Genomic DNA, 144,179 nt, shown 5'->3' with positions numbered 1-144,179 from the left:
GGTTATAGATCTAGTGTCAAATAAGTCTTTATCTCTTCCTGTGGGCGGCTATCTTCTTGACTGATGTAAGTGAAAAAAGAACTGCATTTCTTTTTTCTAGTTGAAAATGGACAATTTAGCCACCGCATGTCTGCCAATGTACCTCCGTATGAGATGTAATTATATGTGAAATAATAACCTTGCTGCCAAATAGTTTTCAGTGCTTTGCTTTATATGAGAAACAATACATTTCTAGTTCCAAAAGGCAATAAGATAATGACATTCAAGTCAATCTCTTGCTGCTTTTACTTTCTTACTACATTTTAAGTCTTTTACTCATCCCTCTCTAGTTTTCAATATGTTAAGATGACAATCTCTTATTATAATTTAGATAGCATAGCCTTTAGTTAATTTTCAGCCTAATTTTTCCTCTGAAAATGTATGTATTAAAAAGTCTATTCTCAATTTGTGATAACAGGTTTTAGAAAACATTTCTCTCATATAAATCATCAGCTATTGTGTAGTGTTAGGAGTTTATAATATACTATTTTCACTAATCTATTTTAGTGAATTAAAAGCTTGTTTAAATGAAAAAACGAGTCAGGCAAAAGAAAAGTCAATAATAATAACCAATATTTATTTAGCACTAACCATGGATCAGTCATCATGCTAAAATGCATGATGTCTTATATGTAATCTCTCATTTGTTCCTTTCAAAACACCTATAAAGTAGGTATTATTCTTTAATTTGCATTTTACACATGTTAAGTTGAATTTTTTTATACGTGATTTTTTTTTTCCTTCTTGCTTCCCAAGAAGCTGGCCCTTTGCCTCTCTGGCTAAGTAGCTTTGTGTTACAGGGCTAAAAGCAAAGTTGTCAGACATGCCTAAGACCCTCTTGCCTTGTTTCTTAGTTGCAGTATTCTAGGCTCACTGGGGTAGAGCAATTGCCAGAAAGGGTATGCTAACATTTTAAGAATGAGCCAAGTAGGGGAGAAAGGAGACCACAAATGCAGAAAGGTTATTATTTCATATATTATGTCTTTACCTTCAAAGAAATTTAGGGACTTGGAAAATAAACATATCAACAGAGACAAGTTATATTAGTTGCCTATTGCTGTGATATACCTAACTTCAAAGCTCATTATGATATCTGTTCATCAGGAATTTGGGAGCATCCTAACTGGGTCATTCTGGCTCAAGTTCGCTCATGAAGTTGCAGCAAGATGCTGTCCAGAGATGAGGGCATCTGAAGACTCAAGTGGAGCTGGAGGAGCTGTTTCTAAGATGGCTATTTTCTGTGTTCAATAAACTGCTACTGGCTGTTGGCCAGAGGCTTCAGTTCCTTAGGGGACCTCTCCTTAAGGGCTGTTTAAGGATTTTCATGCTGCAGTAGTTTGCTAGCTACAGAGAGAAAGATCCAAGGTGGAAGTGGCAGTATCTTTTGTGACTTGCCTCAGAAGTTGTACAATGTCATTTCTGCTCTCTTCTGTTGCTCATAAAGACCATCTCAGATGCAATGTACAAGGGGACTACCTAAAGAAATGAATTCCAGAAAATAAGGATCAGTGGAGACCATCTTGGAGTCTGGTTACCACACCAGTGTGCTCTGAAGGCCAAAATTTCTTTCTGTTAATATCTGTTAAGCTTCCCAGGACCCTTATTACATCACTGTTAGGGGGAGAGAAGATACCCCCAAAGTGAATGAGATTAGATTTTCTACTCACCTAGTAACTTTGGTAGGTTTTCAAGTCAGTTAACAAAGGTTTGTGTCGTACGTTGTTCTAGGCAATGGAGGATATTCATTGGCAAATGAGACAACAAAGTCCTTGCCCTCAAAGAATTTCTATTCTAGTGTAAAGAAATAAGCAATGATGTATAAAAAAAAAAAGTAAGATCATTTCAGATGGAAATAAATTCTTAATGGAAAATAAAATATGTGAGTTTGATGTAAACTGGTGGAGGGTTCTTTAGTAGTAGTGCATAGGAGTCTATTCTGAAGAGAAGTTGTTCAGCTGACATCTGAATGGCGAAAAGAAGACAGGTACCTAAAGATCTCAGTGAGGGTAATAGAAAAGGCATCTAGAAGGATAAAGGCAAAGGTACTAAGAAGGGACCGAACGTAAATGTTTAAAGGGGCAGAAAAAAAGCCATGTGGCTGGAGCGCAGTGCTGGAGGGTAAGTTAGGTGCCAGATCAGGTAGGGTCAGTGTAAAGGATTCTCATTCTCTTTTAAATTTATTAAGCATTTATGGGATAGTGGCAAATAGGGAAGACACATGATCTGACTTACACTTTATAAAGTCAATGTTGGCTCCTCCATGTAAAATCGAGGAGCAGAAAGTGAAAGATCTTTATAAGTCTGTTTCAGTCATTCAGGGGATAAATTCTGATTACTTGAATTGGAGTCCAGGCAATGAAGTTGGTAAAAGTAGTCAGTATCAAGACATATTTTGGGAATGGAACCAAAAGGACTTGCTGGTGAGCTCGAGGTCGAGTTTTCAGGAAAGTGAGGAGTCAAAGATGATGACAAGTGACTTGAACCACTAGGCAGAAGGTGGCACCATCTATGGAGATGGAAATGGCAGGAGGGATGTTACACAGACATCACAGGAGACCATTCCGTTTATATCACTAAACTATAATATTCAGTTTGACTTACGTTAATTTAGGACGCCTACTAAATACCAAAGTTGAAATGTATAGGCAGTAGGATCTTAGTCTTTGAGAAGCAGGATTGGAGATCTAATTTGAGAATCCTCTGCATAGTGAGATAGATGGTATATAAAACCATGAGATTGGGTTAGGTCACTAGAGAGGGAGCGTAGACAAAGAAATGAGCACACGATCAGGGATATTAGGGAGATGAAGAGGAACTAGAACAGTAGCTGAGGAGGAGCAGGCGATAAGGCAAGAGAAAAACCATAAAAGTATGTTATCTTGAAAAGCAAGAGGAAAAGTACTTCAAGAAGAAGGTAGTGATCCAGTATGGTAAATTTTACATATACACGAGATTTTATATAAAATTGTACATAAAATTTATATATAAATAAAATTCTTCACAATAAATACATGTATATTAGTGTGTACATACACATTTATTAAAAAGATCTATTGTGAGGAATTGGCTCAAGCAATTATGCAGACTAGGAGGTCCCATGATCTACCACCTGCAAGCCGGAGACCCAGGGAAAGCGATGGTGTATTCCAGTCTAAGTCCAGAGGCCTGAGAAGTAGGAGTATCAGTGGTGTAGTTCTAGTCCAAGGGTAGAAAAAGATCAATGTCCCAGCTCAAATAAGCAGACAGAATTTTCCATTCCTCTGCCTCTTTGTTCTATTCAGGTCCTCAATAGGTTGAATAACGTCCCCCTACAGTGGGTGCAATACACTTTACTTGGTCCACAGGTTCAAAAATTAATCTCTTCAGAAACACCTTCACAGACATATCCAGAAATAATGTTTTATCAGATATCTGCGCATCCTGGTGCCCAGTCAAGTTGACACCTAAAATTCCATCATAGGTTAGAACTGAGAATTAGTGATTGGATATTGCCACATAGAGGTCATAAGAGCAGTTTAGGACATGAGGAAGCACTAAAGAAGAATGATTGGTCACTTGGCAGAAGGAAAGCCAGATGAACGCTGGTTGAGTCACAGGAAATACACCGTTCAAATTATTTCAAAGAGGAGAGTATGTCTAATGTTGCTGGAGTGAGTAGTGTTGCTGATGTTGAGTAGTGTATAGGTGGAATACTGACTGCAAACTTACATAAGGTATGGATTGTAGTCATGGGGTTGGAGGCAGAGAGAACTGAGGAATGTGAGGGAAGTGAGGAATGAAGTGATGGTTTTAATGTAGTCATGGGGTTGCAAGCAGAGAGAACTGAGGAATGTGAGGGAAGTGAGGAATGAAGTGAATGAATCCAGACAATGCATTGGGGAGTTTAGAGACCATTTAGTCAAGTCACAAAATTCTTGGAAAAAAGACCCTATATAATAGAAAAACTAGTAACTCTGACTTGTTGTAATAGATATTTCAAATGAATCTCTTCGACACTATTTGTGAGATGTACAGATTATAACAATATTTCTTAGATAACTCAGAAAGATACAGGAAAACAACTGAATTTTTTCCTGCTTGGCCTGGACACGATATGCCCAACTTCATTCATTTCCATAGGTGTCATTTCCAAATGTTAGTGTACTTGGGCAGCGCCCTAACTAGCCATCTGTGCATTGGTATAGCTACAAAATAGCTTATTTTTATATGTACGGATTATTTGTTTGTGCTTATAATGACCTCATGAGAAGAAAGATAAATATTCTTTTTTTAAAATGAAGTTTCTAAATTAATCCAAATGTCTTGTTCTTAATTTCATCCAAATATCGAACTTATAATGTAATCTTGAAAGATTTTCTACTGTATCCCTCTTCCCCAAGACAAGCTTCACTTAAATGTCTTTCTTTATTTTATGAAATCTTGACCTATTTCAGCCACAGTATAAAAAGATATTGTATTTATTTAATGAACATCTGGGTACCATCACATAACATAAGAAATAAAAAGTATAAAAAAATAAATGAACCCTTTGGTTTATTCTTCCCTGATTTCATTTCTCACCCTTCCAAGATGTATCCATTTTCCTGAATTTGGTGTTTATCATTTTCACATGTATTTTTTATCACAAATATTATGTAACTTATTACGCACATATTAGAGCATTATTCTTCATGCTTCCAAACTACTATTAAAATACTATATATTGATATGCAATATAGTTTTGTTCAATATTATGTATGTGAACTTCTTTTATGATAAAAAAAATTAGCTCTAAGTCCCTGCTGTATAGTATTCCATATTAAAAATCTGCCACATATATATCCATGTTCATGATGAGGAAAATTTGGATTGTTTCCAATTTTTCACTTTTAGAAACAATACTGGAAAGGGTTTTCTTGTAAAAGTCCCTGTGTGTGTGTGTGTGTGTGTGTGTGTGTGCATGTGTGTGTGTCTCACAGTATTATGCCTGGGATGGACCTGAAGGGCACGTTCACCTTCACAGTATTAGATATTGCCTTATTCCCCTCCCAGCAATTTGCATTTGTTAAAACTCCAACCCTCAGTGTAGAAAATTTTCCTTTCCTCCTGTGAGCTAGCCAAGAGTCAGTATCGTCATCGCCTACACTTTAAAGCCTTATTTTAAAATCTCCTATATAAGTACTGTTGATACCAATTGCAAGTAATGAATTTCATTAATTTTTCATTACAACCATTAAAAATTTTTCTTACTATGATTCAGATTTCTTTCTTTTTGTTCTGACTTCAGGTGAAATGAAGAATAGTATAATTTGCAAACTACTGCACTTTAATATTTATTGTTATAAAAAAATCCCTGATTTAAGCTGAAGTTCTATAGATATAATAATCATGAAACAATTAATGATTTTGATGATATTTATACTGACCCTGCAGTTCTTGGAACATAGGTCAATCTCAAGATACATGATCCTGGTGTGTGGGGGGGGTAAAGGTAGGGGACAAGAGTAATCTCAGGACAGCCAGGGCAATAGGGCAAGTAAGTTTGGGGTAGGATGTGGGAAATTCTGTAATTAAGAAATTTATTTATATGTGATTAATTCAGAATCTTCTAAAGTATTTGACCAAAATATATTTGTTTAAAAATTGATTATCATCTTATGGGACACGAGTTTTCCATGAACTACGGTGTTTTTAGGAAAGCAAATGGCAAATATTTTCCTAAAGACTTAAGAATTTATATCTCGATAGTAAGAATTTACTTAGTGTTTTTGATTTACAAGAAGAGCATCAAAGAGACTTTCTTTTTTTAAATATAAGAAATCATTTGCTGATTTTGAATGTCTGAATGGTAATATTACTTTTAATGGATTAAAAACATAAAAGAAATGAGTGTTTTTAATTTTCTCTTGGGTAGTATAGTCTAATTGGTAAAATGTTGGATGGTGTTTCTGTCCTCTTTATTTTCCATTTCTAATACAGAATCAATTAAGAGCAAGCATTTGGAAATAATTCTTAACATAATTCTGTGATCCCTTTTATAATATAGTTAATGCAATTCCTCCAAGTAAATGGATATCAATTTCAATAAGTTTCCTAAATGGAGGGTGCTGTATGATGCCTTTCATCCTGCCCTTTTAAAATTGACAATTAAATACATAAGAAGTAAGTGGTGATTTTATTAGAACCCTACAAATACCTGGCCAAGTCAACTGCTTTTCTATAGCGATAACTTCTTTTTGTTTAAAAATATGAGGACTGAATTTTTTCATTCCACTCTAAGCAAATGTTGCAATTAATGAAATATGTAGTAATATCTAAGGTATTCACACAATTATATATATTAAATTTATACATTATATAATTGTATGCCTATATGTAATCTTCTTTACCTTTTTCAATTTCATAGCATGGTGGATAATGCTAAGTGATGGGAGTAATGTAACTACATTAGGCTACTAGCATAGACTAAAGACTGAGTGAAAATAACAATATTCGTTTATTAAGCAAATACTAATTGACTATCTACTTTGTAAGCTCTTGGAGCTTAAATTCCTAAATTAGATGAAGGAGAGCACAATAAAGAAAATAGTTGAGTAAATTGTGTAGTATATTGAAAGGGCAAAAATGTACTGACCCCATATATATAACTTCTGACCCCCCCAAAACTTCACTACTAATAGACTACTATTGACCAGAAGACTTACCAGTAACAAAAACAGTCTATTAACACATATTTTGTGTGTTATATGTATTATATAGTATATTCTTACAATACAGTAAGCTAGGAGAAAAGGAAAGGTTATTAAGAAAATTATAAGGAAGAGAAAAATACATTTATAGAATCTGTATAGAAAAAAAATCTATGTATAAGTGGAGCCATGTAATTCAAACCTCTGTTGCTCGGGGTTAACTGTATATGTATGTATATAGGTGTCTGTATATTATATTTTACATATAATTGTAATAAACATTATGAAACATCCTTTATAAGAGACCTAACTACATCTCTTCAGGTCACATGGTATGGTTATTTCATGTTATTTATTTTATATATAATACATATATAAAATATATAACATATAAATATATTTTTATCTCCTATTTATTTCCATAATAATAGCATGTAGTATAGTGTGTGTATTCCAAATCCCTTTATCTTCTTTATTCTTCTGAACCTAAATAAACCTGTTTTAATACCTCATATATTTTTATTATTGCTTAATTTCATTATCCTTATTACAAAATAAAAATGCTTTGACATTATTTTAATGTAAAAACCACTTTAAATATTCCTTTCTTTACATATTTGCAGGTTGCATTGTGAAATCAGAGTGAAAAATTTAATGTTGTGATATATTTAAGTAGCACTAGAACGTTATTGCTTGCCGCTGCTCTATGTGAAACAATTTAAACTTACATAAATGTGAAAACATTCTATTCAAAGTGTTTCTATTAGGTAGTATATAAATTGTAGTTTCTGAAAAAATAGACTGGATAATTTTCAAGACAAATGCTATCATCTGATAGTCTCTCTTCAGTGAAAATTTAATATGCTTAAACTTAAATGAAAGACTGAAAAATATGTAGAAAACAAATTTGAATAGAAGTTAAACATGTAGGATATAAAGAAGTATTGTAGTATTTTTCATTTGTGTTTTATTTTAGGTGAACATTTATTATTTATCTCTTCTTCGTCACCAGTAAGAATGTCCAACCTTGCTTAACATTACATCTCCAAGGAAGTAGAAAGTCTGTTATAATCCATGGCTTCCGTTACTTGCTCAGGGTACAAAATAGTGGTCAAGACAGACAAATGACTAAATTTTCACCACACGGTGAAAAGCACCAAATAGAGGTATGCCACAGCTGTTATGTGAGCCCAGAGTAGAGAATACCTATGAAAGCCATAGAGGGGAAGTTCAAAGGATATTAAGAGTACTCAATACTCAAGATAGGTAAGGGAGAGTGAGGAGGACATTCCAGGCACAGTAAAAAGCACAGACTGAAATGCAGAAACAGGCAGGTGCAGGAACTAGGTGAGAAATTACTTGGAGATCATTCTAAGTTGTGTGGACAGTATTCTGCCAGAAAAAGGATGAAGAGGAATATTATAAGCAAATGTCATGGCTGAATTGCGTGTTAGAAATACCCCTGTGACAATATTACTCAGCCATCAAAAAAAAACCAAAACCAAAAAAAAAAACAAAAAACAAATCTTGCCATTTGCAATGACGTGGAGGGAACTAGAGGGTATGATGCTGAGCAAAATAAGTCAATCAGAGAAAGACAATTACCATACGATTTCACTCATATGTGGAATTTAAGAAACAAAACGGGAGCATAGGGGAAGGGAGGGAAAAAATAAAACAAGACAAAATCAGACAGGGAAGCAAACCACAAAAGACTCTTAATTGTAAGAAACTAACTGAGGGTTGCTTGAGGAAGCAAACCACAAAAGACTCTTAATTGTAAGAAACTAACTGAGAATTGCTAGAGGGGAGGTGAGGGGGGATGGGGTAACTGGGTGAAGCTTTAAGGAGGGCACATGATGTGATGAGCACTGGGTGTTACATACGACTGATGAATCACTGAACTCTACCTTGGAAACTAATAATACACTATATGTTAATTAATTGAACTTAAATTAAAAAAGAACAGTTAAAAAAAAAAAAAGAAATACCACTGTGGCAACAACTTGGAGAATAGTTTAGAAAGTAAAGGAAAATACGGTGACTACGTATTAGTTATTTTGATAGCCCAGGAGAGAAACATTAAGGAACTTGAATTAAATCAGTAGTGTTTCATGCTAGCGGAAAGCAGAGTGTGGACAAACTCACAAGATGTCCGTGGTAAGAATTGATGGGCTAATACAGTGAAAGAGAGAGCAACATGATGGCTTCTAGAAGTCTTATGTGACTAAGTGGGCTGGGGTAGGACTGCTGGAGATACAGAATACAAGAGGAGGAGCAAGTCTGTGAAGAAAAGGAAGGAGTGAGCTTCAGACACAAAGTTGTTGAGGTTTCTGTGAGATATTCAGGAAAAGAGCTTCTAGTCTTTGGGATACTTTATCTACCTTTACCTTGGCTCTTGGTGAAGAAAAAAAAGACAGAAAGAAGAGTGTTCCCTGAAACTCTAGCTATAAACTTGCACAATAGGGTTGGAATCAAATGTCCTATGACTCATCTATCCAAAAGAAAAAAAAATGAAATCTAAAATTTAGTTTATAGTTTGCCCCAGTTGTTAGTGCCCACAGAAAATTGATAGAGTGGAATTGATAGCTTCAATAAAGGGACACTTTTACAGGCCTCAAATTTAACTTTATCTCACAGATGCTTTCAAGAACCAGGGGCTAACCATTTAAAATGACCAAGTACATGACGTAACAAGTTATCATCCGTGAAAGTTAGACCAAAAAAAAAAAAAAGAAAAGAAAGAAAGAAAAAGAAAAAGTACTGAATTTGACCGTAAGAATGGTGAATGTTAAGATTATCAGATACAAAGTCAAAATAAGTATGCTTTTGAAAAACTTTTAGTTTAAATAAATGTATCAGGCCTGTCCTTCCTCCTGTTTGAAACTGGCTTGGCCCACCCGTTACTCCAGGCATCACTGTATTAATCAGTTTTTAACTGGTGTAACTTGAATGTGTCCCACCTTAGCTGAGTGATCCATCTCTTGCTTTCTTGCCCAGGCTTCTCCAGTGCCAGATGCATGATGCCTGCCCATCCCCATCTGGCATGTTTTCACATAGAGAGAAGTTTAAGAGCAGGCTTCAATCAGTTACAGATGGGAACTACTAAATAAATGCTCCCCTCTTTCACCTCTTGGAGGGGACAATCCTGAAGAACTTTCTACGTGGCTGTTCGGAAGGCCTGAGTAGGATGAAACCCCAACTGCCCATAGCAATGACCGCATTGATGACATGGCCTTTTATTGGCTTCCTTTTTCAAACTGTTCATCTCCTAAAGCAAGATCCCTATATCCAAGTCTGTGTTTCAGGCTCTGCTTTCTAAGAAAGAGAAGGAACCCAGACTCTGCTCTCTGTGATGAAAGAGGAACCCAGGCTAAGACAGTGGGGACTACAAGTGACCCTAAAATACAGACACCCGGGATAAAATTCTGGAATTGTCACTGAAGAGAGAAGGTGGAGCTGTGATAACCCTGGCATGCAGTCATGTTAAAAGTGCTAGGACTGTCATTGGAGGGTAGAGAGAAATGCAAGCGGAAGGTTATGCAGTGCCAATGGCACTTGAAAGATAGGAGGGCAATGATAATTATAAGAACTGTGGAGCTTTCTGGCCTTTGTTATCTGCTTTAGGAGTCTCAAAAAAAGAAAATGACAGATTCTGGCGAGCCAACTATCATTTTAAGGTGTGCTGTGAAAGTAAGAGGGTCTGTATGTCAGTGTTTAAAAAGCTCCTTATCTCATCGAGCCATAGAGCAGAGAGTGATGAAAACCAGGCCCAGTACTTAATTGTCAGGTTAACAGAATGACAAGGGAGACAATGCCCAGCCTTCGCAATCCTATATTAAATCCTGGCCCTTAATAGATGTAGTCACAGTTCCTTCAGAACTCACTTGGGGACATCTGATGAATAAGCCAGAAAATCTCAAGCCACGGCTTCTTCTGAACCTTGAACTAGGCTTTCTGTACTTGGAGAACCTGGAAAGACGTCACCTGGGACAGGCGCCTCACAAGTGGTACATGTGTCCTTGAAGAGGTAATCCTGCCTTTTCTCATGCCTCCGGACCAATGACCAGGGGCAGGACTCAGGATAGCCCAAGCAGGGAAATACTGGCCCTGTTCTGGGAGGAAGTAAAATATATAGCCCCAAACTGTGAGACGTAAACAAGTAAGACTTGCAAAAACGTGTGGCTGAGTAGACCTTGAGGGTGGTGATGGGGGGCAGAGGTGGTATATCCGTTAACCCCGGGAGTACTTTCTCGTGACTCAGGATTTAAGGTCCTGGTTAGTGACCTTTATGCTCCTCAGGTGGATTTTTGATGCTTCAAAATGCTTCTGGCCTAAAGAAAATGAAGTAGAGACATAGGAGCTACCGTGGCAGAGCGTTGAGCCAGAGTCAGAAGCCTCAGAGAAAGACAATTTTAAAATGGGCTTATTATGTGGGATCAGGGCACCCATTACCTGGATCTCCTAGGATGGTCCAAAGGATTCCCTTCACTAATTCAGTAGGTTAATAGAAAATGCGCTGGTAAGGGGATATCTCTTTTGGAAACTTGGTGGCTATCCTCCATGGGCCAGAGCCAAGAGTAGCATGTAGTGTATGATACTGGGTTGTTTAGTAACAATGGGGATAATGATTCAAAATGGTAGAGGCAGATATAATTATTGGTAGAGGCAAGGCAGAGATAATTATTACTGATGATAACAAGGCCAGAGAGGCGACTGGATGACTTGACCAGAAGAGATCTATGGTGATACCAAATAGCCTGTGGTATTCTTAGGAATTACGAAAATAAGGAGTCAAGGGTGTCCCTTGACTTGTATAACCAGGAAAATATTGAGAGCTGGGAAAGTGAATGGCGAAGTCAGCTCCTGCAATGGAAAATCGGGGTCCTTCAGCAAGTTTCAGATCTGAGCTAGTTTCCTGACTCAGAGCATTGATTCAAGCAGAGACCTGGTCCCCTTAAGTAGGAACCCAAACACACCTACCGCAGGAGTAGATGACAAATATTCTTCCCACCTTTTCTGGAAGGAACCTATGGCTATTTACCAGATTAACTCAACACTGGGAAAAGAGATTCCCAACTGACATGGTTATTGGGAGACTCAAAACACGATCTTGGTTCCCTATTCAGGGTGGAGGCTTGTGGAGAAGGGGCAAATGGAGACCTCACTCGAGTTGATCTCACATTGATCCAATGGACCTGTGAGGCACAGAGTAAGCTGGTAGATACCAATGTAAATGATCAATATCTCTTAAAAAAGTAGAGACTATAATTGTATTAACAAGACACAATTTAATGATACACTGTTCATAAAAGACGCAGCTCAAACAGAAGTACTCAGAAAGGCTGGAAGGAGCACAGTCAATCGTTGGTATGTGGTGTTTCATTTCCATTCATCTCAAAATATTTTCTAATTTCCCTTGTAATTTTTCTTTGATTTATTTATTAAGAGTATCTTTTTTTTTAAAGACTTATTTATTTTAGAAAGAGAAAGAGAGTGGGGTGGGGAGGACCAGAAAGAGTGGGAGAGGGAGAATCCCAAGCAGACTCCCCACAGAGCATAGAGCCTGTTGTGGGGCTCGATCATGTGACCTGAGATCATGACCTGAGCTGAAATCAAGAGTTGATGCTTAACTGACTGAGTCACCCAGGGGCCCCATTTATTAAGACTATCTTGTTTAATTTCCTCATACTTGTTATGCTTCTGTTACTGATTTCTCACTTCATCCACTGTGGTCTGAAAAGATAGTTGATGTGATTTAAATCTTTAAATTTATTGAGACTTGTTGATCCATTCTGGAAGGTGTTCCAAGGGTACTTGAGATGGATGTCTATTCTGCTGTTGTTGGGTGGTATGTTCCATAGATGTCTGGTACGTATAGGTTTTTTAAAATAGAGAAAACCCAAATATGTTTATATACTGAGACTTATGATTCAGTTAAATAGTTAAAAAATAAAAAAAGAGAGGGAGGTGCGTAATAGATGGCACAAAGTACCCAAGGAAGTAAGAAAGCATGTATAATACAGTACAGATACACAAGTGTCCACCTTGTGGAAGAAGATAGGAACTTTTTCCTTCGATTATGAAGGGAAGTATGTAAGAATGAGTTAAAAAATGTACCTAAGATTGTTTACTTATAAAGTAGAAATTTCAGTGCATTGATAGCTATTTAATTCTCCTTTTTAAGGCATTGAAAACAAAACATATGAGAGAGTTGGAAAGTTTTCTGACATTTCTAGCTATAAAAATATTCACTGTGCTATAGATTACAACAGAATACAGATAAATCCTTAATGGAAAGTCATAAATAACAATTTGTTCAGATTTTAAAAGTCTTATGTAGATGGCTCTGCTCTCAGTTTTTTATTTGTTGTTTTTGAGGTAAGGCAGTAAATAATTTTATTTTAGTGACCAAAAATTTCAATTAGTTCAAGGTCTCATGAGTATGTTTGTTGTTATTTCGGACACCTAGCCTCAAATAATTTCTGGCAAACCGAAATAATGGTTCCATTTTCTACAAATCTTTCCTGGTACTCACTGGTCACAGCACTCAGCACGTCCACAGTTCACCTCTTACTGACTTCTCCCAGTTGATGTCCTAGGCATAGACATGGGCTAACTGTTTTCATTGCCCCAGCAACCTAGCTTTGATATTTAACGAAACATTCAGGAGGACTTGGGGGCAACATATGATTATGTATACAAAGTAATTTACATCTGTTATTGGAAATGGTTATCTTTAAGAACCAATTCCAAGCCAGTCCAAACTTAACCTGGAATTTCTGCCTCACTCCTTACATTTCTCTGTTGCATATAGCTAACAGCTCAATCTCCAGAATCTTCAGATATTTTCCTGCCTTGGAAACCAGGCCCCAGAGAGCAAGGAAAGCCTTTCCCTTTCTGTCCAGGGCCCATTTCATATTTATCACCCTAGGATGATTTTCAGGGGAGCATCCATATTTGCCCATTCCTTTTCTCACCTTGGTGTGTGTACCATTTTTTAAAAGTAGAGTGCTACTCCTTTCTCCCTCTTTTTAGATCTTTTTAAGACAAGATATGTACTTTCATAAATCTTTTCTAACCTTGTCCCAATGCAGAAAGATCATATTTACTCCTTTCTGTTAAACTTTCATCACATTTTTTGTGGTCTGTAACTTGAACAGTTACATATGTGAACAAGAGAGGAAGGCATCACCAGGAAAGTAGACTAAATGTGTGAATGAGGTGCTATGAAGTTTCAAACTTTATTCTGACATCAATGAAGAAATATTTGAGTGAGAAATTTTGAGGCTACTAACTCAATATGGATGACAGTGTTATATAAGAAAGACAGGGACATGTACTGTTCGAAAATTTCTGTGTTGTTTTCTGCCTTGCTTGAAAACTCAGGAACATAACAACAAGAGCATTAACAAAGATTTCCTGGCTTAGCTGAGAAAAATTATTCATATGAGTATTATCTAGGAGATACATGATACTGAGCTAACTATTGGGGGAATGAGGATGTAGGACATATAAAATTCCATAACCAATCTGGAAAGACAGCTTAAATGTATTATTGGGTAATTCCTCATGATGTCAAAGATAATGTCTTCCATGAATGTATTATCTATGTGATCATAAATACCTGATGAGACTTAGCTGGGTATAGCTGACTAGGATATATCCTAGGGAGCAGATGTAAGAAGTTTATTAATTTAATGGACAGGGAGCTATCTTAGCTAAATTTCCTATTTTGTTATTGTTGACTTTAGATTTCAAATGTCTAAATCCCTTACCCCAAATTCTCTGTTCAATAGTAGAAATATTTGAAAACATCAAATATGAGTTGGTTTGGAATATGCTACAATTAATTTCATTTATCTAAATTGGTCTTGAGGACATCCTTGAAGATTGAACATCATGAAACATGCAAAGAATCATGAAAAATGTTGGTGGAACTTCATAGTCGAAGAGTAGCTTCCATAGTGTTTCTGAGCTGATAGATTAGGAAATGAGATTTTTAAAAAGGTGATATAAAGAAGTGTATGTTTTTTGACTTTATTTTGAACAATAACCATCATGAAGAAGTGCTTTTTAATAATCTAAGAAAAATACTTCAATTCTAAAATAATCCTTTGGTTAGAGATTTGAGGACTAAAGAAAGAACAAGTAAATAACAATATTTTTACTGAAAAAAAATAACAATGGAGAATAATATAAAGAGCTGATCTCCATTTTTTCCTAGCTTAAAACACCTCCTTTGGGTTCTATGCCTTCTGTATAGACACTTACTTAAATAGTCCTTACAGTGATTTCCATCATAATATCCTAATGTGCTATTTTTAATTATTCTAGATTCTCAAAGTTAGCATTTCATAGAAATTTAGTGATGAAATGAACCTTAAAGTTAATATTGTCCAAAGTGCAAAATCATCATTTGCCTTCCTCTTTTTCCTGGCAATGATTCAATTAACTTCAGATGTTCTATTTTTCATCTGCTTGAATGCATCCCTATCGTAGTTAGAAAGGAATCCAAGTTGGAATGCCTTGTGATTAATCCCTTACCAGGTGCTACCATGTGGTTTTTAATTTTTTAATTTTTAATTTTTTAAAAAGATTTTATTTATTTATTTGAGAGAGAGAAAGAGCCAGCATGAGTGGGGTGGGTAGAGGCAGAGGGAGAAGGAGAGGCAGACCCCCACTGAGCAGGGAGCCCCATGCGGGGCTCAATCCCAAAATCCCGGGATCATGACCTGAGCCGAAGGCAGACAGTTAAGCAACTGTTAACCGCCCCTGCTATGTGGTTTTTTTTAAAAAGCATAACTTTATTCAATCTCAGCTCTTGGGTAGGTTGGTCAATTTAAGAGATATAGTCTATAAAACTTTATTTTATAATAAGCATAATCTTTTGTTGCATAACAACCAGCTCTTCATTTCTGTTCCAGAATAAAAGCAGGAGCTCCTTTCACTGGGCTCCACACTTTGTATAGACCTAATTAATACCCATATATCAAGTCTCTAAGCCTTACTCTGGGCTTTCTAGACGTCTTATGACTCCTTAACCCACAAGGCAAAAATTCTGTCCAACCAGGATGCTTTGTTACATCTTTAAATGCTGTGTGAGATGTTTTGGAGCTTCTATTGAAAACTCTGTACTAATGACTTAGTAATTGTTAAGTGACTTTTTCAATAAAGTTTGAAGTCAGTGATTTAAGGACTTCCACTTTATCTCGGTGGCACTACTCAGGTCTGCTACAGGTCGGAAACCAACTTGCTGTTCCAGTAGTTTTGAACAAAGCAAGGAAGGAAAAACTGATTTTGGAACAATTTTTACTATATACTTCAATGGACAAAAATCACAATATTTTCCACCCTTGTCATTGACATCCACTACAATATAACAATCATATTACTTTTAGAATAATCCCAAGGTTAAAGGAATAATTTTTAAAACCTCTATTTCCCAGAGCAGAATTCATTGAGTGAAAATATCCTCAATATTTCAAATGTCTTAGGATCTTAAGATTATTTTTGATAATTATTTTTGATAAATGATATAGGACACTGTAGCCATCTCATCTACCCTCAGCACCATTAAAAATTCTAAGAAGTACAGCAAAACTTTCCTTAATTGAAATCCTACAATCTGAATGCAATTCTATAATATTTCACAATTGGGGAAACTTGAACCCAGAGAGGTTAAATGACTTATTCAAGCTCACAAAGCAAAATACCCTAATTTGGAACTTCTCTGCTGAGACTTTTCAACAATATTTTTATCATACATTTTTATTATACCTAAACAAATTTTATTCAAGTCACATATCTGTTTCCCCCAGAGACTATAAACTCCTTAGGATCAAGACATCATTGCCTAGTTCAAATTTGGCATTTTATAAATGCTTGATGAGCTGACCTGACCACATGCCTCTTTTAGAATTAGGCAATAACCTATCCCCTTCATTATGCCATCACATGAGCAATAGTTTTTTGCTTGGAGATTGTTGCGGTATGTTTGTCAGTAAGTGTAGTAGGCATTCTCAAATATCGATGCTTGAGTCTTTTGTTCCTGCAGCTTCCAGACGATGCTGTAGAACCTCCATGGGTATTACTGATCCTGGAGGCCTTACCTTACTCACCTCTCTTCTCTGAACACATTTGACAACTAGCTGTTCAGAGTTCTAAGTTGAGCCTGTCTTGAAATTGGATGTGGAAAGTGTAAGTGGGAAATTGGCTATGTAAGAGCAAGTGACTGAGAAATTAAAATCAACCTGCTCGTAAGTATAGCTTATCCTTTCCTAAAAGGTGCCTTATGTTGTTGTGACAGAAGGTAATCATTATACTGTCTTGGTTCTATTGTACATGGAGAATATTTGCATGAAGTCATTGTCTAGAAGTAACACCTGGTAGTATGTAATTGATTTTGATTTTGGTACATATCACCCAATTTGATGTATGCTTCTAAGGCACATTACTTTTCCAGTGGGAAGGGACTAGTTAAGTGTTGAGTAAGAATCCTCATGGAGAGCAGTATGATAGCAATATCTAATTAATTGTTCAGAAACGAATGAATAGAGCAGGCCTGTTACCCTTAGAAAGGCCTGTTTGCAAGGCTGCTCCTTGGCTGGCATCAGAGAACCCGGAGATGCGGAGGGTTTCCAACTCCTTAACTGATGACAGCTCTCACTCTGCCTAAATAGTTTGTGCAAACAGTATTTTTTATGCTGGAAACCTGCTTTCCTTCTGGGAGTCTGGAGTTTGGGTACATGCTAGACTGAGCCTGCCTGTCTGCTCAGTCCCCAGTACAAACTCCGGGCACTGAGTTTCTAATTAGCTTCCCTGACAGGTAACACTTCATTTTATCACAACTCATACCTGGGGGACTTGTGTATGCACTTTGTCACTCAGGTGAAAGAGGATTCATGGAAGCTTCTGTCTAGTTTCTTCTGGGCTTTACTCAAAGTACCTTTTCCCTTTGCTGATTTTGCTTTGCATCGTTTAACTTTAATAAATCATAGCCATAGTTCTGACTCTGTGCTGAGTCCTGGGAGTGCTTCTAGTGAGATCAAATTTGGGGGGAGTCTTAAAGACCCCTATCACACTAACTTAATAATTATACTGGCTAACCTGTATAATTTGTTCTAGGCACTGTTCTAAGAACGTTATATACATGAACTCATTCATTCCTCGCTCCGACTTCGTTATGGGGATACTGTTAATAACACCTCCATTTGAGGAAACCAAGGCATAGAGAAATAACTTGTCTACTTCTGGTAAGTTTCAGAGCCAGGATGGTATGCCAGAAGGCAATTATGCAGAGAACTGGAGGGAGAGAATTCAATCAATAAACCACAAACTAATTTTTGTCTGATTTAGCTCAGTGTTTGACTAATCATGGGCAATTTGAATATAAATTTTACTATATAAAATGTTATTCCTTTATATACATATAGTGTTCTCCTATGAGAACTCTAGATTTTTACTTTCACCCATGATTTCCCCTATCTCTCAGTATTTGACTGGTAAATGATTTCCCATCAAACAGCCCATGCACCTGTGTTTTTCCCTTGTGTCCAAACAGTTATGCAAATGACAGTTTTCTTCTTAGGTTGCTCTATCAGGGCAACAGTAAGAGAAAGGAGTGTTTGGGAATGTACCTTAAAACTTTTTTGATTGAGGGGTGCCTGCCTGGCTCAGCCACTCATGATCTCAGGGTTGTGAGCTCGAGCCCTACGTTGGGTGTAGAGATTACTAAAAAATAAATCTTTCAAGAGAAGAAGTAAAAAAAAAAAAAAATCTTTTTTTTAATTGACTCATCTCCCTTCTACAACTTTGTCTCCAAACTAATTATTCAAATTCAGAATTTTATTTAATATTTACTCAGGAATAAAAGCAATATTTTTGTCCAAACAAAATTATTTGCTTCTGTGAGACCCAATTATCTGGTATCATGAATGATGTTCCTTTTTTAATGAATGATATTCTTGAAATTCTCTACCTTTGCGCAAGTCACTCTATTCTAAGATGTACTCCAGTGTTTTCACCCATATCATGAAGGTGGGTGAGGTGAGAAGGCAAGTTAAACAGCTTTATGTAAGTGGTGAGTTCTTAGACCACTAAGTCCAGATATCCAGAAACCAGCTTTCGGCCAAAACTTTCACAGAGGGGCCGCATGCATAGAACCTTCCAAAAACTGAACCTGAGAATGTTATGAGAAAGAGGATATTTAGAGAGTCTCATATGATCTCCCCTCAAGGTACTTACTCATTATAAAGGGACAAATAAGAACATTGTAGTGGTGAAATCTGGTGGGTTCCACCTTAACCAAGTAATCAAAGTTAGTACCACAAGTAGGAACCAAAAGCATCTGACAGATGCACTGAGTGAGACGAAAGTTTGCTTTTAAGATATTCTTACTAAAAATGCATAGCCTGAGTCCAATCAGGGATATACATCCGACAAACCCAAACTGAGGGACACTACAAAATAACTGCATGCTTCAAGAACAATAAAGAATCACTGACAGATAATTCCAGATCAAGGGAGACTAAGGAGACATGAGACAATTATATGTATTATAGGATCTTGGATTGGATCCCAGGTCTGAGAAATAAAAAATCCAATGCTACATAGGTCGTTAGTAGGATAATTGATGAAATTTGAATAATGTTGGTATCTTAGAAATCACTTTGTATCATTATTAATTTTATGATTTTGATAATTCTACCATGGTTATAGTCTTTATTTTAGGAAGTACACAGTGGAATGCTTAGGGGTAAAGAGGCTTAATGTCTTCAGTTTACTCCAAGGTGTTGTTAAAACTAACACATGTGTATGTGTGTGGACATGTGTCTGTGTGTGTGTGTACATGAGAAAGAGAGAGAGAATGACAAGGCATGCATGGTAAATGTTCACATTTAGGCAATATGGGTGAAGGATATGCAGTAATTCTTTGTACCACTTTTGCAAAGTTTTTATAAGTCTGAAATTAATTCAAAAATGAAAAAAATTTTTTTTAAATGAGGTCAGACTCAGAGAGGGCCCTAGAGTTAGAGCTAACCCCCTGGGCAGATATCACTCACACGGAGGAGGTCGTGATGTGAAACCGTTTGGTCAGTGAGCCCGGCCACACAGCTTGGCGGAAGCCTCTTGCGTTCAGGTATTCTGCCGCAGAGCTGGACAACCTCATGCGTGGATGGGACAGCAACGATCCCTGTCCGTGGGGTGCTTACATTCCAGCGGGAGAAGGCCGAAGACCCGCAACAGCATAAAGTATAGCGTGCATTAGAACGTGACAATAACTAAGGAAAACTACAAGGACATTGGAAGAAGTGTGACAAGTGTGCCAGGAGGACACTGTGGTTAATGACCTGGTGCCTGCACGTCTGGGGAGCCCTTTGGCCTCCTCCTCGGGAAACCCTCCACATTCCAGGGAGAGCTTCCATTCAGTTCAGACCCCCAGGTGACAGGACCTTTGCCAAACGATAACCACGGCCACCCAGACAGTAGGATGACTCACCTAGGTGTGACGGAAGGGTTGTTTTTTCCAGAAGTACCGGTTTTTATATATTTGGAAGCTATGACCCAGGGCAAGAAACACAACAGTATTTCTCTGACACTAACAAGTACTGAGATTTGGTTAAAGTTATGGGTGAGTAAGACTTTCAGTTAGGTTATTTTCCAAAATCTTCTGAGAGAAATAGCCCAGCGTTTTATACTTTCAGCAACCTAACGGACCCCTTTCTAGCCCTGTGATGCTGCAGCCCACGTTCGGGACCACTTGACCCTCTAAACAGGTCACGTTCACCCATAGGTCCTGGGACCACTCATCTTTGCAGGAAGGAAGCCCCAGTTTAGTTGTTCTGGTGACTCAACATCAGTTCAATCTCATTGTACCCAGGTTAAGTGACTGAATCTTTGTCTTTTTCTTAGACCTTGTACCAAAAGTCTTCCCACTCAGCCTTACTCAAGGGCTTGGAGGTCTGTCTGTGCATGAGGGACAGAGTGGTCTGCTCCTGTTCCTTGCTGACTTAACAGCCACAGGAATACTATTTATTAAGTGCTTAGTGTGTGCCAGATACTGCATTAAAGTCCTCTGTTCTCTGATATGAGCATCTTATTATCCTTGTTTGGTACTCAAGGAAGGAAGACCTGGAGAGCATGAGTTGGCCATGGATGCCATAAGGTTGGATTTAAACCCAGCGGTCCACTCCAGAACCAGAGCATGTTCCTAATGCTAACTTCAGCATGCCTCATGTGTTCTAGTTTGTCTTTTCCCCAGCTCTGTCGATTTCCTGCTTCACTCACTCTTTGCTAGATTTACACAGATGTCCACATGTGGTTGCTCTTCTTTCTCTTGGGCTATCTTGCTTTGTTCGAAGCCGGGATCCCCCCGCCCCTGCCCGGGCCTGTTCCCCAGCACTCTATCCACTCCCAATTTCTCTTTGAGGCTTTCCACAGAACTTCTAAAACACAGCATGAGGAATCACAATCCTAGAACCAATTTCTTCTCTCTCCAACCTTATAACTATATGAACTAGGCAAGTCAATCATTCTTTTTATCTAAAATATGAGGGTGATACTAGCTTGCCAGGGGAAAGTAAGACTCAAAGAAGTGAAGTTAGATGGTATACGTGAAAGTAGCCACCGTGGTTCCTGATGTCATCGAATTTTTTATCTCTGTTTATAATCCAGTGTGTGTTTCTGTGTGTGTGTGCGTGTGTGTGTGTGCACGTGTGTGTGTGTGTTTAATCTCTACTTGATGCTTAAAAATTTGCACTTATATATTTGTAATAGATGTGTCTGTAATGGGACTGTTATGTTACCTATTGCCACGTGTATGTTACAGGAACACATTTCTCCCCCAGCTCATAATGATTTTGTGGGCAATTTTAAGAATTTAAGAATGCTTGGCTACCACAGTGGTTCCCAGCCAGCTTTCTCTACTAGCACATCAGGAAGATGCCAACATACTTCGTCGGGAGTAGTGACTCATCTTCCAGGAATTATTCTCAACACTGGGAGGGCAGACAACTCCAAGAGGGCGTTTTACCATTTCTGTTGGGATGGGATATAATTTGAAACATACCTCTTTCTGGACATTCCTGGTGTGCTCCTCAATGAGAGAGAGCAGACATTTCTTTTCTTTTCTTTTCTTTTCTTTTCTTTTCTTTTCTTTTCTTTTCTTTTCTTCTTCCTTTTTCCTTTTTCTTTTCTTTTCTTTTTTCTTTTCTTTCTTTTCTTTTCTTTCTTTTAAAAATTTTATTTATTTGAGAGAGAGCACAAGCAGGGTAAGTGGCAGAGGGAGAGGGAGAAGCAGACTCCACACCGAGTAGGGAGCCCAATGTGGGGCTCGATCCCAAGACCCTGGGAACATGACCTGAGTCAAAGGCAGACACTTAACTGACTGAGCCACCCAGGAGCCCCAAGAGCAGACATTTCTCCTCCTGAAAGAATTAATCGAAATCCAAATGGGAGGGGGTACAATTTGAAAAGCCTTTGAGTTATTTTGATACTGCCTCCATACCCATACATATGCTCTCTAGGAGTGGGGTTCACCCTGGATGGTTAAAAAATCATTATGGTAATCCTTTGCACAAATATATGTGTGTGTGTGTATACATATGTGTGTGTGTGTGTGTATATGTGTGTGTATATATATATATATATATATACACACACATATACACACAGCAGCTGAAAATTTTTCATTCTATCATCTGCATGATAAATGAGTGTCCAAATTATGTCAACTGAGTGTTGAAATGACTACACGAGTTATATGTAGTTTCATTTTAAATTCATGTCTTTGATATCTTGGCACTCCAGTAATGTATTCCCTTTCCTAAAACCATTTTACGATCAACTTATTCTAATTAATTTTCAGAAAGGAGTTCATGGGTATTTATTTATTTATTTATTTATTTATTTATTTATTTATTTATTTAACTTTTCTACCTAGAGAGTAACTAATAAGGTTCTATGAAACTATCAAAAACAGTATGTGGTCTGGTCACACAGGAGAATAATTTACTTCTCTACCAGTTTAAATGCCATATACATATGCATATATCTTTTTTACTTAAGATGGATTGATTCCATATATAGCATATGCATACAATATTCTAGCGTGTGTGAAAATACATGGCATGGTATCTGGCATGAAGCAACATCAAATAAATACGATCTCTTTTCTCCCTTCCATAAATGGGACTGGAGGAGAGTAATTAAGAATGTTGTAAATATGGTTCTGTGCTCGTAATTCCAGAAAAGAACTGGGCAGTATGTTCAGTAGTCTTCAGAATGCCTGATAAATAGAGATGATGGTGAAGGAGGAAGCGGGTTGACTAAAGACTGTGGGAAGCTGAGGAGAAATCCAAGATAAGGTACGTGTGGAAGAACAGCCAACCTCAGGCCACACAGATAATTCAGAATGCTCATCCCCCTTCACCTTTAACCGAGACCTAGAAGACGTGAGAAAAATAGACTTTCTGAGCATCTCCTACATGCCAGGCTCTGTTAGACACTTTTCTTACCTTGTCTCTTTTAACCCCCGTAAGAATCTTAGGAAGTAGGCATGATCAAGTTCATTCGTGGGAGAGAAAATGGGGTCCAGAGAGGGTAGGGGACTACGTATTCAAGCACGTACACCCACAGAGGGGCAGTGTTGGAGTGCCGGTGTGGTGCGTCCGTGTTAAAAATCCCAAGTTCTTGCTCAGCCTGTTCTGCCAAGGCACCTCGCTGAGCCTGCACGCCTCAGTAGGGGTGGTGAGGAAGAGCACAGCCAATTTAGCCTCAGTGGTGGATTATAGACATGCCAAAGATACACACAGTCCAAAGGGCAGAACTCCTGATCCGTCGGTTTTATCTCCAAGTTCATAATATACTCTCTAGGCAAATACCTGCTAAGCACAGAGGTTCTCTCCAGTTCCAGCCTTGAAATCCGTGCTTACTCTTTTTTTTCGGCCCTGGGTGACCCTTGCATGAGTCAGCAGCCTTTAGGCTGGGGTCAATCATAAGGATCCTGGTTCCATGCTCCTTCTAATTTGCCTAAAATGCCTCACTATAACCGATTCTGACCCTCCACTCTGGAAGGACAGGCATCTGGCCAGCTGTCCATCATGGCATCTTCTGACAACACTTGATCCAAGTGAAGACCTTTTCCACTTCTCCCTTTGTGCCATGTTGACTTCTGCGGGTGGTCACAACATTTTCTTTTCATGGTTAAATCCATGCAGAGTTCCCTGCAAGCGTCCCCATGTGTCATCTATTTCTAAAGACTGCTGTGATTCTTTTTTGAAATCCATAATATTGTCGAACCCTCCCTGAACATGATAAGCAGCCATTTTATACTTACTTGCTTGAGCACAAAAATTAAAAGATGAGAAAACAGAAGTGATGAAGAAACTGCGTCAGTAATTGATAACGATACCATAGTGCATATAATGGTATGCAGAAACTGAAATGTGCATGCATCCATATATCCGTTTCCTAATGGTGTTGTAACAAATTACCACGAACTTACTGGTTTAAAACAACCCAGATGTATTCTCTTACTGATTCTGGAGGTCAGAAGTCTAAAATTTTTTTAACAGGGCTGCATTTCTTCTGGAAACCCAAGGTGAGCATCCAGGTCCTTTTTGATCTTTTTCCGGTTCTAGAACGTGCACGCACTCCTTGGCTCAGTGCATTGCTTCACTCTGACCTCCGCTTCTGTTTTCACATCCCAGTCTCTGACCCTGACCTCTTGTCTCTCTCCAATAAGTAACTTTATGATTACATTGGGCCACCGCAGATAATCCAGGATAATTTCCACATCTCAAGATCCTTATCTTGCCTACACTTGCAAAGTCCTTTTGCTATATACGGTATCATATTCTGAGGATTAGAATGTGGATATTTTGAAGGAGCAATTATTCCACCCAAAACAATTAAGGGAAAGAAAACTAGAGCATTAAACTGGTATAAAGACGACTAAATAAGGAAGCCAAAAGTGCAAGCTCCATTAACACCCAACGGTGATGCCGCTATAGCGTTGTAGCGGAAAAGCATTTTTGGTGAAATATGAACTGCACAGCATAAGGAGTTCAGATTGTGTTTGCTCAAGTTGGATCAGACTAATTAAAATATTCCCACCATGAGCTTCTTCGTGAGGAATTTGATGACAGAAGCCGAACTTGAAGTGTTTGATTTGTGGCTTATGTACCATTATTATGAGCTAAAATAACATATATGTCCATTCATCACACTCACCTACACACACATATGTACACACAGGAACACATATGTACCTAAAACATGCAATTAACGTGTACGTGTTACATGAGTTAGGAATGTTCAAAACAGAAATGAAACTTCAAGGACTTTCTGAATAGTCTCCACCTAAAAAAGGTATCATCAACTCTATGTTCTTTTGATACAAACACTATCTTACATTGCATCTGAAAACAAAGGAGCTGCAGCCTTACACATGTTCTAGCATATTCTGTCTACCTGCAGTCTCACGTGTTCACTGCTCCTGATTTACCAGCAGGGGGTCTGGTGGATGCACATGTAACCCAGCGGACAATGCAATGTCATCAGGAACACTGGGCATTTACACTCTTTTAGTGGCCTGGTATTCATTATTCAAGTCGATGACCATGTATGCACGAAAACCTTCCGTCCATTTCTAAGGGTTGTGATCGATAAGCGGGGTGGGGGGGAGAGGGAAAATAAATGTGCCATTTTTTTAGAATGTGGCATATAAATACCTGAAACCAGAATTTCATAACAAAAGGGCAAGCTAACCTTACTAAATGCTGATTACACAGTGTATAATAGAAAAGGAAATAAAAGCGTTTTATAAAATGTATCAAATCCTAAGAGTGCTGTTAAACTCATTAAAGAAAAAATGAAGTTAGAGAAACTGGTCTTATTTTTTTTCACTCCCAGTAGAGTTCATTTCTACTTCAACAACTAAGCCAAGGTCACATTTAACTCACTTCAATTTCACCCAGTGCACAAGCTAATGTCAATAGTACAGCTGCCATGCAGAGCTAAAGACTGATGGTTAGACAAAGCCATTTACACAAGGCTGGGTCTTTCATCTTCTCGCAGCCAGTGACATAAGAAAGCACTGAGGTTATTCTCAACTAGAGACGAAAACTGGCGTATTAGAAAGAATGTTATTCTCCTTAGCTGTCACACAAAGGATCTGAAGAAATGTAGAAATGTTTTTTTTTCCTCCCCCCACTCTGGTCATCTGGGGAGATCACAAAGTGACTCTAATAGCCTTCACTCTGAAATTTTCACATGGTTTAAGTGATTGCCAAGTCTGATATTTTCCATTTACACTTCATTGCCATCAGAAAAAGAAAAAAAATCAATATACCTACCTATTCAAGTGTGTCACAGGATGAGCTTATAAAAGAAGACATCAGTCTTTTTAGGGCATGAAAAATATACTTATTCAAATATATCTTATTTAAAATGACATAAATTGCAGTGGTTAGTCAAGATTCGATTTCCTCTAAAATATAAGATTTAAAATATTCCTTGACTTGCCAGGAATCGGAATCCTTCAGATTGTTGATATATACAGATGTACTTGTTTTCTGATGTAAGTCATTCTGACTGTATTTTATTTTAGTGCATTAGTGACCACATTTATTAATTTCATAGGAACTAAAGCATCACATTTTATGAGACCGCACAAGGTAGTACTTTTTTTTTTTCTTCTCCGGAAATAATGTTATTTTCAACCGTACTTTTCCATTGTATGGTTTCTTGCACTTTTAGCTTTCTTAGAAAAAAAATGAGGATGTTTCTTTAGATTATTCTAATAATATTTTACATTAAGAATCTATTCTTTCTTAACTTGTTTTAACTATTAAACTTCTTTATGCAGAAAAGGTGTAATGAGTTCGGTGTAACATTTCAAATGCTTTTGTTCAAATCAGAGGTAATTTTAACTGTCAAAGGAACATCCATGTCAGATTGGTCTTTCAATTAAAAGAAGTCTCATGTCAAGTTTGAGTGCAAGGACTGTGTGTTATATACATGCTCTGGGTTGCAGATATTTAGAATTACTCCATTTCCATGTTTTGTTTTTTTTCTTCAATATGGTGCCGAAGGGAGAGTATTGGTGGCTTGCTCCAGATTTCCTGAGTGCGTCCACTGCTCGGGGATCTCACTGTATGGGCACAGCATTGTTGTTTCAGGAAACCAAGAAGACCTATACATACCATGCTTTCGAGTTTAGACATTGTATTCAAATGCCACCTGTCAAGGAGTTCTGAAACAGTCATGGGATCTTCACCTGCCCACTGTGACACGGCCAACCCACAGAGCAGCAGGCTTTCGTATCTGTTTATCTATCGTATCTGCTCCTCGGCCCCCCAGCCCCAAGACAGAGATGGCGAAGCAACCCCCCTAAAAGAAGAAAGAAGAAAGAAACAGCAACATTTCGTGTCTGGGGTCACTCTCGGACTCAGTTCCCTACGTGGCAATACAACACACTAACAATTTGAGTTACTGGGCCGTCCCCCACAGTTACAAGTATTTCAAGGTCAATTTATCAATTTAACAGCTTCATCTTCTTAATCACTAAACTTCTGTCTCTTTGAGCTTGTGCTGAAAGACTGTGGCTGCTAATTAAAATGGAGCTTTACTAGCAAGTACACAAATTAGATCCTGTCAGTAAGTTTATTCTAACTATTGGTCATTTCTAAATGCCTTTTTAATCCCCTAATTTTTACATTAAAATTCAAAAGCCTAACAATCTTAATCACCCCTACATCAAATTCATCATTAAGAACAGGAAGCCAGATGGTATAATTTTGATTTACCGGACTTCAGCGTGAATTAATGTACTGAGTGCCGATAATGAATACATCAAACCTGATATTGCAGAAACCTATGAATCTGGCATGTGAAATTAATAACACACTCTGCACAATGAAAGCATGTAAGCTCATATAAAACTGAGGAGTAATGGGCCCTTTTATTTTAAATGGTCTTTATTAGCCTTCCGTTTTGACTCTTAAGAAAAAGATGAGCATTTTGTTTAGGAGTGTACTTGCCCATTGTACAACGATTTTTCCCCAATGTAACACAACATGAGCAAAATTAGGATGATTAATAACAAAGCTTGTCTAGAGAAATTTGCTCGAAGGGTTCTCAGAATAGCAGCTAGCTCTGCATTTATTTGGGGAATTGTACATATTAGAGAGGGTTGGGAAATTTCTGTGAAACATCGTGGCCTATAAAATATTACTGTTTTCTTATATATATATATTCCTGAGAACCACTCTTGTAGAGTAAACTTTTTCTTTTCAAACAGACGTATACTCCTTTATCCCCTGCTGTTTCATTACTGCTGAAGGTGTGCTCTTTCATAGCCAGGAATGAGACAGAATCCGGATCCAGTCATGCAAGTCACGTGTGCAAAAGGATGCTCATAATGGGTCATCCCAGAGAGGTGCTCACCACATAGAAATTATCGACGTCTGAAGTAAGTTGAAGCTGCTGTTTTGTGACAATATTTATTAATGTCTCTGCTAATGCCTTTACAGATTTTCATTAAATATATTTTTAGCGTTCTTGGCTTGCAGAGAATTCCCATTTTTATTCAGGATTAACAGGATTAGAGATGCAATATATTCATGAATTAAGCAAAAAATCGGTGGGGTAAATTGAGACAGAAAATATAATGTTTGGGGGCAACTTAGAGTTTGCAGAAGATAAAGTGGTGTCACCTAGTAGAGCAAAAAATATGTATTATTTCCGCCTGGATTTTTTTAAAACACAGAATTTGTTAAACCACCTCGTGACTGTGGTGTGAGAAGGCCCGGGTGTTTTTCTTTCCTACGAGCAGCAGGATTACAAATCGGCTGTCCAGTAAGAGCCTGGAAATGGCCCTGTGTAATATACTTTGTAAATGAAGTCTTTTACATGTTCGAAGTGCTTCTGCTTCCTATTCCTAATACATAGCAATAGACAATGTAGAGATCCAGAAATGTGGAGGCGAACAGTCTTGGCTTCTGACTCGCCACTATCTATAATGGTATTTGAAGAAGGTGAAAATGCCTATTTTACTTTTAAAGTGGTGATAGGTGACCAGACGCGGCAGGTTAACAACCTGAGCGGCTCTCCAGTTGCACGGACCGTCGTTTTTCACTGCTCTGCAGGTGTACCAGATATTTCAGCAGCCTGCCTCCGAAATGAAGGCAGTGCCACAAATAGGATAATGTTCAAAAAAATGGCACAAACCTTACACTAAGTGCTATTTTCTCGATCACATTGCTCATTGGCTCAATCTATACTCACACTCGGCAGACAGTATAGAGGATAATTTGTATCTCTTAGAGATTCAGTGCTACGATTTATTACAGAATAGGGAAGGGATGTATTAGTTCTTTATCTTAAGGGTAGGGAAAATAAAAGCACTTTTTGGGCTCCTGATATTTATTTTTGTGACTTAGCCTTCAAAAATTGTGCGTTTTAATAAAGATTAGGCTTTTAAGAAGTACCCCCTTCAAACCTTACATCACTTTGAATGGAATAAGTCGGTTATTTCTGGCTGAAAATTTTTCTTACTCCTAAATCTCTTTAACTGAAGCTCATTTGACAAACCTATTATAAAATGAATAAATGCAGCACTGTGTGATTTGTCCACTGTCAACATGTTAACACACTTTATTTGAAGGTAGATTGATGGAGGGTGGCTGAAAGAGTTTACCCTCCTGAGTTAAAGAATAGAAAACCCTTTTTTCTTAGTTTTTTTTTCTTTTTTTTTCTTAGAAGTTCACAAGAGTAGATATACAATTATCCTCGACTTGCTGATGCAAAGGAACAGAGCATTTAGTTTCTTGTCACTGTCTCTGAAATTCCTAAAGGTACAATTAGCATTTCATTTGACATAATGTTGAAAGGTTCATAGATTGATCTTCCCTAAAATGCAGCAAGAATTTTTTGAAATGCAAATTTTGACATTTATTAACTTTTATTCCAGATCTGTTTATAGACTGTAAAACTGTGCATACATTTAACTCGAAGAAGCTAAAAGGACAATGTTTAGGTGGATACTCTGTGTTATAATAAAAGTCTATTTTATTGTTTCAACAATGAAATTTTTATTATCAGAGATTTATGATATCAGCACAGCAGTTTTTACTGCATGATTCACAGTGTTTTTATAGATGTATATTCAACAAAACAAGGAGAGAAATTGTACTGCAGTGCTCCCTCTCAGGAGTGTATTTCCCCATTGAAATAATGTCAGCGGTTTTCCACCTTCAAAGCCCTATGTTTTCAAATCAATTAACAATTCTAATTGTGCAGGAACAGTTGTTCACTTAGCTTGGCAAATGGGACAGGAAACATTATTTCCTTTCTTTGCCTAAAATGAAGACTTTAATCTTCTGAACCATATTTAACATATAAAAAACACACAACTGAAAAGTTAGACAGCTTGAAACTCCATCACTTTGCCCGTCCCGGCTTCCTTTCCGTGTGGCCTACATTCATTTGCCGGGGCTTCCCGAAAGCTCCCTGGAAACCTGGAGCTATAACGCTTCCACCTCTCGGTGCGGACCAAGCCTCTGCAGATTCATTTAGACCCTGCTTTAATCGGATATTTATCTGGCCGGGCAGCGGGAAGAGTTATTACTTTTCGGAGGTAGCAGACCAAGCATTGGTTGTGACCCCGGTTGTGACACTCGAATGCAGATCTGTATCGGCAGGTTGCAGAGCTGACGCACCAGCGCGGAGGAGCCGGGTCTGCTGTGCCCCTTCCAGTCCTAATGTCATTTCCACTTAAAAAAAATTTTTTTATTGGGATTAAAGTGCAGCTTGTAAGATATTGAACAATGCGGTTCATAAAACAAGAAACGCATGCAATCTCGTAAGACGTTATTAAATATGTACAGTTTAACCTTTTCTTTTTTACAAATGTATATTTGAGTTATAGCTCATAACGCCTGTCCATATTTATAAAACACATAAATGCTATGATTAGAGAAGGAGATCTTGAGTACCTCGCATCAATGGGAGAATATGCTTTATTATGTTTTCAATTGCTTCTGAGATATCTGAATATATACTTTCAGAAAGACGGCTTGGATTCTAGAATGATTAAAAGATCTCCAGCAAAAGAAGACTCTTTTGGATTCACTGCCCCACAGATCTTTAATTTAGGGCGCTCTCTTGGATGAGTCTCCGTGTGATTGACCTCTGGCTTGTTCTTGCATTTGAATCTTACTGTTTCCAAAGTATACACATGCTATTTTTGTCTAGGGAGGAGCCTAGAATTTCTTAATCATGTCTCCTTAAACATAATGCCAATGCAAATAAACAGGTAGGTTCTTCATTTCCCCTAAATAAAAATTAAAATATACTCTTGGTATTTTCATAAAGATCAAATGTACAAGAAATTTGTGCATAAACCAGGCCACCTGTGTGTAGACTTTGTTCTCTCAATGGAACGGCTGCAGCTGATTGAAAAGTAGGGATGCATTCCCCGGCTGATCTGATTGAACACAGAAGTGCAAAAATCACATTTTGGTCAGGTGGATTTCAAATACTCCTGAATGTAGTTCGAGGTCATCCGTGAGGTCCCTGGGGCCAACGGATACTAGAGAATTCCAAGGCAGCATAATGGATAACGTAGGACATCTCCATGTATATTTTCTCCCAAAGAACAGAAAGAGGTAATAGGAAGAGAGATTTTGTTCATGTGTCCTTTTCTCATTGTAATATAAATGAAAGCAACTTGGTACTTTAAATGTTGTTTATGTTTCTGAGAGGAAGCATTTTATTGTGTAGTCATATACTCATGTGATATGGCCACGTCTCCTCAACCTTCAAAATCTTACTCAAATGCCCACTTGTGCCTGAAGATTTCCCTTACCTCTGCCAAGTGAGAAATGAATGATCGCTCCTTCTTTCTGTATTCATATAGCAATTTAAAAAAAAAATCACCCTAATTGTCCTTATCACTTCTGTTTGTGTATGGTAGGCTGGATTACACTGTGAACGCTGAGAGGAGGCAGACTGCGTTTTCTACAACACTGTGCCCTCCACTGAGCCAGGTAGCGGGGACAGAATGGGATGCACGATAAAATGCTAAACGACCGAGTGCAGAAGCAGAACAGCACAGGGGGAATGCATAGCAGGCTTTCTCGACCTCAGCACTATTGACATTTTGGACCTGATCATTCTTTGCTGTGGGGGCTGTCCTGTGCCACACAGGACGCTTAGTCGCCTCCCCGGCCTCTACCCCCTAGATGCCACGAGGACCCCTTCCCTCAAGCCGTGACAACCAAAGAAGTCTCCAGACGTTATCAAACGTCCCCTGAGGAGCAGAATGACTGCTCCTCCCGCCCCCCTCACTCCATGTTGAGAACCACTGATACAGATGGCACCATCCACAGTGCCAAAGGAAGAGCCACTATGGTATTTCTGAAGGAAGCCGTACATTAGCGACACATGCAATCTCTGCAATACTTAGCCCTACCAAATCGCCTCATTGATTGTCCTCACACATCCTTGCAGCTGTATTTTCCCTCCCCCACATCGTCTTCGTAGGTTCTCATTAATTATTATGATATTCATCTTATTAATTTGCACGGGCTCATGCTAAAATATGTCCGCTTTATGTTCAGGTGCCATGAGCTTTCTGCCTACATTCACTTCTCCACATGTGATTATGAGAATAGTTTCTCAACAGTAAAATGAGTTTGGCTTGGGGAGGCCATCTATGGTCAACGTTGTTCCAAGGCACATACTTCAAAGGAGAATTGAAGCGTAGCTATGAAGTTTGGCTATGCGGCTACTATGGAATTTTATAGCATTACCTACGTTTTCTCAATTTAGACCTGAGTGTGTCCATAGTGGAGAGTATTTTTAGTATTTAGAAGGGTGTTAAAGAAAGAAGAAATGGAGTAGCAAATTTAGAGATTTCAACAAAGCAATTGTATCTGGGGGAAAAAAAAACTAAAACAGAGAAAATCAGGAGGAAGGGAGAACTGGAGAAAGTCTCATCAATAAAAATTAGTCATGCTTTGTGTGTCCTCGTATTTTTTTGCAATTTCTCTCAAGCTAGAGCCACGTGCTCTCCTCATTCTCCCAGCCTACTCACAAAACCAAAGTCCTTGCCCTTGTCCCTCCTTTATAACTCTTCATCCCACTATTATTGCTATTATTACTTTACCACTCTATTTTAAAATATCATCACACCCATGCCTACTTTCAGGAAGGAATCATACAGTTTTAAAATGAGAAGATGAAAATGGATATTTCAGAATAATTATAGGAAGAATGAACGTAACAAAAATCTGAGGTGGCTGTTTAAACTTATTTACCTATTCATTCATTTATTTGTCCTTAAGCAATACGGAGTGGGGGAGGTTTAAAACTGTTTTTACAAAGACATTAACAATGTGGCAAGATACAGTGCAGTAGGACCTAAGTAGGGGACACATGGCACAGCAAAGGGAAGGTGGGGACAATGACTGCTAAGCAAAATGCACTTCATGAAGCCTCGTACGATTATTGGAGGTGAGGGCACAAATTTGGCTTCATTCTTTCTTGAAGGTAATGTGAAGAGGGAAACGATGGGTTAAGAGTCAGTGTCCATTCAATGAAAAGCAAATCATTGTTTAGGAGACACCAAATCCTGAGCTGAGAGAAACATGTTTCCTTTGGAAAGGAGAACTAGTTACAACAATAAAAAACTCAAATGAATTTTTCACTTTTTAACAAACAAAAAGCAAAATGTATTAGATTATATAGTTTTAAATGCTCCTCCCATAAGCAGAGTACAAACTTGGAAGAAAAAATATTCTAAATGATAGGAAGAATATGCCATACGAATGCTTACAGAAGACACTTTAGGCTACGTGATGTTCAAAGTCTTTCACTAGCTTTTGCAAAAGATACAGAATGGCTCTCCAAATGGATGAATGACTATTCTTCAAAAATGACCTTTTATAAAAGCTGAGGGCATAAAATTAAATCATAATTCAGTGAAGGCATTTTTCCAGAAAATAAGATAATATAGTCCAGGTGTATTACTTTCAGATGCCCTCACCTAGGTCAGTAATAGCATTTGGAGAACTTTGAAGGAATGGAAAGTTAACATCCCTTAGACCAATGATCCTCAAATATTTCTGCCCCCACCAGTGCTGGATAACCCAATAGACAAAATGTAGGAGAAAAAGGGAGAGAAGAAAGAAGAAAAATCTGGAAAAATACTGCTTTAATTTCTGTATATGTGTGAATTCTTTGACTTTGAGCAGCCTCATTTGTATTTAGACCACTAAAATTATCTTTGTTTTGAACTAATGTAGTGGGGACCACAGTACTTCCAATGTTTTGGGCTCCTAATGGACCCAACAAACTTGAGGAATAGGATTTTCTAGCATCAATAATAGTATGTCTGAAGATGCAATTCTCAACTTGAGCAGTTAGGACTGATGTGGGCTGGGTGAGGCAAGAGAATGAGAGAGGGCAAGGTTGGAGAGAGAGAGTTTCCCCAGGTATCCAATTGTTAGCTGCCAGGGTAATATTTGCAAAAGCACTCTCAGTGATTCTCAAATGCTTTGCTCACTGTAATTCTCAAATGCTGCCTTCCTCCCTCCTTACTTTATAAACTCTCTTTTCCTCTCAAAAATCAGCATTTCCACTGAGCTTTTGGCAAATAGTTTATCACAGTCAAATCAGAGCTGAATTTGCTCGTAAAGGCCTCGAGTGTCCATCTTATGAGCTATTGATTAAATAAAGGCACACATCTCTTACTTAACAACTGTTCAAGGAGCAGATTAGGTAAAGCTTAGACAACTGAGGAGTTTCACAAGTATCCTTGTTTTGGCAATGGGAAAGTCACTGTGAGCGGTGCAGGGGTTTATGTCTGAAAAAGGCCATAATCTTTCTCAAAGAACAGCTTAAACGCCTCTAAAATAGATAACCCGAAGAACTAATATTCCCAGTTTCTGTGCCCTAAAGCATGGATACATTTTGGATACCTCCATCACAGAAAGAACAACAGGTAGAAGCGATTTTGAGTAAGACTTCATTCTAACTGGTTTGCCAACATGAATCACTTGCAAAATTCATGCTTTTGTAGCGAGCCAACATTTTCCCCTGAGTATCAAGAACTTAGGATTTAAAACCTCATGACCCTAGCTAGAATCTTTTTTTTTTTTTAGATAGGAATAGTGCATTCTGATTTATTGTTATTTCTTCCCCTCAACACTGAGTACAACAGGATTATCATAGCAAGAAAAGCTCGTCCTAGAGTAAATACTGTGAGAAGGTGGACAGACTTTATTATTCTTATCATCGGACTGGGAGTCTTATTTCCACACTAGCTTTATCCATGAATTCCTATTTGCATATGTAATTGAAGAACCCCGTATTATTGTTAGAGTCACTCAGTTTGCACTTACTTCAAAATTCAGAATTAATGCTGAATTTTAAATGAATAATATTAAGAAAACTATTATCATTTCTACACTACAGCAGAAATAAATAATTCCATTTATATTAATGTGTGCCACCCATTTTTAAGGAAATATTTGTCTGGCAAAATAAAGCAATTAAATAATTACTGGCTTTGTTTTCTGCTCACAGGTATGTCCTTAGTTTACATGTGGTACAATATGCATATCAGAGTCGGAAAGGAGAGACTGGTACAAAATCTCTATGAAAACAAGAAATATTGAAGAGGAAGGACTTATAATTTCAGTTTGTCTTAAAGGAAGAGTCCCTATCTTCTGTGCCAGTCTCAGGCCCCTTTTTGCCCCATTTAGCTATGTTCCTACATCTCCATCCAGTTGCTTTCTGGTGTTTCTTCCCCTGATTTGAGTGGATTTGAGTGGAAGACTGTGGTTTTCTACTGCTCCTTCTACTCCTGCCCTTCAGCACCACCTACACCTTTGAACTGGACCCTCGTCCAACCCTAGTAGATTAGTGAGTTCTTCTACTATGTTTCCATGACCTTTATAGACCTCAGGTTGTGGTGACTGGCCCCCTTCTGGAGACAGCTTTTCCGGGGGCTGACTCCATACTCTCTTGTCCCTCCCTCCTTTTCCAGATTCCATCCCCCCTTGCATTCACAAACCGAACTGGCTAACTCCTTCCTGAGAACTGATATTATTCAGGAAGTGGGAAACTCTCTAGACTGGAAAATAAAATGAAGAGTAGATATAAGACAGGTATTTGGAAATCAGTTGAAAATAATTATGATATCCTAATCTTAGCCGAAGAAGTAGACCAGGGAGTTTGAGAAGGCTAGAGTGATCTTCAGAAGGCACACAGAGTAAACACATAGGGTTATAGAAATATTTAAAGAAAGGGGGTCAATTTGTCAAAACTACAGTCAGGGATAATGACTGTAGGGTTGGCAGTAACAATGGAAATGGTTTCTTTACTGACTTACGTGTATTTAGTCAACAAAATTTTAAAGGCAACATTTTTATCATCTACTTTAGCCCCTATAATGATTACTTTTTCCTTCCTTGCAATACAGGCAACTGGAGAAATTCTGTAAGTGAAGCATGCCTTTTTCTTGCTAGGTCAAAACAAAGCATTACAGTGGCCTCTTAATAAATATCAATTACCTTCCCTTTTCCCTGAGCCTGGAATTATGCTAATAACATTCTGCTGAATATTCATAGACTCATACAATATTTGATCTGGAGAGGAATTTAGAGATATTCCTACCCAATTCCCTCTAAGAAAGTTGAAGATATTGTGGCTCAGAGACTTGAAGTGGCTTGTAAGAGGTTGCTCAGCAAGTTAGTGGTGCAGCCAAGACCAGAATCCAAGTATTGGTGAGAGGGAGCAGCATGAATGAGACTCTGATTTCAGGAAACAACACATTTCCCGGAACTGAAAGAACTGGGCTTCTAGGCTGGAGGGTTAGGTAGGTGCCAGAGTATGCAGGGTCTTACAGGCCATATTGAGGACTCAGGGAGTAATGAGAGACATTAGATGTTAAGGAAGAATGGTGACGCCAGGGCAGCATTTTGAGAAGGATGCATTATTTTTCTATATTATTTCCATTGAGTAATAAGATTCTCTGCTTCTCAAATACACTTACTCTCAATTCAGGATGCAGTGCTGTTCTCAGTTCAGCATGCAAGCTTTCTACCCTTGTCCTGATGACAGTTTCTCCCTTTGTACCTCTTCTACTGCCTCTGTTTACCCTCCAGGCCCAAACACTCTGCTCCTAGGTCATCTTCACCATCAGCTGAAAACAGAGGTGCTCTTTCTTTGCCTCACTTCTCTACCTCCCTATGTCTCCTGTCTATTCTCATTTCTTGGATGATCATACTTCACTTCAAAAAGACTTTTTTAGGCTTCACCTAGTCCTCAGATCCTTTTCCATGAGTGGATGCAGCCTCCAATACCTTCTTGAATCATTCTCTGAAATCCAGACTTCCCCATGAATATCTTCCTTAAACAAGAAAATAGGGGAAAACTCTCTTTGTCTATCAATGTAGAATATTCATATCTAACTTTTATTTAGTCCTTTTTGCAGCATTTGTCCTATTGGCAAGTCCTGATGTTTGTACACTTAACAGCAAGGCATTTGAAGTACTAATTTTCTTTCTTTATACTACGTTCATAGTACTATCTTCAACTGTCACACCCTAGAGCATCCAGACTACATTGCTTTGAATCTCTGAAGGTCCAAACATAATGCCAGGATTAGAAAAGGCAATTGGACCCTACTGAATAGTTGGCATATAACAGATGTTGTGCTACAACATTTCCTTATCAGGATGAGTTGAGCCAAACTGGGATTCAGAGTCTAGGTTTTGGCAAAATGCATGAACTAGTGACTCTCCTAGGTATGCCATTATGATAGTAAGCCTACAAGGGGACTTTTACATTTTGGCTAAAAGCAAAGAGATGATGTGGGGAGAAGGAAGATGAAAAGAGAGAAGGAGGAAATGAACGATGCTTGCGGGATGCATGGCATCTGTCCTCTGCTAGCTGGAGAAACTGGTACTATGGGCCAAAGAAGAGGTGATTTGGAAACAATAAATGCAATCAGTTCTCCGCCTTTTGGCTAAGATCAAGTGTTGAAACAATAAATGCAGAAGTTGTATTTGTGGAAGAAACTGTGTCCTGGGCAGGAAACAAAAGCGTACTTTAGAGGCACACATAATAAAGTGTATCCCAAAACTGGGAGGAAAGTTATTTGCTTCCTGACTGTCACAAACCATAGTGCTGCTTGAAGTATCAGGGAAGCTCCTCACTGAGGGGGCTCAGTCTGGGAGAGGAGTCTTTTTATGGAAAGAAGGAAAAAGAGGTCATGACAAGGTTCCACCACAAGAACGTGATTTGGGACAGGAATGGGCCTCTCAGAAATAACTGAGAGGATACTGACTTTGTCATGCAGGTGGGCTCCAGGAGCAGTGCATGTTAGTATTATCTCGAAAGAATAGGATCAGGTGACATATATGTCACATAATTTAATTCTTTAAAAGTCTTTTGAGAATTGGGTTATTATCCTCATTTCAGATAAGAAAACATATACTCAGGCAGATTAAATAGTTTCTCGAGATCATACAGGTCCCGGGGGGTCCCAGGATTCAAACTCAAGCCTTGGCAATTCCCCATACCTGTGTTCCTTAGGACCATGCAACCTTGCTTCCTGATTGCCTGGTACTTGCTCTCTGATTCGTTGAGTATTCCAGGTGGGAGGTGGCCAGAATAAAGAGTACCCAAGAGTTCAGGTGATTTCTTTCTTTCTTTCTTTCTTTCTTTCTTTCTTTCTTTCTTTCTTTCTTTCTTTCTTTCTTTTTTCTTTCTTTCATTCTTTCATTCATTTACTGAAAGGCATCATAGAACTGCAGGAAGAGTGTGGGCTTCAAGTGAAGCAGACCTGAGCTCAGATCCCAGCATTGCCAATTTACCAGCTATAACCCTTAGGAAAATTTCTTTTCCTCCATGAGACTTGGTTTCCATGTCTGTAAGTGGGAACATCAACATGCTTTTTGAATACTGCTGTAAGGCCAAAATGGTTTAAGGAGTACATAACCCATATTGAAGTTCCCAGGACATAGTAGGTTCTCAGGAAATGATAGCTATTTTTATTATTGGCAGTTCCTGCAGTTTTGCCTGAACTCCTTGCATCCGGGAAAGAAACCATGTGAAACATGTCAGTGCCAAATACCAACAGATCACATGTTAGTGCTGCCAGTCCTTGCTTCATCTTGCATCTTCTCTAGCATGCCTTTTTAAATTTTTGTTTCCATATATAAAATAGCATATGGGAGTACATCATTTTGACCCTTCCTGCTAGGAACCAAACCATAACTTCTTTTTCTATAAAAGGAAGGAGATGGTATTGACCTACATCTTTTCTCTTTGGCAAGTACCCACATTACATGTTGATCGACATTTAAGAGTTCTTTCTTAAAGCAGCTCACTTACGGCTAGAAAGTTCATTTCTTTCACTTGAAAGGACATCAAAGAGGCATTCCTGTATAAAATTCACTGAGTTTTTCTTAACTATGCATTGTCATGAGACCATATGGCCATAAATGATTTAGTTTTTCATGAAAAATGGTTTTAAATCAAAAATGAAACCTGCTAAAAAGAATTTGCATACTTGATGAAAAATAAAGGCAATAAAATGTTTAATCTAGCTGTGAGAAATGTACTGGGATTTCATAAACAGCCTTTACATAATAAGGAAATACATTTTCATTATGACTGTTGCATTACCAGGTTATGGAAACTTGGCCTTTTTAGATAGCAATACAGAAAACTGGAGCGTAAATGGTATTCACCTTAAGATTCAAGCGAATCTGGCACATCTGGAAAATTGTGAGGCAGTACCTGCCCAGGTCCATGTAAATGATGAGCTTACTGGGAAAACACTGAGACTTAGGGATAGAGACTTAGGGATAACTGGGGGAAGAAGGTTTGAGAGGAAGGAGAGGATACAGTCTGATCAGAGCACCGTGATATCATTAATAAGGACTGGGAAGGTAGATCTGTAGCATAACATCAAGTAAACACTTAAAGAATGGTTTCACCAAAATCTCTATGGGAAATTGAAAGTGAAAGGACTCAGCAGCACTGAGAGCAATAGTGCTGGCAGACTTGGGAAAATCCATCTTGGCCCAGACACATCAGATGCTCTCTCAAGGCATCTGACGAGAAGGGAGATGTCACCCAACAGGAAGGAGAACAGAGGAGAATAGTTACCACTGCCTGAGGGTAGGCAAATAGCAGGATTAGTAAGTGAAGCTCACATGAGACACCCACCCCTTGGGAAGTCTCAGAAACATTTGAGGAGAGTTTGAAGTGATTGACGTTTCCGAAGAATTGATGTGGTGGAAAAACTATCTTGGTGACACTAGCTTCACCTTAAGTGGGTACCATAGGTTACAAATTGAATTTCGTCCTACTTAAATAAGCTACTAAATCACACTCTAAAATGCAATCCCTGGCTGTGGACTTTCTTGAACGCATACAACGTAGGTCACAGCATGCCTAAAGTTCAGCGTGCCACCCCTTTGAATTCATATTAAAGAGGCAATGTGGAGAAACCACCACAATAAAAAAGAATCCCAAAGTAAGAACATGTTAATATTAATTGTTGCAATTGCTAATCATTTTGGAAAGAAGCTTATTTCTCAATTTACTGCATCGATGAGGCGACAGTTGTTTCTTGTGGAGAGATACAATTCTGTGTCATTCAAGAGACTGTCCAAGCTACAAGCAGGACTATGGATGACTTCATCCACACCACACACCCTGGGTTGGCACCACACTGCACAATCTCTTAGACTTCAGCCATCCTCAGAGAGATTCCAAGCATCTGGGGCAGCCACACCAAATCTCAGGGAAAATGGGTTATTTCTGAGCCAGGTTCAAAAGCTTCACAGTCCACCTTGAAAAGAAATGGTCAAAATACTGCATGCTTATTTCAATTTGTTATAGTTTTGAGGTCCTTTAACTCTAAAGATACATGAAGACTTGAAGGATCACGTAGGGAATGTGTTGGCCATTAAGGATCTAGAAGAATGGAAGGACGCCTGGATGGCTAAGTAGGTAGAGCATGAGCCTCTTGATCTTAGGGTCATGAGTTCAAGTCCCATGTTGGGCCTAGAGATTAAACAAAAGGACCTGGAAAAGTGGAAGTAATAATTTTATATATTTAATGAGAGATAACCCAGGAGTCAGATCAGTGTCCTCAGTTTGTGATAAAAAAAAAAAAAAAGTCTAAAGCCCAAGTGGTATCAATTCTAAGTTATGCTTTCTCAGCTTAGTGTAACAGCATCTTCTCACAGCAATTTCTGTGACTAGTTGTACCTTTGGAGAAGCTTCTTAAAAGGTATCACAGGTTTGTGGCACCTGGGTGGCTCAGTCAGTTAAGCATCTGACTCTTGATTTTGGCTTAGGTTATGACCTCAGGGTCGTGGGATCAAGCTACATGTTGGGCTCCATGCTTGTCCTGGAGTTTGCTTGAGGTTCTCTCCCTCTCCATCTGCTCCTCCCCTAGCTTCTGTGCTCTCTCTCTCTTTCAAATAAATAAATTCTTTTTTGAAAAAGGGTGTTATATGTTTGCAGTTGGGAGCTGGTATGCTTCAGCCAGCCTTATTGAGTTTATACCCTGATTTTCTACTTCCTTACTATGTAGTCTTGGTTAAGCCCATATACGTCTCTCTGGGCCTCAGTTTCTCCACCACTAAAATTGGAATCATACAGCTACCTATGTGGTAAGGTTGCAGTGAAAGCTAAATAAGTATCTGGCAATATTTTGTATGGAAACCAAAATAGCTTTTATAGCTTTTCCAAAAACACTTATAACCAAGAAGAGAAATTTGAAATAAAAACTTCTAACATACAAGAAAGCTTCTTAGTCTGTAAGTGTTTTAGAGATGGCATTAATGATGACAAATAAAAATAATGTGTATATCAAGCTACAGAGGTCATAGAAATTTTTTCATGTATTATCCCATTTGAGAATTATAATTACAGATGTATATACGTGAGATTATTGAGGTTAAGTGCTGGGATAGAAATCACACAGTTTTTAAGTGACAGAGTTGGAAAAACTACTGAGTTTTCTAATCCAGTGCTTTCTACTTCATTACTCACACTATTAAATCAATTTTTTAAAGCTTAATACTTACAGGGTTAGAACCATCACTGAAAAATATACTTTGTATCAGTAGATATTTTCAACACATCTGCTTTTATTCAGACCTCTGTCCTTTCTTGCTTTGTGGACAAAATGTTCTCACTGATGCCTAAGTCATAAGACCTCATGATGCTGTGATTTTGGGGAGTGATTCGTTAAAAGGTCACTCAGGGTGGGTCAAATATTTGGTTCCCTCAGGGAGCCTGGGAACAGGTCAAGGACTGGATCTGTCAGGACTCATGATATTTCAGAAAAGTTTAACGAAGATTGTAATCTAATATTACTCTTTTGCTAGAAACTTGTTGAACTTTGAATCAAACTAGAAGGCTGCAAAACAGCTTCAATATTATCAAAAGTAAGAAAAGTTTGAGGAATTACCAGTTAAGAGGAAGCTAAGGAGACATGATGGCTAAATGTGAGGTGATATCCTGGAAATGGGGTCCTGGAACAGAAGGGAAAAAAAGGGGATTGGGGAAGAACTATTAAAATCCAAACGAACTGTGGAGTTCAGTTGGTAGTCATGTGCCAGTGTTGGTTTCTTGGTTTTGACAAGTGCACCATGGTCCTGCAAAATGCTAACAGTAGGGGAGAACGGGTGAGGGACATATATGAATGCTCTGGACTATCTTTGCAACTGTTCTGTAAATCTCAAAGTATTCCAAAGTCAAAATGTTACTAACACTGAAAGAAAGAAATCCCTTTGATAGTGTCTGAGTTTCTGTATAGTTTAGCTTACTTTCTAAGTGTATTCCTATTTTCTTCTATTTCCATTCAATGTGAGGGTCACACAAAGGACCTTTGACTCACTCTCTCCACTACCACTACATGCACACTTTTCTTTTTATGATTTGCATTCTCAATGCCTGATCTGCTTCTGATCTGTCTTCTAAAAGTAGAAGAGCATGCAGAGATGCTTGTGATTCTCAGTGAAGTCTCTGAGAGCCTCCCCATCAGATTTTTGGGGCTCAGGCTAGCACATCATGTAGTCAACACTTATTGGGAGCCCACTATCTCTCAAGCTGGGGAGCCCAGGCAAGGGGAACAGAAGCCTCATAGAGTCTTAAGGAGATCAAGGTGGGGATCCTGGTGGGAGTGACCTCTGAACTGAGTCTTAATCTAATGGTCCTAGGAAGGAGGACAGGAGCCGAGGAGGTGGGGAGAGGAGAGAGAAAGTCTCCAGGCAGTAGGCTGTGTGTCCCGGGGGGCACTCTGTTGGGAGACATGGAGAGCTTGCTGATGCTGACTGGGAAGACAGCGGAAAGGAAATGACAAGAGGCAATAAAGCCGCAGGAGAAAACAATGCCCCAAACCTGGAGGAGTTGAACCATAATAACGTGCAGTTGAGAGTCGATCCTCTAGGAAAAGGAGCAGGCTTCCCCTTGGTAACTCACTTCAAATCCAATCATCCTTCACTTCCATTGCTTTTCAATTCTCCATAATCAATATGTTCAGTCCTAAGATAAAGCATCTTTATTGCTGCGTTCTATATTTGGAGATCCAGATGGAGCAAATGGCTTAAGAACATGGGGTTTAAAGTCATATTCCACCTGCCCGTAATTCTGTACCATCTCTCCGTTCCTAGGCCACCTGGGCCTCTGGTTTCCCATCCATAAAATGGGGGTGATAATAAGACAGTCTATTTTGTTTGATGGCTGTGAGGATTAAATGAGGTACAGCGTGGTATGGAGAGCACTCAAGATTTCGCCTGGCATTGTGCGGTGTTTCACGCAGCTGGGCAGCTGAGAGGGTGCACTCCAGAGCCGGGTGTCCGGACCTGGGTTCTGGCTCTGTCATTTGCTGATTGTATGGCCTTGGGTCAGTTTCATAATTCTCTCTACCTAAGTCTCCTTCAGGAAAATGGGCATTATTTTATTATAAGGACTGAAAAAGCTAGTAATTGTTGACCACTGCGAACACATAGGTTTGTTCTGAGCAGATTGCGTGAACGTATGCACACAGCAAACACTCACATAGCGTTAGCTACTTTTATTATGTCGTGGAACTGGAGCCGAATGCTTCTGGCATGCTTGGGCGAGAAATGAAGACCTAACCTTGAGGCCAGCCACAAACCTATCAGAAAAGCAGTTTTCTGGCTTTTCGTGCCTTTTTTTTTTTTTTTTTGGCTCGGGCCTGCCAGCAGAGGTCGTCAATCAAACAGATTAGTTATTACCTCCTAGCTCTGTTATTCTTGACCCATGTTCAAAACAAGAAGGGAAAAAAAATGCATCCGAAGAAAGCTACGAGCCATTTGCCACAAACCTCCAAAAGCTTCATTCTAATTTTAAGAGTGCTTCGTGGAGTTTGGGAAAGACGTTTGACTACTCCTGCCACAGATCTTCATTCTCTTCTTAGTAAGACTTTATATCAGTTACCCTAACAGGAGGAGGCACCCCAGTATTGAAGTACAGTTACATTATAGGATAACAAATGGCTCAGACTTTCATATGTACAAAAAGTGCATTTCTTTACAACTGAGGTTTGAATAGACTCAGATGAAAATGAGATGAAATTTTTTCCCAACACATTCACATATAATTACTTACTAAAGAAACCCCTTCTATTTCATTCCTCTGCTTTTATTTGGGGCCTAACATTCAAGATAATTATTGCCTAGGATATTGAGATGTACTGGACCATATAAAAATAATTCTTCAAAGATACACTTCTACAAACCATTGAGCAACATGAATAGGACTCTTGTCACAAATACAGACTGACAGGTCATTCCTTGGCATTTTCACACAATATTGAAAATCAGCCTAAACTGGCAGGTGTAAAGTTCCTAGATTCTCACTTGACAGAATAATTCAGTACTGATAGTTTGTGACTGATAATAGGCAAAAGGTGTGCAACAGACAATAGCATCATCAAAGAAAAGAATAAAATTTTATTCAAGAGCCGCTAAAAGTATAAATATTTTTATATAAAGTTCTCAGCAGCTTAATGCACGTGGAGTTCCAATGACCATAATACAGCAGATTATCTTGAAAATATCGCAACCCGAACTCAGAAATTCCTCCCAACACATCCCTCCTCCACGTTTCTCGGCCTTCCTGGCTGGCAAATATTTATGAAGACAAACACATGTCCTTTTGTCTTAACGTAAATGCCAGCTCCTTGACCCCTCCAATGGTGCCCACTCAACTAGTAAGCACACTCACCATCTCTTGCTTGCTTATGATGTTCTGAAACCCCTCGAAATCAGTGATGGACTTCATCCTTCCCTCTCTTTCATCAGCAAAAGAGAGTTCAGTGCAGTAACCACTTAGAAAACCCTTTTAGTGAAATGAACTTCTTTTGTAACTAAATTCCCCCAGAGATTCCTTGGAGCACGTTAGGTCAGGGAGGCCATCTGATATCACATGATCAACAGGTGACCCAATGACCTTCAGTCTAGCTGTGCTCACAGGGGCATTTTACCCAACTGATCCTCCGAATGTATGTCCTAGGACAGTGCTTCTCAAACATATCACTTGGGTGCTGGTTAAAACGCAGACTCTGATTCAGAAGGTCTGGCAGGACTGAGAGTCTGCATTTCCAATAAGTTCCTGTGACATGCTCATGCAGTTGGTCCAAAACCGTGTTTTGAGTCACAAGGCTCTCAGAGAGTCAGAACAACTCAAGACACTAAAGAAGGCATCTGCCTGAATTCGACCAGCATATTTATTTGCATAATAACCTAAATCCCCAGTGTATTAAAACCTTTTTAATCTTAGAATAGGAGAATGGAGTGTTTTAGGCACACAGGGTGAACTGAAAAATGGTTACGTTTATCCTTTTTAGAGAAAAAAGATCAAGTAAGGAACAGGATCCCAAAGAGAGAATTTTCCAGTACAACCGAGAATCCATAAGGCATAAATGGGCGCCAGATTTCTACTTCCCTTTGCTGAATAAGAAGCTCTCTGTTCCATGCAACAACTCTGTCCCATCCCCAGATGCCACAAAGATTGACACACTAATATTTACATTTCGGGAAGTGTTTAATTCTGCAGGAATAAATTAAGGCATGAAATCAGTAATAGTTAGCATTGCTTTAATTATAAATCAAATTACTTCTGAAATCATTCACTGAAAACAATGGACACCCCATTAGCAGGGAGAAACATTTCATTATGAAATGTATTCAATATTAGGTAGACTCCCCAGACTGTCGAATTGTACCTGATACATACCATCTGGCTTCATGGTCCCGTAGTGGCTTTCTAGTAGATTGGCTCATCGGGAGCTCACAAAAGAAAGCTGAGGGCTCCCCATGTCTACCAGGGTTACAATGGGGACCCCAGAGTTCCACTAGGATCACTCCTTGACGTGGCATTCTTTTGGCAATGACTTGCTTAGACTCTATTTGTTTGTACTTTTTAATGTATTCACTTCAATCCAGCAAATATTTATTGAGCATTACTGTCAGGCTCTGGGGGACATAAAGAGAAATAAGGCTTGATTTTTATATTCACAGAGCTGATCCCCATGTAGATTATTTTATAAATGCTATTATGTTGGAATGTGCCTTGTTTTGTTGCTTTGTGTTTCTCCCCAACCAGGGTGTAGGCTCCTTGAAAGCAAGGGTCTTCTCTGAATTATCTTGATGTTCAGTACCTATGCAGTTTCTAGGCAGGAAGTCCCACAGGATGATAGGTTCTTAGGCACATTTGCCCCAGCCACCTTCCATCATGACCAGAGTCTCCCCACATGGCTTTCCTATTCCCAGGGAAGCCCAGCCTCCCTGCCCAGGGTAGCAAGGTCGAAAGAGGAGTCTTGAGGAAAAGCCCTCCCTTCTCTCAACACCAGGAAAGAATAGAATGCCTTTATGTCATCTTTTATTTTCTCTGTTAAAATATAAGGCATGGACGTTTGAAGTTTTGTTTTGTTTTGTTTTTTCAGCATTTTGTCTCATGGGACAGACTCCCATGACTACCAGTTAACACAAACAACCATAACACTTACACGTCAGACGCTGTTCTAAGGATTTAATAAATATTACTTTATTTGATCTGAATAACACGCCTATGAGGTAAGTCCTTATTTTAGAATGAGGTAAACTGAGGCACAGTGAGATTAAGTAATTTGTCCAGAGTCACACAATCTTTTGTAGCAGAGTATAGCAATGACTTGGGACTTCATTCTCTAGTGCTAAATTTATTGACACCGAGAAAGGTGAAAAGAAATGTAAAGCTAAATCCATTTCAAAGTATATGGAACATTTCTTGCACACCACATTCCCAGGTCTTTCTTCCAGGAAAACTGTTTTGAATCACTGACCCAGTTTCATGTTTACTATAAACCACAGATTCTGAGGACATAGGGCCCAACTGAACCGTGAATCTCTCGTGTGTAACTATTAGTACACTCGGGTCAGGATCACCCTGTTGGCTTATGTGATTATTGGGCTAACATGCATATCCATATGATATGGAAGCTACATGGAGACAAGGTATATGTGTCCTGAATGCCAGCACAGTGCCTGGTCCCAGGAGAGGCTCAGTGATTCTTGTCGAAGAAAATTGAATGAATCTCCATTTTACAAATGAGTCAACTGAGACCCAGAGAGATGAGAAATGACTTGTCCAAGCTTACACAACTCAAGTGAAATAGACTGAGGAAAGCTTTGAAACTTGTTCTGCCCAACTTTGAAGCCCACTTTCTGTTCTATACTGCATTTTGCGTTATCTACCCATTAATGATTGCTTTTATTTTCTGAATGGGGCCATTGCAATATTTACAGAATGTAGTTGATGTCTATAAGATACTAAGACTTGATTTGGGGTCATTATTGAAGGTTGCAGTAACTTACTGAAGATATTTTTGTTCCTTTTAATATGTTTTTGTTTATAATAATGTCTTTCACCTAGTAAGGATGTAGTACATATTTGAGTAACCGAATTGAAAAGAATACCTGGGAAGCAAAGACCTCTATATGTTTAAGATATTGTTGATGGAAAAAAAAGTGTAATGCTGACACTTGGGGTTGATTAATCAGTCTACTTTTTGATTTTATAGGAACAATCTTCATACTTGCAAATGATATTCCTAATAAGGACATACCAAAAAACAGCACCAGTCTTTCTATTATTGGCTTAGGAATAATTTAAATAGAAGTCAGCACAGTATTACATTGTTAAACTTTATTCAAGAATTATAGAAAATATGTTATTAGCTTCACTTAAAGTCTAAGCTGAAGAATTTCCTCTGGAAGATATTTCCTGATTAGACCTGAATTGTTTTTCTATGTCACCACAAAGACAATGCAAATGCTGATTAAAGCAATTAAAACTTTCCTTTGTTTGCAGAAAGAGATGTACCCAGATATGGCTTTTTGTTTGTAGACATCTTAATAAGCACTAGCAGACTGAAATGAAATCTGTCATCAGTTATATTTTTCTCTTAGACAAACTGTCTACTTCACATACATATTAAGCAAGATTTGTTACCAAAGCTTCCTTATATTTCTATTTGTTGTTGTAAAATGGTAAATGTAGAAATAACACTAGATCTATCAATTTGATAATATAATGCAATACATCTGGCAGCCGAACAGGAAAAAAAATGTAATGACATATTTGGCAGAGTGAATGGTTTTTATTATGGGTTTTTCTTTCTTTTTTTTTTTTTTAACACAATTGTGCCATTTGTTGTAGACTAATGTCAAGGAATATAAAGTATTATTGGGGATGGGGAATTTAGCTTTCATAGAACATAAATTGACTGCCATGTAAATATAACTATCAGCTTTATTGCTTGTTAAATATTTATTTACAGAAATGATTTGAATAGGAAAGCTTGCTGAAGGGAACCATGCCTGTTTTTAGTTATTATATTGTTGAATTCTTTTATGGTTTTGGCTTTTTTTCTGTCTTCAAATTTACAATTTTACATTAACATCTACTGTAAAATACTGTGAAATATACGAACGAATTCTCTGGAATATGTGAGGTCATCCATTCTAAAATGGCTAGCGTAACTGAAATTTGATTTGAAGCCACCATTTTAATGAAATTGACTATTTAGGAGCACAAAGGAACATTCTCAATTCACCCATTCATTCCTATGTTCATCAAACCTTTCTTGACCACTACGGTTGGGTCAGGCATTGGCTTCTGGGGATGTTAATGTAAATGAGCCAGAAGACGCTCAGCCTTGCTGGAAAAATCACACCTGTAATATGTTGAGTATTATAATAGAGAAGTTTGCAATATATGCCCATCATAGATATATCAAAACAAATCAAGGTAAGACACTATAAAAAATGTTTTTTTCATTTCCATTTCTTGGAAATAGGGTTAACCATTGGACAGCAGGGGTTTGAACTACATGGGTCCACTTATCCATGGATTTTTTTGATAAATACAGTACAGTGTTGTAAATGTGTTCTCTTTTCCTTGTGATTTTCGTAACATTGTCTTTCCTCCAGCTCATTTTATTGTAAGAGTACAGTACAAAAAATACATATATAACATACAAAATATGTGTTAATTGACTGTTTATGTTATCAGTAAAGCTTCTGGTCAGCAGTAGGCTATTAGTAGGTCAGGTTTTGGAGAGCCAAGTTATACATAGATTTTCCATTGCATGGGTGTTTGGCACCCCAACCTGTGTGCTGTTCAACAGTCAGCTGTAAAAGATAATGGCTATGAAGTGATACATTATAATACTTGTGCTCTTATGGCCTGGAGAACGTTCAATTGTGTTACAAAGTATCATAAGGCTGCCTGCATGGATACTGGTTTGAGGTTTGGATTCAAAAGAGCGGAAAGTCTTTCTTGTAAATAGATTTTAAAACACGCACTCCAGTTTTCCCCGGACCCGGTAGCATCTCCTGGAGCAGAAAGAATCCGGTTACGGAGAGAAAGAGGGCACTTACTGAGTATAGCAAGGCAGAGAAAGCTGCCACCCTACACAATAGAAAAACATGAGGATTAGGACACATGACACCACGAGCTGGGGCTTAAAACAAAAAGTGGATATCTCAGCCTGAGAGGAATGAGAATCAAGTAAGATCCAAGAAGACAATCCAATCTGTACCTGAAAATCCCTTTACACATACCAGAAAAGGTTATGATATCCCTTCATAAGAAGAGATGAAAGATAATTATCAGAGTTCAGTGTGTATCTTTCTTAGTTTTTTTAGTATAATGATGTAGAACAGTTATATAAAAATTTAGAATGTAGGTTTCCCAATTCTCAAGAAGTCTCTTGAAAATCTTCATAAAATCCCAAGGAACATAAACCATCAAGGCAGACAAAAATCTGGAGATGAGTTGATTTCCCCCTGCATTACAGTCCAGATTTCACATGCCAATTGTGAGAAAAATCATAAGGGTAGTCACCAGTGCAAAGTTCTGTAAAGGGCTTATTCCTGAGTGGAGCAGAAAATGAAGGAAAGGTACACATTTATCTGATTTACTCAATCAATATAAATAGTCTTTCTGGAAAACTCAATTTCCCACCCACACATCATGATTAAATGAACATAAATCTTGCACAGTGATTGCAGTTATTTTCTAGGCCAAGCCCAAGTTTCCGTTCTCCCAATGGTGTCGTGGTTGAGCAGGAGGACAGCGTGGATCCAGAGGTGGTGTCACGCCTGTCCCGCTGTTGCTGGATCATGGACAATGTAATTCACAGCCCTCATCTTCAGCGTTATCAGCTGTAAATTGGAGCAAATAAAACTGGTACCTACCTCACAGGCTGGACTCAGAGGAGTCAATAAACATAACACTATTGTTATAATTTTAGATTTATTCTTTAGGAAACTAGTCAGATAATATGAAATAGTGAAAAAAAACACCTTTAAAACTGAAATGTGCCTTGAAATTATGGGTTGCTACTAACTAAATGTTACTTCTATAGGAAAAATTTGTGTCACCATTATTGTGTGTAAAACTGGGGATAGTAGAGTTGAGTTATAAATTAGATGAAATCAGACCCACAAACATAGAGGAGAGCCCTGGGAACTCGTAGAATCTCTTAAATGTTATTGATTTAAATGGAATATAAATTTTCTAGAAATATAATGGAGAAATATCTTAATTTTAAATGCAAATTCCTGGGGCGCCTGGGTGGCTGTCGTTAAGCGTCTGCCTTCGGCCTAGGGCGTGATCCCAGAGTCCTGGGATGGAGCCCCGCTTCGGCACCCTGCTCCGCTATGAGCCCGCTTCTTCCTCTCCCACTGTCCCTGCTTGTGTTCCCTCTCTTGCTGTCTCTTTCTGTCAAATAAACAAATAAAATCTTTTAAAAAATTAAAATAAAATAAAGAGAAATGCAAATTCCCTTTGAGCATCCAGGTTACTGTTCATTGGCAAATTGGTTTTCCAACAAAATTTTAAAAAGAAAATGAAAACTTCTGAGAGAAACAAACTCAATATCCATTAGAGAGAAATCTGTATCTAACTTACAGCTCATAGAATAAAAATACCAAACTAATATTGAAAATTATAACATATAATTGGTATGTGATAAATGTCTAAGTGGAAAAAAAAGCAGGTTACAAACAGTGTGAATCAGCTGATTCCAGTTTCAGGATAGGTGGGAGTTTGTGTGTGTGTGTGTGTGTGTGTGTGTGTGTGTATGTTATTCATGTATTGAAAAATTATGAAAGGATAATATGTACAGAATACTAATAATGGTTATTTCTGAAGGATGACTTTTACTTTCTAACTTTTTATATTATCTAAAAGCTTTACAATGAGGTTGTCCTGTATTTATAAATTTTAAAGGCTATTTATACTTATGAAAGTATTTCTGAGGTAAAATTTCTAAGTAGCCTTCTGCAAATAAATTGTTAATACCAACATTCTTCCCTAGTTATCATCAATGTACTTTCCATAAAAAAGTAATGAAGTTATAATTTTAAATTCTGACATAAATTATTTGAGTTTATTTCATTTTATAAGCAAATGCATTGAAGATATTTTGAAGGCACATGGTTTAAAGCATTTTGATTGCCAAATCTACCAAAACCCACAGAGTTCTAGAAAGGTTTAGAACATTTAAAGATTAACTGTTTTCTTTTGCTGGGCAAATAACAAAGATATTCAGAATTTAAGAGTATTATTTTTTTCCCTGATTTGGTCACAGACCTAATTTGATAAAGAGGTCAGTACTTGGCACATTTGAGCAAATATCAAAATGGCATTGGATATTTATAGAACTAAATTAGATGTTAAACAAATGGAAATTATAATTTAGAGAAAGAAAAGACAGGATATTTACAGCCCATTGAGTATGATAGGAATCTTTTACTTTTCACTGTAAAGTGGAATTTTCAAGTTGTCATTTTTTTTTAAAGATTTTATTTATTTTTTTGACAGAGATAGAGACAGTCAGCGAGAGAGGGAACACAAGCAAGGGGAGTGAGAGAGGAAGAAGCAGGCTCCCAGCAGAGGAGCCTGATGTGGGGCTCGATCCCATAAGGCCGGGATCACGCCCTGAGCTGAAGGCAGACGCTTAACCGCTGTGCCACCCAGGCGCCCCACAAGTTGTCATTTTTTTAATGACAGATAGGTCACTTGAAATATCTAACAAAATATTTATTTTTACCTGAATTATTGAGATTGTAGGTACCTTCTAAATATTGCAGGTATACTCTTCTGAATATTCTTCAGCACAGGAAAAATTTGGTAGGAATGTCAATGAAGTAACGTTGAGTCAAAGAACATTGGGGTTGAATTGCTTTGGCACAACTTCTGAGCCTAGAACTTCATTTATCCTTCCACAGAAAGTTCTTGATTTGCCATAGTTACTCTTGGATGTTGATATAGTCTGGAAAGAAAGCTACAACTCTAAGCAGAAGTAACCAGTAAATTAATTTATTTTCTACAGTCAGGATAGAGAAGCCACATTGTAAGAACCTTGACCTTGAGCCACTTCAGCTCTCCGTGCTTTCATTTCAACATGGAGTCTAAATGCAAGCCGACCACCTCATTCAGTGTCAACAGTGTTCCAGGGCTAGATATCGGACATGCCACAAAATTATACAGTATTATAGTGTATGAAGAACTTAAGATATTTCAAAGATAATTAGACTATAGACAATATTTATTGTATGTAATCCTAACCCCTGAATAAGAGGTTACTCTGTGGAGTAATCCCTTCAAAGCTCTGTGTTCTCTTTAAGCAAATTCTATTGCACCCAGCAAATTACTTGCCCAACGATGAGGATTTTACTTCCAGTATAGGCAACTTGTGAGTTTCTTCTCTTGAAAATAAGTGGAAAGACATGAAGGTAAGTATCAGGAAAAATAAAAGACCAGTAAACACCACCTCAGAGCTGATGATGAAAGGTTTTGCCTTGGAGGAGATAAAAGAGACTAACGGAAGCTAAACTGGACTTTTCAATATACTCTCCATTTTGTTGGGGGAAGGGACTAAACTGTCTGCAGAAGGGACTTGGGTTGTGGGGAGAGTCCACCCTATGCTTTGGAGAGAGAATTAGAGAAATATTTTTCAGCATGTGAGGAAGGTTAACCAGAGGTTACCCAAACCTTTCTTAAATCTCAAGTATTTGAGTTACTTTGCATTTGTGGGATTTGTGAGGCAGCAGTCAATACTTCTGAATCTTAAAACTTTCTATTTTTAAGTGCCCTTCTAGACGTTACTATTTGGTTAGAGGACAAGAGAAGGGGGGATAATATTTGAGAATGCAACTTCATGAAACAAAGCAAAATCATTTATGAGCATTTTATTTAAATTTCTGTGGAGGTGGAACCTAGGCTATTTCTTAGGAGCAAGAGATGATATCTACTGTAGCTTCTATTGGAACTTGATTTGTATAAACATTTCAGTATTTATAAAACTGGGTATACTGACTTTCCGAGGGCCTCTCCCAACCACAGCACTGTAACATTTGTGATCCCAGAAGCATTCTGAACCACAAAGTCTCCTACTCCGGGGGACTCTCAGAAACAAATCTGAGTGGAAGCGGCCTGTCAAGCCCATTTGGACTTTCTCAGCCCATTTGGATACTTCTCCTGGTCTACGAAGCTGGTCCCCATAGCTACTGAAGTCTCTGGTTGATTCTTTTCTTTTTTTTTTTTTTTTTAAGGTTTTTTCTTATTTGACAGAGAAAGACCCAGCGAGAGAGGGAACATAAGCAGGGGGAGTGGGAGAGGGAGAAGCAGGCTTCCCGCTGAGCAGGGAGCCTGATGCGGGGCTCCATCCCAGGTCCCTGGGATCATAACTTGAGCCAAAGGCAGACGCTTAACGACTGAGCCACCCAGGCACCCCTCTGGTTGATTCTTGAACTTCTTAAGCTTCCTAACCTAGACACTTCCTACTCGTCTGTCCTAGACCTGAACGTCCTGCCTCTCTCCGAGTAGTTTTCTTTGAACTTCATGGAAGTCCCCTTTCTAGATTGACAGCTTCGCTGTGTTTGTCCTGAGTGCTGTTATCAGGCAAGAAGAAAGCCACAGTCCTTCCAGCCGCCAGTGTTCATTTCTGATCGTCCCGCTTTACTGCCAGTTGGTCAGGTTGCACGGCCTTTTGTAAGCCATCCCCCACCCATCCGTCTTTCTCTTCCAACCCTCCACCCCAAACTCTAGGGAAGTGTCCAGAACAGCTACAGCCCTAGCCATTATCGTTTTTGTTCATCACAGTGCAGATCTTCTGGCTGTTGGAACTGGCTTTGCTTCTGAGATTGACAAATTTAACTTTTCTATAGCACAAGTTGTCTGAGAATAATAATCATAATAACCGTTTTTTTAAAAGTTTTATAATAGTATACTTTTCCCCACACATGACTATTATAGGCAGAAATTTTACATAATTTAAAAATTCCCCTGATTCAATATTCACTTTCTTCCCTTTGTGTGAAGTCTGGGAGGGCATAGAATTTAGCAGGAAGAAAAAGAAAGAAAGAACAAACCAGCATATATATTGATGTTGTTATTTAGGCATCTCCCTATTGATTTTTTCCCTTTTTTTTTTCCACACCAATATTTCCTTTTCTTTTTAATTGTGACTATTAATTGAAGGAATTATTCATTAGACTTGAAGTCAGATAATTTTGTAATAAACCTCTTATATAACATTGACACTGTGATTCAAACATGACTTTGAGGAATGATGACAAAGTAATTCTATTTTATATAGTAGTTGGTGTTACCAATTAATAGAGACAATCTGAAGAGTCAACATTTGAAGACAAAGATTTAAAAATTACATTAAAAGGAATCTTCAGGTGGAATTGTTGGTAATGGCTTTTTTCCCCTGAGCCATTCCTCCAGGTTGGATTCAATGCAGGGACTATCCTTAATTGGCTGAAGCCTGTTCCAGAGTTTGAAGGAAAATCGTTCTCTCTCTTGCGAAAGGAGCAAAACAAACGGTAAGCTACCTCTACGCTCCCAAAGACAGGAAGCAGACTGATAGCAGCCAAATCGCTTATTCCTGCACCATGGTGCACAGTGGGATGGCCACAGTTCTGAGCAGTCCAGTATCCGGTAGGGCCCTCCCTGTAGCCACCTGTCCGCCTGGTGTCTCAGGATACCTGCCTGCGACAGGGCTCTCAGCAGCAACTTTCAGCACTGGCCTCTCCCTGTTTTTTGGTCAATCATCTCCAGAAATGGTATCTGGTTTCCTTCCGGGGGCCTTTTCTGGTCCCATGCTCAGCGGCTGGATATCCGAGTGCTACTCCTCCAGGATAGTGCAAGGTGTTTGGAAGCCATCTGTGCATCAAAATCTCTAGGTAGCTGCCACATCTTACTCTGCTCTTTCAAAGACTAACTCTTTCAAGAAACTATTTGAAACCTCTTGCGGTGTGTTAGGGAAGCAAATTTTGTGAAACCACACTGATCACATCTCTACTGGTCCCCTTTGCCTGTGCTGAAGCAGGATGCCGACAAGCTGTGCCTCTTCTCTGACTCAAGGGGTTTTCTGGGGCGCCTGGGTGGCTCAGTTGTTGAGCGTCTGTCTTTGGCTCAGGGCGTGATCCCAGGGTCCTGGGATCAAGCCCCACATCAGGCTCCTCCGCTGGGAGCCTGCTTCTTCCTCTCCCACTCCCCCTGCTTGTGTTCCCTCTCTTACTAGCTGTCTCTCTCTCTCTGTGTCAAATAAATAAAATCTTTAAAAAAAACGGGGGTCGGGGGTTCATGCCTTCCGTCTGCCTCCCAGGGAGGTGCGGCCATCTCACACTGCTTGGGCCTGGTCTGGCAGTTTCCTATCATTGGTGTCTAGGATCCTTGGCAATGGCTACAAATACCTCCTCTTTGGTCCTTCTGCGGGGTCTGGGCGTACCTGGGCAAATCATTTTGCTTCCCATAAGGTAGACGTGCCAATCTAGTCTAATTAATAAAAAGTCTGGCTTCTCTAACCCAGGCAACAGGAAACACACGGTGATGATAAGAAGACAGTTCTGCAGAAAATGAAGTTGCTTTCGGTTGCTATTTTTATATAAAGAGAAAGCCCCTGTGCTTTGGAGGTCTGAGTCAAGCGTTCCCAGCCCAAGCTGTTACAGACAAGTTGGAGCAAGAAGGAACAGAGCTTTATGCTATAACCTCCCTACTTTTGACTGCTTTACTCCCAGACTTTCAGTCTGGCAGACAGGTTTACCTTCAGCTTAGGGAAGGCATTGACGAATCCCCCAATGTATACTTTTCTCTTATCAATCCTTTGTTGGGGGACATGCGTGGAAGACAATTCTGCCTTAAAGTTTATGAATTTCTCCGTTCGCAGAGAGGCAGACCTCTCTGAATGATCAGATGAATTATGTCTAGTCTTTGGTGCCTTCCCACAAAGAGAATTTTCCAAGTTTTTAAAATGGTTTTCCTATTTTTTAGTTGAATTATTTTAAATTTGTGCAGTTTCGACACTGTAGCATTTGAGCTTCAATGAAAGGCACCACTGCCTGGAAAAACCAAATAAGAATTAGAGCAGTCCTGCTTTCTCTTCTGAAGAGTGGGCAGGTGGTCTTATGTGGTGTCCCCGTGGTGAAGGATCAGTGAAATAATACACGTGATAACACCAAACAGGATGTCGGAGGCACAATGAGAGTAAAATTTATAACTTCTTCTTGTTTCTTTAGTCTGTCAGCTTCTAAAAGGCAGAAGTTTATGTATTTTCTTATACTGCTATGCCATGCAATGAGCATGTGCCAAAATGTTTACGAACCTGAAAGACTGACACCCCATCTGTATACACGTTATAGTAAAGCATGAAACAACGAAGGGCTGCTTTCACTACATTTCCTCTAGATAATCTCAAATTCTTTTTTTTTTTCCAGTGTGTGTAAAAATTCCCACTGTTATTATCCTGCTCTTTGCTTTTCATTTTCTTTTCTCTTCCCCAGGGCAAGTGACTCAGCTAAAAGATGCATACAGTTAAAAATACACCGACTCGGAACTATTGGTGACAACATTTCTATCTCCTCTAGCTAGATCCTTTTCAGGGAATCCCCAAACCCTGAGGAAACTTGTTGATAAAAGAATAAACGTGAGGGATGTATATATACAAAAAATCATTCAAAGTCAATACATTTATGGTGCGTAGGAGTCTAGACTCTGTGCTGAGTCACATACCCCAAGGAATAGAAAAGAAAATGAAAAACAAGAGTGGAGATTAGAATAGGGGGAATTCTTATAAACCAACTTTTAAAAATATTTGCAGACCATTTACAATAGACTAATAGTAAATCTGTCTAGGTATATAGTCTTTCATCTTTCATCGTAATGGTTTATAGAAAATGTGGCAAAATCGATCAATTTTTTAAAATATTTAATTTAATTTAATTTTTATGGTTCTTTTTTAAAATTCAAATGTTACTTAGTTAACATACAGAGCAATATTGGTTTCTGGAGTAGAATCCAGTGTTTCATCACTTACATACAACACCCAGTGCTCATTACAAAAAATGCCCTTCTTAATACTCTTCACCCATCTGTCCCATTCCCCCACTCCTCCTCCCTCCACCACCCCTCAGTTGTTCTCTATCATTAAGAGTCTCTTATGGTTTCTATCCCTCTCTCCCTTTCCCCCACCCTCCCATATGCTCATCTGTTTTCTTTCTTAAATTCTATATATGAGTGAAATCATATGGCATTTGTCTTTCTCTGACTTACTTATTTCACTTAGCATAATATACTCTAGCTCCATCCATATCATTGCAAATAGAAAGATTTCATTCTTTTTGATGGTTGGGTAATATTCCCCTGTGTGTGTGTGTGTGTGTGTGTGTGTGTGTGTGTGTGTACCACATCTTCTTTATCCATTCATCAGTTGATGGACATTTGGGCTCTCTCCATAGTTTGGCTATTGTTAATAATGCTGCTATAAAATTGGGGTGCATTTACTCCTTTGAATCTGTATTTTTGTATCCTTTGGGTAAATACCTAGTAGGGCAATTGCTGGGTCATAGAGTAGCTCTATTTTTAATCCTTTGAAGAACCTCCATACTGTTTTCTAGAGTAGCTGCACCAGTTTGCATTCCCACCAACAGTGCAAGAGGGTCCCCCTTTCCCCACATCCTCACCAATACCTGTTGTTTATTGTGTTGTTAATTTTAGCCATTCTGACAGGTGTGAAGTGATATCTCATTGTAGTTTTGATTTGTATTTCCCTGATGATGAGTGATGTTGGGCATCTTTTCACGAGTCTATTAGCCATCTGGATGTCTTCTTTGGAAAAATGTCTATTCATGTCTTCTGCCCATATCTTAACTGGATTGTTTTTTGAGTGTTGAGTTTGATAAGGTTTTTATAGATTTTGGATACTAACCCTTATCCAATATGTTGTTGCAAATGTCTTCTCCCATTATGTAGGCTGTCTTTTAGTTTTGTTGATTGTTTCCTTTTCTGTGCAGAAGTTTTTATTTTGATGAAATCCCAACAGTTCCTTTTTTGCTTTTGTTTCCCTTGCTTCCGGCAATGTGTCTAGTGAGAAGTTGTTACAGCAACTGTCTGTGTTTTACTCTAGGATTCGGATGCTTTCCTGTCGCACATTTAGGTCTTTCACCCATTTGGAATTTAATTTTGTGTATGGTGGAAGGAAGCAGTCCAGTTTCATTCTTTTGCATGTTGTTCTCCAGGTTTCCTGACACCATTTGTTGAAGAGACTCTTTTTTCCATTGGATAATCTTTCCTGCTTTGTCAAAGATTAGTTGGCCATATAGTTGTGGGTCTAGTTCTGGGTTCTCTGTTCTGTTCCATTGATCTGTGTGTCTATTATTGTGCTAGTACCATACTCTCTTGATGACTACAGGTTTTTTGTTTTGTTTTGTTTTTGTAGTTGTTTTTACTTTTTAGTAACGTTTATTCCTTTCTGTCTAGTCAATCAATTTGGATATGACCATATATCTGCATAGAACACGTACATACAAAAAATAGAACAATTCCTATTGGGTCACTAACAACTGTAATATAACTTTTACCTTTTCACAAAGGGGAGCTTATGTGTTCAGAAGAATATAGACATACCTCCACTGTAAATTTTTATTGTGTATAAACACTGAGGCTTATGATTTCATTTTGATACATGTTCTCTGCACCTGCAGCTGAACACAAATTTGTTGTACAGGCTCTATGAAAAATTTCACAAAATTTCTTTGAAGCAGATAGCTGAGCCTTTGAGTTTATTCAACTACTACCAAGTTGGGTAAGAGAAACAACTGGGGCTAAATTTGGATCTATCACTTTATTTGGTAAAACATCAATATTATAGTTATTTTGTAATAAGAATTTTCTTTGAAGTATTTTTTTCTAGTTTGTTCAACTTAAGCAAACATTTTCAGAGATCAGGGATCATCCTGGATAATAACTACTGAAATTCAGTTTCAAATAACTACTGTGATAAAACCATCACCTAGGAATGTAGACACCAATGCAAACGTGTGGTTGGGATTTTGTGCACATATATCATACTGAAAGATAGAAGAGATCTATTCTGGCTGGGAACTAAATAAAGCAATAGGTGACCAATACAAGACCCAGCCCAGCTGTTGTTATTCTTTTGATTTCCTAATTCATCTTTTGGCAATTACTACAGTGGGCCTCTATTGTTTAGTATTATTATAACTGGCTTCTTTTCCATGAAGGGGAAATAATTCTTCTCTTATAGACCAAGCAAGCATCATTGGCCTTGGTCCCATCTCCTTTTCTCTGTCTCTCCCTTTGAGGAACAGGTCTAGACCTGGTAAAAGTTCATTTACAAATGAAACAAATGGGTCAGGTTAGTATTGTGTAAGACCAGACACAATTTCTCCATGAAGGAAAATACTTTAAATGGATATCATCATACCAGTTGAAGTGTTGCAGTCCAGTTTTAGGAGGGTGACTTGGCAGAAAAGAGGAGCATATCTTATTATTTCTTTCTACTACACTATAGTGACTATATAATTTCTTTGAATTTTGTATTCATTCTATTTCCCCTCTAATATTTTCCTTTTAGCCTAAGATAGTTGGTGTTTATTTAACTCATAAAAAGGTTGTGGTGGTTAGTAAATATGAAAACCAAGTTATAATTTATTATTGATTTTTTTTTCTTTTTTTTCTTTTTGAATTTTATTCTTATTCTTATTGGTGAGTAAAAAGTGGTTGGTGAGTAAGAGTATCAGTTTTTTTAGTACCTGTTACTGAATACTGATAAATCCTCCTTCAGCCAATACTCTCTTGAAAAAGAAAAGACATGAAATGCATCCTCAGGAAAAAAAAAAACAGAAGAAAGGAAAAAAAAATACATACATATGTATGTATGTATATATATTTTAAACCACTATTTCTCTGAAAGCAGAAATGGACTTCTTAAAGCTTTCTAGAAGACTGACCTCTGGTTTGTGAATCAGAGACTTAGACTGAATATCCAAAGTAACATCTCAATGCTACAAAACCTTTTAATAAATGTATAACAAATCAACAGCTTCCAAATCTGCTGTTGGGAAAGGAAGTTCAAATCTGTTGAACCCTCATTATCATCAGCTTGAACGCTTCTCGTGTAGAAGCCAGATCTGCATGATTATGCTGCCAAGTGAATTGTGTTGGGCTAAATTCTGTTCCCTGGAAACCTAATTGACAATTTTGTTGCCCTTCTTCGACTATTTAAGAAGAGTTGTGAGGTCAATGGCAATGATACTTCTCCGAGTCATAAATGCCNNNCAGCAGGACTTTTTTTTTTTTAACCTGTTCTTTTAGAAAGCTCCTATGTCAAATATTTAAAAATAAAATGTTTTACAGGAGAGAAGGAATCTGACAACACTGCTGACCCACATTTCAGAAGGAAAATGAGAAATATAGGGGTCAGATCCCAGCCAGTGGAAGCACAATGAGCACTTATGCTGTAAATGAAGTAGTGAAATCGTCCACTGGAACAAGCAATTTTCATAACCAGTACACTTCTGTAAAATGAATTTTATCATATCCTGTGACCTCCTCAAATTCCCAAACCAAAAGTCTTCAGGGCATATTAGACTGAAAAACACACTGTCACCTCAGTCTGTGGCAAACTAAGGAGTGTCCAAATACCCACTCTCAGAAAAGTAACCCAAATCATATGCCACGATTGATAATTGGAGGAAATTTAATTTTTAAATGATCATTTATTTTCATAGTTTTCTTTTTCGTTAAGAAAAAGTTTGGATGCTGTATTATCAAAATCTTTAAGCTAAAATACTAAAATTAGAAGATTAAACAGAAATATCAGAATCAAGGTGTAGAATTCAAATATCTAATAATTAAGTTAATGTTGAGCTTAACAGCATAGCAGCATATTTGTTCCTGGATGTATTGTAAATATTTGATTTTGTCCTCCAATATGTGAGAAAATGTCTTTTACTTTTTCACCCGAGAGTTAAGCATTTGAAAAATACTGCACCAATGAGAAGCAATTTTAATATTTCCCCATAAATTTTTGAGAAAAAAATATCCATTTGAAAAGCCATTGTTTTTTTTTTTTTTTAAGATTTTATTTATGTATTTGACACAGAGAGACAGCCAGCGAGAGAGGGAACACAAACAGGGGGAGTGGGAGAGGAAGAAGCAGGCTCCTAGCGGAGGAGCCTAATGTGGGGCTCGATCCCAGTACACCAGGATCACGCCCTGAGCCAAAGGAAGGCAGACACTTAATGACTGAGCCACCCAGGTGCCCCAAAAAGCCATTGTTTTCTATAATTATTTGCAGAGTATCTGATAATTCAAAATATAAAATCCATAACATTTTTATTAATCGTTCACATTTCCTCATCATAAAGATAAGAGAAAATAGATATGTTTATATGAACAAAAATACCATTTCCTTTAAGTCATTTGCATGCATTTTAAGGTAAATATATACTGGAAAATATGCTTTGAAACTATAAATAGGAATCATACCATAAAATTCTTTGGAAAACCTAATGCAGACAATGCAGTTTGTATTGTAATGTCTGAATAAAAATATCAACTATCTCATAACTTTTAATTCACAAATTTAATTAAAGAAAATTCCAATAGTTATATAAAATTGAATAAACCAAGCCTGAATTTCATGGGTCACTGTAGAGAATCCAGCTTACTTGTAATACTTTTCATAAGAATTACTTTTCATTCTATAACACTTCCCATGGATTACATGAGCTACTAATTGATATATTTAGAACAATATAGGGTGAATAGTGTCACATTACAGTAGATGCTGTTTTCGGGCCTCATACAGATTCACTGTTATGACACCGTTTAATCTTACCGGCATATTTTCTAGGATTATCTTTGTCCAGGCCTTATTTTGTACTTTAGCAATGGTGGATCAAATTCCTTAAATGATAATAAAACAGAGTCATAAAAGAGATGGTCAATCAGTTACACGGTGTTTCTTCACATCCCAATTCTGGCTTTTCATTCTGACACCATTTCCCCAAGTACACTTCTGTGAGTACTAAAAGAAAATGTAGTTGACATGCGATCTTAATTTTTCAGAAGAATTTGTGGCTGTATTTTGCTTCTCTATAAGAACGTGAATACTACATGATTAACAATAGTACAATAATAAGTTTATTTTGAATTTCATCTTTAGAGTCTCATAAGAACCTCAACTTAGGTCAGAATTTATACCTAAGGCACGTATTAGCTAAAACTAAAAAATATACAGTCTATACACATTATTTTATTGTTTAAATGGTCCTCATTCATGTTTCATTTCAATAATATTTCCCCAGCTTGTAAAGCTTATGTTACATCGAGCTCCTCTTTAAATTCACAATGCATAAAACTGCCAGGTGGCCTAATAACAGAGTGCATTAACAGATTGAACTATAAATCAGGTGGTTGTGCTCACGTACTGTAAAAATACCACCGATTTCTTTCAGATTATAGTTTGTACACTGATTCTACAGAGTGATCACAAATGCTTTGGGAAATTTAAAGTGAATAAAGAGGTCATATCTCCCAATCCAAAAGATAATATTACTTTCAGTTTCATCTGATCATTACTTTTATTTACCTTTGACCATGATTATGAAATTAAATGAGATCATGAACATACTACCCATGAAACACTGCCCAACCAAAAGCTATTATTATTACTATTAGTATTTAATACTATTAAATCTATGCTACAAATGGTTTCTTTCTAATTGATGACTTGATACGATAGTGAATACCCATGCACCTCAACATTTACTTAGAACAAACATACACTGTGTTTGTTATATAAAATAGTGGAAATTGGAAATACGTGTAGAAAATACTTACCTCTTGGATATTTGAGTAATTTGAAAAATAAAAGAGTAATACCCTTTTTTTTCAAGAGGGGAAATTTTTTTTACAGCATCTAAATTCAGAATAACTCATTGTGTCTAAAAACCTGAACTTTTAATATTTGGAAAAAGAAACAAAAATCAACTCTTATACAAGCTAGAATAAGGAAGAGTAAGGAAGCTGATAAACCAAGGAGTCACCTTACTTCCTCTTGGTTGCACAGTTCGGTGGCAACAGGGCCAGAGCAAGAGACCTGTGAGTACAGTAATAATAACTTCCTTTTGCACAGTGCGTGAGGGTTTACAAAGTGTGTGTATAGACTTTATCTACCTTACAGCAATAAACTGATTGAGTTGTACAGGGAACCAGTTTTTCTACTGTAGGTACAAAGCTTTATGTGCTATCTCATTACCCCATTGTGGTTATCTTTCCATAAGTTTATGATTCTTCTCTGTCCCATGAGTGGTTTCACGTTAACAGAATATATTTTACAAACTAAGAGAAGCAAATAGAATTAGATGTGTGTTGCAAATTGAAATAAATTTAGTGCACTTGAAAACATATATAACCTACCTGGGGCTAGGAAAGGTAAAGTCAGTATGATAGCTCTGTCTGCGAGGGTCATAAAGCAGAAATTCAAAAGCAGAATAAAGACTGATTTAGGAAAGCTTTCAAAAGTTGTTGATTTACAAAATTTGTTGATTTATCAGCAAAATGAATCTAAAGAACAGGTTCATATCAGAGAATTGTAGGGGAAGCTGCAGTGGTCACATTGAAGTCTTAGAAGAAATCCTGCTGACATATGTTAGCATTCTAGGAGTGAGCAGAATGTTACATGAGATTTTTTTTTTTTAAATATTCATGTGCATATGGCACTGAAGAACCGGACCCCGCATTTTGGTTAAACAATGAGCTCTTGCTCACATTACCTATCCTTCATCTCTTTGTGGGGCCCTCACTATGGATGCCGGCTGATTTCAGCCACAGGAATAATAGGGAACCAGAGGATCTCGGATCATTAATTGAACGCTCTGGTCCATAAATGAATCAGGTCCCTTCCACCTAGAACATAATAGCCAGAAACAAGTCATGTCCAAGTGAAAGAGGAATGGGGAAGTGCAATGCTCTCCTGTACATGAGAAGTGGGAAACTATGGGCAAACATTATAAAGCTAAACCATGGATATCATTAAAAATGAATTTTTCTTTCCTAAAAATGCTACCTCATGACCATTTTAGACATTTCTGAAGCCTGTTCCCTACCAAATATTGAGTAAGTACGTTACTGTCTGCACGCCATTATGGTTGACCCTCTGAGGTCGTTGCTCTGGCCTTCATACTCCACAGCAAGGCTTCTCAACCTCGACACCGTAAACATTTTGGGCTGGCTAATTGATTGTGATGGCTGTCTGGTGCATTGTAGGGTATTTAGCAAATCTCCAGTTCTACCCACTAGAGGCCCAAAGCAGTCCCCTTCTTCCCCAGATTCTGACAATCAAAACTGCCTCTGGACAGTGCCAGATGTTCCCAGAGCGGAAGGTAAGCGTAGGGGGCCAGTAAAGTTCTGGTTGCATGCTGTAGAGACTTGCAAACACAGGGCACCCAGGAGAAGCATTTAATGTTCAGAAACACACTCCAGTAGTTTGGAGAAGGAGGGGTTAATTTTAATTGGGAGAGTATGGGGAAGCATTTTGCAGAAGGTGCAATTGACTGAGGACTTTCAAGAAAAGACAATTTTTTGGAAAGCATGAAACTGGGTTGGTCAAGAAGGTAAGAGAGTGGGAGCAAAATCTTAAAAGTAGAATAAAATGGGCTGAATTCAGAGAGCAGCCAGAGATGTGGTGCAGAGGGCTGGTCTGAAATTACCTTTGCTTATAGACATTATAAAATGGTAAATACACACACAGATAATAAAAATAATTGCACTGGGCTTTTTCTTAAATTTCTTAGAGAACCAACATGAATTTAAATTTCCGTTTATGAGAAGCATAAGGATTAATTGGAGAGGGTTTAGAGAAGATACCCACACAATGATTAACAGGCTGAGAAATAAGATCTGCGAATTCAATTTTTGAAGAAAAGAGATATTTTAAGAAACAAAGGTAGGGGAAATTTTATAATGTGCCCTCAATTGATGTACCTCCCACATTGAAGGCTGTGATAGAGACAGTGGAACTCACATTCCATCTGTTTCCCTATGTCTCATACCCCCTCTGCAGGGGTGGGGGGGCCTCTAACCCAGCCAGCAGTATGTGGGAAAGTGATGGGCCAAAGCAGGGGAGCAGTGTGTGACCCCATAGCTGCACCTTCCCTTGCTAAAGCAACACCGAGAACCAAATACTCCACGTAAGTGCAGCTGAGCGGGAAGATCGCTTAGTTATCTGGGGTCCCAGCGATCTGTGGAGCAGAGTCTCCAGTCTGCCCACATCGCACATTTATTCTGCTGCGAAGGAGAAGTACACTTCTGTTGTATTTAGCTTGTGTCATTTGGGAGGCTGTCTTTTTGCCACAGCATCAATTAACCCACTGTGACTAATACAAAGCATTCTGTAAAGAGAGCTCTGTTCTAAGGAGAAAAGAAATCCAGATGAAAGTAAGAGAAATGTTAAAGTGAGAGTCAATAAAATCATCAATTTTATAAAAATCACAAGAACGGGAAATAATTCTTCATCAAATTTGGTTTGGAGAAGTATGGTCTTTGCCAAGAGTTATGGAATATTGGAATAAAGAACTCTTTGAGAGCTCCTTTTGTATGGAGATTCTGAATTGGGGCCCAATCTTCCTTTCTAAGATTATTTCCTACAACTCACCCATAATAACCACATTCCCCAACCAAATAATTTCACGACTTCCCTACCTCCAAGTCTGTCCCTTCTTCCTTTCACTCGCAAAAGCCTATCTTTTTATGTCTACTTACCCAATTTCTGTCTACCTTTCAAAGCTCAACTCCATCCACTCCCACATGAGACCTTTCTAGACCCTGACTTGATGCAGTTCTTCTTCTGAACTTAGCAATTAGTCTTGGAGATTAATCATTTAATGTTTGTGAAAATCATTTATTTCTGTCTTAGTCTGTATTTGTTTTAATTTCCATGTCATCTACAGGAATATGTTAAAACTTCCTGAGAGACAAGTTCATTTGCTTACATCCCCATAGCTGTGAACAACATGTTTTTCACATAGTAAATACTTGATAAAGATATGGTGATTGCTACTGCTCTGTGGTTTTAACCCTTAACTTTCCAATTTACTTTTCATTTTTTTTAATTGGGTCTATTCATTTCCTTTTGTTACCAACATAGCTAATGTCACATTTAGTCTTATACCTAACATTAAAGGACAAGTCAGCAAGATCTTGAGTAGAGAACTTTTTCTATACCACCACTTCCATGCAGATAGAATTGAAATACATGTAATCTGGACAGTGCATTCCTATGATACTTATTTGCTCTTTATATCATAACACACTTCTCAAAGAAATTAATTTTTATTTTTAATATAAGGATCTGACCACCCTTATATTCTTTGTAGTCCCTGGCAGAATGTATTAAGAAAAATATTAACAATCAGAACACTTACAGAGGATAGATAGAAGATACATGGAGAGACTAAAACACCCAACCCTAAGCAGAAACTGGGGTGGAAAAGAAAGGACCCCAGATGAAGAACAATGTAGTTACTGTGTGATCTATTCTATCTTATGATGTATCACAGAATAATTAGAACTCTGTGCCAACCAACAATTGTGGCAGGCCAAACCACTGTTCTCTCTGCTTCCAAACAAAGGGGTGTTTAAGAGCTGAAAGATATTTGCCCACCCACCACTAGCAGCAGAAGTAATAGTAAGAGAAAAGTTAGAACATGTTAAGAGAGGTAATCTATTTGCAATGCTTTTGCCCTAACTTTCAAGCTTCTGCAAGGTTCAGCTAGGTTAATTTTCTACTACCCAGGCTTGGTTTGTACTGACTTCATTGACATGTACGTGAGTATATCCTAGATCTTCTTACCTGGAAGTCCAGGTTTTATTGAATGTAATTGCATAGGAATATTCATCCTTCGGTAGCTTTTGATCTAAAAAACACAAATCAGTGAGTGAAAAGAGTTTCCATTAGTTTTATTTTTAATTCCAGTAATTTTTAAGGCAATGCATTTCCAGATTTCTTGATTGATGTGAAAAGGTGTTTCATATATGAGTTTATCTAAATGTGGGCATCGCACATTTGCCTTTTTGTATTCACCCACAAGGAAAAAAAGACAACAGTGTGTGCTATGAAAGTGACCTACTACTATAGTTTGGTAGTTTTGAGAGGTCAGATGTTGGCAGATGCTCCTATATAGATGATCCAGAAATAAATTTTCTGTCCGTAAAACAAAGACAGGAAAATATACTATTACTTCAAAATTTTTCATACTGATTATTCTTCACCTGAATCTATTTCTGAGGGTAAAGACAGCATGTGTGAAAAGATCACTGGAGAAACATTTATTATTCCAAACTTTTGAAATCTCATAGAAACTGTTATTTTCAAGCATGAAATTAAATGTAGGATTCTCAGGACATTTAAAGTCCAGATTTTGTGTTTGTTTCTTGGAAATAAGGTCAAATCCACCATGAAAACTATGCCAAAGTGCAACATAGTGGCAAGTTCTACGAGCGTAAGAAGTAGAACCAAAGAATTCTTATCCTATATGTGCTACATCATTGCTGGGTTTAATTTCTTTGAATGTGGTCGCTCAGTTTTCTCTTCATAGGTTTTCCTGAGAAATTAAAAGTTAAATAGAGTTTGAAACAAAACAAAAATATGAGACCAGTTTTCATTTTTGGATTTTAAATAATAGGCATAAAAATAGCGTTGCTGCCTTTGTCTCTTGGTGATCTCCCCAAAATAGTACAGATGACAAAAAGATGAAAGAAGAAGAAAAAAGAAACCCTCCTTTGGTGCATTTGGGAGACCTCTCTAACCTGAGCCACAGTATGTATGCAATGGCTGTCAGGTACAGGGAAAGTCAAACAAGTGCAGGAAAATGCTAGAAATGATGTCCATGGCTGAAGAACTTAGATGAAGACAACAGACACAATTCTTTAAAAAAGTAGTCTACTCTGTGGGGAAAGAGCAGTGGCATTGTGTTTGGAAACATAAAGACGGGGTCTTGAGTTGGTCCTAGTTGCCTCCCAAGACCCCATCTGGTATGAAGGAAAAGCAGTGGAGATGGACCTATGTGGAAACACATAGCTTGTCCTTTGTGCGGGAAGCTGTCTGTTGGTGAGGTCGGCCAGAAGACAGGAGACTTGACATTGTAGTTGACACTACAGCTATCCATCTTGGTTGGTTAAAAGGAAAAGAAGCAGAAGGAACTTGTTTCCGTACACATCCTTACGTCATCAAGAGAAGTACTTCCAATGCTTTGAATGAGAGCATTCACTCCCTCACTCCCAATGCAAACATCACTCAACTAGTGGGTTCAGGAAAATTCATCTCAAAGTGGTCTCCTGCCCTTGAACTAGGATATATAACATTGGCACCACTGATTCTCAGGCCTTTGGACTCAGACTGAATTACACCACTGGATTTGCTGGATCTGCAACTTAGAGATGGCAGACTGTGAGACTTCTCAGGCTCCATAACCACATAGGCCAATTTCTCATAGTACCTTTCTTTTTTTAAATTTTATTTATTTATTCATGAGAGACAGAGGGAGAGGGGCAGAGGGAGAAGCAGCCCGATGTGGGACTCGATCCCAGGACTCTGGGATCACAACCTGAGCTAAAGGCAAATGCTCAACCGACTGAGCCACCGAGGTGCCCCTCTCATAGTATCTATTTTTGATAAAAGATAGATAGATTAGATAGATAGATAGATAGATAGATAGATGATAGATTTCATTGGTTCTGTTTCTCTAGAGAATGCTGACTAACACAATCTCCTAATCCTCTATATCTCACTATATGATTTAGAAATAGGGTTGTTACAGATGTCATTAGCTATGTTAAGAGGAAGCAATACTAGATTAGGTCAGGCTCTTGATATAGTATGACTGATGTCCTTACAAGAAGAGGAAAGACACACAGAAAAGAACACCATATAAAGACTGAGACACACAGGAAGAGCTCTACGCGATGATGTAGGCAGATTTTAAAATGTAGCACCTACGAGCCAAGGACGACCAAGGACTGATGGCCACCATCAAAAACTAGGAAGACCACGAATTTCTACTTGAAGCCCTCCAATTTGTGCTACTCCATTACAGCAGCTCTAAGACACTACAACAGGCAGAGAAGAGTCAGGAGACTTTGAAACCAGTGATTTTCAATATGCTGTCACCATCCCTTGTTGTCCTCATACTTTTAGTCATTTTTTGGTCACATGCAGCTGTGTATTCTGAGTACAAAAGGAAGGGGGAGGAGGCTCTGACAAGGTTTATAGTCATAGAGAAGAACACCACATGGTGGGGAGCCAAAATTTGGACATAAAGTATTCCTCAGCATGGGAAATGCAAGTGGGAGGGGACCAGGGGAACATGAGACGATTGGCATGACTCAGACTTCTGGGGGAGGGGAGTGAGCCCCAGGTATCCTGCTGTATGTAGGATGCATGCCTGGGGAGTTTAATTGGATCCTAAATAAAGTACATTTTAAAAGGCTGGAGGGCTAGGAACTACTCGTGCACGCCTTTTTTTAAAGTTCAAAGAAATGTGTGTGTTTGAGAGATTTTAATAAGGGAGAGAAAATTATAAGAATTCTGGCTGAAAGGAGTAGCTTCCTTGCATAGGAGAGGAAGAAGGAAGACATTCCTTGGTGCTTGGAAAAGAAAAGAATGGGAATAATGATGAATCAGCTTAACACATCATCTAAGGGAGACTGAAGCAAGTGTGAAGTCTTACACTGATTCCTTGGAGCTCCGGTCCAATAACCACTTCTATATGGAGATGTAGAGGAATTAGTGGGGACCCTGCTCCCACTCCTATGAGGGAGGGAAAATTTGATCCTCTGTATTAAATGAAATATATTTCTGTGCCTCAAAGGAGAATTCAAAATGCACTTTCTTTTTGAAACATCGTTATAAGTATGATTGGAACTATAACTCCATGAATATTCTTCTTTTGGATAAATAAGCTGTCAAGGACTTTTCTGGAAAGCCAAATTCTCTTTATCACAGTGTTTCAATGGGAAAATACCAACCCTTGCCAATACATCTTTGTGACATGGCATGCTCGTAAATGGAGAGTCCTCTGTGTATATGTATGTGTTTAAGATAGAGTAAGCAAGTTGGACGAGCTCAACTCAAAGGACTTAGGCCTGGTGTCACCATGACTTTGGGTATATTGCCCGGATTTTCCTGTCCCTAAAATGGGAGTAATAACTGAACTGCCAATTTCTGAGGATTGAGAAATTTGTCAAATATGAAAGTGTTTCAAATCCTTCACACTTACATTAAGAGTGTTTTTATTCTGAGAGGAAATTTAACAACCAAAAATTTCTAGGCTGCTCCGTCTGAAGAATTTAAAAACATTGGCTAAAATTTGACTAATTTCATTCAGGGCTTGTTTTTGTTTTGTTGAAAGTTCTAAATGCGAAGCCAGATCTGTATAGAATTGTGTTTTGTTGCATTTGTACAAAAGGGGAAACAGTTCTCATAGTCCAAACTTACCTTTAATGTGTTGAATAACGAATGGAATGAAATGTGGTATTAACAGTGTGAAGTCATGCAGGCTTTCGAAATGTTGAGGTAATACTGAACAGCTGGGAAGAACAACACAGAATCTATGACATTTAAAAGCAGATGAGGTTGACAAATAAGGAAGTCAAGGAGTCACCTTGATAAACACTATGTTCATGGTCACAGTACACTCATTTATATTAATGTCTACCTTAATCACTCTGTGCTCTTAAACAGAACTGCAAAAACTACTTGCATTAGAAGTTCCCCGAGATAATTTCAAAGTCAAAATTTCCCTCCATTTAAAAAAATGTGGGTTTCCCTGAGAATTAAAAAAAAAAAAAAGGCAAAGCTCCATAAATACAAAAGTAGAGAGAAATCTATTCCAATCGAGTGTCAAAGAAAACAAATCTGGTTTGGGGCTGGTTTTATATTTCAGCTTGGAGTTATGAACCACAAAAATAGCCATGTTTCATCGGATGACCTTTTGATCTATTCCTTTCTTTTTTCCTTTTTTTCCACCAAATATAGTTTTGATGTCCGGACCTCAGTTCAGGTATTCATTCAGCTTCATTTAATTTCTTATTATGTCCAGCTTTTCTGTCAATAGTGCATTTGGAGAACAGATTTTCAGGATTGTGCACAATAGCCTTCCTATCGCTGATGTCTGGGCAGAAATTGGGATATTGGTGTCAGATTGTTCCTATTGATCCATGTTTGTTTCTATTTTGAACTAAGCATCAGAGACATCTGTGCTTTTCTTTATTAACCGTGTCTCCTCGGTCGTGAGGGTATGAGGTGGTAAGTCAAATGACAGAACTGAGCTCCTAAAATTGTGTAACCAATCCCAAGCTTTCTGACATCTGGTGGAATGCAACCCGAGGACGATTCTGAAATTCGTGCGGCAAAGGAGCTAAACTCCCAAGAGTTCTAGCTATACTTTCGTAACCTTCAGTAGTTTCTGTGTTTTTGACCTTACTGAACAGCTGTTAAAGGAATTATTCTTTCATGCTTGGCAGTTTTGTTTTGTGACTATCTTAAAATTCCCCGTAAACAGAGATATAGTGATCTGCATGAGCCCATTTCAGGAGAGTGAAGTCTGATTTTTTATTGCAGACATAGTATTTTATTGTATTGTCCTAGCTTCTGTTATCATCCACCTTTGTAAAAAGATTTTAAATGGAATGCTATGCTGCTGTCATAAAATTATAACTTAGTATACTTCCAAAAATATGCAGGTGTCTCTATGCATAGATTTTGCTACTGAAATGGAAGAATGTTTATTATACTGAATTATTAAACTGTAGATTTATCATTCTCGGTTTTCAGAATGAAAGACTGAGATGATTCAGTACAACAGTATCTTTTCAGATAGTAGGAGGTAAGTGGAAGAGAGATGACTTAGGGAATATAGAAATAGAAAAAATTTAGTAAGAAAATTTTAGAAAGTATTGTTAAAAAATATAAGACTGTTATTATGATTACCGTGCACTGTGTATATAATGTGTGCGTGTGTGTTGTGCATAACTGTGTGAAGACTGGTATATGGGTAATCTACAGACTTCTAGAATTCTGGTTGCAGATATTCCCAGCAATGATCAGGACATGCTACTAGTTCTAGAAAGTGTAAGAAAAAAGTCTTGGCCAATAATTTATTTGTCCTCAGAGTCCCCTCAAATGGAAGACCTTTTAAAAACCCGAAAACTACTGAATTTAGGGATTCTTAGAAGTCATTTATTTTACCCCAGTGCTCATGCAGACACTGCATGACACCTCACTGCTAGATAATATCCAGTCTTCCAGGCCTTAAGAGAAGGGGGTTCTTCAGCAAAATACCCTGAAGAACACACAGCCTCCCTCCCTACTGGGGTAACTTCTCTGTACCCAGGCCTCATGGCTCGAACATCCCTGCATTTGGACACCAATGCTCTATACATTAAACCTTTCATATACTTGAAGATTGTTAAATTATCTCTGACTTCTCATTTAGAGGAGAAATAATTCTTGTTCTTTTAGCCTTCCCTCAAAGGTATTAGCCTTCAAATCTTTTATCACTTTCATTGCTCTGCCCTGGAACCTGGCCAAGTACTTCACAGGCCTCTAAAGTTTTGGAACTTCAGACTAGAAGCCATGTTCTGACAAGTGAGAGGATGACCTCCAATTTAACATAACATACATTTCATGCATTCCGGGAGCATCACGTTTGCTCTTGTAAACTACAGTTGATGCAAAGCAAATCATCTGTTATTCCATATGACCCTTGGTTAACCTCTAATATCTCTACAATGTAGCAGACAAGCATTGCCCATCTCAGAGTTATGTGCCATATTTTTTCTCTCCGAAAAGATGACAGTAGACAGCAAACACCCAGAGTCACCAGGAAGGAGCATACATTCTATTTATGGAATATTATAAATATTATATGGCAAAGGTCATAAAATATGAAATCAATTTGAAACAAGGCAAATAAGGCCTGCTTGTTATACGAGACAAAACAAAGGTGGAACAAAATAGTGACAGATCGAAGTGGGTTTTTTAAAAATTATATATTATTATAAGAATTTCAACATCATTTTCAAGAGTCTGTTGTGATGCCATGATCCCTTGTGTGCAATGTGATTCTCGCCCTGGAGGACAAGCCCACCTAGTGGGTTGTGAGGCGGCTACCTGGGAGCCCCCCATGCAGTGTTAGGGTGAGTTCTGAACAGGGAAAGCTGGCTCCTTTCTATCTGCCAAAAATAAATTTGCTGAAAATATTTGGAAGGTGCAGATTAATTGAAAGAAAAGTTAATTTATTTGCACTAAAAGAACAAGGATGATTCACAACATTTTTGTTCATTTAGTTCCGTAATTCTTGACTTTTCTTTCTTTCTTTCCTTCCTTCCTTCCTTCCCCTTCCTTTCTTCCTCTTCTTCTTTCTCTCCTCCTTCTCCTTCTTCTTCTTCTAGTTCTACTTTTCCTTTTTTTTAATCTTCCCAATCACGTGCACACTAGATGCTCTCTCCCTCTCCAGGCATCTCTGAGCACCTCCCCACCCACACCCCACTATTGCAGCCATGCTGACTCACCACACTGATTTCCCTCTGTTCCTCCTGCCGATGCCCGTTCCTCTGTTTGGCCATTCCTCCTTTTCCTCTTTCATACAGCTGACTCCACTCAGCCTTCCATATCAAGTTAGTGTTAATTCTCTTGAAAAGCCTTCTCTGAATCCCCCAAAATAGTCCAAGGATTCCTGCTGTGTGCTCCAAGCACCCATACCTCCCATCATTAAATTTACCCCCATATTTTTCTCCAATGGCTTGTGGATTTATCACGAGGCTATGGTACCTGTGGATCGTCTCGCTCATCTCGTTTTCATAATATGCCCAAGAACTAGCACAACACTTGGTCTAAAGGAAAGTTCCATACATTCATCAAATAAGCAATAATGGACACCCACATTATCTCACTGAGCCACAAATATGATTGAGTCACTCTTCTGTCTTAAAAATTTGATTATTCGTCATGGACTACAGGATCCAGCACATTTTTACAAAGCATTTTTAAATCTTTCACAATGTATCCACCATCTAACTTTTAGATTTCCTTTCTAAATCTTGCGTCCAAATTTTCTGTCTGTGTATCAAGCAACTTCTTCTTACATCACATAGTGACATGTATTCTACTCAGCATTACATCCCTTTGAGCTAACAATTTACTCCAGCCTCTACTGCCGCAACCAGCTGTGCCAAGGTGTGCCCTGACCACATCCGGCCTCCGCTGCCCAGCATATCCCTGATCTCCCACAACAGGGCTTCTCTGCCCCTGCCCTTGAGGTACCTGTGGGAATCTGCTCAGCCAAGGGAGAGAGCTCGCCAGGGCCAGCTTTGATCACTAGGGCAGGAAATAGACCCCCGGTCCAGAGCAGATGAGTCTAGAGTACAATCCTTCCTCTCCTCGGAAGGTTCCAAGAGGGCTGGAGCTCCAGCTGCCCATAGTGGTGACAAGCTCAGGAATGCATTTCTGGAGTGGTGGTTCTTCCTCCTCACCTGACGCTTCCTTTTTTTTTTTCCCACTCCGTTCCCACGTAATTGCCATACAAAATAAACTAGCCTCAGGCAAACCTTTATCTGGTTTTGGAAAACCCCAGGGTTAAAATACCTTAATATGCAATGCATACCTTTACACTTTTTTAAAAAATAATTTTTATTATGTTATGTTAGTCACCATACAGTACATCCTTAGTTTTTGATGTCATGTTCCATGATTCATTGTTTGCATATAACACCCAGTGCTCCATGCAATACGTGCCCTCCTTAATACCCATCACCGGCCTATCCCATTCCCCCACCCCCCTCCCCTCTGAAACCCTCAGTTTGCTTCCCAGAGTCCATAGTCTCTCATGGATCATACCTTTACATTTACCATTGTCCCCTCTGCCTGGAATTCTTCTGACCCAGGCCACCCAAACCCACTGTCTTTAGGAGTTTCTATTTATCATCCAAACCCTAACACGAATGGTATCCTGATAGTGAAATGTTCCTTGGTCCAGACTTAACTGCTCTGTCCTTTCAGGTTTCTTTTTTTAAGATTTATTCGTTTATTGTAGAGAGAGAGTCCGCGTGAGCGAGAGGGAGAGAGAGAATCTCAAGCAGACTCCCTGCTGGGCATGGAGCCCAGTGTGGGGCTCGATGTGGGGATCGATCCCAAGACCCTGAGATCATGACCTGAGCCAAAATCAAGAGCCAGGTGCTCAACCAACTGAGCCACCTAGGTCCCCCTCTGTCCTTTCAGTTCTGTGAGCATTTGTACACATTTCTGTTCTATCTAGCATTGAAATCACATTTTACAAATCTAAGAGAATATGAAAATTACATATATTCCATCATTTCATTTAAGTTTATTTATAAAATACTTTTAACAAATGCTTGCATATATAGGTATTTAGAAAAATATCAAAGTAAATAAAATTTTCTATTATTGATATTAGATGCTATATTAAATAAACTCTATTTATGAATTTCTTTTGACTGAAGCTGAAGTTACACGTAGCACCTATTTTGCACTGAGCAATATCTTACATTGATTATTTGGTGGGTGGTTCCCCTAGGGAGTCACTTCGTACCTGTTAGAATACAGGGTTTCCCCCCCCCCCCCCGGCTAAGGGAGAGAGGAGCCTCCAGAGACTCCCCCTTTCCTTGAGCCTGTCATTGAGGGCCTGCCAGCCACACCTGGGGCTCTTCCCCCAAAGCACCTGGAGACCTCCTGCACTCCTGTCCATTCCTCTGGCTGGGACCTATACATCTGTCCCCCTCTGCCATGAGGCCTGCTGGCTGACCCTGGGGAATAGCTTTCCAAGGGCCACTGGAAATATTTGGGACCAAGATCCTTGCTAAATAAAAACTAAGATATGTTTACCAAAAAAAAAAAGTTCAATTTCAGTGATGATTTTTCATGGCACTGCAGGTACCAAGTCTGGAGAGGTCCAGAGAACTCTGAGTACATAGTTAATGATACTTACTTCCCAGAGGTCCTGCTTTGGTGATAGGAGAAGAGATTAAAAATATGTTTTTTTTTCCTCAAATTCCCTAACTCTATGAGAAAAGATATATAAGGACCAAGTGCCATTTTCTTAATTCTAAACTGAATCTGAAATTTTTGTTTTGGTTTAGGAATAGATGGCTATTTTTAACCTTAAAATTTAATATAGAATGATTCCTTCTGGGTATGTAGCCTGAGTCTGGATGTGTCTTCTTCTACTGCCTCTGTTCATTGGTACTTTTTAACTTCTCATGTAAAACCACTTGTAAGGCTACATTTAATGTAGAAAACCTGCATGACTCCTTAAATTATGAAAATCTTATTCCTCAAAAGTCAATAATCTCAAGGCCCTATGAATTTATTATAAATATTAAGCTTTGAATAATGTAAGCTGATCCTACCTGATGGGATTTCACTCCTGTCTTCCTCACACAACATTTTAGAACGGCCAATGAGCCTCTGGAATAAGCCCCAGTGGATGAAAGGGCCTTGGTGGGGGGGTTTCCTTTGGAGGTTTGATGTTTTGGTGGAATATGAGTCCGTCTAGCCAGTGAGCTTGTCTACTAAAATGGCCTTGTGAGTCTCACAGGAAGACTCTTAATCACTCAGCACGGTTTTTAACTGTGCAATTTGTGAGCCATGGTACTTCAGATTAGACGTTTGAGCTGTAGGAATGACATTGTATTAATTATTCGGGAATATCAGTTATTTGAGGTTCTTACCACAGATGATATTTTTGGTGAGATAATTTGAGATCTCTAAATACCACAGAGAATATTTTCACATAATAATACTGTAATATTTTATAATAATAAATGCTTCATTACAGAAGCTCAAATACACACCCTACTTAAAACAAGAAAGAATATTTTAATAATTTTTTCCTTTAACTGGCATTTTTTCAAAACTAAACGATAATGATTTTTACAAAATAGTAACATATTATGAACACCAGGTTGGGAGAGAATGTATGTTTTAAGTTCTGGGTTTTTTTGTTTTTGTTTTTTTTTTAAGTTAAGTGGTAAAGCATGAAAAAGCTACAAAATTATCGTCTCAGTGTTCCCAATATTTACTGGGGTGTAGTATTCAGCTACAACTTGAAAAGTATCATGAAGGTTCTTCATGAAGTGACATACTTGAATGAAACAACAGAAGTCAAAATAGTTGGTACAAGTTTGTCTACAAAAGTAAAGGTTCCAAGACAATGATGCCAATTGCGTTTTCCACCACCAAGTAGAAAATTCTCTGCTATAGACTCTCAAATGCATGACTACGGTTTTTCGCACAGCTGTCTAGTCTCCAAAAAGGTCATACGTAGTAAAAGGACAGACACCGGCAGCTCAGGAATTCCTCGGCAGAGCGGATGCAGGAATGAGCATTAAAAGCTTCTGGTGAACTTTTGAAGGGAATATATTCACAGTGAGAACAAGGTTGACTTACTGAATTTGGATTGCTCTAGGCAGTGGAAGAGGGAATAGATATCTTAAAAACACTCTTTAGCCACTTGGATGAGACCACTTAGCTAAGAATCATTGCCCTAGGTTGTGCCTTTCAAACTTCAGTGGGGCAAGAGAATTATCCAGGGGCTCTTCTAAATATTCTGATTCATAAAATTGGGAGTAGGGCCCAGGAACCTAAATATTAACAAGCACTTCAGCTGACCCTGAGACGAGTGCTCAGACGCCACCCTTAGAGGCCAAGGCTGTGCCTCTCACAGGGGAGTGATTTAAAATGACATCCAGTGACACCATTACCCACCAAATTCATCGTTAAATGGTTTCTGTGCCTTAACACAGTTTAAATAAAAACAGTTTAAATAATAACAATTTAATGATTTATTCCTGGGCATTCAAGAGTTTCTTGTCAAAAATTCAATGGACATTTTTCATTCATTTTCCACTCTTTCTCACTTTTTAAAAAAAGTTTTAATCAAGGGATTTAAAGATTCAAAGAATTCTAGAATTCATTACAAAGAGAGAAATAGAGCACCAAAGGGCTGTCTCTCACATCTTTGCCGCATCTCCATTTGCCTTGTGCCAAGGGCAACCATTTTCACTCTTCTTATCCGGTTCCTTTACATCTATAATAGCGCAACTAAATAATATTCTTCTATTATATTATCTGCTGATTTTTCAGTCACAGTCATTACTTGTTGAGTTCCTTTCTGCCCCACCCTCTCTCACATGGTCAACTTGCCTGTCCTACCATTCCCATTCTCCCAATGGAATCATGTCGTTCATTTAGATTACTTACATATTCGTGCACAGATTTTTTCTAGACCTAAGAACTGACTTATTTTAAGTGCTTCATTCCGTGTTTTTATCAAATGAATTCTTCTCCAAACACTTCACCTATTGTCTAAATTTCCTCTCCATCTATCCCAGTGCCTCTGGGACATCTCCTTTCTCCCAGAGCTTCATGACGCGCTCCAGGCTGGGCGGCTGGTCTCTACTCTGCTGCACGGTTGTCCCCCTGGGATCCCTTGCCCCAGCTCGTCCTTTTGTTTCCGTCCAGGGTTGGAGCTCCTGCATCCTGTGCTGTACGTCTTCCTCGTCCTTTGTTTTTTGCTCGCATTTTGGAAGGACATGTCCGCAGCTTCCTGCATGGCAGATGCAAAGAAGATCGATGTTTTGAAACTATGAGTGTCTGAAGATGCCTGTAGTCTGTCCTAAAAGGACTCTTTTACCCCACTTTAGAGCTATCTGATACATCTAATTCCTGACTCTTTTGATGTTTTTGTGATACAAACTGAGTTTTGTTTTATGTGTTTGTTTGTTTTTGACTTTTCATGTTGCCATTTAAAATTCCATTCTTTATTGGGTATAATAAGTCCCACATTGTATGCTTGTTTTCTTTGCAGTTTCTAAACTGTTTTGCTGTTATCTATTCTCATGTTATCTCCATCTTCGTAGGTCTACGGCTTTTCCAAAAAAAAAAAAACCCACTTTATTCTAATAAATTTTCTAAAATAAAAGATTCTGGGAGGGAGTGAACATTGATATTGTCTTCTCTCTGCCCTCTCTAGCTGGGAGCATCAAAGTTTATTCATCTATCTTGACCTCTCAAAACAGCAGTGACCACTGCTACCCAGATTTTTCCTTCTCAAAATATATTTGTTTCACTTCCAGGACAGCATTCTTTTCCAGTTTTTCTTCATCTGGGGCTGTTCCTTTGCCATCACACCCAAAGCCTCATCATCCTTCTCTACCTAGACTGTCAATGCTATGTTCTTCCAGGTTAGTTTGCCATCTCTTTTCTCATTCTTTACTCTCTTCCCAGTCAACATTATGCTTTCCCTTGTTTCAACTACCACTTATTCACCTATGATCCCCGAATATCTATATTTAATTTTCTCTTCTGAACATCTCTGTAGCTCTCAGCTGATCTCACTACACATATATCTCACGTACATCTCAGTTTCTGCATTTCCCAAACCTGGTTCGTGACCTTCCTTCTTTCTTAGTCTTCTACTGACCTTTATCTTAATAAATAGCGCTGTACAGCATCCTGTCCTTTAAGTCAGGATGGGGCCAAGAGTCATCATTGGCACCTCCCTTTTCCTAAAGGCACCCCCTGTGGTACAGACATTATTAATTCCTGTTGCTTTTACCACCAAAATCTCTCTCAAATTTTCCATTCCTACCATCTGCGTCACCATCCTTCTGGTCATCTTGCACCTGGGTGAATGTATTAGCTGGCCAAATAATCCTCTCACTTTCATGCTTGGTCTTCTCTAAACTTCTTTTCACAGGGCAGCCAGGGTGGTCTTTCAAACTACAAAACCGGTCACATCATCCTCACATCTCCTACCACCACCACCTGAACCCCTTAACCCATGACCCTTGCAATGTCTTTCCATTGCTCTTTCAATGAACACCCGAGTTTTTAGCACATGCTGCTGCCCATTTCCAACCTCATCCAACAGCACTGCCCCATGTCATCGCCCACACTGGCTTTCTTTTAATTCCTCAAAAGTAACAGGTTCCCTTCTGCCATTGGACCACTGTCTATGCTCTTTCCCCTGCAGGAACGTTTTCCTCCCGCTCCTCTTTCTTTGTCAATTAGCACATTCAACTCAACTGTCACTTTTTCTGGAGTGCCTTTTCTGCCCCCACCCTAGATATCCCTAAAGTACCCTCTAGCTTACACAAGAGTAGGGAGCCATCTTTTGGGTCACGTAACACAACTTTAATTATATATTTATCTGAATTATTTTTGTTAGCATCCATCTGCTCCATTAGACTACACTCTTTTTTTTTCTTTTTCTTTTTTTAGAGAGGGAGGGTGTGCATGAGCACACAATGGAGAGGGGGAGGGGCAGAGGGAAAGAGAGAGAGAGAATCCTACGCAGGCTCCATGCCCAGTGAGGGGCTCCATCTCACCACCCTGAGATCATGACTTGAGCCAAAATCAAGAGTCAAATCTTTAACCAATTGAGCCACCCAGGTGTCCCCATTAGATTACACTCTTGAAGAATACTTAACATCATATTCGAGGGTATCTGAATTTGGCCTACTCCACCGTCATTTGTTATTCTTGAGAGCAATGAGTAGAAGTGTTTCAACAGCCCTTCCAGTGTCCTACAGAGACAAAAAAGCCATGTTTCTAAGCAACTTCCAATCTTCTTAAGCCACAATCACATAAATACTATCACTGGGTAAAAAAATAATAATAATTAAAGCGATGTCTCAAGAGTGGGCAGAAGCTTATTGGTCATATTAGTTTCCTAGGGCAGCCGTAAAAAATTACCACAAACGGGGTAGCTTATAGCAGCAGAAGTTTATTCTCTCATAGCTCTGGAGGCCAGAAGCCTGAAATGAAGGTGTCGGCACTACCACGGTTCCTCTGGAGGCTCTGGGGGACAATCTTTCCATCCCTCTTGTAGCATTTTTAGTGTCTGCCCTACTCCAGCCTCTGTCTCCACCCTCTCATGACCTTCTCCCCTGTGTCTGCATCTGCTTTTCTGTCTCTTACAAGGACACTTGTTCAATTTAGGTCCCACCCAAAGAATCTAAGACGATCCCATCTTGATATCTTTAACTTAATTATAACCACAAAGACCCTTTTCCTAATCAGGTCACATTCACTGGTTTCCAGGGGACAAATCTTTTGGGGGTCACCACTCATCCCACTACACCGGATGGCAGCCTAAGTGAAGAGACTCTAAAACTAATTCTTAATGAGGGTGCATTGGGAGAAGATGAAGATTAGAGAAAAGCCAGTCCTCCATCAGAATCTGCTGAGAGGGACAAGGGGTGTGTGTGTGTGTGTGTGTGTGTGTGTGTGTGCGCGTGGTATTTAGATGAAGCTCCTTGGGTACTTCTATTCCTTAAAGTTAAGAACCTCTGCGTTACAGGGAAATCTTATTCCCCTTTGTATTTGGTACACATTGTACTTGCTTATGGGAATCTTGGAAGCAGAGCACACTTTCACAATTTCTTAAGGTAATTCTTGAACATGGCTGAGGATGTCTACAGTGAAAAAAGCTGCTCCACTTTGTCACACATAAGTGTGGCTTCCAAGACTCATAAGGACTACAAATTAAAAAAAGGTTGTTATCAAAAAAGACAGAGGCAGTCACCCTAAAGAGTAAGAAGCCACTAGGTGAAAACCAGGGGAATGAGTATAAGCTGTTTCATGGAAGATTTAGTTTACCTATAGGAAAGAATTCAGTTTTCATTAAATGTTTGTTGAATTTAAATTGAACTCTTGGTGAAAAATGTCCAATCTATGAATGGTATCCTTAAAATCAAGGCAGGTTTTCATCCAGCCAATGTAGCAAAGTTGTGGTCCTGCCCAAAAAATGATAGGGAGAGACTAGAGCCATGCTTGGCCCATTGTCCAACAGCATTAACACCACCTAGGAATTTAATAGAAATTCAGAATCTCGGGCCTCATCACAAGACCTACTGAATCAGAATCTGACTTGGAGCAAGGTCCCCCAGTTATTCATATACATATTAATTTTTGAGAAGCCTTGGACTAAATTAATCTTCTATACCTTCGCTTTTGTGAGAAAATGAAATGGGTTTCAAATGAGCCACTCCGTAGCTCATGAGGATGCCTGACTGGGTTAAAGCCTGCTCCTTGATTAGGATCATCAACACTAATTAATTCCCCAGGTTGGACCAAGATGGTCCTTCCAGGGTTTTCCATTGCCAACAACTGCCAGTGGGAATGCTGCACCAAGCAATGATGAGAATCCTTCAAAAGGGAGCATTGAGCTTTTCTACTTTGTGGGGAGTTTTGTCAAGTAGGAAACAGGAGCCCATTCTGAAGTAATGATAATACTGGCCTCTTCGTGAAACACCTTTTCATCTCTCCCACACCGTATTATCGTTCTGAGTAATTTGGCTTCCATCCCAGTGTCTGTCCACTGTTCCTGAGTGCAGGCTGTCAGCCACGATGACCCATGTGATCGTGTCACGTCTTCCTTTTAAAAATGGTTGTAGAATATAACAAAAGCCTGCTCTCTCTCAGAACAATGGCTGTGGAAGAAAGTTATAGGATTCAGTTTAGAATAACTGCACAGACCAACCTGGCTGAACTTGTTTTGTTTAGGAGCTAATCAAATCTGTATCATCGTACAAACTTTTCTGCTTGCTTGGCCTTGTTTTAAAAACAATACCTTCTAGCTGTTGGGACTAAATCCAATATTACACAACACAAAGGTGAACCTTTTAGAAAATATTGCTCAGTATAAACATGAACGGTGGAATTAGGCTTCCAACACTAAGCATTTTCATCCTGAAGAATTGCTCAATAATTTTTCTGTAGTAGTCATAATTTTAATTAAAACATTTTAATCAGCATGTGCTTAGAGACAGAAGTAGAAAGCAATTCTAAACAAATCCACAGGAGAGAAGAGGTGACAAAGGTCTATTGAAGGTGGGGTTCCAGGATGTTGTTTTGTGGTTTGTTGAGATGAGAAACACTGCAAATAAAAACAAGAAAGCAATATTTTTTGCCTTTTGACTTTAAAAATTTTCTAGACTAAGGCTTTATTCTGTAAGATAATAAGAGAAATAGATTTTGTTGTTGCCATTCATTGTTCTATAAGTGTTTCTGAAAGAAAAGGATTTTCTTTCTAAAATGAGCAATCCTTACTGAGGAACTAATATTTTCATTAAATACCATTTCTAGAAATACTGGAAATAAATTCTACTCACAAAACATATTTTTGTCCTCTGATTATCTGACTTAAAAACTAAAGAAAAAATGCACTTATAAACAATTTTTGAGTTACCATGCATTTTCTCTTTTAAAAAATTTCTGTATATTAAAATGGGGGCCAGAAACTGGTTTTGCAGCAAAGTGAAGAGGCTAGGAACTCAGATTTTATTATTAGATTAAGCTGATTTGAGTACTCACTAAACCATTTGCTAGCTGTGTGACCCTGGGCAAATTATCAAACCACTCTGTGCTTCACAGACCCCATTTAAGAAAAAGAAAAAAAATGAATTAATATTATTACTTATGCAATACAATGGGTCTGTTTACAGATTAAATGAGAAAATGTATAAAAGTGCTTGGCACAATGACACTTAGTAAGTGATCAATATTATCTAATTGCTACTATTTGATCACTCACAATACTTAAGAAAACAGACACACAAAAGACAGATTTCTTTAAGTACAAAGAAAGTTAATTAACAAATATATTTGAATAAATGCTATGTTTTAGTTTCTGATGTCAAAGCTGCATAATAATTTCTTTCAGACTTAGCCAAAAAAGCCACTTTTCATAAAGAAAAAGAACTACTTTGAGAAAAACTAGCTTAAAGTTGAATAAAAGACTTTAAGCTGAAATAGAATTCAACTATTTAACTATATTCATCGTAGTTATCTTTAAGGTAATATAGTTCAAGAATTTTATTTATAAAAATGAGATGCTCAGAATAAAATTTAAAAACATAGATTATTAATATATTTTCATCATTTTCTATGTGCCAGACAGAGATTACACAGGTTACCTCAGTCAATCATCACAACAAGCTTATGAGATAGGTTCTCATTTTATAGATAAGTAAACAAGGTGACAGGAAAGTTACATAACTTGCCTAAGATCTCGCAGCTAATAGGGATGGGCAGTTTTCAAGCCCAGAAATCCGGCTTTAGAGTTGGTCCTTAACCACTGTGCTGTGGCACTTACTTAATACCCATAAATTAATAATCAGAAATGATTATAGAGCAATCAATCAATATTACAAATGACTATCCCCCAAATATGTGTATCCTGATATTCAGTTAATTAAAGTTGATGTATTTACTATAGTTAAATAAAATAAGCCTCTTCCTAATTCAGGTAGATAAAATTCAAGTCCTCTTTCCTCTTTATTGGGAGTTTCTGCTTTTAGTTTCTATTACAGTTTGCTTTCTCCAACTATCCCACTTTCTACATCATCCTACTGTTCTCGTAGCATTTCTTAGTTTCAAACTTCAGTGTTAGTTTGTGATAGTCTCTTATCCAGGAATGACCACGTGGACTGATACCTGCTTGCTTCCCTGGGCCCTATCCTGACTCCCCAGCCTGGCCTCTCAGGCTGCCCCCCTAAGATGCCGTTATGAGTTGAATTGTGCCCCTCAAAAGATATGTTGAGGACTTAGCCCTAGCACCTCAAAATGTGACCTTATTTGGAAATAGGGTCCTTGCAGACAATTACTTCAGATGAGGTCTAGGGATTCAGCACCAGTTTTGGGGAGATGGGCAGAGGGTTTTCCCTACACCTCCAACAACTCCAGATACCAGCTGGATGTCCTACAATTCAACTTAAATCTGATTCTAGCTACCCAGAGATGGTGCCAGATCCCACAGGTTAAGGGCTCAATCTAAGACTGCCCCCAACACCCACTCAGACGCTAGTGTCAAGCCCAGGTTATCACTTGTGCTTCTGACCGACCCACTCTAAACCAGAGGTTCCTAAAACCCTCTCCTTGGGTTCAGTTAATTTGCTACAGCAGTTCACAAAACTCAGGGAAACATTTTACTTACTACATTACCAGCTCATTATAAAAGGATATAATTCAGGGATAGTCAGGTGGAAGAGATGCATAGGGTAAGGTAAAGTTCTTTTTCCATGAAGCCCTCACTCCCTTAGCTCTTATACTGGCGCCTGCCCTGTTTGCAACACTGTTTCTGCCCCTGCTTTCAGGCAGTTGAGTGTTTCTGGAGAAAGTTGATCTCTCATTTCCTGTAATAAACATATGTTTATCCAACTAAAACGGGGTCCTCACACCAAACATTCCTTTACATCATGAATCGATTCCTAGTCATGCTGCCTTTAGGATCCTGAGAAATTTCTAGAATTTTGCTTGAAGCCACAATTTGCCTATTCTTATATTAAAGATTAATAAAAACTATTTACATATGACAAAAATACATGCTGATACACTCCTAGAGTGAAATGGACTCTGTGAGAAAGGATGGGCCCTTGTGTTTCAGTGCCCGGTTGTTTTGGTAAACCCAGAAGTGATGAAATAAAGATGACTATAATGAATATTCCCACAAAATTGATTTTAAATACCTTTTTTTTTTCATTCAAAAGTTGCTCTTAAAAGTCTTGGAGGACAATAACGGAAAGACAAAAGAAGACGAAGGAATACCACACTTCCTCAGATTCTCTTGCTCCTGTTGTGTCTGAGGTCGCTTGGCCATCCATCTTCCTAGTGCTCATCGCACCAATGGACACAAGTGAGCAACTTCAAAGCTGCATTGCATGAGCATTCACATGTGGCTTGGCACACCTCTTACCCAAACCTGCCTGCTTGGTAATTAAAAAAGCAGTGTTTATTTATCTATCTATTTATTTATTTTACTACAATACTGTTTTACAGAACTGGCAGCCAAAGACAGCACCTGGAATCTTACCTCATTTTCCCTGGGATCCCAGGTTCCACAGCTGTCCTAAACTTTTCTTAGACTGAAAAACATTGACTAGTTCTCCCAGTGCTTTTTAAAAAACACTACATACCATGCCACAGAAAAACATGCTGGGTATACTGAGAGTTGGTATGCTGATTAGAAAAGAGGATTCTTTTTTCCCTTTCTTCTTTCTTTCTTTCTTTCTTTCTTTCTTTCTTTCTTTCTTTCTTTCTTCTTCTTTCTTTTTCCCCTATGTTATGTATTTCAAATGCTATGGAAAGAGGGAGGAAAGATCATTAGCTAATGTCCATAGAAACAAAACAGAGCTGGTGGGTGGATGGGGGGGAAGAACAGAAAATTTGGAAAAAAAGTAATTATTAATTCCAAAATAAAATGTATCATCACTAAAACTAAAAACTCAAAGATTTAGGTAGCATATAGATGATGAGATAATTAATAACCTGGATGATAATATATATAATCAGACATAAAAATAATTTCTTCCAGGAGAAGTATAACGGTAGATGTTTCTGTTCCTTTACAATGCTTAGCCTGGTATGGAATGACTTCCTAAAGTCCCAATATAAGCATTTCATAAAGGTATTTTGTCATTATGAGGCCATGCACGAAAAATTCCAAGTTTGTTAAAGCCGTTTTATAATGCCAAATATGTATCTTAAGTGTATACATTTTTCACTCTAATTTTTTTTTATATTTGGGATTTTGTGTTTTTTTCAGGTATGAATTGAAACTTGGTTTGATTATTTATGATGGGTGTAAATAATAATGGTGGTCACTTATTTGGCACTGACTTATACCAGGCCATCTGTGAAGACCATTATATGCATTGATTATCCAATTCTCCAGCAAGTCCATGAGGAAATATTGTTAGTTTCCTCTTTATCACCCGAGGAAACCAGGTCTTAGGCTGAATTTCTAGGGACACCTCACCAGCAAGTGTTGAGAACTGAATCAACATAGCCAATCCCTGGAGCCCATACTCTCAACAGTGACATTATCTTGCCTGCATGCATGTGGACAGAGGGCCAAAACAATGAGTTTGGATTCAGTCATGAACTGTCAGTTTTCTCTACATGTGACCAACCAATTAATTTATTTAATATTTTTCTCCAACTGAACGATGGTATTTTGCAGTCAACAGTTCACTTCTTCCAAACCTACTGGATCCTCCATGAGTAACGGTTTCTCCCTCTCTTTTTAAACTTTCCTTCTGGTTTTCTTTTTTTCAAATGCTTTTTTAGAATATTCACGAATTTAACTTTTTAATTCACTTCAGAATGCCTTGACATAATATGAGTTCTTAAAAACAACATAGAAAGTTGAATGATTAAACCAATATCTGATTTGGGCTAGAACTTGAAGATGTGGAAAAGAATGCATTTTTCAGTCTCCTTGTTGTGAAAATAAACAATTGTTTTTCTTATCCACTTTTATTAGTCTGTTGGTTTGACAATATACCTGAAAGAGCAGAATCTGAGAGAAATTTTTAGCTTTGAATCATCAGTGAAGATCTTTGACTGCTATTGGGTTTCTCTAGTGCAGGTAGGTCTATCTTTGGGTTAATTTTAAACCTTTACCATCGTGCTGACTCTTCAAAATGGTCTACAATTGACATGTCTTTTGTGTTCATATGAATGCTTCCAGGGTACAATCATCAGCATCCTGAACTTCCTAAGTGCCTGTTGCAAGAAATTTTATGACTCTGATAACCTCTTAGGTGAAAAGTTTTCTGAAAGATGGAAAATTCAGTCAAAGCCTAGCTTCCAGGTTTCCTCTTCCACCTAAAACTTGTCTTTCTTTGGAAAGGGTTTTGAGAATCATTCATCTCATACTGTCAAATAAGGCTTAGATACATGCTACAGAATCTGTTTGTACGTGTCAGAGAAGATGGTAGTAAACAGTTTCAATATGTACAGACTAAGGAAGTTAATATAGGGATACCCTGATGCTTGACGAAGATAATGTGGTAAGTATATTCTTACTAAGTTTTATAATCACTGAAATTTGGATTATGTTTTAGTAGAGGTATTATACAGTAGTATTTGTGACTTGCTTTTAAAATACTGTGATTAAAATTTACCTTTAGTCTCCATAGTTTAATCATGATACGTCAAGACTGATGCTTTAATTTTTCCACAAACTTAAAGTAATAATCTCCTGGATGCTTGCTATTTTTGGCTGGTATAGCATTTCCCAATTATCAGTAAAATATTTTCCCATGTAATTTCAACATCTTTGTCACATATACCCCTATGCTTAGAAAAAGTAATTAGTGGTTAATGAAAACAATTGGCTCATTAAGAAAAGAGAAATTCCCTCCAAGGGAGTTTTAGGAACATGGAAAGATTTTTAAGTCTATCAAATTCATGCACTTGCCTTAGTTTAGACTTCCTGTACAATACCTTTTTGATAATAACACGTCTTTGCTGCTACATAGAGGGAAGAGAGTGGGGTTGGGTAGAAAAAGGGAATGTAAAAGGGATAGTTTATACATAGACTGTAGAGAAATTTCATAGCAGGAGCGGTTGCGTTCCATGTATAACACTGGTTGGACGATTATATTAAGGGGAAACAAAGCTTTTTCTAAGACATCATCACAATATAGTATAATATATTTCCATGTCACAATTATGACATCATAATGTCATTATTATGAAAGTAACAAAAACTGGGCTACCTTATGTTAAAATAATTACATTTTTTTCCTCTGGCATTTGTATTGGTTTGCTATGACTGCCATAACATGGTACCACAAACTGGATGTTTAAACAACAGAAAATTATTTTCTCACGCTCTCTAGACTAGAAGTCCAAGATAAAAGCGTCTGCAAGGTCGGTTTCTTCCAAGGCCTCTCCCCTTGGCTCCTAGAAGGCCATCTTTCCCTGTGCTTCACATGATTATCCTTCTGTGTCCTCATCTCCTCTTCCTATAAGGACACCAGTCATACTGGATTAAGGGCCACCTTAATTGGCCTCATTTAATCTTAATTACCTCTTTGAAGACCTTATCTATCCAAACACAGTCACGTTCTGAGGCACTGGAGTTTACGATTCAACATATGAATTTGGTGGACAAAATTCAGCCTATAACAGTACTTAAATATTTGTATTAATTTTGTATATAGATTTATATTTGTCAAGCCTTTCTGCATCATTCATACTTCCTCTATATCTTATGTTTCAGTAAACATGTTATGTTGAGTTCATAGAAAATCCTTTTTATACAAACCAGGTGTTTGATCATAAAGAGAAATATTTATTAGATGATAACTTCAGTCATATATTAGATATCTGAAATAGTCTCTCACATATATTTTAAATATTTAATTTACTTTTATGTGCTTAAATCAAATGTTCTACTCCAGCCCTCAAAAAAATAATGCTAGCCAATCATACATATTTCAGTATGTTGGTATCAGGTAGCTTTTATGTCCTAAAATAAAATACTTAAATGCCCACTAAATTTTTAAAATGAAATTATAGAAAACTTTCTCCTGAACATGTTCAAAAATTAAGTAGAACATATGATGGACTTTGTATTTGTGCATGTTTATGTGTGTGTATGTGTTTGTGACTTTGTGTGACTATAAAATGGTACTTGGATTTTTAGGTTTTCGTAAAAAATAAATTATTAACATATTTTAATCTTATTTTCAAATTAATTTTAATATGTATAAAATATTGATGCTGAATAAGTTTATTTTCATATATTAACAATGAAACTTTGACTTGTAATAGTAAACAATTTAAACAGCATAATTTAGGAAGAAGTAAATTTCCATTACTATTCCTTTAAAAATCTGTTCTCTTTTTGCCTTAGCATTAGAGTCAAATATTTTATTTCATGTTGTATTCAAACAATGTAAATTAAAAAAAATACACTTAAAAAGTTTTGTCATAAACTTGAGCAGGTTATAAATTCTAGGGAGATAACCTATTGCTTCCAGCAAATCCTGCAAAATTTCTGCACAAATCTTGCTATCCAAAATACCTCTCCTTTTTTGATTAATTTTTATCTCTTCTATAAAAAAGTGTTTATAAAACATTAATGGGCAATTTCACTTCAGTTTCCAGAGAGAGATTTCTGCTGCATCAGATCTTACATTTGCCACAGTACAGTATTCCTTTTCCCAGTACTTATACTTATTTCCCAGTAGACCCCACCATCTGCTATTGATGCCTGTCTGAAGTAGAAAATTCCTCCTCAGTCAATTCTTGTTCAAATATTACTCTCCAGTACTACCGCCTTTCCAGGTTACAAATTGCTCCTGTATATTTGTACCCCAAAGTCAAATCTACAGATAACTATCTTCAAAGGTTATTTAATGACCAAGTGCCTTTTAATCTACTGAACCCAAAGGGAAAAAGGAAGAGTATTAGAAGTTTCAAAACTCTAAAGAATAAAGCTACCTAAGAATTTACACATCACATGCAGATATTTCTTAAACAGCCAAAAACATATTTCCCATAAAATCCTTCAGGAGTTTGTATATTGTTTCCATGCAAATATATGGAATTCGATCTTTTGAAAAATCATGGTGCTATATTGGATTCTTTATCTCTTATTTCTATTTACCCTTAAGTTAATTTATACACTTAAAAATCCCCAATATGGAACATGTTTTATATTTTTTTTTTCTCATTTTACTGACATGGGATTTGTCAGGTGACCATTTTTATAGCTGCAGAAAGGGAAACTTTATCCATTCAAGGATCACAAGAAAGGCTATAACAAGCTTAACTGATAACCCGTGGATATCTGCATGAACAACAGGACAGATACCCACCAATTAAATAAATAAATAATTTTTTTCAGTATATGCATAGAAAAAAAGTATGTATCCAGAGATGTATGTTTATAGGCATAGTGTGAGAATTAAAAAAAAAATGTACATTGTTACTTTTAGATGACATGAAGAGTTGAACACAGGTATCAAACTCCACCAATTAACCAAATAAATACTATATGAAGGATGAATTTGTTTCATTACTGGAAATAAAGAAATAGGACTACTATGGCCTGAGTGTTTGTGTCCCCCAAAAGTCCTATCTTGAAATTCCACCTTCTCAAGATGATAATAGAAGATGGGGCCTTTGGAGAGTAATTAATCTCTGTCCTCATAATTGGGATTAATACTCCATGAAAGAGACACAGAGACCTAGCTTGTCCCTTCTACCATGTGAAGATAAAGTGAGAAGTAGGCAGTCTGGAACCCAGAATCCAAGATGGCACCCTGATCTTGGATTTTCAATCTCTAGAACTGCGAGAAATAAATTTCTGTGGTTTGTCAGCGGCTTGAAAACTTACGATAAATACGAACTGCACATGTATCAGTTATCAATTGCCACAATAATGCTTAATAAAAACGTTGTAACCTCATGATATATTTAAAAAAAACTATGCTGCTGTTCATGTGTTTGAGATTAACTGAGAGTTTATTAGCTCCCTTGATCTCAGCTGAGTTTGCTCACCTCTTTGGGGATCCACTGCCTCTTGGCTTATATAAGCTGACCTCAACTCAGGGTTTTGGGTAGCTGAACTCTACTCTATATTTTTATCATCCTGTAGGCTATCCAGAACATGTTCGATGACAGCAGAATTCAAGAGAAGCAGGAACACACAAGGGCTTTTGGGCCTTGGTTCAAAGCTAGCACACGTTTACTTATGCCCCATTCTATTGCCCAAAGCAGCCAGTGTGGCCTTCCCCAGAGTTTTTTTGTAAAGACATTAGAAAGTTACATTGCAAAAGGTGTTAGCACAGAGGAACTGGTGATATTTTTCAATCTACCAAAAGCTGAAAGGAATTTCAAAGAGTTTCTGAAAGCTCTGCAGGTTGAATGATCTCTTGGAATTTCATTTACAACAGAACTAGAAACTTGAAACCATGTAAACATAGAATTTCTAAAAGATGGTGCAAACCATGGTCATAAAGCAGAGTATGTTGCAGAAATAATCATTTGCCTCCTAATAACCTCCCTTTCCTTTTTTCTTAGAAACAAAACCATAGTCATTTTTTTACAATGAGAGGGTTACCTTACCTAAAAGAAATTCACACCAAGAAACATAATCAAATTTTTGAAAACTAAAAACAAAGAAAAACATCTTGAAAGAACCAAGAAAGGAGACACTATCTACAAGGGGAAAAATAATTAGAACTACTGAAGATTTCCCATGAGAACTGATGGAGACCAGAAGAATGTGGCACAACATTTTTTAATTATCAAAAGAAAAGAACTGTGGCTCAAAATCCTATCCAAAAAAAAAAAAAAAAAAATCCTTCAAGAATGAAGGAGAAATCAAGACATTCTTAAATGAGGGAAAACAAAAGAATTTGTCACGAGCAAACATACTCTAAAAAAATGGTGTAAGTAATTCCTGTTAACAAAGAAAACCATTAAAAAAGCACTCTTGGAACATTAAGGAGGAAAAAAGAACACAGTGAGCAAAAACATGGGTAAATACAATAGGCTTCCTTCTCTTACATTCTCAAAATTATGTTTGAAGATTGAAACAAAAATTATAACAAAGATGTCCAATCTTACAAATGATTCAATATATTGCTAGATATTCTAGACAGTGCAATAAGGCAAGAAAATGAAAGAAAAAGGTATATGTATCAGAAAAGAAGAAATAAAACTATACTTATTTACACGTGACATAGTTGTCTATGCAGACATTTCCAACAAACCTCCAAAAAACTTCCTAGAACTAATAAACGAGTTTAGCACTTAAACATACAAAAACTCATTTGCACTGGCATATACTACACATGCAAAAAATAACATGGACACCAAAATTAAAAATTTAATACCATTTACAACCACTCAAAGAAAAAAAAGAAATATTAGTTGTGAATCTAACAAAACATGCATAGGGATTCATATGCTGAGAACAATACAAGGCTTACAAGGTAAATTAAAGAGGACCTATGTAAATGGAGCAACATACCATTTTCATGGATTGGAAGATTCAACATAATAAAGATGTTAATTCTTCCCAAATTAACATATAGGTTTAACACAATTCCTATCAAAATTCCAGTACAATTTTCTAGTAGATACAGACAAGATTAATCAAAAAAATATATGGTAAAACAAGGGAACTGGAGTAGATAAAACTATTTTGAAGAAGAAAAGTAAACAGAGTATTAACTCTACCTGATTTCAAAACAAGTTTTATATATATGGTAATCAAGACCTTATGGTCAAGGAACAGGTACGTACATCAGTGGGGCAGAGCAGAAAATCTGAAAATAGATCTATTCAAGTACACCAAACTGATTTTTGACAAAGGTACAAAACTAATAGAGTTTTCAATGAATGGGGCTAAAGCAGTTGGACATCCTCAGATAAAAAACAAAACAAAACAAAAAAACCAAAATAAAGCAAGCAAGCAAAAAATTAGCCCAAAACAGATCTTAGATTTAAATGTAAGATATAATACTATAAAACTTTTAGGAAAATAATTACGAGAAAATTTGGGGGACTCGGGCTAGACAAAGGATTCTTATACCTGACACCGAAATCATAATCCATTAAAAGAAAAACTGGTAAATTTGACTTCCCCAATAATGAAAACATTTGTTTTGTAAAAAAAACTGTTAAGAAGGGGCCCCTGGGTGGTTCAGTCGGTTATGTATCTGCCCTCAGCTCAGGTCATGACTCCTAGGATGGAGCCCTTTATTGGGCTCCCTGCTCAGCCAGCAGTCTACTTCTTACTCTCCCTCTGACCCTCCCTCTGCTCCTGTCCTCATTCTCTCTCTCTCTCCCTCAGATGAATAAATTTAAAAATCTTTAAAAAAAAAAATGTTAAGAAGATAAAAAGACAAATTACAGAGTGGGAGAAAATATCTGCAAATCATAGATGGGACAAAAGACTAGTATCTAGAATACATATAGAACTCTCAAGCTCAACAGTAAAAACAAAAAAAAATAAGGAAAAACCATCCAATTAGATTGTGGGGTAAAGACATATTAAATATCTCTCTGAAGATATGTAGATGGCAGGTAAGCACGTGAAAATATGATAAGCATTGTCAACCATTAAAGAAATGAAAAATTAAAATGGGATATCACTTCAGGTCTATCAGAATGGCTAAAATACAAAATAGTAATTACACCAAATGCTGGTGAAGATACAAGGAAACTAGATTACTCACACATTGCCAGTGGAAATGGCACATCCTCCCAGGAAAAGAGTTTTCTGGGTTTTTTTTTCTTATTATTTTTTGTTAAAAACTAAATTATACAATTACCATACAACTCAACAATTACACTCCTGGGCATTTATCCCAGAGAAATGAAGAATTATGTTCCTACAACCCTATAAACAAATGTTTATGGCAGCTTTATTCGTAATAACCAAGAACTGGAAACAACTCAGATGTCCTTCAGTGAGTAAATAGTTAAACAGTGGTATATTCATGGGGTAGAATAATGCTCAGCAATACAAAATAACAAATTACTGACACATCCAACAACTTGGATAAGTCTCCAGTGACATGCTGAGGGAAAAAAAATCAATTCAAAAAGGTTACATAATGTATGGTTCCATTTAGAAAACATCACTGAAATGAAAAAACTTTTAAATGGAGAACAGATTAGTGGTTGCCAGGGTTTAAGGAGGGGGTAAAAGAAGACATGAAGTGGGTGTGGCCATAAAGAGCAACATAAAAGATCCTCCTGGTGATGGAAATGTTCTGTATCTTGACTGTATCAATGTCAACATCCTGATGTGACATTGTGTTATAATTTTTCAAGGTGTTACTATTGGGGGACCCTGGATAAAAGATACACAGGAGATCTTCCTTAAAACTGCTTATGAATTTACAATGATCTCAAATAAAAAGTTTAACAAAATAGAAAAAGGCTCTCATATTGAAAACTTAATATCCACTGTTAGAAGTCATCTTATGACAAGTGACTTGAGAAAAGCACAAATTAGATCAGGCAGACATTCAAAAAAGAAGAAAGAAAGAAAGAAAGAAAGAAAGAAAGAAAGAAAGAAAGAAAGAAAGAAAGAAAGAAGAAAGAAAGAAAAGAAAGAAAGGAAGGAGTCATAAAGGTAATATAAAAAGTAGAATCCAAGGCACAAATCTAAATGGGACATAAATGTAACATGTTTCAATAGCAAAGAGTTTAGTATAGTCTTAAATACAAATATAAGTATCAAGATCTGATAGATAAAAAGTGGCAATTCCCAAATTATATCTAAGTAAAACTAATTCTAAGAGATTAACACCAAAGAGGGTATATATTCAGTGTTCAAGGGAATTTGGACAACTCTCCTTATTCTACTGTTCTTTTTAAAGATTGCCTCTCATATTAGAATATCAGAGCTTTGTAAAATTCTGTAATAAAATCCCTCCTTAACATGGTCCAGCATTTTTGACTTCAGATTCTTTTTCAACTAATATTGAGAGCTCAAGTTTAGCTGTCCAAGACTGACCTATAGAGGGCTAGCCTCTGAAGGAAGGATTGGCCAAGAATGGTAGAGGCAATCCAAGTGTTAGAATCCAGGTTTCTATGACCATCGTGCCAGGAAGGGTAGATGGTTGCAACCAGGAACAAAGATGTGATTCNNNCTGATGACTTGCCTTTTCCATGGCTGCAAACACAAGGTGAGAATTTCAGGCATCTCATCAAGCTGGGAAAAGGGCTGGACCCCCTCCACACTCAAACAATGAGCTGGCAGAAGGGAATCCAGCTAAGGTTCCTCCATATCCTATTTTACAAGGCAGTTCCTGATCTGTCCAGGGCTGAGCAGAACTTCCTAATCAAATAAGGTCAGCTCTGATTCTAATACATTTCTGCTGCTGACCCAGAATGCCATGGGTAATGGGAGTGTAAACACTGCTACTTCTCTGTCTTCCTATGACAGCTCAGATGGACTTATGGACAAGTTCTTTAACATTTTCAAGAAAAAAAACCTTAATTCCTATGTGTATAAATTCTTCTGTAGAATAAAAGAAATATGTAAGTCTTCTTCATTCATTTTTTAAAGTAGAACTTTTTCTCATTTTTCTCTCTTTCATCAGCTCCTAATGGGCCGACCTCCTTCTCCTTCACGACTGCTGGCAAGTCAGTCACCAAACTCCTAAGTTTCATTCTCACAAATCTTGCTCGTTCCCTAAGTCATTTTCCCCAAGAAACCTTCCCGATCTCCGAGACAGGAGATTTTTTCCTTTCCATGGAATATTCTCCTGTTTTTACCCAGCACTCTTTCAACTGATAATTCAATGCTCTTCTCAGACCTAGTCTTTTCTGACATAACAAACGTTAGTTTAATAAATGAATGTGTAAATGCATGAAGCAACTTACTCAATGTTCTTCAAGACTTCATGGCTTCCCAATTTATCTAATACGTCAAAAAATTAGACCAACATATAGAGAAGTTGAATTCAGGGAAAATGACAATATTAACCAAAACAAAGTACAAAAACAATATACATTTGAAATATAAGTACCTTCTAAGAGATTATCTCAAAGCGATTAGCAAGCACTAAGAGTCAGATTTTATAACTCAGAGGCCAGTTTCCTGGTTCTCAGTTTAGCCTCTTGGAGGCCAAAGAACACTTGCCTTTTGTCTGGCTCTAATTTATTTTTATTTGTCTGTGCAAAGTGATGAAATATCTAATCTCTGAGTCACTTAAACTCCTTCAGGAAAGAGTTAAGCAAGACAAAGCCCTTCAGAGAGAAATTTCAATATATTTTTAAAACAATATTTTCACTTAATAATCAAAAAGGTTTTTTTAAAAGCCCAATCTAAATCCCATCCATTATTACAACTATCATTCTAACAGCATAAAGAAAGACACATGTTGAGTCAGCATAACCAGAAGGTACAAATTCTGGGATATATCATAAAACTAAGTAATAGTGGAAAGCCAAAAGCACAACCCTGTCACTAGATGGTCCATCTTTATCTTCACGGCCGGCCAATATCAGTGGAAAGTGGTGCAAGAAGGTTGACTTTGGACGGGCTTTAATTCTTGGGGCAATCACCCATCAAAGTTTTCTACTCCACGAATGGTACAATCAGAACCTATTATACCAGACAAAGCTTGATCTGTTTCCTAAGCTTGGGGGCAAATCTTTTAGATCTTTCAGCCCACAGAAAAAATAATGTATCAGTTCACCTCCCACTCAACAAATAGAACTGCCATGACGTCCTTGTGCCCAGAGCCTTCCTTGAATGGTTCTCAAGTCACCCTGAGTCTGATGAGGCACATAATCTGTCCAGTGTGTTCCAGCTAAGCCATTCCTTTTGCAAACACATCCCTAACCATTTTGGAACTGCAGTCTACCATGATAGCAGGATTCAGGGTATTCTTTTTGTGATACTCACTCTCCTAAAAGTTATATGTGGGGCATATATATTCTGTGGTCAACATATTTTCAGAAAACATAACAAAACAGCAGTTTTTATTTTATGACCTAGAAAATTATTAATTAGGCATAATATAAATATGTAGTATATGAAAAATAAGTAAACCAATAAAAGCCATACTTTAGAGATTTATATATGGAATGTTATAATTTTCAATAAGAAGCAAGCAGATTCAGCAAAATGTCTTGAGGAAAAATACTTTAATGGTCTTATACTCAAAATTACACATCATGACTTTTTTCCCCTTACAAATAAGATATAGATGTAGACATGAAAGAGACCTGTAGATATAACCTCTGAAAGGGCTTGGTTGACAAACACGAAGACTAAAACTGACTCCATGCATAAGAAGTTTCTAGGAAATAACTGGGCACTCTAGCCAATTGGGCTGGTGTTATATTAAGATATTCTAGGTTTTCCTTCCATAGAAAATTATTTTCAGGGTGCCTGGGTGGCTCAGTCAGTTAAGCGTCTGACTTTTGATTTCAGCTCAGGTCCCGGTCTCAGGGTCGTGAGATCAAGCCCCATGTAGGGCTCCACTCTCAGCATGGAGTCTGCTTGTTCTCTCTCTGCCCCTCCCCTCGCTCATGCTCTTTCTTTCTCTCTTTCTCTCAAATAAATAAATAAAACCCTTAAAAAAAAGAAATTTGTTTTCTTTTCATAAAAATTTACATGTTAATTTTGGATATACAGTAAAACAATTCAATCTAATAAAGTATTCCTTTCTTGGACGTTTCATTACTGTTTTAAAAAATGATTTACTCTTTTGAAGCAACAATTTAAAATTTGGTTGCCCTCAATTTGGAAAGATTGCCATTTCAAATCCAGGTCCTTTTCAGAGGAAAGGTTGTTTAGTTTTTGTTCACCTTATGTCTCCATGTTCGTTGATGATTTCAATAGACTACAACTTATTTACTTTAAAAACATCCTAATTGCTATCAGTTGTACATTCAAGCTGACATTTAAAAGAGGTAATCTGGAGCTATGGGGCTGGCTACATAAAAGCAGTTGCTTAAGTACACAAAAATAATTATTATAAGATAATAATAATCTTCTGGCTTTAATGATTAGACACACATTCATGTACTTAAAGAGTTGTGCATATTCACGAAATGCACTGAGTCCTGCTGTATGCTCCAAAGTAAATTAGTAACGTGAACTTTATACTTCTAGCCCCCTCTGAAGGCAGCTAGAAATTGAGAGAGAGAAAGTTGTATAATATAGAACTATCTATTGAACCTCAATATTGAACCTCAATATAGTTACATATCACACAACTATCCACATCTGTATAATGTGTAACTACACACATTATAAATATGTGCATATATATCTATATGTGCATCTATTTATCTATAGAGAGAAAGAGAATTACCAGTTATCAATTGCTCCATAGCAAACTATATAAAAACTTTAACGGCATAAAACAACACCCATTTTATTGTGCATGTGATTTTGTGGGTCTGGAATTAGAACAACGCACTGCAGGAACGACTTGTCCCTGATCTGTGATGAATAGGGTCTCAGCTGGGAGGAACAAATGACTGCATTAGCTGTGTCAAAGAAAATGGCACCAGATAGGCAAGGGAAACCCTATTCACAACTATTGCAATGGGGAAGAGAAATTAAACAACTCCACTGAAAAAAAAGGTGGAAGGGATTTTGAATGCTGAGGTGAGCTAAAAGTACCGGAGAACATTAGAGGGGAGCTTGGTCAATGTGATAAGGCCATTTGCATTTGCCAAGTTAGGCAATTACCCTCCCGAAAGAGACTGGAAGACAGGGGCTCTATCATTCTTTATGTGTCCATTTCAAAAGGATGGATCCCTGGTCCATGAGAAAGGCATTCCTAGGTTGTAAAACTGGCAACAGGCTGGGAGATTTACATCTCAAAGGAGCAGACAAAGAATTTACGACTGTGAGTTTTCTGAAGTAATTGCTCTAAGAAGAGGAAGGTCAGGGGTGCGTATAGTCAGGAAGAAACCTATCTAAGTTCAGTCAAGCTGAGGAACATTAAGGCCATCCTGGTCAGTTGTCAGAATTTGACCAAAGCCATATGTCTAAGGCCTTGATTCTAGATGTCAACAGGTTTCCTTAGTTCTCCACATCCTGTCCACTGGCCCTGGAATGTCCAAGATGCCTTCTTTACTTACGTATGGTTCCTGGTGTGGGGTGGCTGGGTCAGTGGAGGTGTTTGGGTTTTTTTCTCTCTACAGCCTCTCAATAAAGTGGCTTCAGCTTCCTTATAGCATAGTAGTCTCTGAGTGGTCATATGTCTTACATGGCAATTAGCTTCCCCAGAGCAAGTGTTCCAAGAAGCATGGACAGAAATTGCAATACTTCTTAAGACCCAGCATCTGAATTTCCAGAATGTCACTTCCACATTTTATTGGTCGACACAAGGAGTTAGCCCAGATTCAAGGGGAGGGGAATTATACTCCACCTCTCAATGGGAGGAATAGCAAAACCTACAGCCATCTTTAATCTGCCACCACTATGTACGTGGAGCAACACCGCTATCCTTGCGGAGTTAGTCATACGTTTTAGTTACATGATGTAAGCACATTATCTGAATTTTCTGTATAATTATAAAATCAAGTAAAAAACATACCTGAAAATGAAGTATACTTCAGAAGTGACAAAGGCAACAAGTTTTGTATGGGCAATTGATTGACCTGAATCCTAGTGAAAGGTTTGTGACAATTAGCTGTCTGACCTTAAGTAAATCAGTTAATCTCGAAGTCTCCCTCATAGTCTAAAATTCTGTTATTCCAATTACCAGGATTGCCTTGATTTGTGTGGTTAAGCATGCACTGAGAGCACATATAAAAGGCCCAGTAACCACCCTCATTTATTCACCATTAAACCTTTGATCACGGTAATTTAAGTACTTTGAAAACCTAGGGAGAAAAACAATACATCAAGGATAGATGTGGCCATTGTAAATAGCAACAGAAAATACATTTCTTCCTAATGAATCTGTTCCAGATTAGTTTCATCAGTACGCTCCTCTGTATGGTGGGGAGGTTTCTGTTTGGTTTTGACTTTATCAGACTCCCAGGTAGAGCATTCTCACCTTTGCAGAAGTAGGAGTCATCTCATTGATTGTCTTGAGTAAAAGGAAATGGCTCATGCATCTTTTCTACATTATAACAAATGTCCTTTTGCATTATAATTGAATGGTGATTGTTGTGTTCAATCAATGGGAAAGGTTAAAGGAGCTCCTCTGCCAGCATTTTTAATGGAGAAGTCGATTAAGATTCAGTTTAATCATTCTGGCTGCCTCAGAATTAAAGCAACAAAGACCATCAATGGCACTATAATTACTAGTCTTTCTGTAAGTTTACACTGCTATTTATGCAGCTATAAATTTTATTATAATGCACAATGCATCTAGGTTAACTTGCTTTATTTGCAATGTAAAATATTTGCTTTAATTGTATGAAGAGAAGAAATTGTTCTGATAAAGTACATAAAATTCAGTCCAATCATTTTTTTAAAAGCCTGAGAGTCTAAGTGAATCAGTATGATACTCTGTGTTAAATAGTTTAAAGTCATGGCCTTAACCTTGGGACACTTGAGACATATTTCAGTTTATTGAACATGGAGACTAACATCTCTCCCAGGTGACTGTAAAGGGTCAAATGTATTATTCTAATCCCTGTTCCAAACAGAGAAAAGGTCATTATACAGTACCTACTGCATGTTGTAAAGAATGAAAAATTCACACTGGGGGCGTGGGTGCAAATCTATTTTAGACTTGGCCTTTAAAATGTTTTTTAAATTGAATGATTAAGTGGTGATGAACCAGAAAAAATACCTTGAAATTGATCCCATTTATTAATTAGTTTGCACATGTAAAGGTCTTTCTATAAATAGTCAGAAGACTAGAGAAAATTGTTCTTCTTGAATGGAGGAATGACTTTCAAATTAACCTTTTTTTCACTATAGAAATAATACTTATAAATGCACTTATTACCATCCAATACTTTGTCCCATTCAATATACATATAGGGGCTTGGGGAGGAGTTTGTGCTTTAAAAGTTTATATTTGACTCACAGTTAACAAGCCAGCTGTGGGAAAGGACACCAGGAAGAGGAATTAATTGAAGGAATATATAGAATGTGTATACTTGTCTTTAAAAATGCCAGCTTTGCCATGATCTTGGTGAAAGGATTTTGAAAAGAAATACTTCAGTAAATTTGGGATATTAGGAAGTCAACTAAAGACCCCGAGGAGCAAAAGAGATGGAAATTTGTGAGGTGAGGAAGAAAATTATTTATCATTTCATTCATATTGGAATAAGAAGCCTGTTGAAAGAGGAAGCACAAAAAGGAATATAAGCTGCTATCATTCTTTAAGAAAATCCTACTTTTCCAGTTACTCAGATCTTCTAGAACTTTCTTCTGACAAAAGAAAAGAAAAAGAAAGTGTTAATTTTTACTGTAGAAAGAGGGACCCACGTCTCTGTCATCCTAGCTTTTCTACATTGTCATACTTGTTGGTGTTAAGCAACATTCTAGAGTCTTGTTTGACTTTCACATATGACAAATTCTAAACCCATTTATATTTTGTCTTGTTTTGGTATCTGACCAATCATTAGTTCTCTCAGAAGACAAATTTCTGCCTTTTATTTCTTAACAGGAAAGGAAGGGAAGGCAACTAGTATTTTTGGTGGAACTTCTATATGTCTATGAATATGTGAGGAATTTTAGATACACCAGAACTTTTAATCATTTTAATAGCCCTAGCTGGTAGGTATGATTGACTCAATTTTTAATACACAAACAGATTCAGAGGAGTAAATAACTTGACCAAATTTATGAATTCTATAGTTGCAAGGTCATGGTTTTTCTGACTTAAAACCCATGTTGCTTCCATGACAACATGGTGCGTCCTTGGCAACAGTGGTTGCAACGCCTTCAAGTTTAGACAATAAAGTATTCATACTACACCTTTGATTGCCAGAGAAATCCATACCAATTGATTTTTTTTAAATTATGCATGCATTTTTATAACTTTTCCCTCTCATTTGTGAACATACAATGCATTTCAATTTCACTAATAAAGTGCTGTGTTTTTTTCTGTTGAAATTATGAAAATTGGATTTCATTGTAAAGTGTATTAGGGAAGCTAGATAATTAGAGTCACGGAAAAGCTCTTATAATAACAGACTCTTTGGAAGCATATAAACATTCTTCTATTACATCTAAATAATTTACTTCCAATATCTAAATGACATTACAAATGACCCAAATTTCTACTGTAATGCTCTAAGAACTGTACGTGATATATTATAAATACTCTTGACTAGTAGTAGGTTTGGTTAACTTGGTTAAAATTGAATCTACTAATGCAAACCTCATGAAAACTAAAAACATCAAAAAATGGACACATTTGGCTCATAAAAACAAAAACAATGTACCATTCAGCCTGTGCTAATTCAAGTTCTCGTTTTATATACAAAATTCAGAATCTATGTTTTAAATTTGCAGAGCAGGCCAATTACATGATTAGAAGTTAATACATTTACTTGTACTTAAATAAAATGTAATCCTATTTAATAGTGACAATTTAATACACACTGTCTCTAATTAGGGTACTCTAGTGTATAAATACAGAATTAAATCTAATAAAAATTAAAAAGTACTCTTTCTTATATATAGTATTTTATAAAGACTTATTTACCATATATGGGGGGGCATAGAATTTCCATAAGAATATATTTCCTATTATCATTTGTTGATCAACTGATATTTTCATCAGTTTCAGATTTAAATAGTACAAGGCCATAATGAAAGACTTACAGTCCCTGTGTGGGTCTTAACAAGTTCTATAATTTCTTGCTCATAAAAGATCATCATTCCATAATAAAAATCCAAGATGTGTGGTAACATCAGCCTGACCCAGAGCACCTCAGGGCCAACTCGGGGTATTCGTTTATTAGAAATAATTAAGATCAACAGATATTTGAAGCAACCAGTTAGCAATAGGCACAATGTGGATGGTACAAATACTCTCTAGAGTTATTTAGGATATTGATAAAGACATTTACAAAATACCTGGTTTTCACTTGGTTTTGTCCACTCTATTAGCATGTTGGACTTTCTCCTGCAGACAAAAGAGAAGTAACAAATTTCAAGGAGTGACAAAGCCAGATCTGTGTTTAGAAAGATCATTCTAGTGGCATTATAAAGAGTTTATTGAAAGGAGTTACCTAAGTCAGAGAGATAATTTGTGATGTTATCAGGAGAGCAAAGTGGTAGAGAGTTACAAAGCAACAGAAGTGGAAAGGGGGAGGACCAGGGTGGGGGTGGGGGGAGGTATATGGATAACTTAAAGAAGCTGGCTGACTGGCAGCTAATTCAATAATAGGGGTTAGGGAGAAGTGTAAGGCACTAAGGGTTTCTAACTTAGACAAATAAGTGGATGAATAGGCTTACTACATTATTTTTCTCTTTATTCCTAATATCATTTGAACATATGTACTGTATTTGAACAAATTCTCCATTTTAATAAAATGCCAAAAACAGCCATTATCTTTTATTGTTTAGATTAGAAAAATTGTAGCCAAGTTATTGAGAAATAATTATCTGATAAAGCTTATCCTTCTAGGTTTAGCCAATGGGTTGCTTATGCTTTGACCTTTAACTTCAAATTCAATCTACCAAACTCTGGTGCTAGCCATGCTGGAGTGTTTAGAGTGATGTATACTGATGTCTGTAACATATTTGAAATGGATCAAAAATAAAATGAACTGATAGACAATTATAGAAACTAAGAGATGAGGGGCGCCTGGGTGGCTCAGTCATTAAGCATCTGCCTTTGGCTCAGGGCGTGATCCCAGGAGTCCTGGGATCGAGCCCCACATCAGGCTCCTCCGCTGGGAGCCTGCTCGTCCTCTCCCACTCCCCCTGTTTGTGTTCCCTCTCTTGCTGGCTGTCTCTCTCTCTGTCAAATAAATAAATAAAATCTTTAAAAAAAAAATAGAAATGAGGAGATGGGCGTATGAGTATTTACTGTATAATACTTTCAACTTTATGTTTGAAAATATTCATAATATTTTACTGGGAAAAAGTCATTCTCCCAGGCTTCCATCTTCCTAGCTCTGTTTCTAGCTCAACCCATTTTCTAGGAATTGATATACTTCTGCCCAGCCTTAAGGGTGGGCCTCTGACCTTGGCTAAGTGAATCATGATACTCCATCAACCTGGTCAGAGTTACTGGTTTCTCAGGAGTCACATGATCCACGACAAGCCAGTTGAAGTCCTTTTCAAACATGTTTCTTCCGGAGATAGTAGGGAAGAGTCTATACCCTTTACAGAAAAGGTGGAAAAGTTGTGAACCCTAACATCAGCAATCCCCATATTTCATGGAGAAGCATGAGAGGGTGACTCTAATGCTAAGAAAAACTGTGAGAAAAAAATGTGTGTTATGAACCATAAATTTGTGGTCATTTGTTATGAAGCAAGAGAAAAATACAGGTTTTGAACACATACCACATGCCAGCTACTATGTAAGAAGTGCTAGTCCATTATCTCATGTAACATTTATAACAATTTTGAATCGTATGTCCTAATATAACAACGATTTTCGGGTGAAAAATCTGATAAAAAAAGGGATTTAAAGAAATTTAATTATAATATCAGCATAGTAATAGGGAGTGAAACCCTGATTCAAACTCAGAATAGCCCGGTCCTGACGCCTATGGACTACTCTGCTTCAGAGTATCTTCCCCAGATCCTTTCCTAATTCATGCATTAGCTCATACTCTCTCCACACAGGCCTGGAAATATTGCAAAAGCCCACAGACTGTGTTTGCACTACACTCTTTCCACTGTCCTCCCTTCCCTCCAATCTTACTCCAAATCCTGTCACCACATTCCCTTGATGTTCTTTGATGACTCCCACCTGCCTGTGGAGGAAAGGCCACACCAGTCGGTATTATATTCAAGGCTTTCTGTAATTTGACTACCTCGATGTAGCCAAAGGAAGTTTAAATGTGAAATTGGATGTTTGCTCTACTTACCTGATTGGGGCAAACAAATCTATCAGGGGAAGTTGCTTCAGAGCATTGCTTCTTCACGTTCAGTAGATGCAGCTAAGCTCTGGCTGTTCGATTCATTGCAAGAATAAGACTGAGTAATACATCTAAATGCTAACTGGCTTGTAAGTACTAAGGAGATGAGTGTGCCAGAATGGAAATCATATGGGCCGGGAATTCCCCTTCTGTTGACCACAGAAGGTATAGGCATAATCTATCAAGAACAGAATGCATGCCATACTTTGTTCATTAGCATTTAAAGAGGATGTTTGGCATCAGACAGCAAATCCGATACTTGCAAGATCTTGGCAGCAGAATATTTTGTCAGTTAATGACAATCCACAGCTTTTAAGAAAAAGACTAATGCCCAATGTTATGTTGAAATTGTGGCTTCATTTTCACTAACTAAAATAAAATGAAATAAAAGTAAAATCCTGGCTCTTCCAAATACCACGCTTCTACCGTGGCAATCAAATAGTAAAAAAAAAAAAAAAAGAAGAAGAAGAATCTCTAAACAGCAGGGAGAAAAATATGCTTCAAAAACTCTCCAGAGCCGTCAAATCACATGAACTTACAAAACGACCAAAACAGGCTAAACACGTAGTGGAAGCAGAGGACGTCGGGGCCCGTGTATCGTGTGGCTGGCTAACAGTTTGGAGAGAAGCACGAAAGAAACAAGTATCATGTTGATTGGTTTGCAATATACCACTTAATTGTATTTTGACCTTTATCTGCTTTGTTAATCATAATGTTCATATTTGCACATATCAGGAACTCAACAATATTTTTATTAGTATATTTATACATACACTTATACATAAACACACACATATACATTTGACTTTGTTCAATATTGCCACCTTTAAAATTGATATAATTTGAAAATAAATTTTAGCTCTGAAAATTTGCTAGCTTGATAATGCAGCCAAAAATGAAATTTAAAATGACATCCTGATTTTTTTCTTAACATGGATGTAAATATAATTAGAGACCATATATAAATGTATGTGTGTTTAATTATAGTCGGAGTAACATGTATATGTTAAAAAAAATCTTGCTCATATCTTTAAATATATAAAATTCAGTGTTGTCAAGGATGAGGTGAAATTGAAGCTCGCACACTGCTGGGAGTGCAAATCGATAGACTTTCCTGGAAAATAATTCTGTCATGATTAATACTTATGTTTTTCAATCCACTAATTCCTCTCCTATTGTGCAATCAGAAAAAGGTACAAAGATATCAATTTACACACAAATATCTCCTGCTGATATTCTTTACAATAATCATTTGATATGACATCAGTATTCCAAAGTTGGAGAATAATGAATTTTTTGTTATATCCACACGATAGAATATCATTCAGTTATTAATATAGTGTCTACAAAGAGATATTTATCCTGTGACTAAAATAATTATGATTATTTGTTCATGTATTTATTTGACTAACTTAATGAAAGTCTATTAGGTACCAGACACTGGGCTCGGTACTTACGCTGAAAATACTTCAAAGACATACACACAAAAAAATTAGTCAACTAAATTATTATATGTTTTTTGATAGAAAAATGCACTGCAAACAACGGGGGGCGGGGAACAAAGATAGTTGCAGGGACTCTACCTGGGGTGGAAGTGGAGAGGCACTCAGGGAAAGTTTTCCAGAGGAGACAAAACTTACAGCAAATCTTGAAAAAAGATTTTATGATGGTAAGTGGAAAGGTAAAAACAATTGTACACAAAACCAAGCTAATTATGTAAGTATTCAGCTATATCTGTGTCATGGAAGTATGAGGGACTATTAGCTTCTTCATTACATTTTACTATATTTTCCATTATTTTCACAATGACTAGGCATCATTTTTTAATTAAAATCATTTCAGAAATAAACATAAAAGAAAGGGTGCTGGTTCCTGGCATTCCAGATGCTGCGGACACAGAGGCGCTGACGACGTGCTCAGCTTCCGGCCACCCTTGCTGCCCACAGCAAGCTGGGTGGTGTCCCAGGAGCAAAGCCTCTTTGAGTCTCAGAGATGCACATGGAAGCGTTTTCTTCCACCGAAGACCCTTCTCTCCATGGGATTTACAGGATAATCCACAGGTTTTGAATGAACCAAACTATTCAGTTGGACCTCATGTTTTCCTCACAACCCATATCACTTTTCTTAGACGAGTTACATTTTTCATTCTTATTTAATAAACACATAAATAATAAAGGCACTTCTGAAGGCCCCAGTTACATTTAAATTTCAGTTCAGGGTGAAGCTAGGACCCCTGCTTTACAGTTTGAGGTGTGGAAAGATTAAAGCCAAAGGTGAGGGAAATCATACAGAAACTCAGAAAGGACACGAGGTAAAAACTAATGACAGTGTTAAAATAGGAAAGATCCAACAGGAAGAGCTACATCTTGCTCAGATCCTCTATAATTATGACAATTTCCATAATACTACTTTGGGCTTAAATATTCATTGGTTCTCGGTTGGATCCAAGTAGCACTGGCTTTTGAGGGACAAGTAGAGACACGCACACTGACTGCCCCAGGAGCCAAAAGTCATAAAGGATTCTTGCCTTTGGAAAAGGGCAAACAGAAGAATAAACAGCCGGAATGGCAAGATTGAATGTAACAAGGAAGAACTGAAGGATGAGGGACGTTTTAACATGTCTCAGCAGGGACAGGAAATCCTCTCTGGGTCTCCAGGCATAGGAGGGCTGAGGAGAGATGACATTAAGCCCAACCTCACTCTTTGTTATAACACAGAAACCGCTGACCTTATCAGTCTGGAAAATTAAATAATCATTCAAAGGGATGAGCAAGAAAGTGGTGAACTTTTACTTTTAACTCATAAACTCTCAGGTGGTCCTTGGGTATCTCTGCATCATTCAAATGATATCTATTGAGGCTGAGAAACTATGATGAACCAGACGCAGGGGTGAGACGTGCAAATGTTACAGGATTTGTGTCCCCTTAATGCCCGCCATTCTGGGTCATGCCGCTTGGAAGAATGAAGAGGTAGACCAGACGAAGAGTGGTGGGCAGCAAAGCAAGGTTTATTGAGCAAGAGAGGAAGGAGACCCCAGTGGGTTGTCCTCGGAGTTTCTAAGTTTAGGGGTTTTTATGAGCTCTTTTGTGGAACTTTCTTAAGCAGTTAGGGTGTGCTGAGTCATGCCAATCAGGGCTTTGGTCAGGTATCTGTCTACCTATTAGGTTAATGTCCATGTGCTGATGGTCTTTTTTTTTTTTGCTGGCATCTGGGGGCTTAGGTCCTAACTACCCCTTGCCCGTGATATTGACAAATGCTTTTGTGGTTAATTGTCTTATTTAGGACATTTTGCAGAAGTCTTTTCTGGAAAGGTTGCAAAGCAAAATGTCAGTGCAGTCCTGTCTAAGCTGCAAATCAGGATGTCAGTGCTGTTTTATTTTAGCTGTCCTGACTCCGTATTTTCTTGTTGGGGATCCTGGCACTGACTACCTAACTGTCTAACTCCTAACACAAAGCCGAATGAGAAAGAGTCTCCAGTCAGATGAGAGAGACAAACATGCAGAAAAATAATTACACTACAATATGATAAATGCTCTTGGGCAAGAATGTTATTTATAGAATGAGTTGGGATCAGAGAAGAAAAGAAACCTCTGGGGTGACGGAGGAGACTTCATACAAGAAGGGATGCTTCGCTCTGTCTCGAAAGATCCACTTGAAGCTGCTGAAGGAAGGAAGACAGTAAAGGGCCTCCCAGCCAGAGAGATCATGAACGAAGGCACAGAGGCATGAAAAAGATGACACGTTTTATAAGAAGGGTTCAAGCGATCACATCATACATTCAGCAGAACACACGGCATGAACGGAGAAGGGGAGCTCATTTTCTGAGGCACACATAGCTGTGCTAACCCAGACTAGACCTGCACAGCAGAAGGAAAGGGAAAGCTGTGGGGCAATCTCACTTATAAACATAGATGGAATACCTGAAAGAGACACCAGCATACAGAACTCAGTAGTGTCTAAAAAATACAAAAACAAACAAAACTCTGCAAAAACCTGGTAGAATCTCTGTGGAGTAGCCTTCAAGATGGGAAAACTGGTTCACAAATTCTTTTAAGGATTATAACCATGTCTTTTATATTTTCTTTCTGATTACGGAATGTTAGATATTATTGTAAAATCTCAGACATTTCAAAAACATCTGAAGTAGGGAGCAAGTTATCGTATAATTCTACCTTCTAGAGATAATCACAGAAGCAAGTTTACATCTTCTACGTACCAAAAACATATCTGTATATCTAGTTCTATATCTTTGTCTATATTTTATCTCTATATACAAAACCTGATCAGCATAGTTTCTTTTTCACTTTTATAAAAATGTGGCAAATATTTTAAAAATCTGTAAATGTATAGAATTATAAAATATTGCAACAGCAAAAATTCCAACAAGTGGATTTTCTGGATCAAAGAAATATTATAGGCCATTAAACAAGTTGACCTTATAAATATATTTTACTGTCCCCATATCTTGCTATTGAAGAATATTACCAATATGTAAAATCTTTGCTATAGACCTATAGGAATATCTTTGTACTTACTTAACTTACATTCTTTGATTATTAGTCACAGTAGTATAGTTTCATATGCTTATTTAATGGCTCTTTCAGTCTTTGTGCATTTATTTTTGAATTGGGGTATTTGTTCTTATTGATTTATAGGAGCATTTTATATATTGAGATTTTAATATGTACCAGACATTCTTCTAACCACTGGTGAATAAACACAATCTTGCCCTCAGGGAACCTACATTCTATTGGGGTAGGCCAGTAAAGAAAGAAAATGTATGTCCACAATAGCCAAACTGTGAAAGGAGCTGAGATGTCCTTCAACAGATGAATGGATAAAGAAGATGTGGTTCATACATATAATGGAATATTACTCAGCCATCAGAAAGGATGAATACCTACCACTTACATCTATGTGGATGGAACTGGAGGGAATTATGCTAAGTGAAATAAGTCAATCAGAGGAAGACAATTATCATATGGTTTCACTCATATGTAGAATATAAAAAATAGCACAGAGGATCATAGAGAAAGGGAAAGAAAACTGAATGGGAAGAAATCAGAGAGGGAGACAAATCATGAGAGACTTTCAATTCTTGGAAACAAACAGCGTTGCGGAAGAGGAGGTGGGTGGGAGGATGGGGTAACTGGGTGATGGGCATTAACAGGGCACAAGATGTGATGAGCTCTGGGTGTTATACACGACCGATGAATCATTGAACATCACATCTGAAACTAATGATGTGCTATATGTTGGCTAATGGAATTTAAAATTTAAAAAGGAAAATACATGCACATATATGTAAATAATGGAAGTGCTATGAAAATAAAACAGGGTAAGGGGATAGACCATTGTGAGAAATGCTACTTTAGACAGAAGATCCCGAAAGATTCCTCTGATGAAGATGTGACCAGACTGAAGTGAAAGGATGGGCCATGTAGCTACCCTGAGCAGGAGCATTTCAGACAGAGGAAATGAAACATGCAGAGAGGTGGCTTAACAATTTACTTTCATTTATATTTACTTATTAATATTATGAGTTAAATTATCAACTATTTACTTCCCTTAAAAAAATAATTTGGCAAACTTACATACATTTCTCTTGTACGAAAACTGAGGTTTGTTGAAAATTTTAGAAGCAGATGATTGTTAATTCCTTTCTTACATTATGTATTTCTATTTCAGCATTCCTTTCATAAATATTACAATATACCTTACACACAAAAGCAACATTTTTTCAGTGTTTAAAATGTTTCATTGCTCAGCAAGCTTCCTGATCCTTTATTTTTTTCTATCTTAAAAATTTTATCAAAATAAATTTTTGTTGGGCTGGAGTACTTCCTTGAAGGTTTTTTAAAATACCCTTTGTAAAAACATTATTGCCTGGCATTATTGTGCTTTTTATATCTAAAGTCTCACTTTTTCAGTCTGGAAAATAACTTTGTGCTCAGAACTTTCTTTTTTTCTTCAATTTCATCTATCTATTATATCTGTCTTCTCTTTTCACTTATAATTTGCCACTCATTCCTTTTTAGTCTACATTCTGGTGTAATTTCTCAAGTTGGATTTTCCGATCAGTACTTCTGATTGGGGTCACATCCATGTCACTATTTCCTCATTCCACTGATGAGTTTATTTTTACGTTTTTGATTCTATAGCCCTTTCCTTCTATTTCTCTATTGGTCCCCAGTATGACAGTCTGGATCCAATTAATTAAGTTGTTGATGCCATAATCTTTCAGTTGCCACAGAGACTGAACAGTGGACATCCCAAGTTTTATTCTACCTATTCCTTTATTATGTCAGTGGACGATAGTTGATCTAACTGTGTAGATCAGTCCATCTCATGTATGTTGCTGACTCCCCTTATATACCCAGTGAGTCTTCAGTGTATGATCATACCTTTAAACATAAGAATGCAATTGCCAGCAGGAAGTTGTACAGCCCATTTGGTTAAGACTTCCTGGGTTTAAATTGCAATTCTTTGCTAACTATCTGGATAGTGTACCTCTGTTTTGTCATTTGTAAAATAAAGACAATAATAGTGCCAAACGCACTGAGTTGTGATGATTAAATATATAGATCCCTTACTTAGTGCTTGGTACATAGTAAGCACGTGAATAGTGCTAGCTGTCATGTAAGTAACAGTGTCATTAGCAACATTTCTCTGTATAAGTCCAATTCTAGAGTTTTCTGAGCATTAGTTCCTACCAACTCACTAGAAAATAAAGACAATTCTCTTTCCCGGGATCCTGAAGATAAATGAATGAGAAGGCTGATTTCTCTAAATGGAGGTAGATGGATGCCAGGGGAAGTGATCTGGGGGAGCCTCCAGCTGCAATGTGTTAGGTAGACTATGCTTGGCCACTTGGGTCCTTCAGTTGAGGAGAGCCCAATGGTTTGAAGGCTTTTTCCCAGGACATGGTGGGCTGGTGGAGCTAGGTCTTCGGCCAGCTGCAATTATCTAGATCAGTTCAGCTCAGCAGGCTGGACCTCCTTGAGCAAGACTGGCTGCTGAAGGATCACTGGTCCTAATCAAGGTATCAAATAATAAAACTTAGGTGTAAGTATCTTCCTGAGTGTACCTGATGACGAAAGAATCTGTTTTCCTTCTCCGGTGTCTTGAACAGTGGAGGAGGGGAAGGCAAGGCATCCCCGTGGTCTATCGGGATCACCTCTACTGACTCAATGAAAACACCAAACTTGAAGTCATTAGCTAAAACCCTGAATTAATTCCTTTTGTCACCCTAATTTTTCCCTTCCTATGTGAATTTAATAAACTCAACAAAAAACTAGGTGAGAAACAATATGTCAAAGCACATGCTTAGCTCATGACTTTCCATTTGAAGTATTTTAAAAAGGGAAATTATGTGAGAATTGTGGGTTTTATAAAAATGACTCATAGCTGTGTGAAAACCAGCCTGGCTTGCTTTCTCCTTCCTTCATCAGCCACAGTCCAATTTCTACAAAGCCACCAGGCTTATTTTTCTGAAACCACAAATCTGCTCAAATAATTTCACTTTTTAAAAAATTTGTTTATGTATTTGAGAGGGAGAGTGAGAGACAGTGTGCTCTCTGGAGGGACAGAAGGAGAGAATCTTCAAGCAGACTCCCCGCTGAGCTTGGAGCCTGACATGGGTCTCGATCTCACAACCCATAGATCATGACCTGAGCCAAAACCAAGGGTCAGAAGCTTAACTGACTGAGCCACCAGTTTCACTTTTTAAACACTTCTGATGGAAGGAAGACAAAAGTACGGGTTATGGAAATAATCCTGAAGCTAACTGATGGAGTTCTCATCTACAGTAATAGTGGTTGGGACAGAGAGAAACAAACCAAATTGAAAAATACTTGGCCTGCAGAAATAACAAGACTTGGTGTGGAGTTCATTTTAAAGAGTATGAGTCATTCATTTATGCAATTAAAAATTACTAAACACCTACTGTTTAGAAGCTGGTTTTAAAAAGGGGTCAAAAATCAAATTAGTTGCCTTCAAGGAACTCATGATATAATGGAAGAGACATGCAATCAAATAATTATAATACTAAGTGATGAGTTCAGTATGGGGATGCACACACTTTATTATAGGAGCATGGCACGGGGTATAACTAATTCTCCCTGATAGACCCCAGAAAAGACTTAATAAAGAAAACCACTTTGGGAATGTGTTTGAAAAATCTGTGGGAGTAAGTGAAGTAGGCAAAAAGAAAAAATAGAGTTCCATGCAATGAGAAAAGAATTCGCCGGTGAGAAAAAGGACACAAAGTGTTCAGGGCAAAGTTGTATGGCTGGGCGCAAGGGAGCCCTTTAGGAATATTGGAGGATCAAGTTGTAAGGGCAACAAAGGGCAAATTCTGGAAATTATTTAACTTGGACCTTATAGGCAAAAGAGAATAATTGTTTTAGAAGGTTTGGAAGGTTTGGAAGATTTTAGATATGAAACCGACATGATCTGGTAGCAGAGTATAGCGAGGATTTCAAAAGGTTAAGGAGGAAAGCATAAAGATCAATTAGGCAAAAACTCAGATAAATGGTGAACAGCACCTAAACTAAGGTAGCAAGAGAAGTAGACGTTCCATCAAATGACTGTAATAAATTTGCAAAATTATTCAAGACTATAGACCCACACCATACATACATCTCAGTGTTAGAAGAGCATAAATAAACCTAAAAATCCTGGGTCAGTAGGATTATTGTCGCATCCAAAGGCTGTACTAAAGTACCCATGAACTTATAATACAAAATGCAATGGATCAAGTTCTTCAACCTGTGGAAAAACTGAACCTCGGTGCACTTCAAAATGTCCCTCTGTTGCAACTGGGAGTTCCTAAAGGGACATTTCTCATGTGCTCGCAAGTCAGCCTGTCAGCCTCCTCACTACATGGTGTCTATTCTTTTGTCCTGGCTCTAGCATTTTTTCATCTATTCCCTGCAGGGCCCCGCTTCTGCCTCTGATGATGGTGTCCCTGTGAGAAGGCCAGTGGTCATGCCAAAGAAGCTGCCTCTGGAAACTCTCCAAGCTACCAAGCTCAAGTGCCAAAGGAGTAGTTTTTTTTTTTTTTTCTTTTCTTTTTTTGCAGAGGTTCTGAGAACAATCTCTTCTCTCTGTCCACAGTCTGTCACTTGGCCCAGAAGCAGCCTCTGTGGATATCCAAAGTTTCACAAAGTCTTTCAGACAATTCCATAGTTCTTTACCCTGTTTTCTACTTGCTGTCTCACCAAGTTTCTCATGAAAAACTTCTGCCACAGGGGCTCAAACACTGGCTTCTAAGAATCTGACATTAGATTTCTTTTGTGGCACTCTCTCTTCAGGCCCAAAGAATTTCCAGAAAAGCAAATTAATTTACCTACGTTACCATTCTTTTTCCAAAACTTATTTATGGTTGAGTTTTTTTGTTTGTTTGGTTGGTTGGTTTTTTTAGTTACTTAAAGCTAAAAAACTCTATATTGGTAGGAGTTTGAAGGGGTATCAGTATGGATCTCAATCATCTACAAACAACAGAAAATTCAATATAATAGCTTTAAATGATAAGAATTATCTTCTGTCTGAAAAAAAAGAATTATTTTCTACCTGATAACAAGAAGTCTGAAGAATGTAGTCAAGGGCGGGCAGGGTGACTAAATGATCACCTGGGACCCAGGGTTTCTCCATCAATGTGTATATATTCTCCTCATGCTTCTCACCTCATGATCACAAGAGGGCTGCTGCACTTACAGCCATTGCTTTTGAGTAACAAACAGGAAAGAGGTTGAAAGATTAAAAAAAAAAAATCTTTTCCTTGAGAAGTACTCTTTTGATTCTAGAAGGGAGCTTTTCCTAGAGGACTTTTTCATATGTCTGATGGTCTATAATTGAGTCACTTGGCTACTCTTGCAAAAAGATGGCCAAGAAAATCGAGTGCTTACCTTTCTAGACTCCAAAATTAAAATAGAGGAGGAAATGTTTGGCAATGAGTGTTGCATGGATCCATCCACTAAACCTAGAGTACTTGGAAATTCCTTTTTGAAGGGAATTAGTATAATGAGGCTGGGTTTGCCAGATAAAAAACAGGACATCCAATTAAATTTGAAATTCAGATGAAAAATGGACAGTTTTTAAATATATAAACCTATCTCATGCAATATTTTGGCCAAACTTACATTAAAAATTATTGTTGTTTATCTGAAATTGAAATGTAAACGAGACTTCTGTATTTTATTTGCTCAGTCTAGCAACCCTGAATGGGGTCTTTGCCTTTGGTTACAAGGTTGTCTCATAAATTAGCTAACATTTCTGGGCCCCAAGTTATAAAAGGAACACTACAGTTTAGTCATAATGTACTAGGACTTTGAATTCTGTTGCAGTGATTCCCAGGCAAGCCATCTAAAAGTCCTTCTGGATTTCTCCTTCAGACAACCTGATAAAGTAGAACATACACTCAAGTCTCTGCTAATATGCCTAGTGGATCCTTCTTCACTTCCCAGTCCAGATAAGCAGATCCAGCAACTAATCATTACCCTACAAACACACACCCACCCATGTGTAGCCCTCTCTTTCTTCTCCCCTATGCCTAAGAGTAGTAGCAGGTAGCAAAAGACCCCTGAATTTGTGGAACTGGAAGATGTATGTCTGTATTCTCAGTTGCAGTGCACCCTTGAACTAGAAACTCAGTCTTTGCTAAGAAAATCCACAGAAACAATTTCCTCAAATTTTTTAAATTTAATGTTGAGTAACTGAAACATCCACTCAAATGGGTTCCCCAATAAAGGAATCACGTGCACCAAATGGGAATTCAAGTCTCCAGCTATTCCAAAAATAGAACCCTTCTCAAAGCTTTGAGATTGCAGTTTTCCAGGCTTCTACCCTCCTTCACGATTGCCTGACACCCTTCCTCAAGCTGGGCTGAGCCACCCATGTTCAACAGTGATTATCACGTGTTGGAAAAAGAAATAATGACTGTCAAAACTGGGGGACTCATCGGGGAACTGAAAAAGTTCTTCAGTTCCTTCTCTAAGGGGCAACTGGAAACAAGACTGGTACTTTAGACTGAGGAAGCCCTCTCCTGTCCTTGGACTGTGTATGGATAGAGATGGAGGCCCCCAAAGATACTGAACATTGTAAGTATTTTGTGTAAATAGAGATCTGAGTAGATTTTAACTTTAAAAAATGGGATCCTGTTTATACTTAAGGAAGGGTGCTGGTCATGCCAATTACACATAGAATTATTTATGTATCTATACTATCTTGAAAACAGACCTGTCTTCATCTTTGTATTGCCAGGATGTACCGGAGCATCCAGACACAGACATGTGTAATATAACTTTCTTGAATAAATAAATAGATTAGTTTCTGACTAATTCCTCTCTACCCAGCCAGGGGAAAGGAAGGAAATGCTCTCTTCTGACTGCTGTGGAGAAGTCTGCTTGGTGAGACTGGCAAATGTTTTTACTAGTCACAATTGAGGGATGCAGGAGGTCCTTATTGATAGTAAAACTACATTTATAGAATGTACAGGAAAATTCCGCATGTCCTAGAAATAACTTTAAACTCCATGAGCTTTGACACCTGGAAGTTAGCAAATGAAACTTCAGTGAGCAAGGAATTTTTTAATGCCATCTTTCAAAAAAATTTTATATATGGCATTTCCTAATACTTCTCACCTCTCAATCAAGAATCCATATTTAATTACTTCATCTTCTCAATGTGTTCTTTTTCTTACAATGTTATTTAAATAGAAGAGGCTGCCAAAAATGATTTCTCTGTTTACTTGTGAGGCTATAAAAAGTTGCTAAAAACACTGCAGTGGCTGGCCTTGTACATGTATGTTTGTGCACGTAGAGGAATATTTTTCTGTTGAATAGATCCTTAGAGGTCAAATTGTTAGATCAAAATACATCCACATTTTTAAATTTTCATCTCTAATGCCAATAAAATGAATGAGATGATCTATTTCCCCACATCCTCACCAAAACTAGGTATTGTTTATATTTTTAATTTTCACTAGTCTGATGGTCAGAAACCCTCATTTCAGTATTTTGATTTTAATTTCTCAGGTTACTAGTGACATCAAGCCTCTGTTCTGTGTTTGTAATAACTTGTAAATATTTTCTGTGAATTATCTGCTCTTATCATTTGCCCATTTTTTTCATGACATTGTCATTTGAGTCCATCTGCAGAAGCTCTCTCTGTTTTGCAATTATCCACAATCGTTTTAAAAAGTCAGTTATGTGGGATATTGAATTTAAACTATTTAACACACCCCTCTGCATCTTGTAGATGTAACGATCCTGAGTTTGACATCCTTTCAATATGGTGAGAATACCAAAAATTTGCTAGGCAAAGCTACTAGAGTTAATTATGTTACCTCATCCTAATCACTGTTGTTCTCTCTCCATCTCTGTTGCTCACCTTTTATAAAAGGGAAGAGGAAAAGTATGATAAAGAACACAGAAAGGGAGGATAAAAACTGTAGGCCTGTGGATATATGGATGAGAGTTCATTGATCCATATCACATCTCAGTCCTGTTTAATGTAAGCTAACACTAAATTTAATCATCTGATGCATTTTATTAAAATCAAACATAATAAAGTCTTTCATTACAAAACATAAACTGGAAGGAATTATTCACATGATACCAAGTGTGCACACGATTATGATTTTGTTACAGTAAGATACAATTTGCTAAAGAGTCACCTTATCAAGAGGGCTATGCCTATTGTAGAAGGGGATATGGAACTAAGATTAAGCATTAATTTCCCTTTACTTTAGGGTGCATTTTCACTGCAAAAAAAAATGGATAACAATGGGTACATATTTTGTTATTCTTTCAACAATAGGTCTAAACATCTGGCTAAATTTTGTGTGTCTAGTATGAGAATTCCTGGACTTGGAAAAATAAGTTTATTCATTTCTCTCCCCCTGAAATAACCATGCAGATACTCTGTTGGTTTTTAGCACACTCTTTATGATCTCCCATTTATGTTACAGTGTCACTAGTATGATCCTGATTCACAGATCGTATAATGATGGCATAATCTTCTGAATAATTCTCAACACTCTGTGGCAATAGTCTCATGCCTGTTCATGACCACCCCCAGTCAAAACCATGGCCTTGTGATTTAAAGGAAATATTCTAGTTTGGGGAAAAATATTGTCTTTTATGCTTGAGCGTAGTTTCCAAATGATGTGTTTCATCATGGCTCACATGGGTGAGTCTCACATCAGTCATGACAGCACCATTAAGCATATCTGGACTTATCCTAGAACACTGCCCATGACAACTGGACAGCCAGGCCACTGAGCTTCTTCATTCTTATAAGGAATCAAATGGAAGGCAGATAGGAAAACTGTTAGGATTCCAAAAAGAATTTTAGTAAAGGGATGGAAAATATCAGGGTAATAGTAGTAACCTGTTATTGACCCTACGAAGTAGATAGTATTGGAGAGAGAACCATTTTTAAGATAAGCTCTCAAAGAAATAATTTGCTACAGGCCATGGGACTCAGAGATGTCAGAGCCAGGATTCAAATCTCCGCTGTCCCACCACTTTTAAGAGATTCATTTCAGTTGCGCAAAAAGCACAAATTACGAAACAGATTAATTGGGGATTCTTTTCATTTTAATAGCAGTGTGAGGGAACCAGAGAAGATCTGGGGATGAAAAAATTTGAGCAGTGAGTCAGCACCCTTGGATCGTAGCATCGCCACTGTGAATCGGGGAAAACAGATCTACGGAGATAAGGCCTTGGGGGCTTCTCCCTACATCTTCGCACTTCTGACTTTTAAAAGTAATTGTATTCTCTCATCTACATTAAAAGACCTAATTGGAACTTTGTGCTTATTATCATTGTATTCAGTCACTGACTTTCATTCAACCAATATTTATTGAGCAACTACTATGAGTCGACATTATTTAAATACACATCAGTGAATTAACAACTTCTCATCAACAGGTCAGTATATTATTTTCCATCATATTGAAAACTGAATCAATTCACTTCACAATAAATACAGGTAAATACAGGGAAAAGAAAAAAAAAAAAGACTTATTCCTACCTCTGTAATCTTGAAACTGTAATAAAAACCAAGACAATACTTTTCTCTTCCTGCCAACCTATTTATAATAGGGCACTTTATGCTATTTAGAATGTGAAAGAGACATACAGGGATTGAGACCGTAAGAATGAAAAGAGGAATCAGAATAAATTCTGTAAACTAGTTTTCACCTACTTAGCTGGCTCTAAATGGAACTTAAGTTACAAAAATAAAAAATAGCAGTTACTATTTTCTTTTCCTCCCATATCTCCAGGACCGCCAATGCCATGTCCAACCTAATAGTGAAGATGATCAAAAATAATAGAGGTACCCTGGTTGGGCCCAGTGTGTAAAAACATGTAAACGTGGGCTGAGATAAGGTGTAAGCAAACACCTCCCCTTGTCTTTTGTATTATGCAGTGGGCGTCATACTGTACGCTTTTCTGTTCGTGGCCCTAGACTGAAGCTGAAGGGTGAAGAAATTGGATTAGAAATATGATTTTGCCACTGTCATAGATCCAAAACACAAATGAAGTAATGGAACCCATCTGGCCACACAGGAAGTTTTAAATCTCAAAAGGAAAGGGAAAAATATTAGTTGGCAAAAGCAATGTTTTAACCAGTCCCAAAACTTCAACTCAGGAAACAAAGAAGAAGCAGCCATTTAAAATGGTGCTTTGTGTCAGTAAGTTTATTAAATGGGAAGACTGGCAATCTTGGGTAAAAGTAGACTGTCCATCCAATTAAATTACAGAATATTAAAAAGGTCAAAGCAATATAGAAGTCCTCTAATTCATAGAAAACACTAAAATTCTGATTTCTCATACTCCTGACAAAGATTGTAATTGCGATTTGAAAAGGGTAAAATATTTATCTAGTCCTTTGACAAAGATTGAAACGAGAATGTGACTGGTCACAAATGTAACCTCACAAATGTAATGTGAAATCTAATTTTTTTTTTAAATAAGGTGGATGCAATATACCTATTTCTTTTGTCTCTGCAAGGAGGATTACAAAAGTGATTCTAACAAAATCATTTATTCTTTCAATCATTTAATATAAGTTTAAAGTTATCTTGTTACGTATGAAATTATATTATTTATCTAAAATCTGCAGGGGCTTCTGTATCACCTACGCAGTAACTCTTCATCCCTCTGCGGATCGTTTTGTGGTTTTCAGTTAATATTTAGTTTCCTTCATACATTGTTAAAGACAGTCAAGAAAGGGAGCCCTGTGTGTGCACCGAATCTTTCTAACGCATATGGGGTATACACCGCCACATGTGCACAATAATGGTGTGACTTCGTTTGCAATAAACATTTAAAATGACCGACTTTCTCATAAATACACTAAATAGGATGATCTATGAGATTTCTAATTTATTCTTGTTTAAAATTTAACCATGCTTTTTTAAAGCATATCAATTTTGTTAATACCATGTAATTAAAACATGTCAGTGCACAGCAAGTTTTAGTCTAAATTAATGACTATGAGAATTATTTTAATTAAATAACCAATTATAGAAAAATCACAAGCATGAGAGCTGACATTTAAATGAATTTCATTTAAATTGCTTCTTAACATTGTCCCATCTAGGACACTAATGCAGAATGAACTATTGTATCAACTTAGATTATCACTATTTTTGTATGCACATAATGTATTCATATTCAATCACTGGAACTGAGCAGAATATTTGGTATCGATCTAAAACTTCTATTAATAAAAACACAACAGAATGAGCTAAAGTAAAAACAAACCATCTTTCTTTTCTCTTTCCTTTTTTTAAAATATGGGCTTCTAAATGCTATTGTAATTCTCACAGGAAAAAAATGTTTACGCATTCGGGAATTATTTAATATACTTAATTATACCTAATTAAATCAGGAGACTTGAAATTCACATTTAAGAGAATATGCATATGTGACTTCAGTGCCCTGCACATAGTGGGGCTCAATAATGCTGGTTATCCATGATGATATACATATTTCTTTGTCTCTTTTTTCACATGTGCTGTTGTGGCATATGGAAATTGGACATTTCAAGACCCTTAACAGATTAGGAGGTTACCTATACTATGAAAATCCAGCTGGATATTTGTTTATATGTTTGTTCCTAAATAACTCAAACAATACATTGTCATTTTCTATAATTTAATAAATTATGGCTATTATTTTTTTGTATTATGTAATTACATTTTAAATATTCATTTCATATTCATCCTTCCACACACAAAAAATAGAATTTTCTTCTAGAAAAAAGCTAAATCGTCTGTTTTGTAATCACGCCCACTAAAAACTTTTAACTTTATAATACTATTTCTGGTAGAAGAGAAGAATGCCTGAACACAAGGCATATTTATCCCAATTGTGCTGTCTTATTATCACAAAATATAAGTTTTAGAAGGAGCTGCAGAAAGAGCTGAAGTTTTATCCATGGACGAATTGGAGTTGAACATATTTTGATTCATGGCCAAACTATCGAAAAGGTTTTAAAGGAGGTATGTGATCCATATAAAGCTATTTCTCCTTTGTTTGTTGATGTGTCATACAGTTTGATACAGAATTTATGATTTTAGATGGACAATTAATAGTCTTTTAACTTATTTTTTGTAGGATGAATTTTACACATCCTTTTGGGGGAAAATCTTATCTGTTTAGCAGCTTGCAGTCTGTAATAAAAGGTGCTTTCACCATGGCTTGCTAGGAAAAAAAGCAACCATATTTAGATTTGACTAGTTAATTGTTCTTCTTCATTAGAATGCATTAGGGCATGTGGTTTAATTATTATGTTCATATTTGTAGACTTTACTTTTTTAAATCATCAAAGATTATTTAATATCAGAAAAATGGAATATTTTTCTGCATATTTCATCTTGCTATCACTTTAAAAATAAAGAGGAAAAGAAAAGGCTACTGCATTTGTTGTTCATTGATTAACCAGTAATGTTATGTATAAATAATGTATCTGACAGTATGGCAGCCCACTTGGGACATTATGCCATTTACTACAAAATAGGATGCAACATACAACTGAACAGTGAGAACAAATTAAACATCTTTCCTTGGTAACTTTAGCATTTTTATTAGGTGATAAACATCACAGTGAGAGGAAAGCAGATGTAGTTATTTCAGTAATATTAACCTTAATCGAAAGCTAACTTGACATATAGCATAATACTTTTGCATTATAAAATTTTGTCCAATAACAACAGAAACCAAAATTTCCAAGGTCATTATGAGATAATATCTGTAAAAATTAATGACTATCTTGTGTAAAATCTCATCTATATCTACTAGATTGTATTATTAATATTGAAAAAAATTTAAACATAAATCTAATGTCTTATAAGCATGAAAAATCCCCAAATATTTTTAATGTGGTATTATTTTTGCCTTAACAAAAGTGTCCTATAGTGTTATTTGACTATGTGTGAATTTCCTTCCTCCAGGGCTGTGTTAATGTAATCTCAAAACTCTTCAGAAGCATCCAAATAGTGAATAAAGTTAAGAGCAGTAATGTAATTAGCACTCAACATCCATCTTCCCTCCCTTCTCATTTCACTCCATCATTTACTCATGGGGATACAGAGATGAAATGCCCCTGTCCTTAAAGGAATTAACAATTGAGTAATTGAGAAAAACTATTAAAGTCCATTTAATATACAAGATGAATTGTTGTAACAGATCCTTTCTTCCTTTCATTCAAAAATATTTATTGTGTGCTCGCTATGTGTCAGGCACTGTTCTAGGATCTTTGGTGTAGTGCAAGGAACAGAACAAAGATTCCGTGCCGTATCATGCTTATATTCAAATGGGGGGGAAGAGTCCATAAACAACAAACATCATAAATACACAATTTGTATTGCATGTTGCAAGGTGAAAAGTGCTATGAAAGGGTGGGGGTAGTAGATGAAAGTGTGGAGAGGTAGTCAGATGAGTGGTTGTCAGGGTGGGCCTCATTAACAAGGGGAGCAAAGGTTGAAGAAGGTAAAAAAAGGTTAGCCTCAGCCAGGAAAAAGTACACAGGGCAGAGAGCAACCCGTAAAATGCTCCTGAATTGGGACTCTGCCCAGCATCCTCAAGAACTGCAAGGAAGTCAGTGTGTCTGGAACTGAGGCAGCGAGGTCAGAGAAGAGTTCAGACAGGAGCTGGGGTACCAGATCATGTAGGGGCCATGGGTTCCTGCAAGGAATTTGGCTTTGTAAAAAACAGGCAGTCATTACAGCAGGGTAAGCGTGAGATTGACATGACCTGACTTCTGTTTTATAGGATCACTCCGCCTTCTGCACTGGGAATTCACTATAGGAGATTGAGGGTAAAAGAGAAGAGACCAGGTAGGGGACGTCAGGATGTGAGGCTAAAAAGTGACTAAATTCCAGAAATATTTTGAAGATCAACCCAAAGATTCCTAGGAAGTAAGGCATGAGTGCAAGAATGGAAGGATAATTCCAAGATTTGGGACCCGAGCAACCAGACAAACAGAATTGCCATCCCTTGAGATGGATTAAGCTGCTGAAGGAACAGATTTGGGATAAGAGGCAATCAAGAGTTCCAAACCGGACTTGCTGAGTTTAAGATCTTTATTATATAAAGTAGTGGAAATGTCAAGGAGGCAGTTGAATTTAATAGTATGGGGAGAGATGTGGAATGGAAATAGAAATTTGGAAGTATTCGACGTCTAGATGGTATTTAAAGCCATGAGATTGGCTTTGCCAAAAGAGTGTGTGTAGATGAAGAAAAGATGAGTCCAAACACCTGCGCTCGACTCAAGCGGTCTGGGGGAAAGAACCAGCAAAGAAGACCGAGAAGGCAGGAGATCAGCAGAGTGGAAAGAAAACCAGTTCAGTGTACAAAAATCTAAGACAAGAACGTATATCAAAAAAGAGAGAGGGAGCAATTGTGTCAAATGCCTCTAACAGCTCAGTGAGATGAGAGCTGAGAACTGACCCTTGGATTTAGCAACATGGCCTTTGACCAGAGCAACTTCAGGAGATGCAGGTCAGATGGGAGTGAGCGTAAGGCAGAATGGGAGCAGAGAGTTGAGAGAAAATAAAAACAGATGACTTTTTCCAGAGTTTTGCCTGAAGTGGAGCAAAGAAACAAGGTGGCTGCTGAGGGCAGGCAAGAGGAAGAGAACGGTATGGTTGTAGCATGAGAGAAATTACATCAGGTGTTTACTTGCTGATAAGAATGATCAAGCAGAGAAGGAAACACTGGTGTTGGAGAGAGGGCGGATTTCCAGAGTGGTATTCTGGACAAGGTGAGAAGAGGTGGGACAGAGGCACAGCAATGGGGCTGGCTCTAGATAGAAGCAGAGACGGTTGGGTCTGGGGTAAGAAGCAGGAAGCAGATGTGGGTGCAGATACTGGCGGGTGGTCAATGTGGTCAAGTCTAAGGAGGTTTCCTTCTGATTGCTTACATTTTCTCAGAAAAATAGGAAACGATGGGCATAGATTCTAACCCTAACTATGGATGCTTTCCAAAGCACTTAAGCTAGGGACTTAGGACAGTCTACTGGTGTTGGCCAGCTGGAGAAAGGATCAGAGGGTGGTCAGGGGTGTTAACAGCTTGGGTGAGCACGCCTGCAGGGTGATAGTAACCAGATTTGCATAGCACTTTGTATTCACAAAATACTTTTATATCCATTTTATCACTTATTCTTCACAACAGAAAAAAGTTATCCATGCTCCCATTTTACAGAAAAAGACATTGAAGCCTCAGGAATAAAAGATCATTTGCTAATAAGTAGGCCTCTGGAATCTGATCTTCTAGAAGGAGTTCTTCCTAAAATATCTATTAAATATTAAAGCTTTTTTAGATGGTAGTCAAACATGGTCTTGTTTACCAGACAAGATAATTTGATAAAAAAAAAAAAAAACAGGCATTACAAAATGGGAGGATATTTATTATTCATCATCACTGTTATTACTATCTTACTAATAATGATTTCCTTGCCCAATACACTCCGACAGGTCTTGGGAATTTTATTTCTCAGCAGAAGAAATGACAAGGGTAAATATGGCCATGGGGAGACATTTTAAAGGTCTCTCCAGGAGATGCCGCTGAGCAATTCAACTCAAAAGTACAGGCTCTAAGGACTGAGAGGCAGCTGGGGGAGTGCCAAGGAATAATAAATAAATAAATAAATAAATAAATAAATAAATAAATAAAGCCTGAGAAAGTGACAAGCATGTGACTCACGTTCCTCCTGACTCCCTTTTGAATTCAGTCATGATGATGAAACAGTGTATTTTCCAACCTTTCCTCTTCTTCACTTTTCCTTTTGTTCTATTCCAGAAGACCTTCTTAAAGAAGAGAATGATAGCCACAACAGTTGAGGGTGTAAATATTGATAACACAATCCTCACCAACAGGTGACAGGAAACAATTTAATAAATTTCATTCAGGACATTAAGGCAGTAACTAGTAACTAGTAAGGCAGTGACTACAAGAACTGATCCCTGTCCTTTTACTCAGCTAGGACTTTCTTTTCCATGATCAGTCCCCAAATACTGAGCATTCCCAGTAGTGTCATGTTCCACAGGTTGTAAAGTGTGTTCATACCCATTACCTCATTTCGTTCTCCATATAAGATGGTAACCACCAGGTTAATTGGTTAGATCCCCAGTTAGGATAGTTGGTTGAGTACAGAAATGACATCTGTCCTGTTCATCAACACGCTGCTAGTACAAAGCCTGGGGTGGGGAGAGTTTCATCCAACAGCAAGGATAATTGCGGTAAACCCGCAAGCAACCTCCCCATGTCACAGATGACAAAACTAATGAAGGTTTTAGAGCTGGTAAGTGGCAGTTTGAAGTAAGGCCTATGATTCTTAATCTAGTGTTATTTTCACAGGTAGTGAGTCTCAGCATCTCTAAGCCTCACACTTTCTTTCTTTTTTTTTCTTTATTTATAATTTTTATTAAGCCTCACGCTTTCTGCAGAAGACTGCAAGATTGTAAGAAAGCAGTAAGCAGAACAAGATATGCCTTGCTTACATTGTATTTAAAATAAGGTAATGTGATGGGTTATGATACCATATTATACATTAAATGATTGTACTCCCTCCTATGCTTCTCAAATGTATTTAAATAGACCTCTTTTTCCTAGCAAAATGTAAGTGTATGTGTAACCTGAGGGAAGACTTAGATGATTCATTACCCTTGGAAATCATATGTATAGGTACGATGCCTTGAGAAATCAGTTTTATGATACAATTGACATAATCCAAGGGAATCTTTTAAAACTGTCATTTACTCTCACAAAGCAAATAGGTATATTTTTTTATTAAAGTACAGGATGGTTTTGTACTAATTCCTTTAGACTCTTTAAAAAAATATGCTTATCGATATTGATGAGGATGTGGAGAAAGGGGAACCCTCTTGCATTGTTGGTGGGAATGCAAACTGGTGCAGCCACTCTGGAAAACAGATGGAGGTTCCGCAAAAAGTTAAAAATAGAACTGCCCTATAAGCCAGCAATCATACTACTAGGTATTTACCCAAAGGATACAAACATAGTGATTCAAAGGGACACATGCACCCCAATGTTTATAACAGCAATGTCCACAAGAGCCAAACTATGGAAAAAGCCCAGATGTCCATCGACAGATGAATGAATGGATAAAGAAGATGTGGTATGTATAGATAGATAGATAGATAGATAGATAGATAGATAGATAGATGGAATATTAGTCAGCCATGACAAAGAATGAAATCTTGCCATTTGAAATGATGCAAATGGAACTAGAGGGTGTTATGCTAAATGAAATAAGTCGGTCAGAGAGAGACAAATACCATACAATTTCACTCACGTGGAATTTAAGAAACAAAACAAATGAACATAGGGGAAGGGAAAGAAAAATAAAATAAGATGAAAACAGGGGGAGACAAACCATAAAAGACTCTTACCTACAGGAAACAAACTCAAAGTTGCTGGAGGGGAGATGAGTGGGAAGATGGGATAATTGGGTGATGGACATTAGGACGGCACTTGATGGAATGAGCACTGGGTGATATAAGCAACTGATGAATCACTAAATTCTACCCCTGAAACTAATAATACACTATATGTTAACTGAATTAAATTTAAATTTAAAAAATTAAATAAATAAATAAATTATACTCCCTATATCAAAAAAAATGGAAAATAAAAAATAAATGAAGAATATGTTTATCATTGTGTATGTTACCTTAGGATAAAAAGCTAGCTAGTATCTAAAAGAAAGAATAATAATTAAAAAAATGTGAATTGTACTTATGTTTGCACTTCTATTGACAAAGGTAAATCCTTATTAATGTTTTCCAGTGGCATTGACGCCTTTGAAAATGAAGATCCTGACTGGGACTAACCACTAGGTAAGGTATACTGGACCCATGGAATTGAAATCTTGATGTTAAACACCTTTTTAGAATGGAGATGTTAATGTAGGCAGTGCACCATTCTTTTTAAGTAACAGCTTGTCATCATTCTTACAGCACCCCAGCTTGCATTCGCTGATCAGTAATTGATCAGTTACTGATACTGGACAACATCTAACGTGGCCCCCACATGTGGGTGTCATCCACATGGCCAACGTGGCTTCTCCATATCCACTTGTAGTTTCGCAGCCTACCACTTGATGGCAGATACAGTAAAAGTCATGGGGAAGCAAATCCAAAAGCCCAGAGCAGCCCCACATGTGTGGGCCTCTATAGCTTTCACTGCAGGGGTTCAGAACTAAGATGCCACCCAGAACAACGTGGGCCTGATGGGCTGGGGGGGGGGTGTTAGTGGGGGAGCAAGGCAGTGCGATGAGGACCAGGAGAGAAGTGGAAAAGGGAGGAAGAAAAGGTGATGAAATTGGGAAGAATAGATCTTGAATTGAGCAAGGGGTCACCGTAGGGCACTCACAGTGAGATAACACTGGGCGTCCCGTGTCCTAGTGTTATGACGGGGCATCTGTACATAGACAGGAGAAATCATTTAGTCTCGAAATAGCTCTCTATGGTGCTTTCTTTCTATATATCATATATCATATATCATATATCTATATCTACATCTATATCTACAGCTACATCTATATCTATATCTATATCTACATCTATATCTACATCTACATCTATATCTACATCTATATCTATATCTACATCTATATCTATATCTACATCTACATCTATATCTATATCTACATCTATATCTACATCTATATCTACATCTATATCTACATCTACATCTACATCTATATCTACATCTATATCTACATCTACATCTATATATCTATATCTATATCTATATCTATATCTATATCTATATCTACATCTACATCTACATCTATATCTATATCTATATCTATATCTATATCTATATCATACAGATACTAGTTTCCTAGAGCCGCTCTAACAAATTGCCATAAACCAGGGAGTCTGAGACAGCAGAAATGTATCTATCCTCTCACAGTTCTGGAAGCCAGAAATCCAAAATCAAGGTGTTGGCAGCATTGTTTTCTTCCTGAGGCTCTGAGGGAGAAGCTGTTCCCTGCCTCCCTCCTGGCTTCTGGGGGCTGCCAGCAGTCCTTGCTGATCTTGGTTTTTAGAGACATCACTCCCGTCTCTGCCTCTGGCTTCACTTGGGCTTCTTCTTTCTGTGTCTCAAATTTCCCTCTTTCTCTTACAAGGACACACATTATTGGATTTAGGGCCCGCCCTCAATCCTGAATGATCTCAAGATGTTTAACTTCATTACATCTGCAAAAACCCTTTTCCCAAATAAGGTCACAGTCACAGATTCCAAGTCAGGGGCCACAATGCAACCCACAATTCAACACACACACACACAGAAAATCATATACATAATATATATAACGTATACACTGATGGCATATATACACAAACACATATACTTGTGTACTTATGTATGCAAAAAAGAGGGTTATACTTTTTTATAAAGGGTATTATAAATATTTTATGTGTTTTTAAAACAGTTACAAATTTTGTAATATATCACATCATAGAATTGTTTTCATGACTAGATGTATTTACGGAGCTGCTTTATATGTGAGAAAGTCTCTATTCCTTGAAGACTTTAATAGTTTCTGTTTGTTTTGTTGTTGTCTCTCATGCCATTAGAATAACTTTCACTTGCTAAGATTAGAGATAGAGAAAAATGAAATGGACATAAAAATACTTGAACTGGAGATTGTCTTATTTATTTAAGAGCCTTTAAAAAAATCTTCCCCTATCCAGTTGTCGAAGGCAGCCTCTAAGATGTCCCCAACCGCTCTGCTCCTGCTACTTCTACACTGTGTAATCCTGTCCCCTCCAGTGCAGGCTGGACCCAGCCGCTCCCTTGTAATGAACAGAATGCAGCCAAAGAGATGGAATGTCACTTCTGAGATTAGGTTACAAAAAGACAGTGGTTTCTGTCTTGCCAGTCTCTCTTGCCTCTCACTTGCCCATTCTGATGAAGGCAACTGCTCTTCAGAGAGCCCCAGCTAGCACGGAACCGAAAGATGTCTTCCTCCAAGAAGCAAGGAGTATAACTCGGGCCCTCCTTCCCACAGTCCGAGAGGAACTGAGTCCTGTCAATGCCCACGGGGGATGAAACTGTCTGTGCATTGCTTATGGCTTTGTGGCAGACCTGAGCCAGACCCGCCTGGCTAAGCCCCACCCGATACCTGATCCACAGAAGCTGTGAAATTACAAATATTTGTAGTTCTAAGCCAAGTTATCTGTAATGGGAACTTTCCCATAACGTGAAGTATTTTAAGTATGTTGATCTTGAATCTTATTTATTGATCACTCTATTGTACTTCTCTGCAACACAACGGTCTATAAATCGAATTTAATGTTACTTCTTAATTCCTGTGACCAGCTCTCAGTGCTTAAAATTGTTCTGGATTGAATTAGCGTTGTTTTTCGTATAATCTCCCCCAACCATAAATTACATATCTTTAGAGGCAATTATTACATACAGAAGGCAAATTTTTTTTATTGAAAATGCTTCTCTCAAAGAGGAGGGCGGTGTTATTTCTCATACCCTTGGGTAACTATTATTTTTAGAATGTGATAATTTCAGAATTAATTCCATTCTTATCTTTCATTTTTATCTTTAAAAGCATGGTGAACTTTGCTTAATTATCCACATAAAGAAGTAGATGGAAGTGGATGTTTTGCCATAATAGTGTTCAGGACCAGCTAACTAATTTGTTGGGCCCAGTGCAAAATAAAAACGTGGGCCCCTGTCCAGAAGCAGGAGTAAAGTGACGTTACAATTACTAAAATATAAAGCTTCTTCATTTACTGCACAGTCTCTCTCTCGACTTACCGTGAAGTTTTTTTTATTTGCTACGTAGTGTCATTCTGAGAAAAGAAAATTAAAATTTTAAATTATTAGCATGAATTTCACCATTCATCTTTATATTGTGCAATGACAGTTTTACATGCAAATATAAAAGCATTTGACTTGTATGCCGAATCACCGAAATTACACAGTTTGGCTTTTGCAGCTCGTGCATACATGCGTATTTTATTCTTACCATGGTGGAAAAACTGCACAAAACCAGCTCCACTGTTTTTGTTTTCCTGCTTTCTTTTGATATGCACACCTTTGCTACTTGTGGCTTACTCTCGAGGAAGGGGAGATGGAAAGGACAGGCTACAGGGTTGCCCTGTTTTTCCATTTCCTTCAACGCCATCATTTTCTGCATATGTGGCCAGTCAAGACAGGGAAGTAACACAAATAAGAAAATATGTGCTAGGGTCCCTATTTTGTTAGAATGTCCCATCATCACCTTCTTTCTGTATCTGATGCAAGTTCTGATTCAAATGGCAAGTGCGGCCCGTAGAACCGATGACTACATCTGCTCAGTTGTTGAGGCCACAAGCTGTCCGTGTATTCGCTTTGCGTTTTGCTGAACTCCCAGGCATCAAGGGTCCATCAGAATTCTGTGTTGATGGGACACCACGAACACTATGAAGAAGGGCCAGCAAGGAATGGTAGACACATGTACTGAGTGAAGATCTCCTTTGCTCATTTTCAAGCTTCATTGTCCCATCCGTCTTCACTTGCCAAACACAAGATCAAAGACAAAATTGTTTAAATTTTCAGGACATTAACAGCACAGACATTAAACCAAGCACAAGGTCCTCCGACTGCAGGGTCCCATGCAATGGCGCAGGTTTTACACCCATGAAGGTGACCTTGGTAATATGACTCAGTTCTTTAAAATCATCCTGAGATACATTGCGAACTATTAGACAGTGGCTATTATCAGTGAATATTTCAAATGATTTTTCACTGACTATACTACAAAATCCTTCTTAGATTTGTTCAAAGCCAAGAATTGGAATCTATTTGGCTTGCAAAGGCTTTACCACAATGGTCATTAAAGCCATTTCCTTCCTGGTGGTGCGTACACACACACAACACACACACACACACACACACACACACACACAGTCTTAGTGGTCCGTTTGTTTCCCTCCCTGAGGGTTTCACACCTGGGGGCAATGCACCTCCATATATGCCTACCTTTGTGAAGCTAGCAGAGGGGAACAGTGAAAGGGGAGACAGAAAAGAGAAACCAGCCCTCCCTCATAGCCATTTTTCAGGCAAAGCCATTGCAGAAAGGAGAATGTATAGAAGTTAAGGCTCTGGAAATTGGTTCCCTTAAAACTATCTACACCTTCACTCTTAGAAAGTCTTTGTACTATCTCAGTATAATGCAGTTCCTCAGAAGCAACTTAGGTTAGGGAAGCTAAAACAAATTTATAATTCATAAAAAGGCCATACAATGTTTAAGAAAATTTAAGTTGTACCAAAAGCTTCTGATTTTATCCAGAAAGCTTCGGTGTAATAAATCCTTGCTAGAGAAGCTAGATTTGTTCATCTAGATGAGGAACGACGCAGATTCTGCGATTTCATTGTCTGTGACAGCTCCAGTTATGTGACTGAGCAAGTTAAATATGTACTGAATTCTCAGAAATGAAATCTTTATTTTTCCTGGCTTAATGATATCAATGTGATTCCTTTATCTTTTAGATTTAAGTTGTTTGTTGATTGAACCCACTCTTTATATAGAACACCTAATTTAAAAATTCAAGTCAAAAAAGTTTCATGGTAAAATCTTCCTGCCTTTAGAATTATTAGAGATAACATATTCACTAATAAGTACTCATTCTTAACACTTTATTTACCTTTTTTTTTCTGCCCTGTGGCCAAGATCTCCTGTAGATGGACATAATATATAATCTGTCCTATACTTTAAAGGACTATCGTTTGCTATTCTTCTGAAATATATAATATATATATAGCCACACACACACACACACAGCTTACATTAAATTCTTTCTAAATTTTGTTCCAGTATTCTCTTTGATAAATTACAAATCTAAATTTCTCAAGATAATATTCTATATAAGAATAAGTGAACTTCAGACTCAATAATCCACAGTTTTTCACAGAGCTTGGAATGTAGATAGCCAAAATGACCTATTGCAGCTTTTACAGACCATCCCTTGGTCTTTGAATCCGTGAGCTGTGGAAGCCCCGTGGTAGAGGAACTATTTGTTGTTCACACAAAGTCTCCATCTTAATATCCCTCAAATGACAAAACCTATTGGCATGGTCTCTTGAGAAATAAGAAGAAAATGATTTCAAATGAGAAAACAACAATGTATTTTAGATTCTATTTTTTTGTACTTTACTAACTTCATTCTATTTTTGGATGAGTTATCTGCATCCCGCACTGATATTGAGAATTAGGGGGGGAAAGTCTTTTTTACGTTGATGAAATGGTTTGATTGTCATGTACTAGAAATGACCTCAACACATAATTGATTCTGCCTTTTAATTATTGTCAGAAATAGTGGCATAAGATCAACTATTCAAAACTCAAATCATAAGTTTGGCAGGTGTCCTCCAGCAGTAACTGGCTTATATCCAACACTTCTGTGTAACAGGTCAAATCATTCAGTTATCTATGGATACATTTTGCCAATTAATCTATCTTGAAGGTTCACCAGGAGTTACATTGTTTAAAATGAGATATATTTTATAGATACTTTATGTGAGATGTTTTATGGCCATGGTCGGAGGCAGAGGGGGGAGAATTATCAGCTACCATTTTGGAAAGCACCTGGGCTATCTGTCTATTTGTTGAAGCAGAGGCAGAAATATTTTTCAAGGAAACCTCAACCCTTCTCACAGTCACTCCTTTGGCCCACCTCCAAACAAAGTTGGCCCGACTAGTTTTGAAAAATACATTTCAGGTCTATCCTCTTTTAGTAAGGGTCAAGCATATAATTCCACTTTAAAACTGCAACATAGAATCCTCATACTTTCCTTTTATGTATTTATTTTACTTTATTGTCAAACAATGTTAACCTTGAACTCTCTGGTGTCCAAATATTCTCAAGGATTCATTTCAAGAAATAATATTCATGAAAGATAAATGACCCACAGTTTATTGCAGATATTCTAAGTTTTATTCTGGGGTCAATCCAGCTGCATATTTATAACACATTGTTTTGGGTTAATAATGATTGCTTTTACTTCATTTTCTCAAGAGAATAGTACTGACATCGTTAGGGCACATAATAAGAAGTATAATAAGAAACAACAATTATTAGCAGGGCTAACCCTAGGGATATTGAAGACGTTTTTACTTTTATCACACCTAAAGGAGATCACATAGCACTGTGTTTCCCTTACAGGAATTGTGTTTCCCTTACGGGAACTGAGATAGTTTTCCTCTTTGTTTTGGGAATCAGTTCATCTCTAACAATTAGAATTGGGGTATATATTCATGTATACTAACCTTGCTTCTGACTGTATTTTCTTTTCTTCATGTTTATTTTTTGATTCTATTTCCTCTTCTTTCTGGTTTTTATTTTTTCCTGGCTCAAGTTCAATTTTATTTGAAGATTAGGATTTAAAGATGGAATCAATCCAGAACACGCTCCTCTCCCCTCCCCCTTTTTAGGAAAAGAGAATAAAAACCGGACACTCTGCCTCATTAGAAAACAGGAAGTGAAGAAGTCAGAGCACATCTCCTAGATTTCCACAGGAGAGAGACGGCAGCTTTTGGACAAAGTGAAGAATAAGATAGGTTCTTTGCTCCTTTGTACTGAGAATGAATGTTCAAGGTGAGATATGGTGTGGCTCCCCATGGAAGTTCCAAGGTCAGCCAAGACACCCAATCTAGGCTACCCTGAAGAGCTCTCCACCACACTGGCCCCTCTCCACCAGAGAGGAGTCTGCTGGAGGACCCTTCTGGATTAGCCTGACATTGACCGTGTGCCGTCAGCCTGGGCTGACCATGTGCTAATTCTGTGGAGGGACAGACAGGGCCCCACCAGATCTTAGACTGTGGCTCTATGAGCTGTACATGGCCAGGCTCTACCTAAACATGAGAAATGAGCAGTGAGGTTCAGGGAGCTAGTTACACGGTACTCATCATCCCTTACCTCCCCACAAAGATTTGGGTTCAGGGAGGTTTGTGGTGAAGTCATCTGTGAGTGAGAGACCAACTTAACTCCCAGTGTCTGCTGCAACACGTGCATTTCTATCTGATTGGATCCTAGGCCTCAACTCTTTCTTTATCCTATTCCATCTCATGTGTTATAGTAATCTGAATATTTAAGTAGTATAAATTTTAAGTAAGATTTTCATAACTGTATAAGAAATAAAAGAGTTCAAGTTTTCAGACATGAAGTCATTTACTCTGTAGTCAAATTCCCAAATGTGATCATAAGATTGAGTTACCAACAAAGAGTAGAGCTGAAGGTCTTTAGAGAGTCAAGAAATGAGTAGGCTATGGCCTTAGCTTTGTAATGCAGGAAATTTAAATTGCTCAAGATGGTAATGACAGGAAAAGTAAAAAGAAACAGGATGAGTCAACAGTCTCAGTATTTGAAGATCATGGCTCATCACTGAGTGCCTGGAAAGTCCATACAAGGAGAATGAGAGGATTGTGAAGACAGTGAGTGGTCCATGACATGAACGTGTTTCATGTGCAAGAAGATGAAAAAGTATTTTGAGGAAAGATGCTGAGGATATAGGAGTTGCTCTAGGTCATAAGTACAGGTGAGCATATCAGAATGGAGGGAGAGTTGGGAAAGAGATTAATGCTTGTGTGTGGAAGAAATGGGAGGGGGGTCCTACATTTGGACAGAAATGAGATGATAGGATAGAAGGACTGGATAGAGCCAACTGGTGTCTGGTTCCAAATGGCACGGTCCAAGTGCTACCAGGGCCTGGTTCTTGAGTCTTGACCAACATCTTGAGTCTTGGCCACTATCTTGAGTCTTGACCAACATCAATTTGGCATATCCAAACTTCTAATTCTACTTGATCTGTGCTTACAAATGCAGAAGCATGCGTGACCTTCATCAACTCCCTAAGCTTCTCATTCTCTCCCATAAATTCACAAGTCTTCTTTCAAAGTCAAGAAGAAAAAGTCAACCTGTGCTAAATGCAAAATTTGCAATAGCAAAATATTTATGATACCACTTTGGTGTGTATCCATACTGTGCCTTTTACTAAGTCAGAGCCAACCACACAATCCGCAGACAGCGCCAGTAAGAGGGAGCTCTGCACATCCTCCAGTCTTGTTTTCAGCCAGTCCTGTGGACTCTTGCCTTGTTCTTGCCCCACTCCTTACCTTTTAACTCCACTCCTGAGTTTGTCTAGCTCCTAACCTTTTATATTTCATCTTCCACTCTAGACCCTAAATTTATTCCTTAAAGCTGGTGACAGATTTAGTGTCTTTAGTACGATCTTTTGTGTTTCCGTCTCAAATATGATTTTATGCTGATCATTGTCCACATGTGCTTCTGAACATACACACACCAGAGAGCTACCTCCACATCAGCTCTGCCACTGGGCATTGACCCAGCCACAGCAGTCAGAGTGAAACACTTTCACCAGCTTGAAGGTTTGATAAACATCTCCCCCCCAATCCCTAATCAAATCCTTCATATTTGCCTTTATACCCCTCGAAGATCTCCTCTAAGTGCTGATCCCCAAATTTGACAGTGCAAGCTTCTTGAATGTGTCATAATTCAAATGTGTAAGTGGAATTTCTCCTAAGGGTTAAATATATATTTTAATTTGATCTTCTCTGGATTTTGACATAACAGTGTTAAGAAGTTCTATTAAGTGGCAAGAGAACAAGTAATGTAGCACACAGAGCCTCTGGGGCCAGGAAACCTTTCAGGATGGAGAACCACCCCCTCCACATGCTTGGTGAGGTTCTTGTCGAATCTGACTCACTGTCTGCCATATTAGAGGACTGAAGTCATTCGCAGGAAGGTAGTAGATGGAAAGTAGAAGGAATAAAATAAGACAGATGACCAGAAATCCATAACATTGTCAAAATAGGTGCTGCACTCTTGCAAATACCATGGATATGAGCCTGAAAGTTGGGGAGTCTTTACAATAATAACAATTAAATTCTTAACATGCCTATAACATTTTATACAGTTAACAAATCAGTATTCATATCCGGAAGGTTACAGTGAGAAAACAGATACTGAAAACATTTAAATGAACTGCTTAAATCACACAATTTACCAATAATAGCCATAGATTCTTCTGCATTTGCCATTCTAAGACTAAGTGCATTCACTCCCCGAATCGGCACAACATCTCTCTGAGGTACATACTTAGCAATCCTCGTTCAAGTGTAGGTAAGTGGAGGAACAGAGAGGTTAAGTAAGTTGCCCACAATACACAGGTAATGATAGCGCAGCGCTCCAATTCAGGAAGTTTCACTCGGAGGCCACGTGTTAATCTTTCTATCCAGCTGCCTGTCCAAGGGCCCGTGAGAGTGAGATACCTTCCAACACCAACCTCGGGCTCCTTCTAGCAAGCGCGAGACACTAATAGCAGTACATCTGTTTATATTTCTCCTTGGAGGGAAGCCCCACTATGAACTGAGAAAGGAAGGTGCCTTATTGGTACTCAAATAAAATGCAGAAAAGAGTGAAAAATGACTACTAATAAAATTTAATCCCAGGAAATGCCAGTTGCCTGCTGTAAGTGTGTGTAACAACTCCATATCACTGAAAGATAAACACATAGCCTTCACAGGAAGCTCTTTGGTTTGGGTAGCAATGATTCTTGACATTCAGGAAACTTGCTGTGCATACAGAAACATAAAAAGCTTCTATTGTGCTTCTCAGTGGTGCTAAAATGTTCCATAAATAAATATTTCACTCTGTGTCATTCTTAGTAAAATTATCTTTTTCTGCTTTGATAGATTTTCTCGTATTTAGGACGACCTGTCCTAACCTCTGTTAGAAGAAAGTAAGAAATATTCCCTATATACAAGATAAGACAAATCTAATAGTTGTGTTTGCAAACATCAAATAGCGGTGGGCTCAAGAAGTGTGATATAAAGCTATCAATTAATTTTGTTGTAACTGTATGCACCTGTGAACAACTGCTTAATTAAAGAGGCAAACAGAAATCTCTCACAATAATACCTCACATTACCTGCACTTATGCGACTGTCAATTAGCTGGAGTGGATAAACACAATTGGAAGCATGCCATGCGGACTTCTGGTAAAGGAAAGAAAAAAGATATAACCGGGAGATACGTGAATAGAGAAAGGAGGACCCACAGACAAATATGGACAATTCTCTGTGGGAGAAATATCCGTTCCAATAAAGGAAATAAAAGTCGATGCTTTATACTGAAAGAACCAAACTCCCTCAATCACTGGAACAAAGAAAATGAAGCTTTCATACACAAATATACATCAAAAGGAAAAAGAGCCAGAGCATCTGGGCTGCTTGTGAACACAAGCTTAGCGCTGGTGTTTTATTTCTATATAAAAGAAAGCAAGACGAATCTCTAGGCTACTTGTCTCCCAAGATAATAACATTCTACCTCAAGGTCTCTCCTCACAATTTTACTTTGTCCACAATTCTTTAGTCTTTCAAAAAACAACTTTGGCAAAGGGTTTGGAGAGAAGCTTAAAACTTGCGAGAAGAGTATGTCAAGGTTTCCTCTGGAAAAAGAGATGGATTATACAAGTTGGAAATTTCCAGTTGTCAGCTCGGGCTCTCCAGTGATTTATTTTGCTAATTGAAGGGAAAGGACTACGGAGTTATGAGATTGAAAATTGAACAGGCAACATTTGAATTATGATGAAATTATAGCCTACCACTAAAAGCCTCCTTCAACCTTTGTCATCAAAGAGGGTAGTGAAAGCGTCACTGCTTTTATCCACTAGTGAGGCAAGTTTCAGGGATTTCTCAAGAAACCAGACCAAACATTTGCTGTATCACCAGAGAACAATCATGACAGCCCTCCGAACCCAGTTAGGGCTGGAAGCCCCTTGAGGGCTGGGGTTGCCGCTCACCCTGGGTTTCGTGAGTGCCTGATCGTAGCCTGGCACTCAGCTGCAACAAACTTGAATGAAAATTACGCTTAAAAAAAAAAAAAATCCCTGTCCTATCCCCATCCTTCTAGTCCTTGAGCTCCTGAGGCAGGGACTGGGTCTTCTTTTATGAACACAAAAGTGGAACTGAAAGAAAGCCGGACTCATTTAACATAATGGTTTGCTGCTAAGCCCTTGCTCATCCTGAGTCATAAATCTAGAAGAGAAAACATTTGAGCATTTACAAGTGTAGTCCATATGTATGTCAGAAATATTCATATGACTATACACTTTTTCTGACTTTAAAGCTAAAGTACATTTCTTTTTCTTTTCTTTCACCCATTTTGCTCACCTCTCACTCCTTGCCTCAGGCAACCACCAATCTGTTCTCTATGTCCATAAGCTTATTTGTTTGTTTTTAAATTTATTCTGTCTGACTTGTTTCGCTTAGCATAATGCCCTCAAGGTTTACCTATGTTGTCACAACTGGCAAGATTTCCTTCTTTTTAGGGGTTGAATAATGTTCCATTGTGCATAGATAGATAGATAGATAGAGATAGATGTATATATATGGAATATATATCACATATATATCACACATAATATGATATGTATCACATATGCTATATGTCCATCTCACATCTTCTTTATCCACTCATCCACTGATGGACATTTAGGTTGTTTCCATAACTTGGTAATTGTGAATAATGCTACAATAAACATGAGGGTGCATATACCTTTATGAATCAGTCTTTTTGTATTCTTCAGATAAATACCCAGAAATAGAATTGCTAGATCATAAGATTGTTCCATTTTTCATTTTTAAAGGACCCTCCATACTGTTTTCCACAGTGGCTTTCCAGTTTGCATTCCCAGTTTGCGTTCCCACCAACGGTGCACAAGGGTTTCCTTTTCTCCACATTCTCCCCAACACTTGTTGTTTCTTATCTTTTTGATAATAGCAATTCTAACAGGTGTGAGGTAATATCTTATTATGGTTTGGATTTGCATTTCCCTGATGATCAGTGATGGTGAGCATCTTTTCACGTGTCTGTTGGCCATCTGTTTTCTTTGGAAAAAAATATCTATTCAGGTCCTCTGCCCATTTTTTTAATCAGATTTTTGTTTTGTTTTGTTTGCTATTGAGTTGTTTGCTCCTTTTTATTAATTTGGATATTATTATTTGGCTATTAGTTTGGATATTAACCCCTTCATATATTTGGATATTAACCCCTTATTGGACATGACTTGTAAATATTTTCTTCCATTCAGTAGATTGCCTTTCATTTTGTAGATGATAAAAGGTATATTTCTAAGGCAAATACAAAGTAATCTCTCAAAATAATGCCTAAAATTACTTGTGGTTACATACCTGTGACAATATGTGTCAAATCTGGCTCATTATCTGCTTTTATAAATAAAGTTGTGTTGGAATAGAGCATGCTAATGTGTTCGTGTATTGTCTCCGGCTAACTTCATGCAACAGTGGCAGAGCTCAGCCATTCTGGCAGAAACAATATGGCCTGCAAAGCCTGTCCCATTTGTTATCAGGTCCGGTACAGAAATAGTCTGGTGACCCTGATTTAGTTGATATGATTATTTTCTTTTTAAAAAATGCTTACCAAATATCAGGCACTGTGATGTATGCCATTATCTTGTTATATGATTTGTCTCATTAAACTGAACCAACAAATATATGCAGTTGATTTGATTTTTATCTTCATTTTCATAGTTGAAGTTTAGAGAGATTAGGTAACTAGCCTGTTGTTCAGAGGTTAAACCTTCTTAGAAAGCCTCCTTGAGGCTGTGCTCTGGGCTGGTAGGTGAAGATTTTGTTGATTCCCCTTTGTAGTCCAATAACACTCGGTAATTACCTATGAGACAATTATTATACAGTTACTTGTTTGTTGATTATTTGCCCAGCTCCCTGCCTACTAGACAGGCCCGTGTCGTATTCGTCTCAATCTCTGCATGCATTTCTGTGATTACAACATCGTAGTGTCCTAACTTCTTGTTTAATGAGTGAATACTCATATTGGTATATGGGTATAGCACTCTGTTAGTCCACTTGGGCCACCATAACAAAATAATATAGACTGGGTGGCTTAAACAACAGAAATTTATTTTCACCCTCAAGACCTTAGTTAACCTTAGTCCCCTCCTTAAAGTCACTATCTCCAATACAGTCATATGAGGGGTTAAAATTTGAACATATGAATTTTGGGGGACACCGTTTGGTCCATAGCAGTTAGTAGAGAAGACGTTATTAGTCATCTGCCCTCACCTCCGTTTTCAGTCCCCTCCTGCCCTGTTATCTTTATTATGAAGCTGGAAAAGTTAAAACTTTCAGTAGAGACTAACAGAGGCCATATGACTGAGATATGATAAAGAGTTGATATGTGTTCGTTCAGCCCATTTCTCTTCTTCCTTCTTTCTGCCTGGAACATGGACATGATACCTAAAGTTCAGCGGTCCCTCTATTGTAAGGTCCAAAGCCGCATGCTAACTAAGGGAGAGCTAGAGGGGGCCTGGATCCTCAAGGTCATTGGTAATTTGCTCACCAGTGTAGAACTGCTGATTTCCAGACTTCTTGGTACATATACAATCTTTGCTGCCAAATGCAGTCCCAATTGATTTCACTTGGCATAAAGGGAACGACGCCACCATAGTTAGGAGTATCAGGATCAGTTCTACCACTGACTAGTGCTACAATATGAGTAAGCCTTTCATCGCTAAGAAGTGGGGCTAGATGCCTTTCTTCCAGCTCTAAAATTATATGATTTAATGGGTCATACAGGGAAAAAAATCTGCAATAAGTCAGGACTTTCCCAAATAATTTAATAATAATATTCTTAAAGAAGGAGTTTGCTGGAAGAGTTTATATGAGATTAATACATATTTTTAAAATATTTTAGTTAATCTTGCCTGTAAAACCCTTTTACCCTGGTGTTTTCTCTGTGAGAATTATTTTAAATTTGTAATGATTTATTTTCTTAGAGAGAAGCAGTAAGGACTGACAAAGAATGACATGGTCTCTCCTGTCCTGCTTGCAGATGATGCTGTGTCCCTGTGACTCCAATTGACCCCTAAATATACTGTTAAGCACATATTTTAAACGTGACAAGATAATCAATAAATCTCATAAATATTGATGTCTTGCAGAGGAAATGTATCTTCTCGAGATCAGCATATGGAGTACAGCACCCCATCCAGTCATTCTTCATAAGTCCTATAGAAAGTCATTGTCACATTATTTTTGCTTTCTTACTATGTCATTATAGAGTGTGTCAAGGATGCCTGTCAGGCACTTGTACCAACAATGTTTTGAAGCCATGACATCATTTTGACACTAATTTCCATTTTTCCATTATTCCATAAGAAGCCCCTAACATCTCCTATTTTATGGCAAGCTTTTTATTGTCTAAGAACTCAGACATCAACTGTGACTATTTCTTCCATGGGAAAAAAAAAAAATATATATATATATATATATGTGTGTGTGTGTGTGTGTGTGTGTATGTATATATATATGTGTGTGTGTGTATATATATATATATATATATATATATAGACAGGTTGGTTTTTAATTGATGTGCTAAGGATTAGAGTAATCTTTGTATATCCTGGTAATATGATATACAGTGATTGGGCTGATCCCCCCCCTTTAAGTCTCTGCCTAATGACACCCCCATTTTTCAATTCCTTAATAGCTGCAAGCCTTATGGTAGGAAATCCTTGGCCTTACCAAGTATTTTCATTTTCAGGAATAACTCCAGTGTGAGTGAGATAAAACAGTGGGAGCCAGCGATTTTTCAGAGTACTTTACACTGTCACCCACCCCATCCAAGTCTGTCGCACTTACAGTAAGTGGTTTCACTAAAATCCTCCAGTTTATTGATGCCTCCTTCATCCTTCATTGCATGTTTGCATCTGGCTCTGTTGGGACAGGCTGCATGTAATATAAAGTGCTCTTCACCCAGCAGGGAACCAGGTCTGATTCAAGGCAGTGTGAGCTGTGTGCGTCCTTGGAGACTGAAGACATGACAGACTTGTTCTGGTCTTTGAGAAGCGTTTCCTTAACTAAATGGGCTCACTGTACCCAGATGGGTGACAAAATGTAACAGTCCACAGTTTAAGGAAAAGAAAACAAAAAAAAAAACACAAAAACTTGAGGGGTTTAGTAGAAAAGCAAAGATGAGCTTTTATCCTAACTAGGCATCTTATCATATAGGAAATAAGCTCAATAAGTATTAGAGTCCAAAGAAATAGAGCTGAGTTAGGACATCACAATTTTGTTTTGACAAAATCTTAAAATTCAGGGCTCTTTTGATGCTTCGGCATAGCATAGTGGTATAGCTTATGGACTCTGGGGCTATTTCTCTATATTCACAAATGCCTCTGTCACTTACAACCTGTGTGACCTTGGGCAAATTACTTAACCTATCTGTGTATCAGTAACCCCACCTGAAAATGGGGATAATAATAGGATCTTACCTCATAAGATTGTTACAAAATTTGAGTTAATACATCTAAAGAATTTAAAACAATGCCTGACACAGTAAGCACTCAGCAAATAAATGTTAGTTATAATCAACAAATGGTCATTTTTTTCATCACTGTTCATGAGCATTTGCTTGTCAGGGATAAAATCATAAGCACCAAATACTCTCGGTGAGCTACAAAGCAGCATCTGGTCTAACCTTCTTTCTGTAGACTGTGATGGCTTCGTGATGTGTCCGCTTGGCTTGGCTGAACTACAACCTCCAGAGTTCCCTTTCT

The sequence above is a fragment of the Ursus maritimus genome, unplaced genomic scaffold, assembly GCF_017311325.1.
Source record: "Ursus maritimus isolate PB19 unplaced genomic scaffold, ASM1731132v1 scaffold_10, whole genome shotgun sequence".
NCBI classification, from domain to species: domain Eukaryota; kingdom Metazoa; phylum Chordata; class Mammalia; order Carnivora; family Ursidae; genus Ursus; species Ursus maritimus.
Note: the sequence above shows the minus strand (reverse complement) of the source record.